This window comes from Notamacropus eugenii, chromosome 1 (genome assembly GCF_028372415.1).
Source record: "Notamacropus eugenii isolate mMacEug1 chromosome 1, mMacEug1.pri_v2, whole genome shotgun sequence".
NCBI classification, from domain to species: domain Eukaryota; kingdom Metazoa; phylum Chordata; class Mammalia; order Diprotodontia; family Macropodidae; genus Notamacropus; species Notamacropus eugenii.
In genome coordinates, this window is record NC_092872.1 from 515,813,456 (window position 1) to 515,951,941 (window position 138,486).

Sequence of the window (138,486 nt, forward strand, 5' to 3'; positions counted from 1 at the left end):
AAAACAAAAAACAAAAAAAAAACAGCAAAAAATTCTATTTTACTTGCCATTACAATGCCACACTGTCTTTCAATATAAATGTTAGTCATTTTTATTCCCTCCTGACTAGAGAACAGAGGAAGAACAGTAAAGAAAAATTTAGCAGAGGAGACTTAGGGGGAAAAAAGAGCTTAGGAAGAAGACTTGTTAAAACTTAGGAAAAGGAAGAACTTTCTTAAGGAAAGGAGAGGCCTTTGTATAGCCCTTCATACTTTAGAAAGTGTTTTATATCCATCATAGCATTTCATCCCTAAGCCCTTGTGAGTCAGGTGTGCTGGAAGGAGCACTGGAGTCAGAGTCCACACACCCAGATTCAGAGCCACACTCTGTCATTTATCTCTTTGCACCTCCATTTTCTCACCTGTAAAATGGGGATAATAGTATTTGCCCAGCCTACCTAGCAAGATTGTCATTATAAACATTATAAACATGAGCTAGTACTACCATACTCATTTTACAGATGAGGAGATAGAGGCTCCGATGGCTACATGACTAGCCTGAGGTCATACATAAGTGACAAAAATGAAATTTGAACCCAGGTCTGTTGATTCTTTGTCCAGTGTTCTTTCCTCAGATCACCTAAAACTTGCTATGCTACCTTTGGAAGGCTACTGACTGGTAGTTTTCACCTCTTCAACCAACTAACAATACCCCATATTTACATTCTGCTTTTCAGTGTTTCTCTGTGGCAAAGAAAAAGAGAACAACAATAAAATGAAAAACAATAGGAGAAAGGCCCTAGAGGGAAAACAATTTTCTCTGTTTAAGTGTAGGCATGCTCCAAGTCAGAGAAATAGAGAGAAACTGCATCTAAAGTTGAAGTTAGAGAGCCTTGGTTCCAATCCCAAATCTATGTGAACTTGGCCAAGTCACTTAAAACTCTCTGAGCCACAATTTCCTCATCTATAAAGTGAAGGGGTCGGACTAGTTAATCGCTAAAGACCCTTCTAGATATAAACCTATGATCTTCCTCTGTGATACACTGGGATCCTAAATGACTGGAATATGATTCCACATCTCCTGAGCCTGCCTTTAGTGAGAATCTTATTCATCACCCACCCTCATCTAAGTACTGAAGAAATACACCATTTTCAGATATTTCATGAAAGGGTCAGGTCATGTATGCCTACCTCTCCCAAAACCCCTGGAGGTAATAATGCATACACTTTTAAAACAGCAGAATGGAAGGAAAATAAGTGATTCAAGGACCATGTGTTCCTCTGGACAATGTCTACTTCTGCCAATAGACCCTTGGAAAAACTGCTGGATTAGGAATCAGAGGAATCCAATGGTTGTTCACTCATTTCAGTAATGTCAGACTGTTTATGGCTCTTATTTGGGTTTTGTTGGGTTTTTTTGGTTTTGTTTTGTTTTTTGCAAAGATACTGGAGTGGTTTGCCATTTCTTTCTCAGGCTCATTTTCCAGATGAGGAAACTGAGGTAATCAGGGTTAAGTGATTTGCCCAGAGTCACAAAGCTAGTAAGTACCAGAGGCCAGATTTGAACTCAGGAAAATGAACCCTTCTGACTCCAGGCCTGACATTCTATCCACTGTGCCATCTAACTGCCCAAGTATTAGAGGGTTTGAGTTCAAATCCCAGCACTGCCATTTATACTGTGTAAGGCATTTCATTTCCCCCATCCTAAGTTTTCTCTTCTGTAAAATGAAGGACTTGAAGGAGATCAGAGCTGTCAAACACCAGACCTGAAGATGTGATTAGCAACACTCCCTAGTGCCACTAGAATCAGAGTAAATGGTAATTGGGAAATACTTAAGAAAAGAAATAAAAATACAATAAAACAAATAACATCACATTTTAAAACTAAATCAACATGCAGCCCATAGGGATGCTTCTATGCAATGAAGTGGCCCTGTTTGATATCACTGAACTACATGACCAAAGTTTCTACTTTGATCATTTTTTTAAAATAAATTTTAATATTCTTTTTAAACATATTTTAAATTTCTCCTTGTATCTTTCCTTTCCCTCCTCCCAGAAAGTTGTCCCATATAACAAATAATTTTTTGAAAGAGGAATTAGAGAAAAAAAATCCACAAAACTGATTGATACTTTGAAAAAAATCTGATAATATATATATTGTTCTATACTGTGGACCCCATACCTCTGCAAAAGAATGGACAGAAGTGTCTTTTCATATCTCACTTTTGGTGCCAATTTTGTTTTTTTGTAATTTGCAACATTCATTTTCGATTGCTTTGTGGTTGTTTTTTTTCTATTTACATCTTTGTTATTGTGTGTTTTGTCTGTCTCTGATTATTCTGAATCAATTCATGTAACTGTACTTACCATATTCGTTACTTCTTATAACACAGTAACATTCCACTATATTTATTTACCACTACTTGTTTAACTGTTCCCCAATATATGGACATCTATTTTGTTTGCAATTCTTTGCTACCACAAAAAGCATTATTAAAAATATTTTGGTGCAGATCGTGCTTTTCTTTTTTTCACTTACCTCCTTGGGTTATATACCTGGCAGTTAAATTACTCTGTCATGAGGTATGGACATTTTAGTTACTTTATTTGCATAATTCTAAATTGCCTTTCAAAATAGCTGTACCAATTCTCCACTCTATCAACAATAGGCATTAGGGTGCTTATCTTTCAAAAATTTCTCCCACATCTATTCTCATCTTTTGTCATTTTTGACAATTTTCTGAATGTGAGGTGAAACCTCAGGGTTATTTTGATTTTCATTTCTCTTATTATTCATAATTTGGAGAATTCTCTTCATTAAACAGTCAATTGCTAAGGTCCTTTTCCATTTCTGACATCCAGCTCCTTGGAGCTATTCCTGCCTAACAGATAAGAATTACCTTTCCCTCACATTGTCCAGGCTATACTTGGAAACTACTTCCCTGGAGCTGCCATCACAGGCCTCCCTATCTTGGTCTAATGTTCACCTTTCAAGCAGAGTCCAAATTACCTCCTTCTCTGTTCTCAAAAAAGGGGATTGATATCCTTATGTCTGTTTTACCTCCAGAAGTGGAGTTTTGCAACTGACCTCAAAGCCTATTAAACTCTTCTCCCCTGTGGCTAGCATCCTCACTGGCCAACAGGCCCACTCCTGGACTTCCTTATAAGGAAGTTTGGAATGCTAGTTCCAGCAAGGACTATCTCTCATTTCCCTCCCAGCTGGCAGCTATGACTAAGTCTGAGCTTTATCAAATGCACAGTCCAGAGAGGAGAACAAGTAGAAAGATAGCTCTTCTAAGAAGTTGGTCATTTCTCTGGTCTATTGCTCTGGCTTTCTCTTTGCCAGGTCCAATACATTTAATCACAGGATTTCAATCAACATTTATTGAATACCCCGGTGCAAGATATTCTTCTAAGTTGATAAGAATACAAGAAGAAAAAAGGAAAATAGACCCTGCTTTCAAGAGACATATTTTAATGAGTGGTAAAAAAATAAAATAAAAGGAAAGAATGAAGAAAAACTACAAGAACTGACAACCTGTGCTGACATTAAAATGTAAACGTCTTAGAACAAAGACTATTTTCACTTTTTCTTTGCACCCTGAATTCCTGGCACAGTGCCTAACACATCATAATTGCTGAATAAATTTTTATCGATGAATGGAATATAATGAAGATAGAGCTAAAAAGGACCTTAGAAATTTAGGCTAATAAAAGCTAAGGGACTTACTATTAAGATCTTACAGATAATAAATGGCATAGCTAGGATTCAAACCCAGGTCCTGCTAAGTCCAAATCCAGTGCTTTACCCTCATATCAAACTGATGAGGGTTGGCAGTAGGGGAATGAGACCCCTGAATAGACCAGAGTACAGGGTTAGTTCACCCGGAATAAATTCTCAGACTGAAGCATTCTTGAGATCAAGGTAAAGATTTTATTACACTTTTCAGTAGACAAGAGTTCTTAGGGAACCTGCAGCTTTACAGGGGTACAGGTAAAGTTTATATAGAATATTCTATAGTAAAACATGTGCCCAATATGCTAACTATGTGATTCAGGGTGGGATTAGAGAGTGGTTAAGGAATGGTTAGTTCTTAAAAAAAAATACATTTTTAGTATCTACCATGCAAATATTTTACACAGAGTCCATCAGGAAATGGTCCAATGAGGGGCTACATGGAGGTGTGGTCTTAGGCCTGAAATGGCACTGAGTCAACTAGTTGTCAGGACTGACTAATGCATACCAGGCTGCTGTCATCAATGTCTTGTTAATGTAAGGGAGTATACGTATGTCTAAGTCTAGGATACATATGATTGGTCAGTGAGTAGTAAATGTCATTATGACCTAGTACAAAGTCAGCTCAGCCAGTATACAGCTGGTTCAGACTAGTATCAGGAAAAGAAATAAAAATTTTGCTAGGGCAGGCTGTATCCTTGGACTGGGGAGAAACTGCCTGGGATAGTGTTTTGAGGTTAGGGAGAAATGTGATTTTAGAATTAGGGTCCAAGTATATGCACCCAAGCACCCCATAAAAACTGCTTCAGGTATTGATATAACAGCTGGTGTGGTTTTCTGCTTTACCTTTTTAGAACCAAGCCAACTTCATCTACAGGTGTGATAAAGGTCTGATATTTAGAAACCTTTGCTGAGGTATTCTTGAATCATTTCCAAAAACTTAAAACAGTACGGAAAACTGCATATTCATATCTCTGTTTCTCTGTCTCTCTGGTTTTCTGCATGTCTCTGTGTGTCTCTGTATGTCTCTGTCATTATGTCTCTCTGGCTCTATGTGCTTGTCTGTGTGTCTATATTCTCTCTCTTCCTCTCTCTGTCTTTCCCTCTCTCTCTGTGTTTGTGTGTTCTCTCTCTTCCTCCTCCTCTCTCTCTCTTCTCTTCTTCCTTTCCTCTCTCTCTGTCTCTCTCTTCTTTCTCTGTCTCTGTCCCTCTCTGTCTGTCTCCATTTCTGTCTCTGTCTGTCTCTTCTTTCTCTGTCTCTGTCTGTCTTTCTCTCTCTCTCTCTCTCTCTTTCTCTCTCTCTCTCTCTCTCTCTTTCTCTCTCTCTCTCTCTCTCTCTCTCTCTCTCTCTCTCTCTCTCTCTCTCTCTCTCTCTCTCTCTCTCCTTCTAAATGTACAATTAATCCCTCATCAATTAAAGATCTATGTGGTAGGAGCCCAAAGGTTACAAGAAACACCCCCACACACATCATCAATATAAACACATATATGCACTCACAGTAGCACACCCATACACCAGCACACACATACACAAACACTCTACACCATCCCCAAATCCCATCTTATGATAGTTCTGCCACAGTAAATAATTGTCAGAAGATTGAGATGCTTCAGAGTTCGGGGAGAGAGATGTCCGTTGGAAAAGGGAAAGTCCTCACCAACGTAGGAGAAGCTAGCTGATTGGGCTCATGTTTTAATGGCAGTGGTTAGGAGATTGAAGGAAAGAATGCTGATGTATTAGGAGTTCTGTATGAGGACTTTAGAAAGACCTTATATAGTACCTACTATGTGCCAGGCACTGTGCTAAGCCCTTTACAAATTTTATCTCATTTGATTCTCACAACAATCCTTCAAGACTGGTGCTGTTATTACTCCCATTTACAGTTGAGGAAAGTAAGACAACTAACTAACTAAGGCAAACGAAGTTAAAGTGACTTTGCCCAGGGTCACACAGCTATTAAGTATCTGAGGCTGAATTTGAACTCAAGTCTTCCTGACTCCAAGCCCAGTGCTCTATCCACTGTGCCACATAGCTGCTTTGGGTTTATAGACAGTGTGTGTAGAAAGACCCTTTGGTCAGAATTACAGTGAATGTGGACTGACAGTAGACAGGATACCTAAAGTGTTTGTGTTAGGTACCCTTAGTAGAGAACAGGGATAGTGTTGCTACTGATTTCATACAAGGAGGCACCAGCATAGGGAGTAAGGGATAATGAAGTGGAGTCATCAGATCTAACCTAAGTATTGCCAGTCTGAATTTTATCAGCTGAAGTTGCTGTCAGTTTCATTTTCTAAAGTCAGACGTTGCCACCAATGGAGACAATGGGCATTTGGAACAATAACCTGCCAAAAGCACGCTGTAGTGGAAAGAACATTTTATTTGGAATCAGAGGAGCTTAGTTTGAACCCTATTGCTGACATTTACTACCTGTACATGATCTTGGACAAGTCAGTTAACCCTTCGAGGCCTCACTTTCCTCATTGGTAAAACAAAGAGAGCTGGTCTAGCAGACCTCTAAAATCCCTTGAAGTTCTAAATTTAAGTCTGTGATCTTCTAAATCAGCTAAACAACTTACTGACCTTTTGCTAAAAACAAACCACTTGTGTAAGTGGAGAAAGAGAAAGACAGAGAGAGGGAGCTAGTCAGAGAGGGACAGAGACAGAGACGCAGACAGAGAGATAAAGAGACAGAGAGACAGAGAGAGAAAGAGAGAGAGACAGAGACAGATAGAGCCAAACAGAAAGGGAGAGGGAATCAGTATAACTCAGGAAGCTTATAATCTTTCAGGGAAGACCAGAGACAGTGACCAAAAAAAAAATAAAAGGTAACAGTGAAAGGTTGGTTGTGAACAGTGTCCAAGCAAATAGTAAAGACTATGAGAAGAATACAAAGTGGGGAGAAGGTTAAAGTTCATTTATTACTTTCTGTTGTTGGTTCAAATTTGTGGTAGAGAATATATTGTTTAAAACTTGGATTTTGGCTCAATATGCATGACTTTTCAAATGTTGTTATTCGTCCTTCATTCAGGAAGAGGATTGATGACATCATGGGGTGGTCTTGATTTTCAAGTGAATTGGATTGAAGTGAGGCAGAGCTGCCCAGTCATTAGCCTCACTCTCTTCTCCAGAGTCATAGAAGTCCAGTGACATGACAAAGGTCAAGACAACTGGAGATGACCCCAGGATACAGGAGATGACTTTGACCTTGCTTTTCAAGGTGATAGAATGTCAGAGATGAAAAGGGCCTTAGAAATCATCCTGCAGTTTTTATTTTTATCTTCCTGAGTTCAAATCTGGCCTCAGACACTTAGTAATTGTGTGTTCCTGGGCAAGTCACTTAATCTTCTTTGCCTCAGTTTCCTCATCTGTAAAATGAACTGACAAGGCAATGGCAAGCCCCTCCAGTATCTTTGCCAAGAAAACTCCAAATGAGGTCACAAAGAGTTAGACACAACTGAACAACAAACAACTACTTCTCATTGATCCCAACAAGTTCACAACCAAATGCAGTATGTCTACTGGATTAGTCCTGAGTTTTTGTCTCAGCTGTTATTGGGCTGGATCCTGAAGGTCACTTCTTGATATCTGGCACAATAATGCTGGGTTAGCTGAAAAAGCTGCCATAGACTCTTACTCTTGAACTGCATGATACTCAGAGTTTCACTCTCCTGACTCTCTGAAATTCATACCATTAGAGCCTCCAGATTAATCTTCTTCATCTAGAAAGAACAGTAAGACAAACAGCCAAAGCCTGTTTTTGTGAGGCTGTTGGTTGATATCATAGGGAAGGAGCCAAGGCCTCTCCCCTTGTTTTCCACTGGACAATTAAAAGATTCAAAATCAAGGAAAAAGATTCACTAAGAGAGAGAACTGAGGAGAATGCCCAAGGCTCTGGTCAGCTAGTACCTTCTAAAGGCACCCCAGATCTGGCTACGCAGCCAATCAAAGAGGCTGCCTTTTGGTTAGAAGAGTAAGACAGATTATAGAATGTCTACATATGTCTCCCCAAGGCACTTCCAATACATGTCATCATGAACCTCCTAGGAGCAGGTTCCTTTACATCCTCCATATGGGGAGTAACATCAGAGGCACTCATGTGCTCGTCCCCTGTTACATATGACTCTGATTCTCCAAAACAGATTAACTGACTGGGAAGACTAAGCACTAAACTAACAACTCAGGCTTGCCTATCAAATCCAGTATTATTAGAATTAAAACTCTATCTGCAGCCATAATCCACTAAGAGCAAAACCAACATTGGAAGAGCTAACTGGTCATCACAGATATATTTTGATGCTGATGCCTGTTGTTTACGTAACCCCAGTCCCAAAGTCCATTGGTGTAGGACTCTCCTCATTTTATGGAGATCAATGCCCTTGAGAATTAAGACCCATAACAAAGGGCTTTGGGATTAGGGTTACACTTATAACAGAAAGTAGATTTGATAAGTGATGGTTATAGATTAAGTTCTGACATTATCATGTCATAAGAATCATAGCATAGGTGATCCTAGGGGAAATCTTAGAACAGAGAATATTAGAACTGGAAGAAATCTTAATAAACCGAATGTCAGACCCCTTGGGGAAAAAATGTTAGAGCTCAAAGAGACTTAAAATGATTATTTCACCTAAATCCATTGGTTACCTACCTAACTACTATGTAACATGTTGATTCAGAACTTGGGTATGCCCAGACACCCTAAGTGAATCAGGATCATCCAAATGTGACTGGTAAGATAAACATGCAATGGAAAGAGAACTAGGATGAGTCAGGAAATCTGAGTTATAATTCTGATTCTGCCACAAATTAATCCTGTTAGATTGGGCAAGTCACCATTCCCTAGCCAGTCCTCAATTTTCTCATCTTCAAAATGAGATGATGTCTAGGGTCTCATCCAGTTCTGGTTATTCGAAGGGAGCTAGTTCACATTTCTTTATCCTGTGCTACCATCTATGGGTCAGTATTGGTAGTAGTCTTCCAGATCTCAAGATCAAGAACTCCTTTTTTGTCACTAAGTTGTCATTCATTTGCTCTTCCTTGGTTCTCTTTCTACCAATCTGGTTACTTGTTCCCAGTCTCATTTTTTGAATGACCAGTTTCCCTTGACACAGAGAAGGGTCTCCCAACACTCATTCCTGGACCACCTTCTTTCTCTATACTTTCTATCTTGACAATACCATCATTTCTTATGATTTAACTATTATTTATTTATATTATATTATTTCTTATATTTTATATTATTTAACTATTATCTTCATGAAATCTAAATATCCAGCCCTAGTCTCTCTTCTGAGGGCTTAGTCCTTCATCAATAATTGTCCATTAGACCTACCTTCCTAGGTATCTCATAGGTATGTATATATTTATTTATATATGTACTTACACACATATATACATTCATATGTGTGCATGTACAAACACATACTCAAAATGTACAAAATAGAAGATAATGTATGGGAAGCATAATATAAATGGTAGGTATTACTTTTAATTTTCTTCCAAACCCACTTGTTTTCCTAACTTCCTGATTTCTACTCAGTGCACCAACATCTTTCAGTTTCCCAAACTCAGTCATCTTTAATTCTTTATCCTCTCTTACCTGCCGAATCTGATCTGTTGCCAGCTCTCATTGATTCTACCTCCAAAATATCTCTTACGTTGTCCACTCCTATCAACTTACACAGATACCACTCTAGGTTAGGCCTCCGTCCCCTCTTGCCCCTACTTACAGTGGGCCCCTCATTGGCCTCCCTGACTTCAGTTACTCTCCTCCACTTGGCCACCAAATTGCCATTTCATAAGCAGGGATCTCACTAGTGAATGCCACTCAAAAAGCTCCTGTGTTTCCCTATTGCCTCAAGGATAAATTACAAACTCCTCTGTTCAATATGTAAAGTCCTTCTACAAAGTCTTTCCTAATTCCCTAACTACTAGTACTCCCATTCCCTGAAATTATATGTAATTTGTATTTACTTATATCTAAGTCCCTGTTGTTTTTCTCCATAGCAAGTAAGTTCCTTGAAGGCTGCAACTGTTTGGATGTTGTCTCTGTGTTCCTGACAAAGGGACTGGGATGGATAAATTCTTGTGAAATGGAATAGAGACTTAATTTGAGATACTACAGCTTATTGGCACCTGCCCTGAAACTTTTTATCACAGAGTTTTGTTACCTAGGGCAGTGTTTCTTAAACTGTGGGGAAAATTTGGAAATTGTAAAACTTCTCTGAACTTGCAATGGCCAAAAATTAATTCAAAATCAAACTCATTATGAATCTGAGGTGTTTCTGGCAGCACTAGCCCATGTGGCATTGGGTAACTTCACTGTAGCCTTGGTTCTGAACATGTAGCACTGGAACTTTGCACTGTGCATGCCCTCAGGTCACAAAACGCCAACAAACTGCTGTCAAGGGGTCAGGAGTGGGATAAGTTTAAGAAGTCCAGACTTAGGGCACCAAGAGATTGAGTGGCCCACAAATCCAGGATTAGTCAGAGGAAGGACTTTATTTAACATTTACAAATTCGAGAGCAGTGTAGTATTTGCAAACCTCAAATGAAGTTCAATGATTTGAACAGCACGAACATATAAAGATAGAAATCGGTCTAAAACAATTGAATCCATGGTAGTGACATTGTACATCTACCAATATAAAATGCAACAAAATATGAGGAAATAATAATGATATAAAAAGAGTATAAATGCTATTAATTAGGGGGAAAAGTGACTTAGACAAAAAAGTCAGACACTAAATGCAATTTTCTAGCCAGCATGGCTGTCATCACTGCATATCTACAGTAATCTTACAAAAACACTTATGTAGAACTTTTCTCAGAATTCACAAAAGACCTTAGGACACACAAGCAATACATTATTCAAAGTAATAAAAGCCTATAGGAGTAAGATCATATGAGGTCCTGTAAAAGGGTCACTTATCTTAGTACTATCTAACGGGAATAGCCTGCCTTCTCCATTTAATAAACTAGGATCATTTATAAATTTATCTAAGCCTTTCATAGAGTCAGAGTCATAGAAAGGGTCTTAGAGATCTAATCCAACCCTCATTTGACAAATGAGGAAACTGAGGCCCAGAGAGGAAAAGTAACTTGCCCAGTGTCACACAATTCAATGGAAGGACCCAAATCCAAACTCACATCTGACTGTATCTAGTGTTCTCTCAATACTCCATAATATTCAAGGTTTCATCTTTCTTATGTTGGTCATAAAGATGACCAAGATAGAACAAAAAAACAAAATAACTTCTTACTATTCTGATTTTTAAATGTTTGCTTCATCAAATCAATAATTCAGTTCACCAAACTGTGTGCAGAGCACTAGCCTAGACACTGAAGAAAACATAAGGTGTAGAAATGACATGCCCTCCTGAAGCTGATGATATAGTAGGGGCAATAAGATATTTTGATAACTTACTATATCACACAGTCACACATAAATACTTAAGTGGAACATAAGGGTTTGGGATTTTTTTAGGTAAAGATCGTTAGTCACTGAGGGGGTGAGGGCAGGCAGTGAATACTTCCTAGCAGAAGTGACATTTGATCTGGATTTTTAAAAGGTTAAGGATATTCCAAGCACAAGAATCAGCATGAGCCAAGGTGTGTTCATGTTGTCAAGAAAGACAAGGGCATCTGCAGGAGCCAAATTTTTCCAATGAGGTTGGAATGTAGACTTTTCAGATGAGAGTGGCATGAGATGAGGTTAGAAAGGTAGGGTTGCTCCAGATTGTGGAAAGACCTTAGATACTGGTAAGAATTTATACTTTACTTGGCAGGTATTAGGGAACTACTTACAGGTCTCAAGAAGAGAAATAACATAATTATGCCTAAGAAAATACTCATCTGTCAGGAAGGTTTGTGAGATGGGAAGAGCTGTGAAGAAGCTATTGATAAAATGCAGTTAGAGGATCTTGAGTTCTAAGATGGTGGCATCAGGAATAGGGAGAAGAGCTGGAGGTTTTCAGAGGTAGAACTGACAGGACTTGGCAACTGATTGTACAAAGATGGGGAGGGAATAAGAGAGGGAAGAGTCAGAAGTCACACACATACACACATACACATACACATACATTTCACACATCAGAGGTGATGGTGATGCCATTGACAGAAAAGTGAAGTTAGAAAGATGAGCAGAAGTTTAGAAGGAAAGGTAATGAGTCAGTCCCAAGTAGTACTGGGAAATCCTTACTGAAATGGACAATGGTCCTTCCTATAGGAAATCCTTATTGAAGTAGACAATGGTTCTTCCTATAGGTGTGTCTAGAGCTCCGGAAAGAAGGTACAGTCAGTCTCTGAGAATTTGGCAAGAAATGAACAACCATCTCAAAGCCCACAGTTGTTGAGCTTACAGAATTGAAAGCAATATCTCAGTAATAACAAGTCTTTTATAAGGCAGTGGTATCAAACTCACACCTAACAGATACAACTAAAGGATCCCCATGCGCCATATATTGACTTAGAAAACCATAACTGAACATTATCTATGTTGTGTTGCATTTTTATTTTGTAAATATTTTGCAATTACATTTTAATCTGGTTCAGGCCTCACTCCAGAACTTTATGGACTGCTCATGCCCACAGCCCTCTAATTTGACACCTCTGTTATAAAGCACCAGTACCAGAAAATAGATGAGTGAGTAAATTAAGCTGTACCATAGATCATACATAAAGACTCAGAAGAGACCCTAGAGGCTGGCCTTTGAGGCAAGAACTGAAACCCCTATTATGCTGATTCAGCTATGAGTTTAATTTACTATAAGGTTTTCCCATCATGGACCTTTTTCTTTGACCAAGATAAAATAAAAAAAGCAAGGTCTATTGAGACTAAGTATAGCTTGTGGTTGCTAAGGCAGTGGTAAAGTAGTTCACCCTCACGAAGAATTTGCATTCAAGTAAACAACCTGCTGCCCCCTCCTGATTAACTTGTGAAATGGCATCCACATGGCTCATGTCTGAGCAAGAAAGGGCAGACAGACCCAAGATGTCAGAGCTGGAGGGATGATCTAATGACCAGATTCTAGTGCAGTAGAATCACTTTTATGGATGAGGACACTGAGATCCAGAGAGAAAGTGTGATTTGCACCAGGTCTCAAAGTAAGTTAATGGAAATTGAGTCTATTACCCAGGTCTCCTGAATCCTTCTCCAAAAGGAGAGGAGAATGATAAAAGATTGATAACATCAATACTGGGTCACATTTTTTTTCTAAAATCCTAACAGTTTAAATATAAAGACTTGATGCATTAGTTGACTCATAAATCTCTATTTTAAGTGTGTATTGAATGAGTTCATTCGAAGCTTTAAGGTCCATTCCAGCCAAGTAGTCTATAATCAACCTTTTCTTATCTTTGACATCTCAAAGTGATTCAAGATTCTTCTCCCCATCCCCACCCCCACCCCAATCTAACTTGTCCCAAGCAATGATGTTCTTTAAAGGGCAACACACACACACACACACACACACACACACACACACGCTCTTCTGTCTTTGTGCATTTGTAGGCAGCTGAACCTCCACTCCTGTCAGGTAATTAACATCCCAGTTAAAGCAATGAGAAAAACCATTTAAAATGTTTGAGATAACCTTTCTTTCCAAGTAGAGATCTTGTATCCTAGCAACAGTGGGAACACATTCTGAATAGGCTTTAAATAAAACAACAACAGCTCTTCTCACAGAAGGGCCCAGTGCCAGGGGAAGTTAGAGCCCTGAACAGCATTCAACTGTCAATTTTTTCCTTCAGTGATCCATGAATGGTTGTGGCAGATGCTGTACCTTGGGCCCCTGATCTGGGGTAGAGAGAGGAAGAGAACAGGAGAGGCTTAGGAAAGATGCTCAGGATAATCCAGTCAGCACAGATTCTATGGAACCAATAATGATTCCAGTGAAGGAAATGGACTATAAATACCACCCCCTTCTCTTCAAAAAAATAAAAAATGTTCCCTCACGTCCATTGAAAGAATTCACAGAATTCAGTGATACTAATAAAGAGGGCAAATGTTGTGAGCACACAACTCTTGAGTCAAAGTAGGCAAGTTTGTTGCTGGCATCTACAAGGATCCCCATATAAGCCACTAAAAGAACAATGAACGGAAGCCACAAGGCCTGATTTCTAGTCCTGATTTTGTCATTTACTAGCTTTGCAACCTTGGACAACTTACTTTCCCTCTCTGAGACTCAGGTTGGTGGGTTGGTTTATTTTTTCTCCTATAGTGGTAATAGCACTCTATTTAGAACAAGAGGACTTTGATACAACCTTGGAAAAGTTACAACCCCTCTGTATTTCAGTTTCCTCATCCATAAAATTTGGGGGAAGGGGAGGAGGGAAGTGGAACCAGATAACCAACTCTAAATTAATGATGAGACTTGCACTATTTGCCTCACAGGGTTGTTGTGAGGACAATTATCTGTCCTCAGTAAATGAGAAAGCTCTAAAGAAATGTGAGCTACTATTAGCACAAGAACGGAAAAACAAGAGCTGACTGGAATAAACTCAGACTTCCCACAGACCCCTACATAGGGCATTTGACCCCACCCTAACCTGGCCTTGTTCTGGCCTACTGTTCCTTTCCAGCAGTGCCACTCCATTATCCAAGCTTCAATGTTATCAGCTCCTCTGCTGAAACAAATGCCAGCATTCTCCCTTCCTATTTTGCCCCAGTTCCTCCCAAAGCCTTCACCCGTTCCATAGTCCCTAAAAATATCCTGATGTATGTGGCCAAGATCATAGAATTATGGAATCTCAAAGTTACAAGGAACTTCAGAGAGCATCTAGTTCAACTCCTACTTGAAATTTTTATATTTTTTCCAATTACATATAAAAATAATTTTAATATTCATTTTCTAAAATTTTGAGTTCTAAATTCTCTTCTTCCTTCTCTTCTCCCCCCACGCTTGAGAAGGCAAGCAATTTGGTATTGATTATACATGTGCAGTCATATGAAACATTTCCATATTAGCCATGTTGTAAAAGAAAACAGAGACCAAAACAAAACATCAAGAAAAATAAAATTTAAAAAGTACGCTTCAATTTGCATTCAGGTTCTATCAGTTCTTTCTCTGGAGGTAGACAGCATTTATCATCATAAGGCCTTCGTTATTGTCTTGGATCATTGGATCAACCCTGAAAATAACTAAGTCATTCAAGGTTGATCATTGCACAATATTACTGTTACTGTGTGTACTGTTCTGGTTCTTCTCACTTCACTTTGCATCACTTCAGTACATCTTTCTAGGTTTTTCTGAAATCATCCTTCTCATCATTTATTATTAATATTCTACTATAAACATATACCACAATTTGTTCAGCCATTCTGCAATTCATGGGCATCCCCTCAATTTCCAATTCTTAATTGCCACAAAAAGAACTGTTATAAATATTTTTGTACGAATAGATTTTTTTCCCTTTTTTTTGTTCTCTTTGGGATACAGACCTAGGACTGATATTGCTGGATCAAAAGATATGCTTGTTTGATTGACCTTTGGGCATAGTTCCAAATTGCTCTCCAGAATGGTTGTATCCACATCCCCTTCAACTTTTGCCATTTTCCTTTTCTGTCATATTAACCAATATGATAGGTGTGAGGTGCTACCTCAGAGTTGTTTTAATTTACATATCTCTAATCAATAGTTATTTACAGTGTTTTTCTCATGACTATAATTAGCTTTGATTTCTTCTCTTGAAAACTGCCTGTTTAGTTTTCAGAGGAAGAAATTAAAGACATCTATAGTTATGAAAAAAGGCTCTAAATCACTATTGATTAGAAAGATGCAAATCAAAACAACTCTGAGATACCACATCACACCTATCAGATTGTCTAACGTGACAAAACAGGAAGATGACAAATGTTGGAGAAGATGTGAGAGAGTTGGAACACTAATTCATTGTTGGTGGACCTGTAAGCTGATCCAACCATTCTGGAGAGCAATTTGGAACTATGCTCAAAGGGCTACAAAAATGTACATACCCTTTGACCCAGCAATATTGCTTCTAGGACTGTATCCCAAAGAAATCATAAAAATGGGAAAGAGTCCCATATGTACAAAAATATTTATAGCAGCTCTCTTTGTGGTGGCCAAAAACTGGAAATCAAGGGGATGTCCATCAATTGGGGAATGGCTGAACAAGTTGTGGTATGTGAATGTAATGGAATACTATTGTGCTATAAGAAATGATGAACAGGAAGACTTCAGAGAGGCCTGGAAAGACTTATATGATCTCATGCTGAGTGAAAGGAGCAGAACCAGGAGAACTTTGTCCACAGCAACAACCACAGTGTGCAAGGATTTTTTCTGGTAGACTTAGAACTTCATTGCAATGCAAGGACTTAAAAAATTCCTAATGGTCTCTTAAGGCAAAATGCCTTCCACATCCAGAGAAAGAACTATGGAATTCAATTGCAGAATGTAGCAGATCATGCTCTTTTGTATTATGTTTTGGTTTGTTATATGATTTCTCCCATTCATTTTAATTCTTCTATGCAATATGACTATGGTGAAAATGTATTTATTAGGAATGTATGTGTAGAACCTACATAAAATTGTATGCTGTCTCGGGGAGAGAGGAGGGATGGAGGGGGGAAGGAGGAGGAGGGAGGGAAAAAAATCTAAGTTATATGGTAATGATTGTAGAACACTGAAAATAAATAAAATTTTAAAAAAGAGGAAAACTGCCTGTTTATCTCCTTTGACCATTTGTCAATTGAGGACCAACACCTACTTGAATTGGAATGTCTTCACCAATGTCACTGAAAAGTGATTATTCAGACTCTGATGGACGAGGAACTTATTACCTCATCAATCAGACCATTCAGCACTCAAGAGTCAAAAAGGATTTATTATGTGCCTACTGGGTACCAGGTACTATGGTAAATGCTGGGGATACAAGTATGAAAAAAAGAATGACAGTTCCTACTCTCAAGGATCTTACAATCTAATGGGGGAAGACAAAACACACACAAAAAAAATATGAAAAGTAGGGTGGGAGGGAAGAGAAGGTTGGAGAAGTCAGTCAAAAAAGTCCCAAAGTACTGTAGCCAAATGAGAAATGTACAGCTATCTGGAGCAAGTTCTCTCCTTGGATGGAGGTTTGGAGCTCATGGCCTTGCCCGTCAATCAGAGAGGCAATGTGTGGTGATGAAATGGAGTACCAAGGTTAATGATACTCATCCCATTATTTGGCAGGTCTAAATTTTTTCTTCTTTTTTCAGATCTGTCATTTCATAAGCATCAGGAACACCACAAGCAGAAATTCCTTTGACCCATCATCAGCAATTCACACACTGAAAGACTTGAGACAGAGTTTTCAAGTTACCTGGATTAAATGAATTGACCAGGGTCAAACAGCCATTAAGTGTGGGGTAAAGGATTTGGTCTTCCTGACTCAGTCCATTACTACATACTCTCGCTACTAAATGGGGCTAAAATTAACCTACCTCTAACTGTGATCCGTTTACCACTAGTTCAGCCTGCTGGAGCCAAATGCCTAAGCTTACTTTCCTTCTACCAAAGATTTATTTAAAGATAATGATTGCATTGTCCCCTTAATTTTTTCCCCTCTGGGCTAAAGAGTTCCAGTTCTTTCTGCATCTTGCTCTACATGCTTTGCAAGTGCTTGAATTCTATAACTATAGATAATAGCTAAAAGAAGCATCAGAGGCCAGTTGGTCCAACCCCTTCATTTTACAGATAGGGAAATTGAAACCCAGGGAGGATAAGTGACCTCTGAGCCAAGGTCTCTCAGATACTAAATGTCAGTTCCAGAGGCACTGTTCTTTCCACTAGATCATGTTACTTCCTTCATTCAACCAAACTCTGTTCACAGTGAAGACAGACTCAGAGAAAACTGAAGGACCACATGAGAGGCTTCCATGCTCAATGAAAAGCTCAGGCTAAATACCTAGAAAGGCAGAATACTGGATAAGATTGAAGAGACAGAGATTTGAGTGATGATTTGAGTGTCAGTTCCATAAATAAATAGCTTTGTGTCTTTGGACCTCAATTTCTTCTCTGAACCCCAGTTCTTTCCTCCCTAAAATTAAAGGGTTAGACTAAATGGTGTCTAAGATTCCATCCAGTTCAAAAAATTCTATGTTCTCTTAGCACCTTCAATATTAACCTTCCTTCCTCCTCTGTAACACATAGGACCTTTTAGCTTAGGATTCTAAGCAAACATTCTCACTCTCAACACTTTTCTACATTTTTCTTCTCTCCTTCAAATCAGGGCACAAATTAAATTGCAGTAAGGTCAGCTTCCATGGAAGCATCCTACTCTTCAGACCTTATCATAAAGAAAACACTATATCGAGAAATCCACTGCAATGTGAAAATCACCAAAGAAAAGGAAATGTAGGTAGACTCTTGGATTACCAAGCAAGAGGAGACCAGAGTAAGAGGGGTAGAGAAGGAATTTCAGAAGCCACATTATGCCCTTGTTTTAGAATCACTCTCTCACCAGTGAATATAAGCCTTTTCTTCAAAAGGCTGAAGAAACATTCTGTGAAACTCCTCATGTGTGTTAAGCTGTGATTATGCCTTGTGTGGCTCTGCCCTGCTTTCACACTGAACCCCATATGCTGTGTCAGCTGGGCTCAACAATAATCCCTAGACATAATAAGATAAGGACAGAGTAGGGGCTTTTAACAGTACAGTTCTCTGCACCATTGGTTCATATTACTTTTTAAAATTCATATTTTAAATAAACCCTAATTATATTACTGAATATTACTGATGTTGATGATATTACATCAGTCATATCTAGACAAATTGTGCATACATATGTATACACACACACATACACACAATTGAACCATCTCTTGTAACAAAAAAAAACTCAAGCAAAAATAACTGATGTAGAATCATATCTGACAACGTATATAATATTTTGGCGTCATTCTTTTTACTGGAAGTCTTCTCAACCACTTTTAATTCTAGTGTTTTTCTTCTGTTAATTATTTCCTATTTATCCTGTAAAGAGCTTGCTTTGTATATATTTATTTGCATGTTGTCTCCCCCATGAGATTGTAAGCTCCTGGTGGCCAGGGACTGTCTTTCACCTCTTTATATCTCCAGCACCTATCATGGGTTCTGGATAGTGGACAATGCTCTCATGCCATCCCAGTCACCAAAGGAGTGAAACAAGGCTGTGTGCTTGTTCCCATGCTCTTTAGCACGATGTTTTCAGCCATGTTGTTAAATGCTTTCAATGAGGATGAACACAGCATCAAGGTCAACTACCATACTGATGGTAAGTTCTTCAATTTGAAACGGTTACCAGCCAAGACCAAAGTGGAGGGAGTGTTGGTGCATGATTTTCTGTTTGCAGATGATTGTTCATTCAGTGCAGCCTCTGAAGCTGAGATGTAACAACGTATGGATCAATTCTCTGCTGCCTGTGCTCATTTTGGCCTAATAATTAACACCAAGAAAACACAGGCACTCCATCAGCCACCACCACACCATCCATATGTGGAACCATCAGTTACAACAAATGGAAAAGTTTTGAATGCTGTGGAAAAGTTCACTTACCTTGGTAATGGACTTTCCAGGGATGTACACATTGACAATGAGGGTGATGCATGCATTGCCAGAGCTAGCTCAGTGTTTGGGAGGCTCCAAAGAAAAGTTTAGGATAGAAGAGATATTAGACTGACTACCAAGCTGAAAGTCTACAGAACCATTGTGCTGACCTCATTGCTGTATGCCTGTGAAACATGGACAGCCTACTAGTGCCATGCCAGGAAACTGAATCATTTCCATTTGAACTGTCTTAGGAAGATTCTGAGGATCACCTGGCAGGATAAGGTATCAGACACTGAAGTACTTGCTTGAGCTGAACTGCCACGCATTCAATCTATGCTTCAGAGAGCTCAACTCTGATGGGCTGGCCACGATGTTTGAATGCAAAATGTACACTTTCCAAAAAGACTATTTTATGGAGAACTCACATGGGGCAGGCGATCACATGATGGTGAAGCAATACAAGGATATTCTCTGGAACTTTGGATTTCACTGTGCAACATGGGAGACACTGTCAAAAGACTGCTCAGCATGATGTGCCCACATCAGAAAGGGTTCTGTGCTGTATGAACAAAGCAGAATTGAGTTAACACAAAGTAAACATAGGATATGCAAATTTGGAGTATCCACCCCAAATATTCACACGGACTATCTGTGCCCAACCTGTGGTAGAGCATTCTGAGTTTGTATTGGTCTGATCAGTCACAGTTGGACACACTGAAACTTCACTTTATCATGGTGAGGTCCTTCGAAGACGAAGGACAACAGCCAACCAACTTATCACAGTCTCTGACACATAATAGGCACCTGACAATGTTGATTGCTTGATTGATTATAAACCCCTCACCTCTCTGTGCAGAGGGAGATATTCTCAGCATTTTCAGCTTAAATTACCACTTGAATGTTTGAGTCACTCAGGTGGTAATTTTTATAATTCAGCAAAACATGTATTATATATTTATTATGCATAAGATCCTGTTCTTGGTGACAGGGAGAAGATGAAAAACATACAGTGCTTGCAGGCCCCTTGAAGGCAGTCTCAGTGAGAGTGAAGAGCTCAGCATGTGAAAAAGAGATAAGACATGTACACAAATAACCACAATCAAGTTATTATTATACAAGTTAGACAGCAATAAGTGGCAGGAGAGGGCAAATACAACATGCCATAAGAGGTCTGAAGAAATGATCCCTGGAGGGGAAGGAACAAGGAAGACTTCACGAAGAAGTGGCATCTGAGTTGGGTCTTGAGGAAACAAAAGAATTTCAACAGGCAGCAGTATTAGGTACAAGAGAGAGGAGATTGTAATGTGGGGAGGCAAAGAAAGAGAAGGCAGGATAAGATTGAGGGATGAGTCTAATTTGATTGAATATATATATGCAAGTGCAGAATGAGCTACAGCTGGATAAACAGGTTCGAACTAAATTGTGAAGTCTTGAGTGTCAAGCTGAATTTGGACTTTACTCAGTAATAGAGAACCATGGAAGATTTCTAAGGAAGCACTAATGAAATTAGGAAGATTATGATTACAGCTATGTGAAGTATGATTGGAGAGGTGGAGAAACTAGAGGATGAGCAATTAAAAGGTTATTATAACTTTGTAACCAGATGAAATATGCCAAGTTTATTCTGCCTGATTTTCAAGAACCCTATGAAGAAAGTTGTAATTAACTTCATGGTGCATGGAATTAAATAACAAGGTAGGAATAGTCTATAGCTTGGTGCATGACATTAAACAGGTAGGAATAGTCTATAGCTTTATATGTATGTAATCAGAAATATTTTTTACCTCTGTCCTTTAAAGAATTCTTGAAGTCACACATTATTATGTTTCATGTTAACTTATTTTAGTTAATTTTGTTGTGTCAGTTTATGTTAGTGCTTGTTGGCCTTGAATTGTATTTCACAATAAATTCAAAATGGATATGAAATCTGAATATTAAAAATCATCCTATAAAAGAATTAGAAGATAAGCAAAACATATTCCTTTTCCAGCTATGGATAGGAGATGAATTCTTAACCAAACAGGAAATAGCAATAATTACAAAAGATAAAATAAGTAATTTTGATGATGTGAAAATGAAAAGCTTTTTCAAGAACAAGATTAATGTATCTAGGATAAGAAGGAAAAGTGATCTACCAGACAGAAATCTCTGTATCAAATATCTCTGATAGGAGTTTGTTATCCAAGATTTATGGACAAATAATAGAAATATATAAGGCCAAAAGCCATTCCCTAATAGCAAAGCGGTCAAAGGATATGAAACAACAGCTGTAGAAATAAGAATTATAAACTATTAACAACCACATGAAAGATTGTTGTAAATCACTAATAAAAGAAATAGAAATCAAAACAAATTTGAGGTTTCACCTCACACCCAGAAAATTTGCAATGATAACAAAATATGGGAATAGTCAACATGGAGGTAGTTGTGAGAAGAAAGGCACAGTGCATTGCTGGTAGAACTGTGAATTGACACAGCCATTCTGGAAAGCAATTTTGCAGATAAAGGGGTTAAAACATCCATATCCTTTGACCCAGAGATTCCATTTTGGCTAGAAAAATGACCTCAGTAAGGTCATTGATAAAAAGCAAAGTCCCATATATGTCAAAATATTTATATCAACATTATTTGTGATAGTAAAGGCTTAGAAACAAAGTAGATATCCATCAGTTGCAGAGCAGCTAAAAAAAGAACTATATGAGTGAAATAGAATATTACTGTGCTCGAAGAAATGACTAACATAATGAATACTAATAAGAATTTAAATGAAATGATGCAAAGTGAAATAAGCAGAGCCAAAAAAATGATCTCTGTGATAATGTAAATGGAAATAGTAACAATCGCAAAACAATTGAAAGTGAACATTACAAAAATTAAAACAAAACAACAACAACAAAAAAAAATACTTGGTCCCAAAGAGGAGACATGAGAAGATACATGACTTGACTCCTTTGCAAAAGTAGTTCTACAAGTGTGGAATATTGCATATAATACAGTGGATAGGCTCTGGGCTTGGAAGACCTGAGCTCCGATCCAGCCTCAGACACTAGCTGTGTGACCCTGGGTTTAACCTCTATCTCCCTCAGTTTTCTCAACTGTAAAATGAGTAGTATAATAGTACCTACCTTCCAGAATTGTTGTGGGGATCAAATGAGATATTCATAAAGTGCTCAGCACAGTGCCTGGCTCATACTGGGCACTTAGTAAATACTTGCTCCCTTTCATTGTTCTCCTTTCCCCTTTCAATGTATTGATCAATTTGTGAAATATTCTTCTCTTTCTCTTTTTTCTTTTCTTTTTTTTTAACTTCTTTTGTCATAAGGGAGAGCTCTTTGAGAAAGAGAGAAATTTCAGAGAAAATCTAGGCTATGTAAAAACAAAAAGTATGAAAAAATCTATTTTAAAAAATAAAATGTGTAAGCTCAAAAACTGCTCATTAGATTAGGTTGGATGCTACTTATTCTAACCTCTGATCTCATTCAAAACAGGAAGATCTCAGAGGATCTGTACTGCTTTAAGTGTCCATTTGCTTCTAATACCATAACTGGCACATTTTATTAATAGTAGTCGCAGAAAGGAAAGGAACAGTTCTGTCAGTTTACTTTAAGCTAGGTGTTCCCAATATTGCTCAATCAACCTTTTACATTTAATTTTTTCCCTTTTCTTCTATATGTTACTGACTCCATAATTTTCCATTCAAAAATAGACCATATGGCAAATTATTTTTGCAAGGAGTAATCACTTTCCACTATGACTGTCCTACTGTTGCTATCGTTTATCTTTCCTTCTCAAAGAGGATCCATGACATCAGGAAGACGATGCCATGACTTACAAGTGAATTGGATTTAAGTGAGGGAGGCTCTCCTCTGGGCCATCTGAGTCCAGTGGCAAGATATAGATCATGATGACTGGACATGGCCCCCATACTATGGCTAAACTTTATCTGAAGATGCTCTTCCAAATAGATTTCTACTAACCACTATATATTAACTGTCTACTACTTCTACTAACCATCTGAGTAATATCCTCCAAAGCCAAAGAGAAGCAAAAACTGTAAAGGAAGAATGGATTCATGAAATATAAATTGAGATTTTTGTTGTTGTTCAGTCATGTGGACTCTCTGTGATTCTATGGACCATATCACACCAAGCCCATCTGTCTTCCACTATCTCTCAAAGCCTGTCCAAGTTCATGTTCATTGTTTCCATGATACTATCTATCCATCTCATCCTCTGCCTTCCCTTCTCTTTTTGCCTTCAATCTTTCCCAATCAGGATCTTTTCCAATGAGTTCCATCTTCTTATTATGTAGCTTCGGTGTTTGACCTTCCAGGGAACAGCCTGGATTTGTTTCTTTAAGTATTGACTGATTTGATCTCCTTTCTGCTTCAGGACACTAAAAAGTTTTCTCCAGAAACACAGTTTGAAAGTGTCAATTCTGCAGTGCTCAACTTTCCTTATAATTCAATTCACACAGTCAGACATTGCTACCAGAAAAAACAACATAGCTTTGACTGTACAGAACTTTGTCAGCAGGATAATGTCTCTGCTTTTGAGTAACCTCTCCAGATTTTCCATAGCTTTCCTTCCAAGGAGCAAGTGCTTTTTAATTTCATGGCTTCAGTGGCTGCCTGCAGTGATTTTTGAGCCCACGAGTATAAAATCTGAAACTGATTTAATTTCTTCTCCCTCTGTTTACCAGGAAGTGATGGAGCCATTTGCCAAGATCTTAGCTGTTTTTTTTTTTATGTTAAGCTTCATGCCAGCTTTTATACTCTCTTCTTTCACCTTTATCAAAAGGCTTCTTCATTCTTCACTTTCTGCCGTCAAAGTGGTATTGTCCGCATTATCTGAGATTGTTGATATTTCTCACAGAAACCTTAATTTCAGCTTTTGATTCATCCACGCTGGCATTTTGCATGATGTATTCTGTGTGAAAATTAAATAAACAAGGTAACAATATATAGCCTTTCCATAATCCTTTTCCAATGTTAAACCAATCAGTTGTTTCACGTTCAGTTCTAACTGTTGCTTCTTGATCCACGTACAGGTTCCTCAGGAGACAAGTAAGATGATCTGGTACTTCCATCTCTTTAAGGACTTGCCACATTTTGTTGTGATCTACACAGTAAAAAGGCTTTAGTGTAGTCAGTGAAGCAGCAGTAGATGTTTTTCTGGAGCTCCCTAATCCAGCGAATGTGGCAATTTGGTCTCTAGTTCCTCTGCCCTTTGAAGACAAGCCTGCCCTTCTGGTAATTCTTAGTTCACATATTGCTGAAGCCTAGCTTGTAAAATCTTAAGCGTAACTTTAACCTTGCTAGTGTGTGAAATGAGCACATTTGTTTGGTAATTTGAATATTCCTTGGCATTGTCCTTCATTAGGATTGGGATGTAAACTGGGATGTAAACATTCCAATCCAATGGCCACTGTTTTGTTTTCCAAATGTGCTGGCATATTGAGTGCAGCACTTTAACAAAATCGTCTTTTAGCATTTTAAATAGGTCACCTGGAATTCCATCACTTCCTCTAGCTTTATTGTCAGCAATGCTTCTTCCAAAGGCCCACTTGATTTCATTCTCCAGGATGTCTGACTCTACTTTAGTAACCATACTATGGTTAACATGGTGGCAGTGATGTTAAGGGTTTTCTTGTATAATTCATTCATGTATTCTTGCCACCTCTTCTTAATCTCTTTTGCTTCTGTTAAATCTTTACCACTTTTGTCTTTTAGTATGCCCATCTTTCCATGGAACTTTCCCTTGATCTAATTTTCAAGAAGAGATCTCTTGTCTTTCCCATTATATTTTCTTCTATTTCTTTGCATTTCTCATTTAAGACAATTTCCTTCTCTCTCCTTGCTGTTCTCTGAAATTCTGCATTCAGTTGGGTATATCTTTCCCTTTCTCCTTTCCCTTTTTCTTTCTTAGCCATTTGTAAAGCTGAAAGCTATATTGCTTTCTTGCCCTTCTTTTTCTTTGCTGTTCCCTATACAATATTTTAAATCTCTGTCCATAGTTCTTCAGGCACTCCCTCTACTAGATCTAATCTCTTATATTTGTCAATCACCTGCATTTCATATTCATAAGGGATATTGTTTAGATCATACCTATCTGTCTAATGGTTTTCCCTGCTTTTGAGATAAGGTACTATAGGGTTTTTCCATGTGTACTTTTCATGTATCTAGTTTCTAAATAGTCATTTACTGTAATGAAATGGAAGGGGTGGGTTTTTTTGAGCACTCTATGGAATGCATTTTTTTTTCATTTAGTCAATAAATAATTCAGCAAAATTTTGAGTACTTATTAGGTGCAAGGTTGAACAGTATGAGAGTAGAAAAAAGAATAACATATACTTGTGGAATTTATAATCTCATTCAGAGGATAATTCTTCCATAGTTTAAAAGACATGTAATTTTGTTCACTTTTACCAATGCTGATCATAATTTTTCTATGCCTTAGTAGAAGATCATAAAGAGATATTGTGACAAAACACTCATTACCTAGCTCTGAATTTCTACAAAGTTAGCTAGGCTGTTGCTCAGATGACATGCATATAATTGAGTCAAAAAACATTCTAGCTTGCTAAAACCTATGCTCTGCTGGTATAACTTTCAAGAAGCTGGAGTCATCCCATACTATGATGAAGATGGCTTTGACTGAGGTGTGATAATCCACAAACACAAATGACAACAGAAAAGTAGAATGTGGGAGTACAATTTTTAAAAGGTACAAATAAGATGCTAAGAGTTCAAATGAGGAAGAGAATGACTGGGGGCGGGAAGAGTGGAAGAATGACCAGAGAAGGCTTATGGAAGAGATGTCTTAGAGTCTTCAACTCTTCAATTTGAAAACTCAAAAATCACTTGATTCAATCCATCTTTGAAGTAGGAATCCCTTCCACTACCCTCCAAAAAATAGGCTGCCCAGTTTCTGCTTGAAGAATTCCTATGCTGGGGAATTAGTTCCCAATTCCTTAAGTCAGCCTATTCCTACTCTGGATAGCGACATTGGGATGCTTTTCTTTGTATAGGGCCAAAATATGTATACATACCTCCTCCCAATCCATTATTCCTAGTCTGGACTCCAAAGTCAAATAAAAAATATCTATCCCCTCTTCTACTCTTCAAATATTTGAAGACAGTGATCATGGATCCACTAAGTGTTTTTTCAGACTATGTCCAGCTATTTCATTCAAGCTTCATATTAGCATAGTTTCCATTGACTTAGATCTGAATTTTGTAACATGTTTGTCAGATATTGTTGCAGCACAGTAGAAAAGACTGTATTTCCATTAATGCAATATGAAATGACATAAGCATGTAGGAGATGACATTTGACTCATACATTGAATTTAGGAATTGTTCATTCTCCCCCACCTCAACTAATTGGCTTGCCCACTGTATTTTATTATATACCCTTACTTGGCTGCTATAACACTATGAGTAGATGGATAGAGTTAATAGAAATTACATGTCACCATTGCAAAGCTACCAGATCTAGAGAAATTACCAATTATCAGAATTTTTAAAAATTAGGATTTTTGCTTTGAGATATCCTCCAAGTAATGAACAGGAAGAGTCAACCATTCAATTCAATTCAATTTATTAAATACCTACCATGTTCTAGGCACTTGAGACCAGAAATATTACAAATAAAGCCATTCAAAGGAACTGCAAGAAATCAGGCACACTAGTTGACAGGAATTGTGACTTCATCTAACCATTCTGCAAAATAATTTAGAATTATATTAATAGCTAACATTATATAGTCCTTTCATGTTTGCAAATCACTTTACATATGTTTTCTCATTTAATTCTCACCACACTGGGAGATAGGTGTTATTGTTTGAAGCTAAGAAACATTAATTGGCTTTAATCCTGTCTGTGGCAAAATTTGAACTAAGGGTCTCTCTGATTCCAAGGTCAGTTCTCAATCTACTATTCCATCCAACAGCCTCCAATAAAGAAATAAAAGTCACTAATGACTTTCAACCCATAAATACCTTTGCTGGGCATATACACACCAGGGAAGTCAAAGACAGAAAGAAATATCTTATATGGGCTAAATTATTCCTAGGATCACTTTGGTGGCATCAAAGAACTGGGGTATAGGATGTGTTCAGGGAGGACCAGTTCCTTTGGTGTGATAGCTCCCGAGCCCTTTTCAGGGCTCTTTCCACCACTGGTGTCCACCTGCTCCACCCAACTCTCACCTGTGGCTCTAAGAAGCTGCAGCATACACAGCAGCCACACCCTGGTATGAGTTAGAGGGGTGTCTACCCCAAGCATGTGAAGGCTTCCTCCGGTGGAAGAGGTAGATGACAACAATTTGTTCCAATGGTCATGAAGGTAGCTGAGGCAGGTAATGTGGAGCGCTTAGAGTTTGGTTAAACACCAAAGGTCATCCACTGCATCCTGAGCCATGACCAGCCATCTTGACTCTGTCTTGCCTATGGACTATGATGACTCTGGAGGAGAGAGTGAGGCTGATGACTTCGTGCAACTCTGCCTCACTTAAATCCAATTTAGGCACAAATCAAAAGATATCACCCATATCATTGTACTATTATACCTCAAAGTCCTGTGGCCACAGGCAAGTGATAAAGCAGCAGGTACAGATACACAGAGAACTGTAGTCACAACCCTGAACACAGGCAGCTGAGGCCATAGAGTGGTTTCTCATTGGAAGCAGCAGTGGGACTCAGCAGCTCCTTGGGTGTCTGAGCAGCCTTTTGAGGATCACACTGCTCACTTCCCGGAGTGAGGAAGTGGGCTAAAAAAGGTTCCCTAAACATTGTCTGCTTACCCAACCCTGGCCTGATTACTGCAGCTGGCGGGGAATCTCACTATGGGGTCAAAACACAAAAAAATGTACAAAATGTGCAAAAACATCTGCAAAGATGATTCCATTCACCATCAGCACATGGAACATGCACACACTAATAAAATCCAATACACCTGAAAGAAGAACTACTTTTGTTGCAAGAGAACTCAACAGATATTGCACCCAAATAGCAGCCCTGAGTGAAACAAAGTTGGCAAATGAAGGCCAGCTTACTGAAGTTGGAGGTGAATACACATTTTTCTGGAGTGGGCCCAGTGAAGGAGAGCACTGTGAAGCTGGCATGGGTGTTGCAATCAAAACTAATGTAGTCAGCAAGTTAGTGTGCCTGCCAAAAGGAGTGAATGACAGGCTCATGACAATATGATTGCCACTCTCAGGAAAATGCCATGCCATCATCATCAGTGCCTATGCTCCCACCATGACAAACCCTGATGAAGTCAAAGAAAAATTTTATGAAGATCTAGAGACACTTATCATCAATGTGCCAAAAGAGAACAAGCTTATAATTCTGGGCGACTTTAATGCTAGAGTAGGTTCAGACTACCAGATTTGGCAGGGAGTCCTAGGGAGGAATGGAGTTGGAAACAGCAACAGCAATGGTCATTTACTGCTGAAGACTTGTGCATCACATGACCTTCTCATCACCAGCACTGTTTTCTGTTTACCTAAATGCAATAAAACTTCATGGTTGCACCCTTGCAGCAAACATTGGCATCTAATAGACTATGTGATTATAAGGAGAAGAGACAGACAAGATGTGAGAGTGACAAAGGCAATGTGTGGTGCAGAGTGCTGGACTGATCATAGACTTATCCTTTCCAAGCTAAATATTCATATTCATCAAAAGTACTCCCTCCAGGCAAAGATTACGAGAAGAATTAAAAGTCAACAAATTAGAGCCCTTCTCTGAGCATAATCACTTTGTTGCTAACTTGGAGGGAAAGTTGAGCCAACATACAGCTGGCAACAGGAGAGCAGAAAAGGAATGGGCAGCTTTCAGAGATTTTTGTGTACAGCACTGCATTTGCTCATCTGGGTCAGAACACTCACAAACACCAAGACTGGTTTGATGAAAATGATGGGAAAATTCAGAAGCTGCTAAATGAGAAATGAGAACTCCATAGGGTATACCAACCAGATAGTTCATCCACCTCTAAGAAGGCAGCATTTAATTCCATCAAAAGCAAAGTACAAGCAAAGCTTAGAGAGATGTAGGATTCCTGGCTCAGTAAGAAGGCAGATGGAATACAGTTGTATGTTGATAGTAACAATCCAAAGCACTTTTGTGATTCCTGAAAGCTATTTATGGACCAAAAACCTTTGGTGCATCACAACTACTCAGTGCTGATGGAGCCTCATTGATTAATGATAAGGACATGATCCTAGAGAGATGGGTTGAACACTTCCATAGTGTTCTCAGCAGACCATCATCAATCAATGCTGAGGTCATTGACCATTTACTTCAGATTGAAGTCAATCCCTCTTTAGCTGAACTTCTAACTGAAGAAGAGTTTGTGAGTGCCATTAGGCTCCTTTCATGTGACAAAGCACTTGGTGCTGATTCTATTCCAGGTTGAGATTTACAAGGTAGGGAGACCATTGCTCATACAAAAGCTGACTGAAATATTCCAGGTTACATGGCAAGAGGAGGATATCCCTCAGGAGTTCAAGGATGCCTCCATTGTCTATCTCTATAAAGGTAAAAGGAATAGATTTTCCTGCAATAATCACAGAGGGGTGTCTCTCTTAGTCATTTCTGGCAAGATTCTTACTGAAGTCCTCTTTAATAGACTGATCTTTCACCTGGAAGATGGTCATATACCCAAGAGCCAGCGTGGCTTCAGAAAGAGCCAAGGAACAATCAATATGGTGTTTGCTGCCCAACAACTGCAGGAGAAATGCCAGGAGCAGAACAGAGGTCTGTACACAACTTTTGTAGATCTGATCAAGGCCTTTGACACTGTTAGTTGTGAGGGCTTATGGAAAATTATGTCAAAATTTGGTTGCCCAGAGAAGTTCATCAATATTGTACGTCAGTTTCATGATGGTATGTTTGCCCAGGTTCTGGATAGTGGACAATGCTCTCATGCCTTCCCAGTCACCAATGGAGTGAAACAAGGCTATGTGCTTGCTCCCATACTTTTTAGCATGATGTTTTCAGCCATGTTGCTAAATGCTTTCAATGAGGATGAACACAGCATCAAGGTCAACTACCATACTGATGGTAAGTTCTTCAATTTGAAAAGGCTACAAGCCAAAACTAAAGTGGAGGGAGCGTTGGTGCATGATTTTCTATTTGCAGATGATTGTGCACTCACTGAAGCCTCTGAAGCTGAGATGCAACAAAGTATGGATCAATTCTCTGCTGCCTGTGCTCATTTGGCCTAATAATTAACACCAAGAAAACACAGGTACTCCATCAGCCACCACCACACCATCCACATGTGGAACCATCAGTTACAACAAATGGAAAAGTTTTGAATGCTGTGGATAAGTTCACTTACCTTGGTAATGGACTTTCCAGGGATGTACACATTGACAATGAGGGTGATGCATGCATTGCCAGAGCTAACTCAGTGTTTGGGAGGCTCCAAAGAAAAGTCTGGGAGAGAAGAAGTATTAGACTGACTACCAAACTGAAGGTCTACAGAACCATTGTGCTGACCTCATTGTTGTATGCCTGTGAAACATGGACAGCCTACTAGTGCCATGCCAGGAAACTGAATCGTTTCTATTTGAATTGTCTTAGGAAGATTCTGAGGATCACCTGGCAGGATAAGGTATCAGACACTGGAGCTTGAGCTGAACTGCCAAGTATTCAAACTATGCTTCAGAGAGCTCAACTCTGATGGGCTGGCCATGTTGTTCAAATGCAAAATATACACTTGCCAAAAAGACTATTTTGATCACATGGTGGTCAGAAGAAGCGATACAAGGACTCATGGTCTCTCTCAAGAACTTTGGATTTGACTGTGCAACATGAGAGACACTGGCACAGGACTGTTCAGCATGGTGTACCCACATCAGAAAGGGTACTGTGCTCTATGAGCAAAGCAGAATTGAGACAGCACAAAGTGAACATAGGATGTGCAAATTTGGAGTATCCACCCCAAATATTCACATGGACTATCTGTGCCCAACCTGTGGTAGAGCATTCTGAGCTCATATTGGTCTGATCAGCCACAGTCGGACACACTGAAATTTCACTGCATCATAGTGATGTCATTTTGGTTCTCTTCAAGAAGGAAGGACAACAACCAACCAATCAATCAATCAAAGAACTAAAACTGTAGTGTCAATCAAGTAATAAATGGTTAGACAATTTGTTACATGAATGTAATGCAATATTATTGCACTACGAGAAATGGTTGATATGAAGAATTCAGAACACAGTGAAGTATGAACTAATGCATAATAAAGCATGCAAACACATAAAAACCTGATATTTAATTTAATGTAAAGTAAAAGAACAATAAAAAATCAAACAAGTATTTATTAAGCACTTATTATACTCCAGGCACTATGTTAAACACTGGTGATACAAAAGTGAATGCACTGTAATTATAATGACCAATCTTTGTCCCAGAGAAGACATGAGAAAACATATATCTCTACTTTTACTGGGGAGGGAAGGAGAACTATGGGTGTGAAATGTTGTAAACACTATCAGATGTGGTTAATGTGTGAGATGGTTTTGCTTAAGTTTTTTTTTTAAGCTGAAAGTAGAGATGGAAGGAGTTTTTCTATCTAAAAATAATTGTGACATAAAACCAAAAATCATCAAATGAACTTCTAAGGAAAGAAAAAATGAAATGGCATCTACATTTATATTCAACTAGGGGAAGATATAATATGTACATGGTAAACATAAATTGATTTGATGAGGCAGAAAAGAGTAACAACTGAGAGGATCAGAGGAAGGGGCATCTGAGCTGAATTTTAAAGGAAGCTTCAGGGAGGTAAAATTTTTCAGTTTTTTCAGAACAATGCAAGAATGGCTTGTCTGAATGCTCAGATAGAAATGTGGAGCGTCATATTCAAGGCTCAACTGAGGGTTAGAGGTGGAGAGGAAGATTGAGCCTGGTACCACTCTTAGAGAAATAAGGGAAAGGGACAGTAACCTAGAGGTTGGCAGATGATAGCAATTAGGATATGGAAAAGGTACCTCAAAAAGCAAAAGCTATTGAGTGATGGCAGCAGAGGGAGAATTTAGAAACATCAGGAGAAATACTTGTTCCAATCTTTCCAAGGGCATGAAAGGAATAACCAAGCCTAGAGATAGTTGCCAAGGACAAGGTTTCACTGAAGAAAGTCAGGTTAGCATAAGATACAAGGCCTTCAAGGAAGAGATTGAGGATGAAGGAGCATTTATTAATGGTAAAATGGGAGTTCCAGAGATAGGACTGCAGAGGGAATAATGACTAAGAAGGGCTGGGGGTTGTGCTGATTGGAAATATAGTATAGAAGGGAGGTTGTAGCTAGGGAAGGGGATTTTTACTATCATAGTGTTACCAAACCTGGAAAAACTGTATTTATCTTTAAAGAAAAAAAATCAAGGTTCTTCCTTTAAGCCTTCTTCTACAAAAAAGGCAAGAATAATAAACTATTGTATTAAAATAGAAAAACACTTCATAACAATCAATTTCAGGATGAAGGAAACAACAAAAAAAGATCAATATGTAAAAGAAAAACATTTCAATAACAATTGGTCTTTGAATCCAGTAGAGAAATAAAGTATATATGGTTGGAGAGGTACAAGAACCAACTCATTACTCATAATATTAAGACCCATAATAAGGACAGTTGTTTTCAGTTAAATCAATCAATCAAAAGTACAAGAATAAACTTTCCACGTATGATATTCCAGGACTGTCTTCAAGTATTTGCAGAACTGACAGGAGGAGGATGGATTTGATTTGTTAAATATGACCCTAAAGGGCAGAACTAGGAGCAATGAGAGGGAGCTGCAAAGAACAGACTTGGGCTTTGTAAGAAAAATTCCTAAAAAAAAGAGCGATCCAAAAGTGGAATGGGATACCCTAAGATGTAGCAACTTTCTCTTTCCTGGAGATCAAGAAAAGTCTGAATGACCATCTGCCAATCTAATGTTAATTGGAGTTGAAGATCTTCTGCCCGACCCCCATCCCATTAATAGGTCTCACATGGACTCCATTAAGGGAAGCTTGCTGAGGGGACGTTTGCTTGGCTTGAAAGCTTTCACACCTTTTGGTAATTAGGCACTGAAGCACATGAGTTGCGATGCCTTCTGGCTCTCTATATATTCGGAGGTTAGGATTTTGCTTTGTGGCTCACTCATTGGAAGAGAGTTCCTGTGATTTGGCCAGATAAGACTCTGGGTAGCTCTTAAGGAGCCATGCCCCGCCACTTTGAAAACCCAGGTGTTGGTGCTTCTCTCTCTAATAACTATGTATGTATTGCTTAGGTCAGACAGCTGGATCTGTCTATTGATCTGTGCTAATTTCTCAGACAGAAGCCCTGTATGTTGATCTGTGCTGTTTTCTCTGCTTGTAATTTCTGTTTGTATTTTCTCTGAAGTTCAGGGTGCTGACTTTTCCCCCAAACTAAGTGAATGATATTAATTTTAATTTTATGTTTAATTAAAATGATTGTTGACCCCTTTAAAGTTGCTTTCCTTTAAGAAAAGCAGACTCAAGAACCTGTTCTAGCAGGTCATCCTTGGTATGCTAGGGTGCTTGCTGTTACAGCCATAAATGCAGTTCAAGCAGAGTTTAGATTAATGGTCTCTGAAATCCCTTCCAACTCCGTATAACTTCAAGACAGGTGTAATCTACAAATTCTAGTGGTCATTAATGGCTCATGGGTTCAAAGATTTTAGCCATAATTCATACATACATATATATGGTATCCCTAGAACTATTTCTAAATAGAATGTTATTTAAATAATAGTATGGGAGACCCTGGATTTTTAAGAAATCAATTTATGACAAAGCCAGAGTTAGTAGAATTTGGATCTTGAAGGAGACAGAGAACAGAAGCATTTTCTTTACTTGCATATTCTATTTTGTTTTACCTTTGTTAAATCTAAGATTTGACATCTTATTTTGTAGTTTTAATTTTTTGTTGGCAATTATTAGATTTATTTAAATGTAAAGTGTGTTATGATGCTGTTTTATTTTGCCCATGTAGATTATGTGTCTACATGGATTTTTCTAGATGTAGCTCACAGGGAGGTAAGAAAATATATCTAGAGTCTCTTCCCTTCATCCTTCTCCAAAGGAGACTTTGATTCCTGCCAGAAAGGGAAATAAAAAGTTCCAGTCCAAGGCTGGCCACTCTGCTTTCTTTAGAGAGAAGAGGTAAAGGGCTAGAATGATATCTATCTACTCCCTTAAATATTTTTAGTCTAAGGGAGATCATTTTTAATTTTAAGCTGTACTACCGATCTCTATCTCTTTACAAGGAAGGAGTTCCCCCATGTAATATATCCAAAATTTGACTCCCTTCCTGCCCAATGCCAGTTCCACAATGAATACACATAGTAAATAGTGAATAATCAATTTATCCAAGTCAATAACAAACAGAAAACAGAAGTATTCATATGAGAATATATACTAGACAATTCACAGAATGAATGAACTCTCTCATTGGGAGCAAGATAAGCCTGCTAATGAGAGACAGCCCAAGATCCCACCAAAGAGGAAATTCTCTCAAATCTAGACAGTAGGATGATGATAGGGACATGATCAAGGTATTACCTCCCTACATGTTGGCTTCTACCTGGAGTCTTTCTCTCCCTTCATACACCTCAAGAAAGTCTGATACTGTGTATCCTCTCTCTCAAAGCTTGAAATCAAAAGACTAGGATTTTTCAAGCTCTCACCAATTCCACCCCTCATTCAAGAATGGAATTAAATAATCAGTTTCCACCAATGAGGAGATTCCCACACAAATGGACTTTGAGGAGTGGGTTACACTAAAAAAAATTTTGAGTCTATTATATAAAATTGTACCATCTCTCAAGCTTATTGTGAGGAAAGCACTTTGTAAACTTATATAAAATGGGAATAATTGTTAGTTATTTTTTCCTCAGGAAAACAGACAAATAGGGAATAAGATGACAAAGCACAGATGGGTTTTGATCTGTGCCAGTGAATACCTACATTAATTAGATCTCCAATCCATTGAACTACTAAAATAAAAATTCTTTATCTATTGCAAATATAACTGTCATCTAATTTCTTGTTTTCTATTAAATTATTGATAAGGTTTTTATTGAGTCCCCAGTAAAAGTGTTAGTACAGTATATAACTTATAAAGATGTTATATATTTGCAAAGAAAATATAATTTATCAAGTATCAATGCATAACAATGTTTCAAAGTCATAGCCTTTGCTAAGTAGAATATGAACACATTTACTGAATTATAAAAGAACAGGGAAAATGTAATCCCCAAAATGAAAGAGTTCCAGGAACCTGTAGTCCCATATGAATAGGGAAACATTCTCTGCAATATACTTAAGCAGTTATCAGCCTCTGCTAAAGGATGTCCAGTTATGGGGAACCCACTACCTCCCATGGTAGCTCACTCCACTTCTGGCTAGCTCTAATAATTAGGAAAATTTCCCTAATGTTGAGTCCAAACCTTTATCTCTGCAACCTTTACCTAATAAATGACTCCCTAAAATTCTGAAGCTAAGTTGGTTAAGTTTTAATTCCTGTTGATAGGAAATGTTGAATACTTAAGAGAACTTTAGTTAATATCCCTTGGTTGAATAACATTTTATAATCCAAAAGACATCAAAAATGGTGAATAAGTCATATCTATACATTGTTAGTTCTTTCTGTGTGTCTCTGTCTCTGTCTCTCTCTGTTTCTGTCTCTTACACTGTCTCTGTCTCTGTGTGTTTGGGTGTGTGTTTGTACGTGTGTGTCTTTTTCTTATACAGATCACTTTGGCAGCTGTGAGAGAAATGGACTACAACATGTAGACATCTGAGACAGGGAGGCCAGTTAGGAAGCTATTGCAATAGTCTAAGCAAGAGGTGATGAGGGCCTGAACTAAAGTGTTGTCCATGTGAGTAGAAAAAAGGAAATGGAGGCAAGACATGATGTGGAGGTAAAAACAACAAGATTTAGCAAATGATTGGCTACATATGGGAAGGAAGAGTGAGGAGTTTAAGTTGTCATCAAGGTTGTGGTCCTTGGAGACTGGAAGATGGTGCCATCAGTCCATCTGACTCCAGAGTCTGTGCTCTGGCAACTAGGTGGTGCAGTGAATAGAGGGCTGGACCTGGATCAGGAAGACCTGAATTGAAATCCTCCCTCACACGTTTAATAGCTATGTAACATAGTAACTTCTATCTGCCTCAGTCTCTTCAACTATAAAATGGGGATAATAATAGCACTTACCTCATAAGGTTATTTTGAGGATCAAACGAGATACTTGTAAAGTGCTTAGCACTGACACATAGTAGGCATTTAATAAATGTTTATTCTTTTCCCCTTCCCCTCAACAGAAAAATAGAAGTTTGGAAGTGAAGTGGGTTTGGGGGGAAAGACAACGTGTTTTGTTTGGTAAATGCTGAGTTTGAGAGATCTATAAGAACCATTTAAAATGTTTAATAGACAGTTCATGATAAGAGACTGGAATTCCAAAGAGGGATTGGGAGTGGATATGTAGATCTGAAAGTCCTGTGGATAGGGATTATTTTACTCTTGGGAGCTGATAAGGTCACCAAATGAGAGAATGAGTGTAGAAAGAAATGAGGGACCATGAAAGAGTTTTAAAATACACCCGCAGTTAGGGGGTATGTGACAAAGATGATGAGTCAGCAAAGGAAACAGAAAGAGTAGACATGTGGAAGAACCAGGAGAACACTGTATCATGAAAACCCAGAGGAGAAAGACTATTTAGGAGGAGGGAGTAGAAAACAGTGCCAACGTCTAAGGAGAGGTCCACAAGGATTGAGGAAGCACTGTCAGTTTGGGTAATTAAAAGATCATTGGTTATTTTGGAAAAGGAAGTTTGAGTTGAGTGATGATGCTTTATCTTATCATCTCTCTTATTTTACTCCTTATCACTTTATTATATTCATAATTCTACAAAATTAATGAGGATACATGATTCCTCATGTAAGAAATAAATTAATAGTATAGTATGGAATACTTAACTTTCAGAAAGTTACTTGGGGGAGATGGTTCCTATTAGGACTATTAATTTCTTATTTCTAGTCCATGAAAGTCTACTGTTAAACTATATCAACTGTGATTAAGGCATCTCAAATACCTCCCATTCATTCAGAATAAAGAATTTAAGTGTGTCAGATTCACCCAGACTTCACTAAAAGCTTGTCTATACTGTGCACCCAGACTTCAACAAGCTGTTCTTGAAAAAGACCAAACAGTGAATTGATTTTGACATTATCAGAAGACCATCAACTATAAAGAGTCACTACTCTAGGATGTTTAAATAACCAGGACGCTATTATAGAAGTCTCATTATGTTGGAAACTCAGTGTGCTCTGTTCTATTGTGGCTCTAAAGGAAAGGTACAGAGATGGTGAGTTAGGAAGTTTTAAAAACTAGATGATACAAATGAAAAGCCCGCCTGGTCCATAATGACTCAATCTTCTGTGAAATCCTGTCCAATGTTAAGTGAGTCTGATCTCATTACTGGTAGAAGAATTCAGCTCTGAGAATAAAACTCCCTGCCAGCTAAGGTATTTCAGAATAGTCTATTGTTGGGAGGAACATATGGGAACAGCATATGGGGAACTCTCTTCTTTTCCATATCTATATTCATAAGATATGTGGCAATGTTACTTCTATCTCAAAGTGAAGTTCTACTTTAAAGAGAATGTTTAATCATAACATCCACATCATAGCAAAGCCTTAAAAACATGTCATAGCTCTTTAATGACAGAATGTGAAGGTTCAAAAGATGTGGGTTAGTCACATAGCAAGAGCAAATGATAAGACATGGATAACCAAGTGTAGCACTGGTATTCACAACTTATTAAATGAACCAGAAATAAAGATTCTAAGCACCTTGAGTAAAACCTTTATGGAAGATTTATGGAAAGTCAGACAAGAATCACTCAGGATGAGAAAGCACAGAGATTATGATTTGTTGTAATGGATCTTAATAAATGTTTGTTAAACTCAATTGGTGTTGGGGGGGGGGTAGCCACACTAATGAGATCATAGATGCTTCAAAATATCAAATAGTTTGTTGAGATAATGAATCATAGTCTTGCTAAGTAATTATTTTAAAAGTTTAAACTCAAACTTTATGTAGACAAAAAAAAATTCCCAAGTTTTTTTTCACTGTAGTGACCCAATTTAATTGGGGGGAGGGAGGAGAAGGAGAGATAGGTAGAGATATGGACCTATGATTTCATCCTTATAGGGAGCTCTATATATGGAAACTCCATCTAAAAAGGCAGATAAGCAACTTGTATATAATTTATAGTCTTAGGGAATTGTCGAGAGGCACTGAGATATTAAATGAATTCTCCATTGTCATAAGATCAGTGTATATGTATAAGTAGAGCTTGAGTCCAGGCCTTTCTTATTCCAAAGTTGTCTCCCCTATCCACTATGCCACACTACCTCTTTAAAATTCTATTGATTATCATTGTAAAAGATATCCCTTATAATTATTGGTAGTAATCATGCTACTACCTTATAAAAATTGGTAAAATATTTTATAGTTTGAAAAGCATTTTCACCTTCAGGAAGTATAATAGAGAAAACATTGGGCTGGGAATCAAATGACCAGAGTCTAACACTTTGTGTCATCCTATGTATGTAAGTCACCCTCCCCCCAGCCTAAACTCTCATTTTCAAAAATTATGGATAATGAACTCCTGCACACGTCTCACATTGTGGGGAAAGTATTTTGTAAATCTAAATATGTAACTTGTAAACAAGTTATTATTATACAGTATCTCATTTGATTCCCCACAACTTTAGTGAAATTGGCAGGACAAGGATTATCCCCATTTTACAGCCAAGGAAACTGAAGCTCAAAAGATAAAATAATTTGCCCAAAGGCACAGATTACTAAGGGAGTGGAGAATGTTTATAGATTCTTCTCCTGGAGTTTGGTTAATGAGTGCAGGCTTGCATACGGCCTCCTAAAAATGTCTAGGTGCGTTTTTTTAACAGCATAATTTGTAAGCCTTCTCTACTTTGTAGCCTTTTTACATCTTTACTCTTTTTTTAAAATAGATTTTTATTGATACTTTTTATTTTCTCACTGCCTAGATTTTCCCCTGTAGCCTTCTGTTTCTTACCCTCCCAAAGAAGAGCCAACACTTAAAAATTTTTTTTCTATTTCTTCATTCTGTTAAATTGTAATGTAATCAAATTTTCCTAAGAAATTATATATTAAATCTTTAATTGCTTAAAAATTTCATCTAAGTAATAAGGCATGGAAATGTAGATTGACTCACAGTGCCACCTAGCACCTGTTTTTTCTAATTTATTCAGTTGTAAAAGCTTAAAATGAAGCCAATCAATAAATGTAACATTAAAATGAGAGCACTGTGAATTCAGCAAAAAGCACTTTTTTTCATTCTTTTAAGTGCTTAAGTTAATCAATGAACAGATATTAGGTGAAAATGAAATACCAAAAAGTAAGACATTTTGAAAAAAACAAAAATCAATTCATCAATGATAAAAAGTGAAGCTATTGATTTGGGGGGGAGAAATCTTTTTTATCAAATATCTCTAATAAGAGTTTGATATCCAAAGTATCAGGTATAGGAAATTAATATACATACATATATATGATATGTGTGTACATATATATGTATGTTTATACATATATGTATGTATACATATGTATATATGTACATAAAGAGCCATTCTTCAATGGATAAGTAGTCAAAGGATATGAGCATGTCTCAGAAGGAAAAATTAAAAACTTAACTTTTGAAAGTTTACTCCAAATCACCCACAAGAAAAATGAAAATCAAAACAACTCTGAGGTTTCACTTCATAACCATACTCCTTTCCCCAAAAGTTGACAAAGAGGATAAAAAGAGAAAAAGTCAATTTCCAGTATGGATACTATAGAGAGCAAGCCAACTTTTATTGGTATTCTAGAAAAGGGGCAGAGCTGTGACTTGGTCTAACTATTCTAGAAGGCAATTTGGAAGTAGAATCTTTAAATGGTGACTAAAATGTTCAGTTTATGAATGAGGAAAGTGAAGTTCTGGGAGAGTCCAAGATCACCAACTCCTGCTAGTCCAGTGTTCTTTCTATTCACTATGACAGGTTGCTTATATTAATAAATGTTGGAATCTAACAGCCTCATTCTATTTTAAAAGTTAGTATGGAGCAGTATGTGAATATGAGCTAAATATGACTTCTAGAAAAAGATTTTAAACTTCTTTAGATAATTCATGTTAGACAGTCAGTAGTATCAAGGGAAGCAGTAGTGGACAGTCAACCTTTATAGAATTGAATTTTTCCTGAAATAAGCTGTAGTCTGTTTATACTTGACACAGATTACATACATGGCCATGTTAGTCCTCTTTAAGCTGTGAAAATTTACTAAGAGGGCAGAGCCAAGATGGCGGAGTAGAAAGGCACACATATGCCCCCCACACAGCCCATAAAAAACCTGTAGAGAGGGACTCTCAACAAATTCTGGAGCAGCAAAAGTGGAGAACAACAGAGTGGGGGAGATTTCCAGCCCAGGGTGATCTGAAAGGCCCATGGGAAACATCTGTTGCATGGGACGTGGAGTGGAGCCCAGCCCAGCCTTGGCCACACAGTGTGGCTTGGGAACAACCCTCGGGGGCAGAATCTCCAGTCGCAGAATCCCCAGTCCCAGTAGCAGATCCCTCAACCCACAGGCACCAAAGGTAAGTGATGGGGTTTTTTCAGCTGGCCAGGAAGGGAAAAGGACCTTCCCATAGCTCCAGCCTCAGGCAGTGGCTACAGAGGCCACATCAGGCAAGCAGCAGCAGTTCTCACAGCAGCCTGAGACCATTGTTGGATCGTAAAAACCTCTAGGGGCACTGAGGAGCTGATTCTTGCCTCCACCCTGTGTGGAGGCCCTGGGGGAGCTGGTCTTTGTCTCACACTGAATGGTGGCCCTGCCCATCCAGCTTATCTGAAAATCAGCCCCCAGTGCTGACTTGGTGGAACTAGAGGCCAAGTGACTGTGGAGAGGAAACCCTGCTAAGATTCTGGGCACAAAAATTCCTCCCTGTGCCCAGACCAGTACATACTTGATTGTGCCACCTTGGAGGAACTGAGATTTTACAGATTCCCAGAGTATACCCTACTCTTGACAAAGGACCCAAAAGTCAAGTAACTGGTTGGGAAAAATGCCCAAAAAAGGGAAAAAAAATAAGACGATAGAAGGTTACTTTCTTGGTGAACAGATATCTTCTTCCATCCTTTCCAATGAGGAAGAACAATGTTTACCAACAGGGAAAGACATAAAAGTCAAGGCTTCTGTATCCCAAACATCCAAAATAAATATTCAATGGGCTCAGGCCATGGAAGAGCTCAAAAAGGATTTTGAAAATCAAGTAAGAGAGGTGGAGGAAAAATTGGGAAGAGAAATGAGATGCAAGAAAAGCATGAAAAGCAGGTCAAACATCCTGCTAAAGGAGACCCAAAAAAAAATGCTGAAGAAAATAACACTTTTAAAAATAGGCTAACTGAATTGGCAAAAGAGATTCAAAAAGCCAATGAGGAGAAGAATGCTTTCAAAAGCAGAATTAGCCAAATGGAAAAGGAGGTTCAAAAGCTCACTGAAGAAAATAATTCTTTAAAAATCAGAATGGAACAGATGGAGGCTAATGACTTTATGAGCAACCAAGAAATCACAAAACAAAACCAAAAGAATGAAAAAATGGAAGATAATGTGAAATATCTCATTGGAAAAACAACTGCCCTGGAAAATAGATCCAGGAGAGACAATTTAAAAATTATGGGATTACCTGAAAGCCATGATCAAAAAAAGAGCCTAGACATCACCTTTCATGAAATTATCAAGGAAAACTGCCCTGATATTCTAGAACCAGGGGGCAAAATAAATATTGAAAGAATCCATCAATCACCACCTGAAAGAGATCTAAAAAGAGAAACTCCTAGGAACATTGTGGCCAAATTCCAGAGTTCCTTGGTCACGGAGAAAATATTGCAAGCAGCTAGAAAGTAACAATTCAAGTACTGTGGAAATACAATCAGGATAACACAAGATCTAGCAGCTTCTACATTAAGGGATCAAAGGGTGTGGAATATGCTATTCCAGAAGTCAAAGGAACTAGGACTAAAACCAAGAATCACCTACCCAGCAAAACTGAGTATAATACTTCAGGGGAAAAAATGGTCTTTCAATGAAATAGAGGACTTTCAAGTAGTGAGAGAGAAATATATTGGGAAGACAAAGGAAGAAATGGAATGGGGCAAATTATCTCTCATAAAAGAGGCAAGTAAAAGACTTTTCAGTGGAGGGGGAAAGGGAGTACGTGAGAGAAAAAACATGAAGCTTACTCTCATCACATTCGACTAAAGGAAGGAATAAAATGCACACTCATTTTGGTATGAAAACCTATCTTACAATACAGGATAGTGGGGGAGAAAGAGATAAGCAGGGTGGGGGGGACAATGGAAGGGAGGGCAGTGGGAGGAGGGAACACTCTTGGGAAGAGATAGGATCAAAAGAGAGAATAGAAGAAACGGGGGGCAGGATAGGATGGAGGGAAATATAGTTAGTTTTACACAACACGACTATTATGGAAGTCATTTGCAAAACTACACAGATATGGCCTATATTGAATTGCTTGCCTTCCCAAAAGGAATGGGTGAGGAGGGAGGGAGGAAGAGAAGTTGGAACTCAAAGTTTTAGGAACAACTGTTGAGTATCATTCTTGCAACTGGGAAATAAGAAATACAGGTAATGGGGTATAGAAATTAATCTTGCCCCACAAGACAAAAGAGAAGATGGGGATAAGGGAAGGGAGGGATGTTAGAAGGGAGGACAGATTGGTGATAGGGGTAATTAGAATGCTCAGTGTTTAGGGGTGGGGGGAGGGAAGAAATGGGGAGAAAATTTGGAACCCAAAATTTTGTGGAAATGAATGTTGAAAACTTAAATAAATTTTAAAAAACAACAGCAACAACAAAAAAAAGAAAGAAAGAAAAGTTTACTAAGAATCTAGTCCTAATTTAGCTACTTAGTTGACTAATCATCTGTTTTATAGCCAAACAGATATTTCTAGCCCATGGTCATAGGCTGTTGGAATTGAGGTTAGGTATGGGGTGGGGAGAGTGAAAGGATCAAGTAAAAAGGTTGGCATCTTTTTATACCATGTCTATATATCTGACAATAGACTGTGTGTGTCTTCCAAGGGTCAGCCTACTTAAGTTCTGAGGGGATTATCACCAATTGACTGGCCACTAAGCAATGAATTATTTGACTAAGAAATGATAAGCAAAAAGAAAAATACAAAATGGCCTTCAGTCCTCTGTAGTCTCCTTCTACTTCTATGGTGAAAGTAGCAGAAAAGTAGACAAAAATGGATAAGAATTACAATTTTTAAACTATCTATATAAATGTTAACTGTTGGTATTCTAAATGTGAGATCTTTTTCCAGTGACTAAGTTGACATTATACAAGAACTGAATCATATCAATTTTTATATGTGTACCACACATGAAAATAGGAAACAAAAGGAATTTGCAATAAAATGTAAGTTTGGCTCACAATCAAGTCAACAGGCATTTATTAAGCTCCTACTCCAGATAGGGCAGCTAGTTGGCTCAGTGGATACAGTGCTGGACCTGGACTCAGGAGGACTCATCTTCCTTAATTAAAATCTAAGTTCAGACACTTACCAGCTGAGTGACCCTGGGCAAGTCACTTAACTCTGTTTGTCTCCACTCCTCATCTATAAAATGTGCTGGGAAAGGAAATTGCCAAGAAACCCTAAATGGGGTCAGAAAGAGTTGGACAATAATGAACAACAACAAAAATGCTCTAGGCACTATACCTAAAACTGAGGATATACGAAAAGCCAAAAAAAAGAAAGATCCTGCCCTCAAGAGCTTACAGGCTAATGGTGCAGAAAACATAAAAACAATTACAGAGTAGTGTATGAGTATGAGTTGGTACTACATAGCAACAAGATATATACAGAGTAAGGTGGAGATAATCTCAGAAGAAAGCCACTAAGGTTAAGAAGGATAGGAAAGGCTTCATGCAGAAGGTAGGACTTAAGCTACAATGTAAAGGAAACCTGGAAAACCAAGAGGTGAAAGAATGAAAAAGTTCCATGCATGGGGAACATGTGGTAAAAACTGGGACATGGAGTGTTATGTGGGAGAATAGCACAGAGTACATAGGGGTGAATAAAGTGTAAGGTGACTGGAAAAGTAGGAAGAATCCAGAAAAAACCTGCAAAAATTTACATGAACTGATGCAAAGTAAAATGAGCAGAACCAGAACAGTAACAGCAATATTGTATGTTGATCAGCTGTGAATGGCTTAGCTATTGCTGTAATATCTAAGACAATTCTGAAGAATTTATGATGAAAAATGCCCTCCATCTCCAGAGAAAGAACTGATGGAGTCTGAATGCAGATTAAAGAATAGTTTTGCTTTTCTTTTTCTTGTTTTTTCTTATCTGTGCTTTCTTTCACAACATGACTAACATGGAAATATATTTTGCATGACTGCATATGTATAATCTGTATCAAACTGATTGCCTTCTCAATGGGAGAGGAGAGGAAAGGAGAGGAGGGAGAGAATTTGGAACTCAAAAATTTTTAATAATGAATGTTAAAAACTTTCTGCATGTAACTGGGGAAAAATACTTATTTTTTTCAAAAAGACAAAAGAAAGTAAGGAGGATCCAGGTTATGGAGGATATTAAAAGCCAATAGATTTGATATTTGATCCTGGAGGCAAGAGGGAACCACTGAAATTGATTTAACAAAGGGGTGCCATGATCTGATGTAAGCTTTTTAAGATCAATTTGACAACTGAGTGGAGGATGAATTGGAGTAGAGAGAGATTGAAGCAGGGAGACCTTATTGGAAAACCACAATCACAGAATTTCAAGGTTGGAATGAATGTCACTGCCCATTTAGTTGAATCCATACCCAATAAAGAATCTCCATTACATCATACTTGATAAAGAAATCAACCTGATAAGTAATTATTCAAGTATCAGGGGCAGCTAGATGGCAGTGGATAGAGGACCAGTGCAGGAGTCAGGAGGACCTGAGTTCAAATCTCACCTCAAATGCTTGACACTCACTAGCTGTGTTACTTTGGGCAAGTCACTTAACCCCAATTGCCTCATCTTGGGTCATCTCCAGTCATTCTGATGAATATCTGGTCACAGGATTCAGATGACTCTGGAGGAGAAGTGAGGCTGGTGACCTGCACAGCCCTCCCTCTCTCAAATCAAAGTCTAGTGTAAGTCATGTCATCATGTCTCTGATGGCATGGACTTCTTCGGCAACGAGGGATGAACACACATATTTAAGTATCTCTTGAAGACCTCCCAAGATGGGGAACTCACCACAAAGGTCTATTGTGTGTTTGGACAGCTCTACTAGTTAAAAAAACTTTCTTCCAACATCAAGCCTAAATTTGCTTTTTGTTAACTTCTACTCAATACTAAGGGTTTTGCTTTCTGGGGCCAAACAGAATAGGTCTAAACCAAGGGTGGGGAATACATGGCCTGTAGACCACACAGAACAAATCCCCTTAATAAAAGGATTTGTTCTGTAAAACTAGGACTCAATCAAAAGGCCACACACAAGGACCTAGAAGGTCACAAGTGACCTAGAGGCCGAAGGTTCCCCACCCCTGGTCTCTAAACCTTCCTCCACAGGACAGTCCTTCTAGCTATAATGTCTTTCTCATTTGTACCTTCAGCAAACAATTCAGTAAGCCATTTCCCTGGAACCATTCCCTATTACCACAGTGGTGGTTGGGGTCCTCCAACATGCACATGCTGTTCATGATGCTGTCATTATCAATAATCACAAGCTTCCAACAAAATGAAACATAACAGCTGATCTCATTAGTGAAATAATCTATGGATCAACAGGTAATTTACTTCTATGCCCTTGATTAGCACAAAGTCAGCATCACATAATATGGCTGATACAGCTCCCGTTTTTTTTGTAGCACTGAAGGCTTACAAATCATATTGTACCTATTCTCATTTGATCCTCATAACAACCTCATTATCTCCATTATCTCCAGTTTATACAAGAGGAAACAGATTCAGAGTGATTAAGCAACTTGCTCTGGATCACACAGTTAGAGTCTAAGACAAGACTGAACTTGATTCATTATTGCCTCTGCTGTGTACAGTATAACCTCAAATATATAATTCCAATACAGACAAGGATACAGAAGACAGTTATTGAAAATATCATATAATATTATTAATCAACTCACTCTATGAAAACAAAATGGCAGGAGCAGTTCCCAACAACAATTTCTTTTTAATGTTTACACCTTAGCAGACAACTTCCAAAATGAGAAGGGGATAGAATTTCCTTTTTATAAATAACCTGGCAAAGTATATGAATCTATACATGATTACACAGGCAGTTCTTTTTAAACTCAGTTTGGTCCTTCTCCAATGTCTCCTTTTGAGCTGTATCTGATGTTGTTGCCAGTTTTCATTCAAATCTACTGAGGCATGGGATGATTTTGCTTCTGCTTTTTTTGTGAGAAACCTCTTGATTCTCAAAGTTTTATGGGAAGACATCATAGAACACCACCAAACCTCCACAATGGTAGGATAAGTGAAAAAAGGCTATCATGTCTCTCTTGGATATTTTCTTCTTCAGGCCAAATATTCCTAATCTCTTCATGCATGTAAGATAACTTCAAGTATGATCTGACGTTAGGATTATCACTTTTTCATTCCCGAAGTTTTGCTTCTCTTAATACAAGGCCCATCAGCTTTTTTGGTTATCATATCACAATCAGACTGCTGACCTTGCAGGTCACTAAGATTTATGCTTTTTTTCAAACTGCTATCCAATTATGCCTCCCTATCTTGTATTTCAAATATAAGACAATGGCTTTTAAAGAGAAAGGATGGTAAGATAGAAAAATTTTATAAAGAATTTTATATTGTGGGAGGCAGAGCCAAGATGGCAGAGTAACAGCTCGCGCTTTCTGGAGTGCTGCCCCCAAGCCCAGTCAAATACCTGTAAAAATGACTCTAAACAATTTCTGGAACTGCAGTACCTGCAGAATGACGAAGTGAAGCAAATCTCTAGCCCAAGACAGCCTGGAAAGTCACCAGGAAGTGTCTATAGCGCCACGCTGTGGGCAGGGCACAGCCCAGCATGGGCCACACCTTGCACCTGTGGCAGTTTTCAGACTTCAGCATCCCAAAACGCGGAGGACAAATTGGAAGGCCTGTGGGACCAGTGTGGGAGAGTGGAGTGGTCTGGCCCTAGCTCCAGGGTGGCAGAGGGGGAAGGGGGCAGAGGAACCCACAGCAGTCACAGCAGCAGCAGGGGAAGAGACAGGGACTGTTTCTGGAGCCCAAGGCCCACAGATTGTGGGGGAATCAAGTGGCTGATAATATATCCCCCATCCCCACTGGAAGCAGAGATCTACCTTGACAAAGAACTCAAAAGTCAAGTAAATGGCTGGGGAAATGAGCAAAAATTGAAAAAAGAATCAGACTATAGAATCTTACTTTGGTGACAAAGACCAAAACATGCAAACAGAAGACAACAAAGTCAAAGTTCCTCCATCCAAAGCCTCCAAGAAAAATATGAAATGGTCTCAGGCCATGGAAGAGCTCAAAAAGGATTTTGAAAAATCAAGTAAGAGAAGTAGAGCAAAAAGCGGGAGGAGAAATGAGAGTAATGCAAGAAAATTATAAAAAAAACAAGTCAACTGCTTGCTAAAGGAGACTCAAAAAAATGCTGAAGAAGATAACACTGTAAAAAATAGTCAACACAGATAACAAAAGAGATCCAAAAAGCCAATGAAGAGAATTCCCTAAAAGGCAGAACTGACCAGATGGAAAAGGAGATCCAAAAGCTCACTGAAGAAAATAATTCCTTAAAGATTAGAATGGAACAGATGGAAGCTAATGACTATGAAAAATCAAGAAATTATAAAACAAAACCAATAGAATAAAAAATAGCAATGTGAACTATCTCATTGGAAAAACAACTGACCTGGAAAATAGATACAGGAGAAACAATTTAAAAATTATAGGACTACCTGAAACCCATGATCAAAAAAAAAATCTAGACATCATCTTTCAAGAAATTATCAAGGAAAACTGCCCTGATATTCTAGAACCAGAGGGTAAAATAAATATTGAAAGAATTTACCGATCACCTCCTGAAATTCCAAAAGGAAAACCCCTAGGAATATTGTAGCCAAATTCCAGAGCTCCCAGGTCAAGGAGAAAATTTTGCAAGCAGCCAGAAAGAAACAATTCGAGTATTGTGGAAATTCCATCAGGATAACACAAGATCTAGCAGCTTCTACATTAAGGGATCGCAGGGCTTGGAATATGATATTCCAGAAGTCAAAGGAACTAGGATTAAAACCAAGAATCCCCTACCCAGCAAAACTGAGTATAATACTTGAGGGAGAAAAAAAAATGGTCATTCAATGAAATAGAGGATTTTCAAGCATTCTTGATAAAAAGACCAGAGCTGAATAGAAAATTTGATTTTCAAACACATGACATCAAGAGAAGCATGAAATCATAAGGGATTTACTAAAGTTGAACTTTTTATATTCCTACATGGAAAGATAATATTTGTAACTCTTGAGACTTTTCTCAGTACTAGGGTAGTTGGAGGGATTATATCTATATAGACAGAGGGCACAGGGTGAGTTGGACAGGGATGATATCTAAAATAATGAAATTAAGGTGTAAGAGAGGAATATATTGGAGAAGAAAGGGAAAAATAGAATGGACAAATTATCTCTCACAGAAAAGAGGTAAGAAAAAGCTTTTGAAATGAAAGGGAAGAGAGGGGAGGTGAGAGGGAAAAAGTGAACCTTACTCTCATCACATTTGACTTAAGGAGGGAATAACATGCATACTCAATTTGCTATGAAACTCTATCTTACACTACAGGAAAGTAGGGGAGAAGGGGATAAGTGGGGGGGATGATAGAAGGGAGGGCAAATGGGAGGAGGGTGTAATTAGAAGTAAATACTTTTCAGGAGGGATAGGGTCAAAAGAGAGAATAGGATAAATGGAGGGCAGGATAGGATGGAGGGAAACATAGTTAGTCTTACACAATATGACTTTTATGGAAGTCTTTTGCATAATTACACATGTATAACATATACTGAATTGCCTGCCTTCTCAGTGGGGATGGGTGGGGAGAGAGGAAGGGAGAGAAGTTGGAACTCAAAGTTTTAAAAATGAATGTTTAAAATTGTTTTCTACATGCAACTGGGAAATAAGATATACAGGCAATGGGGTATAGAAATCTATCTTGTCCTCCAAGAAAACAGAGGGGATGGGGATAAGAAAAGGGATAGGTGTGATAGAAGGGAGGGTAGATTGGGGGATGGGGTAATCAGAATGCATGTTGTCTTGGGGTGGGCAGAGGGGAGAGAAGGGAGGAAATTTGGAACTCAAAATCTTGTGGAAGTGAATGTTGAAAACTAAAAATAAATAAACTAGAAAGTTTTTTTAAAAAAAAGAATTTGATATCTCCCTCCCAATTAAAAATACATTTATTTAATAGTCTGTGACTTCAATGCAAAAATCGAGTATGGGACTTAAAAAAAAATATGGCATATGGCTCAGAAGAAATGAAAAAGGCCCAAGTCTAAAAGACTATACAGAATCCTCAAATGTACATATCATGAATTTTTTCTTCAAGGAGAATTAATTAGTCCTGGACTTAACAGAGTAATATGTTAAAAATGAAACTGATTATATCTTATTAAGAAGTGGCTGGTTACTGATGTGGGATTAATTTTCAAAATGACTTGTTTAAAAAGAGATAATGTGGAGAGACTGCTAAGACATTACACATATATATGACTATACATAGCTATGTATATGCAACTATACAGAGACATATATACATACTACTGGAACTGGACAATGGATAGGGCCCAGAAGCAAAAAAGAGGAAACGAAAGAGCCAGGATTACTTTTAAGAAATTGTGCAGTGCTTTTACTGACTCCAAATTTCTCCCCTAAAACAAAAGTCAACTTTATATTTTTTAATCACATTGTCATTATTTGATAATAGAAACCCCATTCTTATTTGACAAACGAGGAGTCTCAGGTTAAGTGCTTGTCCAGTGTCACATAAGTAGTGTCACAGGCAGGATTAGAATACAGGTCCTCTACCTTCAAAGCCAGTGCTCTTTCCACTGCACCTTGCTGCCATCTCACTGATCCACTGAGGTTTGGCTGACCATTTTGTCTCTTTAGCATGGTAAGACATATCCTTTCTTTGATGCCAAGACAGTCAAGACTTGTTACCTTTGCCAGTAACAAAACTATTCAAAATCCTAATGAAAAACCTGTTGCCATATTAGTGAGTACACTAATAAGATTCAACAGCTCCACAGGTTACCACTATCAAATTTGCCTCTAAATATTTTTCAGTCATTTTTCAGTTGTGTTTGACTCTTCATGATCCTAGATGGTGTTTTCTGGGCAGAGGTATTGGAGCAATTTGCCATTTTCTTCTCCTGTGATAGATTAAGAGAAACAAAGATTAAATTATTTGCCTAAGGTCACATAGCTAGTGTCTGAGACCAGATATGAACTCAGATCTCAAGGCCCAAGGTCAACTCAAGACCCAGTACTCCATCCACTGAGCCACCTATTTGCCCCTTTATAGGGAGTAGCAAATCACAACTTTACTTGAAGATGGTATTAGGGAAATCAGAATGCTTTGTTTTTAAGCAATTTGCTTTAAGTTGTATGCAACAATATAAGAAGAAGAGCATTAAATTGAAAACCATGAAAAAAAATAATTTTATTCCTTAGTCTTATCACTTTCTCTTTTTACCTGAAGTGTCACCAATAATAAATTAAGAAATCTAAGCTTTACTGCCTGTTTCCCTTCCTTCGGCAAAATGACTAGAACAAGGAAGAAAAAATTTAACTCATAAATCTGATTAACAAATCTTCAATATTAACTAACAAACTATAGTGGTAACTGGGAGCCCACAAAGTCTGAGTGAAAAGCATGCTCTTGTTTTGTATTTTAATATAAAATATATTCAACTCAACTCATAATTTTTTAAACCATCTGCAAAACAGCAGAAAACAGCACAACACCTACCCTCTAGGAGCTGAAAAATATAGTTCGTTTGGGGAGGAAGAGAAAGAGTTCAGAAACACATATTTTAATAATTTAAATTTCAAGGGTCTGTTTCATCCATACAAATACACAGCACAGACCTTCTACCCCTGGATTATTTGATGAGCTGCTCTGGGGGGGAAAAGTCACCACCTGGTGGTCAACTCTGGTGATGAGCCTCTCTAACTCTAAAAAATTGGCCTTCTGACATCATATAGTCCTATATCCTAAACCTTTCTTTATTATATTAAGAAAAGGAAGTTAGCCCACATAATCTCCAACAAAGTACCTTCCAGATCTTAACACTGTGAATTGTTTGCCCTACCTAAGGTTTCCCTCTCCTGGGAAACTCAAGGTTATGTATTACCATGAGGGATTCAAGGAAGAATATGGTATAAGTTACACTGTAATACTTTACCTTATACTTGTAGATGGTTTTAATTTTAAAGCCTATTTGCTTCTTACACCTTTTATATTCTGTCCTGCATTATTTGAGTATGTCTTATAGAGTATATTATAAAAATATTCATATTGTACTGCAGACTCAAGTCTGTCAAAAAAAATTTTATTTAATTTAAAATTATTCTATATCCAAGGTATTTCTAGCTTGGAGAGAAAGGGGTCCAAATGGTACAGTCCCCCATGCCCTCCAATATGACTCTGTCCACAAGACAATTTTAGGTAATATTTCTAAGAAATCCAGGTGAAGAAAATCACAATAATGTATAATAGTTTGGGTTAACATTCTGTAAGAGTTACCATCCCATTTCTCCTAGCCCACTTTTCCCTCAGCAATCAACGAGTTTCTCCCCAGAGATCTATTCAAGAATCTGAACTGAATAGGTGTGAGAATGCTTTCCTTTCCATGGAAGAGGACATTTCCCTTAGGTAAGTCCTACAGCCTATCACTTAAGAGTAGAGAAGGTGAAGATCTTATTTAGACAAAGTGTTAAGTTTAACTATCACCACTAATCTATTTCCCTAAAATAAACTTGAATTTTCCTTCCATCCACTTTCCTAAAGTCTGGAATATTTAGAGAGAAACTAAAAAAGTTTTAATATGTTTCTATAATAGAAAAAAACATTGCTCAACATTTCCTGAATTGAAATGGTTTATCTACTTCAGAAGGCAGTTTACTGAATACTGTTAACATTTTGTTTCAGATTTTCTACTCTCAAGAACTTTGTAGTCAGAGAACTGGGTACAAATTTTGACTCTAACACTTACTAGTTATAAGTAAGACCAAAGAGTCACTAACTTTCTGAGTATTTTCCTAATAGGGTTGTTGTGAGGAAAACCATTTGCAAACCTTAAAGTCCCAGATAAACTATGAACTATTAGTATTATTTTTCTATCCTTTCTCATCTCTACAAGGCAGATATCAACTGTCTCCTCCAACCTGACAAACTGACTAGTAATAAGTATGTTAACACCCACCCCTCAAACTTCTCCAGGCTGCTTTTTGTCATTAGTATCCTCTCAGAAACTAACTTAAAGGCTTGAAAGAAGTTTTACCTCCAAGCCTCAATTAAAGGTTGCTTTTGATGTTCACTTAACTAAATTTCCCTGTAAAAAATTGAGTGGGGAATGACAGAATTGACACTCTACAGAATGAATGCCAGTAGCCTTTAGGATGTCCTTGAAAAGTATTTTACAATATTCAGAGCAGTATAAAGTTAAGCATTATTTTCACTATTATTTGATAGTACAAGGATTAATTTTATTTTAAGGCCCAAAAATAGATAAGCACTCAGTTACAAATCTAAGTATTTAGTTTTGATTTAAATGACAAACTATTCGAATTACACTAAGTAATTCAATATAATCTCTATTTTATCAGGCATAAAATAGTCAAGGAGCCACTTTAATTTTGTTACTAGGAATCTTGGACGCACTTAAATTCCACCATGATAACAAAACATCTCAAATTGGAACCTTAATTAAGTGCTTAAGAGCAAAAGAATAAACACATTAAAACTCACCAGGAAACCATTAAATGTTAGGACAACTGTTTGCGAACAGTTAAATTGATTTATTTCACCAATTCAGTTATTTTCAAATATTTCTTGAACAAGATGACTGCTTTAACAGTCTTCAGCTCGCTTTACTACGGCAGGAGAGCATATATCCAGAGACCTTTAACGTACTCCAGCCCATTATTTGAACACATAAAGCAATACTAAAGGATTCGTTCTAAAAAAGGGTTGAAAATAAATAAAAATAAAAGTTGCCTTAATACAATGAACCTTAAAAAAACAAAATCATCTTCCAACCTCCCTTCTCTTACAATTATTCACATTATGAATATTTCCTTGAGGTAATTTTGACATCACAATTGAAAGATGCACTTTCTGGCCATCCCCTATTTCAGACAAATGAACTACACTACTCAATACTGTGGAAATGTTGGATCTATTGTGGTGGCCCATGCCATGAGACCTCCCACAATATCTCTAGCCAACAAAGAGTCCAATTCTTTGACTGACAAGCTCTGCAGAACTTTCACCGCTTTTTGAGAATCATTCCCCAGCTTGCAAATGACATAGATGGGGAAAAGCGTCCCTTTCTGGATAGTCTGCTTCCCTTTCCTAATAGTGTCCCCTAAGAGCTCCAGGCTCTCCGCATCCCTCCGCTCCAAGTGGCTCAGAGGGATGTGGAGGGCCTGCGGTAGGCGACAGATGTCCACCTCCACCTTCGGTCGCACGTCCAGCAGCAGGTGAGGCTCCCCCGCGTCCAGCACCTGCTTGTAGTGGGCCACGGAGACCCGCTCCTCCTGAGAGAGCAGCTGCAGCCTCCGGCACTTATCCGTGGCCGAGGAGCCGCAGAACGCTTCGTAGTCCTGCAGTCGGATCACCGTGGGCTGGTCCCCGCAGACCACACAGTCGGACCGGCGCCCCCGAAGCCGGATGCTGCGGAACTGACCCCCGAGGGCATCAAAGAGCAAGAGGCTGCCGCTGTAGGAGGGCCCGAGGCCCGCCGCGATCTTGATCACCTCGAGCGCCTGCAGGCAGCCGAGCACCCCGGGCACCACGCCCAGGACGCCGCCATCCGCACAGTTGGTCACCGTCTCGGCCGGGGGTGGCGTGGGGAAGACACAGCGGTAGCAAGGCCCGCCTTGGTAGTGATAGACCGTGAGCTGGCCCTCCAGGCGCAGCGCGCTGGCCGAGACCAGAGGCCGGCCGGCCAGCACGCACGCGTCGCTGACCAGGTAGCGAGTGGGCACGTTGTCCGAGCAGTCGGCCACTACGTCGTAGCGGCGGACGAGGTCCAGCGCGGTGGCCGGGGTGAGGGCTTGGGCGTACGGAACGCACTGCACCGCCGAGTTGAGCCGCCCGATGGCGGCGGCGGCAGAGTGCGCCTTGGCCTGGCCCGCCCGCGCTTCGCCGTGCAGGACCTGCCGGTGCAGGTTGCTCAGCTCCACCACGTCGTGATCTACGAGGCCCAGGCGGCCCACTCCGGCAGCCGCCAGATACTGGGCCAAGGGGCAGCCCAGGCCGCCGCAGCCCACCACCAGCACGGACGAGGCGGCCAGGCGCAGCTGCCCGCGCACCCCCAGCTCCGGCAGCACCAGCTGTCGGCTGTAACGAAGAATTTCCTCCCGGGACAGGGCAGCCTTCGGTGGCAGCGGTCCCGGCTCACGCACCGGCCGTGGGGACTGCTCTGCGGCCGCTGCCTCCAGGCGCTGTCTGAGGAGCCTTAGCTCCTCTTCACGCAAAGCAACCTCGGCCTGCAAGGCCAGCACCTCTTCGCTTACCGCCATGCTGTTCTGGCCTGACCGTTGCCTCGGGACGTGCTTCCGCTTTCGTCTCCTAGCGACTGGACCAGACCAAACATGGGGGGGGGGGGGTAGAAGGATGGGGAGATAGATCGGGTGTTTACGTCAGCCTAGTCATTTTGCCTAACTTGTGGACAGCCAGCATCCCACTGAAAAATAATTTTCAGCGGGGTGGTGAGAAGAACAAGAGAACAAAGTCGAAGCTGGTTCTTTTAAGCCTTCCTCTATTTGGAACATTCCTTCCCACCTCTACCCCCCCTCCCCCCGCGCTTTACGTCATTCCGATTCCGGCAGATTGCAGTTCCGCCATGGCCTCCCACAGCGCTTCCCTGACCAGCGCAGGGTCCCAGCGAAGAGGAGGGGAGAAGGCTCCGGCTGAGCCTGCGGGAGCTGACAAGTACTCGGTGCTTCTCCCCACCTACAATGAACGAGAGAACTTGCCCCTCGTCGTGTGGTTGTTGGTGAAGAGCTTCGAAGAAAGGTACCTCCCCTGCCCCCTCTCGGGAGGGATGAGCTGGCCGTCCCCCTGCGGCTCCAGCCTGTCTTTTCCACCGACCCCCTTCCCGCTCCCTCCGAGGCTTTCTCGTGGCGTAAACGACAAAGCCTCTCCTTTGCGGGCTGACTAGGTGATCGCGAACGATTATGGCGGTTTCCTCCCGGGGGCCTCGTTCTAGACGTCTCTCCCCGCGATCCTTCCCCAGGCCGTGGGGACCTCTCCCGTCCTTTCCCCGCTCTCTGCGGCTCCGCGTGGTCTCTTAGGTTGCCGGTGGAGGAGAGCCACGGCTGAGCCTGGCCTGCTTTTCTCACCTGGACGCCTCAGACTGAAGAAGGGTTTAAACAGCCTGTCACTGGGGAAAGAGATGGATTAGCAGTTTGGGCCCCCCTGGAGTGGACACAGGTACTGTCGAGTAGGGGGAGGAAGCCCTTGTCCTCCCGCCCCAATGCCCTGGCTACAGCGAGGGCTTGCACACGAGAAGGGGCGTTGTGTGTGTGTTGAGTGATAGAAATGGAGCTTAACTGCTGAGCACAAATAACCCTTATTAAATATTATATGTATATAGAAATTATAAGGGTGAATTGTACTAACCGCTGGTATTTTGTGTTTTGCATGAATAGTTGTTTAAAATTGGGCCGTAAAATTGGTCTTACTTGGGTTACACTCCTCCATCCACAAAACCCCACCCTCCAAACTTGTTAGAGGTTCACCAAGATCATAGAGAACTGCAGAGATCTAGCCCCTCTGTTAATTAAGATCAATTTCGAATAGGTGTGCAAGGATCTGGTTTATAATCCCATCTCTAATACTTGTTACCACCTTGGCCTTCAATAAGTTATTCCCCATGCTGTAAATTTGGAGATTCAGAGATTTAGACTAGCTCCTTCCAGTTCCAAATCTATGATCCTGATTTGAAATTAGAAGATTTTCGCTGTTTATCTTGAAGAAAATTTAACTGCTTCAAAGCTAACATCAATTTCATTTAAGAATCACTACCATTTTATAAATCATTAGATTTGCTGTCCATCTATTTAGTTGTAGGGCACATTAAAAAATAGTGGAATTTAGAGCTAAAAAGGATTCATCTTCTTTATTTTACAAGTGAGAAAACTGACTCTGAATGATTAAATGAGTTAACTAAGATGGCAAACTTGCTGTAATGTAGGGAGCGGAAAGACTTGGAGTCAAAAGACCAGGAAATTTTGATGCTAAGGTCATCCACTTATCTGTGCAACCTTGGACAATTCACCTTGTTGACTGGGGGCTGATTTGGACTAGATGAATCACAAGGCCCCTGATCTGCAACACTTTTATGTGATTCAGACATTGGCATCCAGGTCCTCTGATATCCAATCTAAATTTCTGTTACACCACAATTCCTGGTGTCACACATTTTAAGTTTAAAATTTACAATGACGCTTAATACAACACATGTACATGCATTCTTTAAAAATTAGGATATAAAAAGCCAAGTTGATCTCACTGGCCGTAGTAGTTTCAGGAAAATAGACTTTTGGTGGCTTTTGCTACCTAGCTTTCCAGATATTTTGAGTGGAAATAGTATTTCTCATGCTGGGTTCATTTTTGGTGAGCATATTTCTGCAGTACTTCTTTAGAAAATTGTTCACATCAAACAGGGGCACAGATTCAGCACTGAACCTGAAGTTAAGTTGGTGTGAGTTCAAATCCAGCCTCAGACATAAGGTGTATGACCCTGAGCAAGTCATTTAATCTCTCTGCCTCAGTTTTCTCAACTGTAAAATAATAATAATCGTACTTAACACCCAGGATTGAAATGAGATATTTGTAAAGTACTTAGCAGAGTGCTAGCATAAAGTAGATGATTAACACTTATTTCCTTCATATCCTTTGACCATTTATCCATTGAGAATGGCTTTTGATCTTACATATATTAATTAGGCATCATCTGTGTGCCAGGTACTATGTTAAGTGTTAGAATTACAAAGAAAGGCAAAAAAAAAAATAGTCCCTCTCTCAAGGAATTCACAGTCTAATGAAGGAAATAACAGCAAACAACCATATACAAGCAAACAAAATACAGGACAAATAGAGGATTATTAGGGGAAAATCTCTAAAATTAAGGAAAACCACAAGTAGCTGCTTGTAGAAGTTGGCACTATAGCTGATATTTGAAGGAAACCAGGAAAACTAGGAGGCAGAGATGAGAATTCAGAGAATTGGGAGTGAGGGGAGTAGGATAGAAATGGAGACAGCAGAAATTCCTGAAGTCAGAATGTTTGAGGAAGGGCAGGGAAACCAGTGTCACTGGATTTCAGAGTATGTGGAAGGGAGTAAGGTATGAGAAGATTACAGAGGTAGAAAGGAATGTATTATGCAGGGCTTTAGAAGCCAAACAGAATTTTATCTATTTGACCCTGGAGGTAATAGAGGTATCACTGAGGGGAAGGAGGCTATAATCAAACCTGTATTTTTTAGGAAGATCACTTATAATGTCTGAGTGGAGGGCAGAATAGAGTAAGTAGAGGCTTGAGGCAAGGAGACAGGACTATCAAGTCATATGCAGTAATCCAAAATGAGGTGATGGGGGCCTGTGCTAGGGTGGTGGCAGTGTCAGAGGAGAGAGGGGGTTCTGTAGGAAAGGGGTTATGAGGGTCAAAACAATAGAACCTGATTGATGATTGGATACGGGGGGATGAGGGAGTGAGGAGTTAAGAATGACACCTAGGTTGCCAGTTGGTAGTGCCCTCAATAGTAGTAGGGAAGTTAGGAAGACAAAAGGGTTTGTAGGGAAAGATAATGACTTCACTTTTGCACGTGTCAAGTTTAAGATGCCTTTGGAACATCCTGTTTGAGATGTTCTAGTGAGTTGGAGATGTCAGACTGGCAGTTGGAAGAAAGGTCAGGGCTGGGCAAATATATCTGACAGTCATCTATATAGAGATGATCATTGAAAATATGAAAGCTGTTGAAATCATTTGTGTTAGTTATATATATATATATCTTGGATATCAGACCCTCATCAGAGATACTTATGGTAAAGATTTTTTTTTCCAATCCAGTTTCCATTCTATCCTGCTATAGGTAAATTGATTTAGCTCATGCAAAAGTTTTTTCATTTCATGTCATCTAAATGATGTTTTGTCTTTTATGATTAACTTGATAAGCTACCTAATCTAGTTCTTTTCTAATTTTTATTTTATTTAAGTTTAATAAAGTGAATGTAATTATGTACATTCACTTTAGTGAACTTCATCATAACATTATGATTTATTTTAAGGTCACATAAAATGAGATTGGACTTAATCATCTATAAGATTTTGCACATTAGAAAACTGCAATTGACAAACCTGAAGTAACTTGCCCATTAATCATAGTGAGATCTAGATAAAATCAGGACTAGAACCCAGGGCTCTTGATTCCCAATCCAGTCAGTAATCTTTTACCCTTAATTCACTGTCTCTTGTAATTTTCAATTTAAACTCTCCTTCCAAAGTAGATGATGTTTGGGGATGAGAATATGTTTTTGTTTTTTATTAAATGGTACTTTTTTTGGAGGATTCTAAATATTTGGTGATGCTTCTCAAAAATGTTTTTAGTTAGTGATAGCCTAAAATGTCTCCCCCTAAAAAGACTTTGGTTTTTCTGTGTGTCTCTCAAATATTTTTTCCTATTTAGAAAATATAATACTACATTTGGTTATATTACATAGCTCTCTTGCTCCATCTCTTTCACGCCTGGCAAATATAATTGGTTATGTACAATTCTAACACCTTAGCTGTGGTATTTTCCATGATGCCATTATGTTAAGCCTGTTAAAAACCTTTTAGCTTTTCTATGTAACGAGAAAAGCTAAAACTCATAATTTGTTATTTCAACAAAGAAGTATCAGGCTCATCCTGAATATTTGGTGAAGATCATCTTATTTACTACTAAGCAACTGGAGCATGACTCTTGAGTAAAATATTACTATTTGCTTCTATAATTGTGCAGCATTCCTCACTGATAGTTAGCTTAAGTTTTTTTCTGTTTTTAGTATATACTAAAAAAATAATTTTCATTTCAGTGGAAACAACTATGAAATTATAGTCATAGATGATGGAAGTCCAGATGGAACACAAGAAGTTGCTCAACAGTTGGAAAAGATCTATGGGTCAGATAAAATTGTGAGTTACGTTTAAGTCTTTATATTTGTGGTAAACTTTATTTCATTTATTTAAGAAAAAAGTGCAGAGTAGTGTTGATATTCACTAAATTTACAGAACTGCTAAAGATAAAAAGTTTATAAATAAGTGAAAATTACCTGGGCTGGTTTTTTGTTTTCTTTGTTTTTTTGTGTTTTTGGTTTTTTTTTTAGTTTGAATGAGCATGTTTGATTACACAAGTAGAACACCTCATATAGAGAAAATTCACCTACTATTGTGCGTCACAGATCTTTATGTGAACTGCGTATTTTCATGACCATTTATATTCCTTTAAAGACAATTTAAAAAGCAATAGATTTGTGACATTTAAATTTTTTGTACATGATAATAGATGGATTCTGTGTTTTCTTAAATCTTCACTTCAGCTTTTTTTTTAATGGAATGTATTCTTTGACCTTTATTTAAAGCATACTTGCTGTGAGATTAGTTACTTTAATGGTATTATAGAAGCTTTTTAAGCAGTAATGATAGAGTTCTGTACTACTTGTTCAGTGTTTTTAACGTATTAAGCGACCAATATGCTTTATCAGCTTTTATACAGGTATTTTAAAAATTACCTATCTCAATGCCATAATTAAAAAAAATAAAACATTTAATGTATGTTTACTTTAGAACTCTTTTAATAGCTTCTTATTTGTTCTTATTAATAAGATCTTAGGGGCAAGCTAAGAAAAAACTAATATAGTTTTAAATTTTGAAGTACGTAAAAATATCTGTTTTAAAATTATCATTACAAGTGAGTACTTTACTAAAAATGATTTAATGTATGGACTTGTCCTCATTTTTCATAATACCTTTTCACATTACTTCACTTTTGAAAACACTTGTTTTTATCCACACAACTTTTTGAGGTAACTACTATCCCCATTTGAGAGATGAGAAAAGGAAATAATGTTGTCTTAGGACCACACAGAGTGGTCCAAAAGTCTTATTGCAATTTTAAGTTATTAATAGCTATGTTAGTGTCTGAGTCAGGACTAAATCCAAGCTCTTTTGGGGATAGTGGCCATGAAGATTTTTCTATTTATGTAAGGCAGTAAACTTAAGCATCCCTATTGTATAGTTATTAAAAGGATAGAAAATGGACTTGTGATTTCATTAATATAGAAACCCCCAACACTTCTACTAACACTGTCAAAACCTCTACAATATATACTCTGAGTAACTGTGAATTCTCTAGGTTCAGAGTATGATTGAAGCTTCACTTAAATCGAGGTCTTCTTAGCTTTGAAGCCAGTTTTTTACTACTGTTACCTTATACTAGCACTGTGGATTTTATTTTACTCTTCCTTGCAATCCTCTAAAACATAATAAACAACAACTTTCAAGTGGCAATGTTTTATTGAACTTCAAAGTAATATGTAATTTGGGGTGCCCTCAATTCTAAGTTAAAGTGCTAGATTTACATGTTTGGGCCTTGTAACTTAGGTCTTTCTTTTTTTGGGTCCTTTATGTTAATGAAGTTTTATTCTGTTGAATAAGATTCTAAAAAGTCTAGAATTGTAATGAATAAATTATAAATTATACTTAAAAGGCTAAGTTGGTAGACAGGAGTGCTTTACTGCATAGCCTTACTGTATTATCAGGGTTTTTACTACATGTTTGAGGACATGATTTTACCAGTTCACATTCAGTTAAGTACCTACTCTGTACAAGGCACTGTTCTAGGTGCTGAAGATACAAAGATTAAAAACCAAACAATCCTTGCTATGAAGGAACTTCAATTCTGTGGAAGGGGAGGGTATATATACACATACTTACATTTCCCATCTCCAGGCTTTTACACTAGTCTTCACAAATGCCTGGAATTCTCATATTCTCCGCATCATGGAAACCCTTTCTTCATTTAAGAAATAACTTAAGCACCACCGTCTACATAAAATCTTTTCTTATCTGGCCTAACTGCCAGTGTCCTTCCCAATCTTCCATGTATTTAATTATATGTTTATTTATATTTGTTCCTTATGTTCTGTATGTGTGTATGTATACATATGGATGTAGAGAAAGAATGTATGTCTAAATGCAATGACAGATACTTGATTCCTCCATTAGAATGCAATCACTCTGAGAATAGGAATTGTTTCATTCTTGGTATTTGTGTCCCCAGGGCTTGCACATAGGAAGTATTTAATAAATACTTATTTAAGTGAAACCTCATAGCGTTGTTAAACTGCTAGAACTTGAAGATTTTAAATGTGAATCTCATTTGGGAGATGTCCTTAATCTTAAAATTTAATTTAGATAATTGAATTAGAAATCAAACAATTACATAAGTGCTTAATAAATTTTTGTTTAAAGAATTGTTGAAAATTCAACAATTAGTAAACATGAAATAAAATATACAATTTTACTTTTGTAAATTTTTTAAATTACTGTTTCATGAAATGATGAATTAAATATGTATGAAAACTAATCTCTAAGGAAAGTTGAACATATGACAAGTTATAAGATTAATAAAGCTGGAATTAAATTCGGGTCTTCTGATTCCAATCCTGGCTCGTTTTCTGATATACAGTGCTTCCAGTCATTAAACAGTGCTCTAAATATTTGAGGTTTAATATGTCATTTCTCAAAGTAAATTAGTAACAGCAAATAAAAACACACTTTTCTTGCATTCATATTATTGATAAATTTTACTTTTCTTACATTCATAAATAATGACCTCAACAAATATAACTGATATGGACATCTAGATGCATTTCTAGCATAAAATTTGTGCATTTATTTATTTATTTTTGATGAGGGGAGCCTGATTTTTAATGCAGAAAAAGATTATTAGTGATTTCTTTTGTCAAGCAAATACTATTTACCTTTTTAAAATCTTCATTTTCATATATTAAAATTATCTTGGAAAAACTTGTATAGCTTGTACTGTTACAACTTTACAGGCTTAAAATTACTGATAAGAGGCACACAATTCAAAGAATTTGAAACAGATTTATTCCATTTCTCCCTTTATTATAAGAATTATTTATATCCAAACCAACTATTATGGAAGTTATTGAGGAAAAGAGGAAACTTAAAAATATCTACCTCCAAAAGACAGCATTGCAAAACCTGTGTTTCTCCTCATAACTTCAGTTTTGCATATCCTAAAGAAAAATATTGTTTGGTCAATGGTATATTGAAAAATGAAATTGCATACTGGTTTGGAACTCATATACACTCTGGGGGGGGGAGTCCTTAAAGTTAAAGAGATTATGTCTCTTTATAAGATCTTAAGGTCAGAGACCTTGTCTTATTCATTTTGATATTTCAAACACAAAATATTTAATAAATGTTTAAATGAATTGAGTAAATGAAGATGACGTACAAGAAGTATGCTATAGTGAATTTTAGGACAGTTAAAAGAAAATACTATTTCACACAGTGAATAATAAACATGAAATTTATTTTACCTGTAGGCCGGAAATAAAGGGATTTGGACATATGAATGGTAAAGCCATAATAGACAGCTTCTAGGAGAAGCAAGCCAGTGTTAATATCAGCCTTCCCTTTCTACATCGTCTGGAGGCTTACACTGGGTGAGAGGGTTGCTGGCTTCTAGCTCCCCAAGATGAGACTTTCTTTTAAATTAAGTGGAGCATGCCTTTACGGGTAGCCTTATATATGTGTATATCATGTTTACTTCTACATCATCCTTTTTTTAATAAAGATTTTGTTGAAAACAAAACATTATATAACCATAAGTGATAAAAGGGTTTTTTAAATTGCTTTACAACTTTGAAAATGTGGGCATTTTATGTTTTCACTCCAGTGTATTGTAAGAGTTAAAGATCTTTCTAGTATCTCAGCTGACTACTTTGACCACAGAGCTCATTAACTTGATTATAAGCTGATTTTAATTTTAGCTTCCATTTTGTGTTCACAACCTTAAGTAGGTGTTTCAGTTTTGCTTCCTCTGTCTCCTCCTCCCTGAGGCAGGCTAGAAAAACAGGAACCAGTGCCTTAGTACTTTACTGTTTAAAGTTTGTTGACCATACTTAGATGCTAAAGTGTGGGATTGTTTTTTAAACGATTAAGCATTTTTAAACTGTGTGAATTGTCTACAGTACAGATAAGATCTGATGATTTTTTCTTATTCTTACAGCTTCTGAGGCCCAGAGCTAAAAAGCTAGGACTGGGTAAGTAGCCATTAAGAAAAATGCCTGGTACTTCTCACTGTAGGATTATACAATAGGATTTTTTTTTTCTCGTTTGGGGACAAGAGAAAAACTGTTTAATACTTTAGATTAGCTAATTAATAACCACTCATAATCAAATTGAAATGATCTAATTTTGGCATATCTTAGCTGGTAATCCTAAGAAGAAAAAATTTTGGATATTATGTCTTTTTGCATTTTTTTTTGCATTTATTGTTGTGCTTTTAAAATACATAATTTAAGGCATTGGTGGGGTGTGATTTGAGGGACATGATTTTAATTTATTGACTAAATGAAATTCTTATAAGTTTTTTCATGATTGTCTGAAGACAACCTTTTTCCTGTCAGCCTTTTCTGCCTCAAGTCAATCAACAATCATTTTAAGTGCCTACTGGGGATACAATGAAAGTATTGGGAGTGACTAAACCTGGAAGTAAGGAAAAGACAAAGACATCTAAATGTGTATCCCTAAGATTGCATCTAGATTGGTATAACTGGTCGGTCTTTCAGAAGAAAGAGTGCTGCATGTGTTATCTGTCAAAGACTGGTTTTGTGTGTTGCTTTAAAACCGAGAAGTAATTGGAAGAAAACAAAAATTAAAAATAGCAAAGATTAGAAGGGTGATAGTCTTAGAGGTGTTGAGTAGTTTTTTGATAGAAAAGAAATCAATTTGTAGAGAAAAGAAAGTCAAGTTAAATAGAAGAACCAATAGTGTCTTAACCATGTAACTCTTGGGAGTACAAGTAGCATTTTTGCTTTGGACAGAGATTAAACTTGTTCAGAAATTTTATATATGAATTTTATTAAAATATACACAAAGTTTTTGCTCTATGTAAATGGACCATTCTGCAGTCCTCTAGATAAAATGGTTTTTACATAATGCAAATTTGCCTGCATAAATGGGGAAGGGAAGGAGGTGGGAAGGAGCCCTATACCCATGGAGGGAAGGGGCCAGCACACAATCTTAGACACATGGAGGGCTATACATGGGCATAGACAAGAGAAGATGGGTAACACTGGGGTCTGGGGACAGACATTCAGTATCAAGTACAGAGGGATGGGAGGCAGACAAGTAGGCAAGTGAGGCAAAGGTCTCTCTTAACCCCAGAAATCTTAAGCCAAGCCCTTGATCTGGTAGTGGCATTAGAGGAGGGGAAGGGGGTGGTTCTTTTTGTTTTTGGTAAAGAGAAGGGAGGCCAAGGAGTGCCAAGACAAAGCGGGGTTGGGGAGGTATAGTACTACTAGTCAGTAAAGTTAATGTAGATGTTATTTCGAAATGTGGATTTCTTTCAGAATTCTTTACATAAACTATGGTCAGACAGACAAATGTTTGTTGAATTCAGGCAGAGGAAGCCTTGTCCGTTGATCTTTTGATTTCTCTATATTTTCTTTGAAATTCAGGGTGCTGACTCCCTGGACTTATTGAATGATATATGTACTTGGTTAAAGGAATAATACAAAGTGATTATTAACCCCTTGGGGAAAAAAAAGAATTCTTTACATAAGGTCAAATTTACCTAACGTGAATTTATGTAAAGCGAGAACTTTCTGTATTCAATATTACACTGAAATATTTTACTTACATTTGTTATATGATTCCTAAATGAAGTTAAAACTTTAGACTTTTACATTTTATTTCCTCTTTACTTAGGATTCCATAGTCATGTAAAATAATGGGATGAATGTCTTTAACTCTGATAATGGATCTATGGTTTAAAACATAGAAGTGTTATCTCCAGCATTGTATTATAACATGACCCATCCATGCCAGTCCATCCTTATGTCATATTCTTATATCATATTCTTCTGTAAATTTACTACAAAGGGCTTGAGGGCCTTCCTTGTATTCCTTGAATACATTGCATGAATTCAAATAGAGTACATTGACTGTCAGTTTCTCACTCTTTAAATATGCAACTAGGCCAAAATTATTTCTAATATTACGTTTCTCAGATTACTTATCAGTCAATAAGTGCTTATGCTGTGCTAAGTGCTAGAGGTACAAAGAAGGCAAAAGCAATCCCTGCCATCAAGGAGTTCACATTCTAATGGAGGAAACAACATGCAAACAACTATATAACAAACAAGATACATACAGGATAAATTAGAGGAAACCTCAGAACCCAGAGGCACTAGTATTAAGGGGAATCAGGAAAAGCTTCTTGGAGAAGATAGGATTTTAGCTGATATTTGAGGGAAGTCAGGAGGTGGAGATAAGAAGGGATAGCATTCTAGTCAATGAAAATTCAGGGATCTGGGAGGTGGCAGTAATGTCAAGAAGAACAGTATCTTTAGATGAGAGTACGGTATAAGAAGACTACAAAGCCAAATCTGACCCTAATTCTTTGCCATTGGAGGTGGCCACTAATGACTTAGTGGATAGAATATTGGTTCCAGAGTCAGGAAGACCTGATTTCAAATCCAACCTCAGATACATAAGACCTGTGTGACTTAGCAAATCATTTTGCCTCTTCAACCCGGTTTCCTCAACTGTAAAATAAGAATAATAATGACACCTCACTGGGTTTTTGCAAGGATCAAATGAGATGATATTTATAAAAATGCTGAGCTCAGTGCCTGTCACATAGTAGGTGCTTCTCCCAGTGCCTGTCACATAGTAGGTGCTTCTCCCTTTCCTATCACAAAAAGTGCTACTGTGAGTATTTTGGTATATATGGGGACCTCCTTGAGGTATAAGCGTATTAGCGGAATCTCTGGAGGAAAATAAGGATTCCCACTCTTATTTATGTTAGCAATAAACAATAAGACTAGAGAAAGGAATTAAAGGCATAGATAGGAAAAGCTGAGGGAATACACAAAGAAAATAACTGAGACAATAACTTCAAAACACAAAATAAGCCCTAAAAATATCAACAGCATTTCTATTTAATAACAAAATTCAAGAAGTAATAATAGAAAAGGAAGTTCCATTCCAAATAACCACAAAATGTGTAAATATTTTGGGATCAAGCTGCCAAGGCACACAGAGCATTTGTATAAATTCAGTTATAATAAAGTAATTTTTTTAAAAAAGTTAACTGTCTGGGGGAACATTCAGTGCTTTTGTTTAGACCACGTTAATATAATCAAGATGACAGTAATACCAAAGTTAATCAATAGCTTTAGTGTTATACCAGTCAAGTTATCAAAGGGATGCTTTTTGAACTCAGTAAAATAATAGGGGCAGCTCGGTTTTGTAATGAATGGTGTTGGAGTCAGGAAGACCCAAATCTGACTTCAGACAGCTGTTAGCTTTGACACCCTAAATAAGTCACTTAACCTCTCTGTGTGTCAGTTTCCCCATTTTTAAGTGGGCATGATAATTACACATACCTCCCATAGTTGTTGTGAGGACAAAATGAGATAATATTTGTAAAATGTTACGCAAACATTAAAGCACTATATAAGTGCCACCTAGCTGTAAGGAAAAATAAAATATCTTAAATGTCACTGGTAATAATGAAAAGAGGTAAAGACAAAGGGTAATAGACCTTAAACTATGATGTAAAGAAGCAGTCTTCAAAACTATCCTGTATTGGTTAAAAAAATAGAGAAAGCAGAGCAATCAAATAGTCTAGACAAAGAAGAATCAAAAACTGGATCCCAATAACCCAGTGTTGAACAGGAAAACATAAATTACTTAGGAAAAAACTCCATGTTTGATTTAAAGCAACAAATTCAAGGAAAATTGAAAGCTGTCTTGTAAAAATTAGACCTTAGAGCAACACCTTATACCATATTCCACAGTACATTCTAAATGGGATGTGAATTCATACCATTCAAATCATACCATTTACAGTTAGAAGAGAAGCAGATCGTATATACCTCTCACAGCTATATTCTTAACCAAACAAGTTAGAGATAATTACAAAAAGTAAAATAAATTTTAAAAACTTTGATTTCCTAAGACTGAAAAGCTTTTGTACAACCTAGAATTAAAAAGGAACTGGTCAAATGGAGGGAAAAACAACTTTGTATTACATTTCTTTGATAAAGATTAAGTATCAGAGATGTGATGGACTTTAAAAATGAGACAAGATTTTAAATTTGATTCTAGAGGTGACAGGGAGCCACTGAAGTTTATTGAATAGTGTGATATTGTGGTCAGACCTAATTTAGAAACTTGAGGCAGGAAGACCAACCAGAAGGTTATTGTAATAGGCCAGAAAGTAAGGTGATAAGAGCTTTTACCAGGGTTATGGGGGTGTCAGAGGAGAGGAGGGAGATGTTACAAAAGGTAAAATGAACATAACTTGACAAGTATAGATTGGATATGAGGAGTGAGACTAAAGAGTTGATGACATCTAGGTTGTGAGTCTGGGTCACTGGGAGGATGGTGATGACTTCTACAGCAATACAGGAATTAGAAAGAAGGGAAGGTTGGAAGGAAGGATAATGAGTTAAGTTTTGGCATGTTGGGTTTAAGATATCTTTGGAATGTCCAGTTTGAGGTGTCTGAGATGCAATTAGAGATGTGAGATCAAAGGTCAGGAGAGAGATTAAGGCTAGATAAAAAAAATAAAATCTGAAAATCATCTTCCAAGAGATGGTAACTGAATCATCGAACAGAGGGAGAAGAGGGCCCAGAATAGAGCCCCATGGAATAGCCAAGGTTAGTAGGTGCGACCTGGATAAAGATCCAGCAAAGGAGAATGAAAAGGAGCAGTCTGACAGATGAGAGGAGAAACAGGGGAGAATGCTTACCCATATAAAGAAGAGAGTATTGGGAGGAAATTTAGGGAAATGGCAGAATAAGGCAAGAAAATACCTGACTCTCCCCTGTCTCTCAATAATGTAAAATAATGCCTCAAAGTGAATTTTGGAGTGACAGAAATAATTAAAAGTCAGGGTAGAGCAGTTATCCAGCCTCAGATAATCTGGGAAGACATTAGAAAATGATCTGCCCTACCAGGGTGGTGGTCTGGCCTAAGTGAAGTGTAACCAGGTTAACAAACAGCAAGCCCTAGGGGCAGCTGTGTCACTAGTGTTGCACCCTGCACTGTCTGTGGGGAGCAAGGAGGAGGACAGGATTGGCCAGCTCATCGGGGGAAGGGGGAGGTGTCTCTGTTGGCACTGGATACAGGTCTTGGGAGTATAGCCAGATGCCAGTGAGTGCAGCAGCAGAGGGATGGAGGCCCTGCTTATGGTTCCTGGGTTGGAGAGGACTGGTGGTGGTCACTTTCAGGAGAGCAGAGTACCTGGTTTCATTTTCAGGACAGAAGGACACAGCCACTGGAGAATGGAGGATGGTGATATATTTCTGGGACTATGGAGAATAAGACCGTTTGCAGTGGCAGCAGCATGGGAGGGCTCCGTGGAGAGAAATGCTTGAAGACATTTATAAACCTAGGCATAAGCCAGAAGAGGAATGACCACACCTGGCCTTGGATCATAGCATGTTGAAGAACCAAAAAGTCAATAGACCCTTAGAGTTCTGAAAATAGCAGCATGAAAAACCTGAAGCCCCATACCCCAGGAGCCAGAGCCTGACCCTGACATAAAGTAAATAGCCAAGAAAGAGACCACTAAAAATTAGTGAACAACAGAAAAAAGAACCTGACCATTGGTGGTTGCTATGGTGATAAAGCTCAGGGTTCAAACTCAGAAGACAATGAAGTCAAAACAGCTATGTAAAGCTTCAAAGAAAAATGTAAAATGGTCATGAGCCCAAAAAGAGTTTTTAGAAAAACTTTAAAAAGGACTTTAAAAATCAAATAAGAGAGTTAGAGGAAAAATTAGGTAAAGAAATAATGCAAGAAAATTATGAAAAGAAAGTCAACCAATTGGAAAAAGAGATTAAAAAACTTAATTAGAAAATTAATTAGAAAAAAACTTAAATTAGAATTGGGCAAGGGAAAGTTAATGACTTCATAAGACATTAAAAAAATATTCAAAAATCAAGAGAACGAAAAATAGATCAAGGAAAGATGATATAAGAATTGTTGGACTACCTGAAAGTCATGATCATAAAAAGAGTATACACACTATACTTCAAGAAATTAAGGAAAATTGCTCTGAAGTTTAAGAATTAGAAGGTAAAATAGAAACTGAAAAACTCTGCCATTCACCTGAAAGAGATCCCAAAATGAAAGCTCACAGGAACATCACAGCTAAGTCTCAAAGCTCCTAAGTCAAGGCAAAAATATTACAAACTGCTAGAAAGTAACAATTCAAATATTGTGGAGCTACAGTTGGAATAACACAAGATTTAGTATCTTCTACATTCAAAGACCACAAGAATATGATATTCTGAAAAGCAAAGGAGTTGGATTTACAACCAAGAATAATCTACCCAGCAGACCTATGTGTAATCCTGCAGGGGGAAAAATGAGTATTTAATGAAGTAGAGGACTTTCATCCACTCTTGAGGAAAATAGCAGAACTGAACAGAAAATTTAATTTCCAAGTACAAGAATCAGGAGAAACATAAGAAGGTAAACATGAAAGACTAATCATAAGGGATTTAATAAGGTTAAATTATTTACATATCTGGGAAGATTATGTGTAACTCTTAAGAATATTATCATTATTACACTAGTTAGGAGTATACATAGATAAAGGGCTTGGGGTTGAGTTGATGAGGATAGAATGACCCTGAAAATAAAATTGGGTAGGGAGAGGTGGAATGGAGCAAATTATTTCATACAAAAGGGCATTAAAGGAAGAATTTTTACAGTGGAGGGGAGGATAGGGTGGAGGATAGGCAGTGCAGAAGCTTTATTCACATCAGGAATGGGTTACAGAGGGAATAATATATACCATCTAGTTGGGTATAAAAGTCTTAACTTAGAAATAGGAGGGGGATAAGATAAGGGAGAGATTCTTAAAAGGATGTGTGGATTAAGGAGGCAGTAATCTGCATTTTAAATTTTTGAGAAGGTATAGGGTAAAAAGAGAGAGAAAGATAAACAGTGGAGGGAAGTAGGATAGAGGGAAATGCACAACTAGCAATTATAACATTTAATGAGATTAACTCACCCATAAAGCAGAAACAGCAGAGTGGATCAGAAATCAGAATCTGGCAATATGTTGTTTACCAGAAACACATTTAAAAATGAGAAGCACAAAATAAAGGGCTGGAGTAGAATATGTTATGCTTTAGCTAATATAAAAAAAGCAGGGGTAGCAATTATGATCTCAGACAAAGTTAAAGCTAAAATAGATTTAATTAAATGAGAAGCAGGAAAATTACATTATGTTAAAAGGTATCATAGATAATGAAGTAATATCAATGCTAACTACATTTGTACCAAATGCTATATCATTCATATTTATAAAGAAAAAAGTAAATGAATTAGAGGTGGAAATAAATAGCAAAACTATAATAGTGGAGGATTTTAGCACTCTCCGCTCAGAACTAGATAAGTCTAACAAAAAAAAAAAAAGAAGTCAAGCTGATGAATAGAATCTTGGACAAGCTCGATATGTTAGACATCTAGAGAAAATTGAATGGGAATGGAAAGGAATATTAATTTTTCTTGGGTTTATGGTACCTTTAAAAAAATTGACCATATAAGGGCATTAAAAGCTTATAGTGAAATGCAGAAAGGTTAAATGCATCCTTTTCAGATCATAATTCAGTAGAAATTACATTTAATAAAGGACTATGGAAAAACTGGATTGAAAATTAAATAACCCAATCTTAAAGAATGAGAGGGTCAAAGAACAAATCATGGAAATAATAATTTTACAAAAGGGTGATAATAAGACAACAGACCAAAACTTACGGGATGCAGCAAAAGCAGTAGGAGAGAGAAATTTATATCTCTAAATGCTTACATCAGTAAAATAGAGAAAGAGCAAATCAATGAATTGGATATGTAGTTTAAAAAACTAGAAGAGGAACAAATCAAGAATCTCCAATTAAACTCCAAATTGGAAATGCTGAAAATTAAAGATAAGATTAATAAAATTGAATGTAATAAAACCATCAAATTAATAAATAAAACAAGCTGGTTTTATGAAAAAACAATAAAATAGATAAACCATATGAGAAAAGAGAGAAGAAAAATTAATATCAAAAATGAAAAAGGTGAATACACATCTAATGAAGATGACATTAAAGCAATTATTAGGAGGTGTTTTACCCAATTATATGCCAGTAAATTTAACAACTTAAGTGAAATGGAAGAATGTCAAAATACACCAATTTTGGAAAAAGAAATTGGACAAGCCACAAATTACCATCATAAGAAAAAGCATCAGGACCAGATGGATTTACAAATGAATTCTACCAAATATTTAAAGATCATTTAATTCTAATATTAAATAACTTATTTGGAATAATAGGCAAAGGAGTACAACAAAAGTCCTTTTATGCAATATGGTGCTGATACCTAAACTAGGAAGAGCAGAAACAAGAAAGAAAAGCACAGGCAAGTTTCACTAATGAATGATGATGCAAAAAAATCCTAAATAAAATGCTAGCTACTAGGAGACTAGAGCATTATATCATAAAGAGTATACATTATGACCCAAGTGAGATATGTACCTGGAACACAAGGTTGGTTTAATATAAGGAAAACTATTAAAATAATTAAATAATAAAAGAAACAAATCATATGATTATAAATAGATGCAAAAAAAGTTTTTGACAAAATTCAACACTCATTCCTCTTAAAAACAACACTTGAAAGCAACAAGTGTAAATGGATTTTTCCTTAAAATAAAAAGCATCTACCTAAAACCATCAGCAAGCATTATCTGTAATGGGGATAAGTTAGAAGCCTTCCCTGTAAGATCAGGAGTGATACAAGGATGCCCATTATCACCAATATTATTCAGTATTGTACAAGAAATGCTAGCAATGGCAATAAAAGAAGGAAAGGAAATTGAAGGAAACAATGGGCAGTGAGAAAATAAAGTTATCTCCCCTTGCAGACAATGTCATGGTATGCTTGGAAAATCTTAGATTCTATTAAAAAACTCGCTGAGGCAATATATAAAATGAACCATCATAAAATCATTAGCATTTCAACATATTACCAACAAAGCCCTCCAAGAAGAGATATTTCATTTAAAATAACCATAGAATATAAAATACCTGGGAGTATGCCTGCCAAGGCAAATCCAGGAACTATATGAACATAATTATAAAACACTTTTTATACAAATAAAATCGGACTTAAATAATTGGAGAAATATTAATTGTTCATAGGTGGGCTGAGCCAGTATAATAAAAATGACAATTCTGCCTAAAGTAATCTTAGTGCCAATTTTTCCACATTCCTTCCAACATTTGTCATTTTCCCTTTCTAACATTTTAGCCAATTTGATAGGTGTGAGATGGTATCTCAGAGTTATTTTAATTTGCAACTTTAGCCTACAGGCCTTTGCTCTCACTTTTAATTCCCAAATTATATTTTCTAGCATAGTTTTCTCCATCTTTTCCTTCTCCACCTTTACGCTGAAGTTACTGAGTGTCAAAGTGTATGCTGCTTCAAGTCTGCATGGCGTATTGGATAGGGCACTAAAATTGAAATCAGGAAAACCTGCCTGGGTTCAAATTCCAACTCATTCACTTAGTTTGTGATCACTGTGCAGTTCCCATAGTCTCTCTGTGCCTCTGCATACTCTTCAAAATGAGAGGGTTGGACTCAATAGCTTCTAAGGTACTTGGCAGGTTTACTACTATCTCCTGGAATAGATATTAATGTGTATACTAAAATTATTTTGTGGTAGTTTTTGCTTTGTACTTATGGGCCACATCTTTGCTCTCATATGACCTTTCCCTATTATTTTTTTTTACCAATAATTTTCCCTTTCACTCATAATTTCTCTGATGACATCCTTCATTTCACTTCTTTTTAATTCCTTGTTCATGTCTTCCAATCTACTCATGTCCACCATGCATTTCTTTACTAACCTTCAAGTGATTTTAATTTCAATTCTTTGGTTCCATGACTCTCAGCCATGTAATAGAAGACTGTTAAAAAGATGAGCCCTTGTTTTAAGGGAGAAGTCTGGGATCTATATGTTGCCCATTCAACTGTCTATCAACCTCTGAACAGTCATTCTTCATTGATTTGGTTCTATAGGAAAACTAATAGTGATTATAATCTCATTTGGAAAGTTCTACAGTGATAAAGAGCTTGATGTAAGATGTAAACAGCACAATGTATCATGTAGGATCTTTTACAAGATATAGGATCACTACATGTTTTAGTTAATTTTATGAGAGTAAAGGTGTGGCCGATAAGTACAAAGCAAAAACTACCACAAAATAATTTTAGTATACACATTAATCATTGGGCAAGCCACGTGCTTCATTGTTTTCCTTGAGGTATCAAGAGAAAGTACCTCTTCACCACTGCATGTTCCCCCTTCATCATATTGGGTATCAGATACTTGATAACTGCCATAGGAAGAGGAAAACCAGGAGTATCACAGAATGACTAGATTGCATGTTATCATCTGTTATCATCTTATGGCATTCCTATATGGAGAACATAGATCCTTTTTTGTTTTTGAGTCACGAGCAGTACAGAAAAGATGACTGTATGCCCCCATATCATATAAAAGTAAATCTGCCAGACTCTTGACTCCTAAGAAATCATGCTTAGTCTTCATTTAGCTGCATCTTGATCCAGTAGCTAAAATGGTTATGGTTTAATTCTTCTAGCAGTATGTCATCTTGTTGCTTGTCAGCATTCTAAACATGAGATTATAAAAAGTAAAAATAATACCTGAATAGTGCTTAACACCTGCCTCCTTTCTGCCACCACAAAAGTGAAAGGGGGCTTCATGAGACTGATGACTGTTTTGTATTTTATCTTTTTCATGGTTCATCCACAGCCAGAGAATACCTAACAGGTATTTTTCTGGTAATTAACTTTACTGTACTTGAGCAAAGCTAGGCCTTATGTTTTCAGATACGGTAATGTGCCAATATGTTTTGCTTAATTTTTTCTCATAAAGGAGAGTCAGTGCATAGGCTGGTGCATCGTTGAGAAGTAATGTTAAAAAACAAAACAAAATCAGTAAACTTTTTTCTTCTTTTTAAGAAAACTTACCTTTAAATTAAGAAGCCTGGAACATATATCTAAGTTGAAAACTTCCTAACTTATATGTATATCTTTCAAAAAATACTGACTTGTGTTGTTTTTTTCCTCTTTTGATAGTGTAACTATAATTCATTAAAAGTCACCAATAAGTGGAGTAACTTAAGCTTTTATTATCAGGAACAGCATATATTCATGGGATGCAACATGCTACAGGAAACTTCATTATTATTATGGATGCTGATCTCTCACACCATGTAAGTGTTTTTTTCTTTGAAAACTTGTTTCTGTGTTAGCTTTGAAAGTTTAGCCTCATTTTATTTACTGTTTGTTTTTCCCCCAAATTACAGCCAAAATTTATTCCAGAGTTCATTAGGTAGGTAGTATTTCTAATATTTTGGGAAATTATAACAGATGATTAAAATTTAAATATATCCATGACTATCCTATTCAGTTTTACACTGATTTTAAATATTTTAAGAATTTTATATTGTGAAAGTAACAGTTGTGCTAGCTTTTAGAAATTGTCAACTAATGTATGTTTCTTGTAGGAAGCAAAGAGAAGGTAATTTTGACATTGTTTCTGGAACTCGCTACAAAGGAAATGGAGGTGTCTATGGCTGGGATTTGAAGAGAAAATTTATCAGGTAGATTTAGTTGTCTGTAAAGTAATTTTTATATTGTTTTTGGCTTGAATATTCTGTTAAAAAGCAAAGAAGTATATGCATAGGACTTCTGTAAACTTTACATCGAGTTATCACTGCAGAATAATTTTTCTTATAAAAAAACATGAATATAACATAGTATTAATTTGCATGAGAACTCTTTAGCTAGGGAAAAATCATTGTAAGATTTTTGAATGGAAAGTCTAGTTAAACCCTAAAAATTAAGGTATTACAAAATCCACCCTAATTATATCATAATTTTTAGTTTTAAATTCGTTTAATTTTTGTATTATATTCAGAAATGCATGTGGTATTTTAAATTTCAATCTGTGATTACTTAAACTGCACTGACTTTTTTGTGTGGATCTGGGTTCTAGTCCCAGCTTTATTACTAACTACTTCTGTGATGCTGGGTTTGTAGTTTTCCTTATCTATAAAATACTGAGACAGTTGAACTAGACCTTTGTAATTTTTCTGACAGTATAGTTAATGTAACAGTAATTATATTCAGTTACTTTGGATTCGGAAGTTTTGCTTTTGTTCTGTCACAACCCAGCTAATAATGTCTAAGTTGCTTTTGAATCTAATCCAATAAATTTGTAGGCAAAGAGCCTAAATGTTTGATTCTATAATATTTTAAATATATCTTAAAAGGTTGGGGTTTTTTTTGTTTTAAAGCCAATTACTTTAAATACTGGTTATTTGTAGGGCTCTATTTCAAATACTAAAAAAAATATATTTTCATGCTGACATATTTAAAAGTTTTCTACCACTCTACCTTTCATACCTCTATAAGCTTCTGACGGTAGATTGATGTTTGCTTACTATTGGATTCTTGGAGAAGCAGCCGTTGAAAAGTGGATAGAAACCTGCTTAAGTTCTGGCTCTAAACACAGCCTAGCCATTTAGCCCTGGAGAAGTCATTTAAAGACTTTAAATTACTGAGAAGGTAAAGACTTGCTTTGGTTCATCCTTCCTGGAGTTGGCTTTATCCGGGAAATCTATGGTCCTTCCCCTATCCATTGAATTCTTTGTAACCCACGGAAAATAACTTTCCGTTGGAAAAGGGAAAATTTGTTTCCCAAAGCCATAAATTTGTATTGACTTTCTAAATTGACATTTTGCAGGCCCTGATACATTTTTGAAATGTTAATTAAAACTATTCATAGCTTTTAACTTGGAATTCAATTCTATTTAGCTGTGATAAAAGCTCTTCCTTTCCAAATGTATTAGACTACAACACAAAGAAACCACTCCCAGTTTCCCAAAAAAGCATGCAAATGAATGATTTGTCCTGGGGCCTCTTTTTTTTTTTTCTTAAATCTCTTAATGGCTAGTTCAAATCAACAAATATTTAGTGTCAGGCCTAGGCTCTGGGGAAATAGAAAGTCTTTGTCCTCTGTTTGCATCTAGTGGGGGTTGGGGCACCGGAGTACCTGTAACTGGTTGCTATTTACTCAGTGTATCTTTAATTGATGTAGGTCGCTTTTGTTAGGCACATGGGCAAACCCTATCCTATCTTCTCATTCAACTCGATTCTTCCACTTCCTTAATGCTCTACCTGGTATGCTGGAGATCAGCTTCATAGGGCAGTGGATTGAGTGCTGGGCCTAGAATCTGGAAGACTCATCTTCAGTTCCTATCTGTCCTCAGTCATTAGCCATGTAACCCTGGGCAAGTCACTTAACCTTGCTTGCCTCAGTTCTTCATCAGTAAGATGAACTAGAGAAGGAAATGCAAACCACTGTGATATTTTTGCCAAGAAAACCCCAAATGGGATCACAAAGGGTGAGACACAACTGAAAAACTACTGAACACCTGGTAAATAATAAATACTAGTTTGTTGATTCTTATTGGTTATTTAAAAATTGCAAAGAAATAGTCACAGATTTTAAAATACAGAAACACCAGTCACACGTACTGATTAACATGTGAGTGACATTTATTGCAACACAAGTAAATTTATGCTATCAGATTTAAAAAATCATCTATTACCTTACTTTAAGAACCTTTATTGGTTTAAAAAAAAATTCCAGCAGATGGAAGTGTTTGCCTATAAAAGAATTTTCTGGTCAATAAAAGATGTGACATCCTCCATTGTTAAGAACAAAAATTCAAGTTTTTCTTCTTTGAAAAATTAGGTATAAAGATTTTCCTCCTCACCCCAAACATCTGAATTAAAATTTCTTTCAAAACAAGTTTTTATTAATGTGCATTCATATTTAAATAAAAACTGATATTTTTATTTGGCAGCAGAGGAGCCAACTTCCTAACTCAAATTTTACTGAGGCCAGGAGTATCAGACTTAACTGGAAGTTTCAGGTACAGTGATTATTATATTACATTGTATAATTCTATTTATTATATATAATGTTATTTTATTGTTACATCTATTTTATTATTCTTAATTTATTATTAAATATATTAATTATAATGTTATATGGAAAACTTGTGTTTTCCATCAGTTTGCATTGCCCTCTCTCATCCAAATCCATTAGGTTTCTCATATTACTAATGTTCTTAGATCCTGGAACTCATGTCTCTCTCAAAAATGCTTGGAAAATATAACCTGTTTTAATATGTATTCTACAACATTGCTATACAAGGTGTTAAGGCATCCCTCTAGGAATATTTCATAAGTAAAATGGACAAGATACGAGGTTAATGCTGTGTTCCTCAGCATTTTTATCAGCTTCATGGAATGAGTGTCTGTCCATTGGCAACAGCATAACCATAAGCAGCACCTTAATTAAATTTATTTTTTCATCTCACTTTAAACAAATATTTGTCAAAATATTCTCCTAGAAAAGAGTATTGAGTTTATTTTAAATCTTTTTATTGAACTTTGTTGTTCTTCTGTAATTTTAAAAACAATTTGAAATGGACCTAAATGCCTTATCTTCTTCCTTATATTTACTGATATGCTACAATCTCATAGATTTAGAGCTAGAAGGGACTTCAGAGGACATCTTCCTCATTTCCCAAATGAGGAAACTGAATCCCACAGAGGTTAAGGACTTCACTAAGATCATATAACTAGTAAGTGGCAGGTCTGAGGTTGGAACCCATATGTTCTGATGTCCAATCCAGGTTGTCTATTGTACCTTCCTACTTATGTAAACTGTTTGATGTGATTGTGCCAGATGACTTAAGGGACAGTACTACCAAATTTGTCATCCTTAAAGTTTAAGAAAAAATGCTGGTTCATTTTACTTCAAGGCTAAATTCTTTTTCACAAGTTTAGTTTTGTTTCATTAGCTCCTGTAGATTTTAGGATAATGTTTAATGCAATTATAGATGTACTTTTAAAAGAAAACCTAAAGTTTTAAAAACTGACAACTAGAAAAAAAAACTCAATTAGGAAGTGATTTGTGTAAATGATTACTTCAGGCTAACTCTCCTAGTGCTAAAATACTATAAGCCATGGCCATTCAAGGTCATGCAGAAATCACAGTTCAGAAGGGCTTTATGTTAATATAAGCCAATAGGAAAACAGTATGGTTTTATTTACAAAAATTTGATTTATATATAAGCTATAACAGTCTTCATCAGTTTTCTTTGAACGTTCATCATAGATCCAATCCTCTCTCATATCTGACTTTCAAGAAGAGGGAATAAATCATGGAGTCCTTACGTCTAAGACAGTTTTTTATTGCTGTGTGAGCATCATCAGTCCAGAAATGGAGATTGGGGGCCATGTATCTTACAGGACTAAGTAGTGACTCAGGTAGAAAGGAAGATCCCTAAGGAATATATTCCAGCCTTATTAACCAAATAGGTAAAGAATTTGGTACTCATAAGGCCTCATCTGTCATGTTTAGAATGTTTCTACACTGTTTTGCATTAGGTTTGTGTGGAATCAAATGCCTGGCAAATAGTAAGTAAGCAATTAAAGTAAGTAAGCAATTAACCAGCACCTGTTAAACGAATGAAATAGTATGCCTGATTTTAAAGGTGGTCAGCAAACATGGTGATGTGAAGATGATGTCAGATTTCTGATTCTTAATTAAGGATTAATTCTTAATTAATTTTTAAATAATCAAACCCTGTATTCCCTTCTTAGGAAAAAGATTTGTGGATTTAGAGGTATCAAAACTGAATAAATTCCCATATTTCTCCTTGCTCAGCCAAGCCATACCTATTAGGAACTCGCAGCATGAAAACTGAAGAACTGGAAAAGCCTTAGAACAAGTTCCAAAGAAATAAAAAAAGGCTCAAAACTATGAATGCTGATTTCCAGATATAACCCTTACGCATTCTGGAATGAGGCAGCCCTCATTTGTCAAAGAACAAAAGGAAGGAAATAGTTTTTGTTGAATGTCAAAGGGATTTTTCTACAAAAGCCTCTTAAGTGGACCCTCTTCTAAAGACTCTCTAAAAAAAAATGGAGAAGGCATTAGTGCAGCTCTGTCACCAGTTACCTGTAGACCCTGGGCAAATCATTTGACCTCCCTGGGCCTCAGTTCCCTGGTTTGAATATAAAGGGTTTGGACTGGTTGAACTTCCAAGTCCCTGTGGGAGAGTAAGAACTCTTAACTTTTCCCTTTCCTTTAAAATAGCAAGTCCAGGGTTTTTGTGTTTGTGGAAGTTTTAGAAGTAGGGAGCACCCTTCTAGTTGAATACTAGTTGAAAAGAATGTGTGGAGGTCTGCCCACTACCCAGAGGTCTGCTTTTTGTATTGATGATACTGGTTTCTTTGCTTCAGGCTTGAAGGCTTCCTTTTGAAGATACAGGTCACATTTTCTGTCCATTAGGAATGTCTACATCCTTAGCTTTTCTACGTCCCATCTTGTGAGCAAATACATCCTATTGCCTTCTCCTCTGAGGCACAGCTCTAGTACTTGGAGGCCTAGTTTTGTAGCAACTTGGAGTAGCCTGTTTCTCAAAAAGCATATTGAATTTTTATTGTAAAGCCTTAGAGACATTTTAGGTGAGAAAATGGAGTTCATTATTATGCTTTTTCTTATCTTACATTTCTACTTTCCCTTCTCTGTGTGCCTTGATCTTTTTTCCTCTGGAAACGTTTTCTTAATATCTTAATATCTCAGAATTTTGTTTTCTTCTTGGTCTTTTTAAAAGTCTCTTATCAAATGATTAAAAAAAAAAACTAATGAGATTGTAAAGCATCTTTTTCTACTAGAATTTGGCAGAAAATTGACTCCGGTGAACTGTTCTTCAAATAATTCACTTAACTGTTTAACAGTTTTTTATGCAGTTCAAAGAAAGGTACACACTTCCCTGAAAGATGCAATATATCCATTTCCAGAACTAATTCTACTTTAATAAATATTGTGATATTTTTACGATTCAGAATAAATATATGAAAATGGTTAAAATTTTCACTATTAAGTTTTTATGTTAGACTGTACAAATATCTGAATTTCAGGGAATAATTATATGTGATTATACTTAGATATGTAAGTAGATGTGTGATCTCATTGTGTGGCTACTCCCCCCACCCTCTGTGACTGTTGTCCATGTCCTCCATAAATTCTCCAAAGTGCATCCGCTCAACATGCTTGAGTCCTTGAGAGTATGTGTGTGTATACCATAAGAGTGTGCAGACTCAATTTTCCCTCATTCTCACCACTGATCAACTTGCCTTTTTCAGTCATACTTATAATAAATAACCTTTATGCTCCTCTTGCATAATTCTTGGCTGGGAATGTGTTGTGACCTACCCATGCCCTCTGTGGGTCTCCTTATGACTCTTTGGGTGGCCCTCAATCTAATTCTTCTGAGAGGGTGGGACTTCATGACTCAAAGCCCTAAAACTGTGGACCTGTGTTCAATTTTACTACGTTTGTCCCAGACTTCATATCATTCTCATGCTTTGCAGGCTATACCGAAAGGATGTTCTACAGAAATTAATGGAAAAATGTATTTCTAAAGGATATGTCTTCCAGATGGAGATGATTGTTCGAGCTAGGCAACTGAATTTTACCATTGGAGAGGTATGGGACTAATCTGATTAGAAAAGCCTATTTAATGCCAAGAAATCAATAAAACTACACACTGGACTTCTCATTTTAAAAAATAGTTGAGTTTTTTTGTTTTTTAAGGAAGAATTAATAGAAGGTAGCATTCCCTTCCAGAGTACTGTTAGAACTCTGCCTCTACTCCCTTTTCTTTTCACTTTCCTATCATTCTTAATTTATTGTGACAGACATCTATCCATGCCTACGGGCACTATCAGGAAGAATCAGCCCCGAGGTCTAATTGTTGTAAATTTCTCTCCTACTATCAGTTAAGCAGATAGGCAGCCATTAAATTATAAAATGCGTGGGTCCTAGGTACCTAGTTTATGTAGGAGTCGGTTTCTGGAAAAATATCTGGAACTGTGAAGAAATAAATGAGAAAATAGGTCTAGGTTGGTAATTTAAATGGAGGAAGTAACTTACTTTCCTAGAATACTACTATTTTATTCTTTCACTCTGAATAAGAATGTTAAATACAATTTAATGTCATTATACTCACAAAATTATGAAATGAGAAAATTTATGATGATTTTTTCTTTTAAAAGCCCCCCCAAAATTAAGAAACTATTTTGAGTTTTGGAGTAAAACATTTTCTTGAAGCAGAATTGTAAACTTAAGAGAGTTTAATGTATTTTTGAGTTGCACTTCTTCCCAAAGCAGCGTCATGTGGTTCACATTGCTGTAATTTCCAATCTTAAAATCCATGGGTTATCATGGAGGGTATCCACATCAATGAGATCATGGATCCATTGAAACACAAAATCCTTACTCAGCTTTGGTGTCTCTCATAATACTGAAAAAAAAACCCATAATTTAAACTTTAAACATATAAACTTGGTAATTATTTGCAAACTCTACCAGTTCTCTGATTGACTTAGGTAAAAGTTTTGTGTAGGTTTGCACCACACTGAGATTCTGCTTCTTTGCTTTTTAAAAAGATATGTTGTTTTTGTTTTGTTTTCACATAGGTTCCAATCTCATTTGTGGATCGAGTTTATGGTGAATCCAAGTTGGGAGGAAATGAAATAGTCTCCTTTTTGAAAGGACTATTGACTCTGTTTGCCACTACATAAGATGACACTATTCATTTTATATTTAAATTATCATGTTCATTTCATTTTAAGCATAAGACAAAAAGACCTGGTTGCTGATTTTTAAATTGTACTCTTAAGCCATAAACAGTAAGGTAAGGTAAATTTCATATACACCCTATTTTTTTTTCTGGAGGCCTATGTATTCCAAAGTAGATTTCACATCCATGTAAAGAAAGAAGGAATATTCTTTATGTCTGTTTACAGCTGTAATAAGATTTATAAATAAATGTTATAAGACTTTTGGTTTGGATAAAGCATTATTGATAAATTAAACTGGATTTTCTTTTGTGAAGTTTGGAAATAATAGTAAAAGCAAAGGTTCCAGCTTTGGGTACTATGAAATATAGACTTTAAAAGATTTATGTATATACGTAATTGAGATATATTCTTAAAGTGTTTATGTAAGTTGGAAAACATTCACAATCCACCATTTAGTTTAAAATATATTCCCTTAAACTAACAAGGAAGGCAACCAAGCCTATTTAAATGAAAATTTTAGTTTCTTTGCTTCATTGCAGCTTAAATAAGTAGATATTTTAACTGTTCAATTTGTGAAATACTGCATTCTAATATGAAAAATCATAGTAAAAATTAAACCAGTTGACTAATGAAAATATTAAATGTATGTTTTGAATCTGAATGAAAGCTGTACAGCTATAAATTCATAGATATCTTAAAGCAGTTAAGAACTTTTTCTTCAATGAGAAAAAAATCCAGGTCTTAGAGGATTCAAACTGCTATTCTAGTCATTTTTAAACAATTTATTGAATTCCTTTTTCTTGGTTTTTTTTCCTAAGAAAAACCATTTTTTAAATAATGAATTTATATATTGTGTTATTTCATTGTGCTTAAAAGTACATGTAGACACATTATAACTGGTTATATAGAAGAGGAAGGGCTCATAATTCTTAAAAACAGTTAAGGAACAGCTGTTGGCATCAAACAGGTAGTTTAAGTTAATTGACAGAACTGTAGCTGTTCCGTATTTCTCTACCTTCTCTATTTGAAAAAGTTTTGATATTTTATAAAAGACAAATAAATTCCATGTGTGGGATACTTAATATGGGTTAGATCAGGCCTGCACAACCTGTAGTCCTCATGACCCACCAAAGGATTTCAGACTGTCCTTGAAAAAATGTGAGGAAAACATCCTTTGTATGTAGAGGAAGTCCCTTGGTGTGCTGCAAGTTTAAAGTAGTGGGCTGAAAGTTGTGCAGGCCTGGGTTAGGTCATTATGGATTTGGGCAGCTAACTAGTGCAGTGGACAGAGTGCAGGGCCTGGAGTCAAGAAGACTCATCTTCCTGAGTACAAATTTCACCTCCGATGCTTCTAGACTTTCAAATCACTTAACCCTTTTTGCCTCAGTTTTCTCATCTATAAAAGGAGCTGGAGGAGAAAATATCAAATCACTCTAGTATCTTTGCCAAGAAAACCCCAAATGAGATCACAAAGAGTTGGGCACAACTGAACATGTATTTCGCCCAAAGTTATTAAGATGTTTTCAAAAATCTTTAACACAAGACCACACACACATTCCTAAGTAATAGTGAGCTTTCTCAAGAAAACGGTAAGTTTTAGAAGATTCTGTATGAGAGTAAAAAATAAGTTTTTGTTCGTTGTAACCCTATAATTTCATTGTAGGCAGTTCTTAGTGAATAGCCTCCTTCTATCAAATGCCCATTAAACATAACAGGTATGCAATCTGATGTCCTAAAATTGGCTTTCTCAGGGTCACACAGCCAACTCATCTCGAAGGCCAACCAAAGCCTTTCTGAACAGGAAGCATGTGCTGTATTCACTGTTTCATGGTACCTCTCATATTCTGTTTTCGTGATTCTGAATAAGAGTAGAAATTAATATAGCTAAATAAAGAGCTAGTGAGCTGTGTAGAAAATTAAATATTACTTATATAGATTAGAAATAGACATAAGTGAAAAAAGCAATAAATCCTTTAATTTAAACAAGTTGCACATAGCATTACAGAAGTTAAGAGCCTTTAAAGACTAAATGTACTTTCATTTTTTTTCAAATATATATACTCTTTTGACCTCAACATATACAGCAAATAAATGAAGGTTCAATAAAAATCTAAGAATGGGGTTAAATTCACTTTTTAGTTCTTTTTCTTAGATTCACTTTCAGTTCTTTTGTTGGTCAATTAAATTACAAAAGTTGCTTGCACTGTATTCAGTATTCTTTAGATATCTGATAATTTTGTTACCCTTAATTACTAAAATATTTCCCTTGTAGGAATTTCACTAGTAAAGAAATTTAAACAATTGATATTTTATTGTTATGGCCCCCAAACAAGTCATATCAAAAATGCCAAAATTTATATTTATATGATGCAGTTTCTTTTAAAAATAATTTTTTAAAAAGACAGTCTATGTTCTTTCCACATTGTTAGTTGAATCTCTATCCAAAGAGAGCTCTTTTCTTAATTTCAAACCTTAACTTGCCCACCAGGGGTCAACCTTTCTTAAAGAAGTTTACTCTGAATTCATTTTCATTACTACAGTTTTATTAACCAGAAACCTTCAAACAACTAGAAGTGCCTCTTTTATTTTGTAAAGTAGAATATAAAATTTAAATTGATAAGGAAAATGAGAATCCTCATCACCAATTTTTGTGAATATGCATCTGTTATACTTTGTTAAATCTTAACATAACAAAAAGGGAGAAAGTACTATATCTAAAATCAGTTCTGCCCTGTACTACAGTGACTTAACAAGTCACTTAACTAACCAGTTTGGGTATCAGTTTCCTCAGCCTTAAAATGAAGGGGTTGGGCAACATAACCCTTCGTTCACTTCCAGCTCTAAGAGATCCTATGACTTCACTCTTTTATAGAGGTTAGGAAACCACTAAGAGAAAAGTAATAGTGAATTAAATGTAAGCAGTATTACATTTTCTAATTTCCTTAAATGAGATAGGAGGTTTTTTTAATTTTTCAATTATTTCTCCTTCAGCTGTTATGTTAAGAAACTTATTATTTGATGTAAAGAAAAATTTTTATCAGTGAAGCGTTATTTCACCATTTGGAAGTCAGTTCAAAAGGATGTTACAGTATCTAAGAGCATTTTTGTAGGAAAAATAGATTTTGCCATTTTGCTTTTGATTCTATTATCCAGTGTTTGCTTTAAAAATAGTATTCAGTTTAGGATGTATACTTTATTCTTATATACTTTTGACACTACAATCTGAAACCTAAAGCTTTTTAAAAAATAAACTGAAACCAAGAAAGAGGTTAAATTATTTTGCTCAAGTTCAATTTTATTAATAACTTTTATTAACTGCTTTTTTTTAAAGTATAATTAGCTTCTTTACTTCCCTTATAGCTTGTGAGTAAATAACTTCCTTTTCCCCCACTTGTAATTTTATGGTTTTGGTTTTTGAAAAAACTTAAAAATTCAAAAAAAAAAAAAAAACTTAAAAATTCAATCAAAATAAGGGTTAGAACATACATTCTGATATTTATAAGAACTATAGCCTCCTTAGTTTGAAAATTAGTATGTGGAATACTTTGGGCTCGTAACAACTTTGTTGAACTTTATAGACTCATACATAGGATTTAGAGCTGTAAGGGACCCTTGGAAGTCATCTACTTTAAACTTGTCTTTTTATGTAAGAGAAATGAGTCTCAGGTGAAGTGAAAGTCACAGTAATGATCATACAGGTAGAAGTGACAGAGATGGGATTCACTCATATTCTCTGACTCTGAGTCCATAAATACTAAAATTGCTGTGAGGATACTGAATTACATAATCTTCAAATTACCATATCTTACACAAATTTGTAAGCCTCTATTTCTTTTGTGAAAGTATGAATTATGTTTTAATAATATTATTTGTAACCCAAAATTCAGGAATGTTATAAAAGCTAAATTGCTCCTGTAACACTCTTAGGCATGCTTTATGGAAATAAATGAAATTATTTAAGGGAAACCAGTTTTAGATTATAGGATTTGGAGCTGAAAGGGATCTTAGAAATCATTTAGCACAACCCCTTTTACAAGTGAGAAAACTGAGGCTAAAAAGAAAAAATGACTTGCTGAAGGTCACACAGAAAGTAGAAGAATCAGGATTTAAAACTAGGCTTTTCTTTAAAGCCCAGTGCCATTTTTGCTATACTCTACTGCCAGCTTCACAATATAAGTAGAAATATACAGAACTTTTGCTATTCAGTATCATAAAACTACTCCGTACTTTCAGTTAACCACCTTCATAAAGTGATGTTTAGTGGTTTGGCTGGCTTACTCTCAGAAAGACAGATTTAAAAGTGTAGACAAAGGAAACAATATGGGGGGATAGGGAGGAGGGAAGGGAATGGTACTTATTTTTACATGAGATGCATAACATAGAGTGGAGTTCTGCCTAAGTTGAACTCTACAGATCCTAAGTTCCAACGTTCCTAATGCCCTACCCAGTTGAATAAGCTTTAAAAAGAAAAGTAGCTCTCAGGACCAGAATTTCTTATCTTTTGGCATTATTAATCCCGTGGAAACGAATGCGGGCTTCTAAAGCAGATAATGTTGGATAAAAGCTCATGACCACGAAGACTTTTTTAAGAGAATATACGGGTGTACTTTTATCGATGTATATAAAGCTGGGAAATGATCTATTTTACATCAACCGTCCCTCATTTTACAAATGGGAAAATTGAGGCTCAGATTTAATGACTTGCCCCAAGGTCTATCCAGGTCTTTGAACGTGAATGGAAAATGAAAAATTACAAAGAAACAACTAACAATCTGTAAAAATCAATTTTCATCTGCAGGAATATTCTCACCAAGCCAGGTGGTGGATGGGAACCCTGGGCTGAGAAACTTAATTCCCCAAATCATTGTAAAATTTAAGGCAGTGCCTTAGAAACTTTCAGCCATTGAGGAAAAATGAATATGGCTTGAGGGAATGTGGCCTTTTTGATGTAACTTGAGAGCAACTTCTTAACTGTGGCAGGTGATTTCCCTTTCACCCTTAATCTTAACTTGCTCTTCAGGGACCCTCTTCCCTTGCCCTACATACACACTTGACTTTTCCACGTGGGTGCATCTTGCCACACACCCCCTCCCCCCCACCAAAAGTAGTTCAGGCCCAGCTGGGGCCTGCGCAGGGATTCTCAGTCCAGCCACCTGACTGAGTGCTAGGGCAGTGCTTTGGTCCTGCTGCCTCCGCCTGCAGTGGCCAGAGGAAGGCGCCAGCCGCACACACCGGAGGAGGCGGCGCAGTGCGGCCATTATTCAAGGCGCCTCCTAGTGGGTCAATAGTAAATTCATTCCACCCCTCGACACACACCTCCCATTCTCGCGAGAACAGGCCCCCTTTAATGATATTATATAACTACCCCAGGGAAGGAGGGGGGAAAAGTTGGTATGACCCACACCACTGGGGTAAGTGAAGTGTAAAGTGAAATCTAAGTGGGGTAAATGCCCCCCCCCAAAGTGGGGGGGAAGGGGCAAGAGCCCCCCCCAGCTGGACAATGAGTCCTCTTATGCTAATGAAGGACTTACGTCACTTCCGCTCTTTCTCGGCCGCCATTTTGGCCAGGGCAGGTTCGGGGACTCGCTCCGAGGCGCCTGTATTGTCTGCTGAGGGGAGACGCGGGATCAGGCCCCCCTCCCCCGCCTGCCCACCGCCGCCTCCGCCGGCCCGGTCCCCCCAGCCGCCCGCCTGGATCCATGAGCTGAACTCACGCACCCCCCACCCCCTCCCCGGCCGCCGCCATCTTGTGCCCCCCCCCCCTCCCCCGGGCAGCGCTGAGGGGGATTTTCTCTTTTACTCTGACGAGCTCCCTCTCCCGGTCCCGCCGCCGCCGCCCGGCGCTGCTGAGGAGGAGAGAAGCGGCCGAGGCTGCCGCCGCCACCGCCGGTGAGGCCGCCTCCCCACCCACCGCCCTCCGCCACCCCTCCTCCTCCTCCTCCCCCTTTGTCTGCACCACTCGACGACTCCGCCGCCGCCCGCCCGGGGACTGGAGGGAGCCGCTCGCGCCTCCGGCGTCTCGTGCCGCCGCCGCCGCCTTCACTCTGCTGCGCCCGCCGCTCCCCCCGGCCGCAGCGGCAGCGGCGCGAGCCGGAGCGCGAGACCCCGGGCGAGCTCGCGCCCCCCACCCCGCCGCCGCTGCCGCGCCGCCGCCTGCCCCTCGAGCCTCCCGCCGCTGGGACCCCCCTCGTCGTCCGCACGCCGGCTCCGAGCAGCCTGACGAGCCCAATCAAGGTAAGGGCTTCTTCCACTGCGTTCTCCCCTATCCTCCTCGATGCACGGAATGATGCACCGACTGGTCTGCACTCCGGGCTGCATGAACTCCTTCCCCCCGCTCCCGCCCCCGCCGCACGAGGAGGGACGGATGCATCCTCTCTCCTTCTCTCCGGTGCAGCCTCCGTCGTGCAGGCTCCGTGGCCACCCCGCCGCCGAGCCTCCGGAGTGTGCATCCCGGTCCTGCCGGGCTTCGGAGGCGTGAAGTGGCCGCTCTGCAGACTTGGCCTGGCTTTGTTGTTTAAATGCGGCCCCCTCCCCCTGCTGCCCGTGCTGTGCGCTCCGGCTGCCGGAGTGCCCGATCCTCCTCTGGTCCTAACGGGGAGGACCCAACTGCCGGCTCTCTCCCTGGGGCCTTGGCATCTTCCCCCCAAAAATTCCCCACCTTTGTAGAAGGACCCAACTGTCAGCAGCAGCAGCGAGACGCAGGGATGGGGGCTCGGATGAATTTTTCTAAAACAAATTCCTGAGCAGACGCGAGCCCCCTGCCAGATCCCACGGTTCTCAGCTCTTTGGGGCGGGGGGAGAGGTCGGATCTGTGAGGAGTGCGGATTGGCACGGCATGCCCCGAAGTGTTGGCTTTCCCAGTGCATTCTTCCTCAGCATGCTGGTTCTTGAACCTCCCTCCCCTTCTGTGCAGAGCTGCAGCATCTCCCGGTTTAAAAAGGCCGGCTTGTGTGGCAAACGCTGCTGGTTGTCGCAAAGTTGGGAATAAGGACAGAAAATGGCAAGCCAGAGAGCAGGAATTACAGACATTTAATGAATGGAGAGTAGTAGCCTCACCGCCCTCTTCGTCACCCCTCCTTCCCTCTCCCATTCCCTTCCTTCCCCTCCTCCCCCCCCACCTGGATGTCTGTGTCTGCTGGAAAAGGCGCGATTGCTTCAGCTCCTCCTGCGCCCAGATCTGCCTTCTGGGCCAGACCCTGGGCTCCTGTTTCCCTCAAAGTCCCACCCCCCTCCCAAAATCGTGCACCTTGATGGACTTGCATCTACTTCCTCTCTGGGTTTGGGGTTTTTGCTGTAACCCCGTGTCTCAGACAAAGCCAATAATTTAATTTAAAAAGGAGAATCCAAGCTGCTTTCTGGATGTCATTTTAACGTTGCTCCCTCACAACTCCCTTTTGTGATGTTCTGGGTGCATGTGTGTTGATTCTTTCAGAAAGGGGTGGTGGTGGGAAGTGCACCACCGAAGCCTGATCCAGGTTTGGTTGGGTTGTGTTTTGTTGTGTTTTGTTTTTTAAATTAAATCTGTATTGTTGCTTCTGGTTTATGGCCTTGAAGAAAATGCCAGCCCCCACCCAAAATGCACCGCAGCCAAGTCGGCTAAAGGAGATGAGTGTTGGAGTCAGTAGGGGGCGCATTCTCTGCACTGGGTAAGGCTGCAGAGGGGGGGAAGGGCCCCAGATGTACAACCAGGATCTGCTTCGCAGCGCCTTCTACAGACCATGGGAAAATGGGCCTAACACACTTAGTTACTCTTGTGAGCTGACATCAGTAGAGATGAGGCTTAGTAAGTAAAGCGCTTCGCTTTGAAGGATGTGTTCATCTTTTGGTTCTTTGAAGGGGTCTGTTTGTAACAAACGTTCAGTCACCATCATGCCCCATACCTAAGATAAGCAGTTTAAACTTTGCATTTTTAGAGTCCTTCCCCAGATCATAGACTTCAAAGATGGCCAGGGTATCTCTTTTTAAAGGTCAGCAAAATGGAGCAAGTAAGGAAGGGTGACAAATAAAAGGAAGGGTTTGTGTCACCCCTCATGACCTAAAGGGCTTTATTAAGCTGTCAGAAGTAAGGTAACCTTTTCCCTCAAAGCAGTATGGATGTCATTTTAATAAACATTATATTATGAAAAGTGTGAACCATAAACTTCATTATCAATATAGTTTGAGAAATGTATTTCCTTCTTTGGTTTTGACTCCTCCATATGTCATTAAGCAACTAAAAGTTCTCTAAAACAGTAAGGAAAGTGCCAGTTTTGTAAGTGTGGAGTGTTCAGTGAGAAATCCAGTCCCCATCTTTACACCATGATGTTCTGAACTTGTACTGAGCTAATGGGTGGCCTAGAGGTAATACTCCATTCTACTACCATTTTGGAGATGTGAATTCAGTTTCTAGTCTTGTGCATTAGACTATGTTGTGAAATCATGTAGTATATTTATTTTGAAGGTTGGGAACTAACAGCTAGAAAGACAAAAATGTCTTCCACTTTCTTCCCCTATTTGCTACTGAAAATAGCCTCAGTTGCTAAAATTTCCTATCAGCCAAGCCACATTCCTCAAGGAGCCAGTTAGAGCTGGTTCCAAAGAGGTGCTTCTGGAAACTAGCAATAACTTGTGGATTTTTGTTTTCAAGTTAGCATTTTTTTATAACTGATTGAGCATGTGTGCTTCTCTCTCTAGTCTGTGCTATCATAGAACATTTTAGAACATTGAACTGGTGTTTTGAGTTGATTTAAAGTATTGCTAGTTCAACTTTTAAAAATTTTTTGACAGTCTACTTTACTCCCAATCCAAGAGGTTCCACAAGCCATTCTTGCTACAAAATATTGTGATTGGTTATTGATTCATTCTCATAGGTAATACGGTTTTTGTTGGAAGTAATTTGGATAAATTTAGGTCAGGAGAGTGATAGGCTTTTCTAGTGATACATAGTTAATAAATTATCTCTTAAAAGTTATTGGTATTAAATGGTTGTTAACATGTAACATTTGGAGGATGAGAAGAAAGAGGCAACAAGAGATGCTCAGGTCTAATGTTATGTGCAAGGAATAGTAATGTTTGCTGTCATGTGGAAGTTTATTTGCTCCTTAGAGGTAACAGACTGATGTCAACCTATGCTGTTTAACTGGAACCTATGTCAAGTTGTTTAACTGGAATCCCAACTCTACTTGGTATTTGGGGAAAAGTTATATTGAGAACTGTTTCGATTGGAAAACAACTTCTGAGACTGGAATTCTTGAGAATGTTGGTTGAGAAATGGGGAAGGTGCTTTTGTTTAGCAAAGTCAGTTATAAATAAAAATATTAACCAGTGTCTAGCAGTGAAAAGCATTCTCTCAGGAACTTTTGGTTAGCTCTTGGAAAGCATCTGTTCTTCAATGTTGGTGTATGTGCATGCACACAGATAAACACATGTGTACTTCTCCTGGTTTTAAACACCCATGTGTTTGCCTATATCTGTCACGTCCCATGATTAGATCTAGTGAAGGTGGCACAAAAGGAGAATGGATATCTTTCATTTACTGAGGGGGGCTCGTTACTTTGGAATCAGTTCTTTTACTCTGATAGAGACAGGGTGAAGAATATTAGACTGAATCTCTGCCAAACTCAAACCATACTTTGAAGGTTTGGTTTTGGTTTTTTTAATATTGAAGGCATAATGTATGATTTACCTTTTTCTCCTTAAAATGTGTGTTGGGGGAGGGAAGGATGTAATAACTTAGTTTTTGCACTAATTAAGATAAAAATAAGACTTTGTTAATGTTTAACATGTTAGTATTGCTCTGTCAGGCAGTAACCAACAGAGAATTTACGACAAATTTCCTAACAGAATTGGTTGGTACATGAACCTTGATTTATGTCAAATTAGTACAATTGTGCTTGTCATGGAAGAACACACCCCTGAAATTTAAGAATTGACAAGAAAATTATAATCAGAAAACCTATTTGATAACTAGGGTAGAAATATATAATGAAGAGTGTACATTGAGTTACTGGTTTCTTTTTAGCTACAGAGAGTGGGATGACTTACAAATCTTGAAAATGGTTATTAAAATTTAATAAGCAACATTTCTGAAATACAGAGAAATCATTCAGCAGTATGAGATTAAGACTAAGGAAATGCACACACTGGCTACAGATTTAATTGAAAAAACTCATTTCTAATAAGGAAAGTGGTAGTTGGTTTGATTGGTGTAAAGAAGAAAGTGGAAATAAATGTTTGGGTATAGGAAAAGAACTAAAAGGAGACTTCAGGTACTTTAATGCATTTTCTTTTTAGAGAATCTACAGACAACAAATGACAAAATTTGAAATAGACTTTTGCCAGATTGTTATATGTACCAGTCAAATCACTTTGAAGTTTTTTAGAGCTCTTCATTTGGGGAAAAAAAAACATTCATTCAAGTATTAAAACTCAGATTTAGATGGAGCTAAATCTAACTCCAGAAATGAACAAATTGAGGTTCAACTCTGAACACCCTTCAGAATGTTAATTCTTAAGAAAGTTTCAAAATGAAAGTGATAGGTTAAATTTTTGTAAATTTTATTTTATTAGATTAGTATTCAATTTGTGGTTTATCCAAAGATGCCAAGGAGACAGTTATGCAATGAACTGTTAACCTGGACTTTCAAAGGATTTTCTGTTTGAAGGAATGTCATAAAATATATTATAGATTCCACTAGGTAAATTAACTTTAGTAATCTGGGTGTAACTTTTATTTACTTGCCCAAGGGGCATGTATATTAAGACAACCTTGGTCTTGAAAATTAATGTTAGTTAAAATTGGATTCACAAAGTTCCTTTTTAATGTATGTCATGTTGTTGTTCATTCATTTCAGTTAGATCTGACCCAATTTGGGTTTTCTTGGCAAAGATAACTGGAGTAGTTTGTCATTTCCTTCTCTGGGTCATTTTACACATGAGAAACTGAGGCAAACAGGGTTATAAGTGACTTACCCATTGTCACACAGCTAGTAAGTATATGAGGCCGGATTTGAACTTCCTAACTCCAGGCCTGTCTGTGCCAGCCTAGAATGTTACATAAATGTGCAGTATGATTAGAGCAGGAGAGTGAGGATGGTAGATATGCCATGGTTTTATAGTGTTAAGTCTGGAAAAAATGCCATATTTGCTGAAGTGAGTCATTGTCAATTATGCCATTTGTGTTTTCAGTTTGTAAACCCAGGATTTAAAATGGATTTGACTAAAAACTTGATGCTGACTGGTTAAATTGCTATTCTAAATGTAGATAACTATTTCCTATGTACCTATTAAGACTCTTTATTCCTTGATTATTTCTTCATTCTTCAGGACATGCATTTTAAGAAACTTGCTTCCATGGTTTATCCTTTAAATGGCATGTGCTTTTTTCTAGATTTCCTCTATACAGGATGACCTCAATCTTACTTTTAACACCATGGGGTTCCTTTGAGTTGTTAATTAGAGAGTAGAGTTATGGGGTTGCTTGTACTCCCTCTTACTACTCCCAGCACCTGTCCCCTGGTCTGGTTATGCCATGCCTTCCTTCAATATGACTTTAATGAGTCAACCTGGGTGGGTTTTGAAAGTTCTTTTGTAGTGGGAAGAAAACCCCTTTCTTAAAATATGTGATTAACTAGGAGATTTTTTGTTTAATTGGTTTTGGTCAAAGCGTTTAATATTGAAGGTGCTTTTATTTGTCTTTATCCCCTTTCCAGGCTGTTGTGAGAAATTGTCTCAGTATCATTGATACTTGGCTTAGTACAAAGCGGTAAAAGAAATCTGTCACTCCTGGAGTCTTTCAAGGACTTCAGCATTATTCCAAAAGTTATGAGTTGGAAAAGACAGGAAGTAGACTACTGGGTGTGGTGAAAAAGAATGCTGAATTTGCTTTGGAAACCTGGGTTCAAATCATACCTCTGCTGCTTGATACAGTTATTCTGTGACCTTGGGCAAGTAACCTCTGGACCTTTTTCCTCTTCCTTAAAATTGACTACTTCTATACTTCTTTCCACTTCTCAATTTGTGGTGCAGTTTTATATTGTGTGAGTAAAAAGGGCTTTATTTGAACATAGACACTGGCAGACAGTTTAGTACCTGGTATTGAAAAGGGCTAATATGAATGTATATATGACAAGATATAAGGAAATATTTTACATATATGAATGTAATTTAAAAGTCTTCCCATAGTTTATTTTACTTTATCAATAAAAATAATATTATTAATGTTCTCTCAAAAATGCATTTATAGTTGTGTTGAGCCACTCATCCAACCATGGGTTATGGTGTGTTTATATAGAATTGGCTAATATGGTTTATTCGATGCCTTTAATAAGGCAAAGCCCTGTTTGTTTATAAAAGCCCTCTTGCTGACCCTCATGGGTCAAAATATTGATGGCCCACATATTTTTTTTGTTGTTTTTAAAGTTCTGTGTGTGTATCTATATCTTCCCAAAGACCTCATTGTCTTACAAGTAGGTAAAACAAGACACAAAAAAGTTAAATGATTTGCTTGAACTAAGACATACGAAGCAATTCCCACATTTGTGTTTAAACCACAATTCTTTATAATGTTCTCATGAACTCTGATTGAAGAAGCCTCCAATGAGTACATCATAACTTAACAGTGATTCTTTACCCTTGTGTGTCATTCACCCAAGGATCTTCAGTTGATGTTTTCATGTAGCAAGGGTAATTGTACTCAAGTGTGTTTAAGTACGGGACCAGTTAACAGCCCCAAAACATCAAAAAGTGACCTTGAAGGGAAAGAAAAATAGAACTCAGTAGTCTAATTTTAGAGTGCAACATTCAAAAATAGTTGTCCAAAGAAGTCTATAAAAATTAAAGTAATGCTTGAACTAGTGTTTGTGTTTATTTTTTAAAGCAAGAATAATATGATGGAGGTGATAAATTAAAAGAAATGTCATTGGCTTTCAGTTAGACATATATGGTACTAGTTTCTCACTGAAAGATCCTCCCTAGATCTTTAAAATTCCTCTCAGGAAACATAAATTGTTTAAGAAATAGCTTTTCAGTTTTGAACAGAGAAAAGAAAAGAAACATATAAGTTTATGGCCTAGGTTTATGCCCCAGTATTTTCTCCAGAAAATTTGTCTAGTAGTTCCTTTCGTCCAATTCACAACTATTTGCATTATCTTATTTTTTCTCTGAGACCCATCCAAAAAAAAATCCAAAACAGTTGGACCTTCAAAAATGAGGCTGATTTGGGAACCTTCATGCCATCAGACCTCACCTGGAGCCCTCTTAGTCCATTTCATATAGTTCATTACTCAAGAGTGTTTCTGGTTGTATAGGAGAATGGGAGAGAAGTGTGTTAAGTTGACAACCTGGCATCCAGGTATTCTTATTCAATGATAATAGGGTGGGAGTGTTCCTAAAAATGGAATTTTGCCAGTTTGAATTAGGGGCAAAGTGAGTTTAGGTAGGAGAATCCTTGATGGCAGGCATGGATTTGGTCAGAACATCAGTTGACTTTAGACAAAGTGAATTTTCTGGGTCAGTTCTGTTCTTTGTAAAAATAGGACTTTTAGGAGTGTTAAAAATAAATACCTCTAGCCAGAGTACTTGTACTCTGGAAATGTCTTGAAAAAACTTGAGATTGTTTAAGTTTCTGAACAAATAAGACAGTTATTGGTTTTTTGTGAAATTTATATCTGACCTATTTGGAATATGAGTAGTATATTATTTATTCTGTCTTAAATCATTCAGGTAGAGGGACATGATTAATTTCAGAATGGATATAAATGTGTATAACTGAATTTCTTCACACAATATCTTCTTAAGAATGATCTCATTCTCGTTTTCAAATCTCCTAGACTGTATATAGAAAGCTTTGTCAAGTGCCATATTTTTTATTATTTACACAGTAGGGTAAAGTACTGATGGTGGTGTCCATGGCACATCATTCCCTTGCCCACAGCTCAGTGATTTCTCTGAATTTTTACCTTTCTGTCAGTATTGAGAATTCCATTTACTAAAAATAGTCAATTAAAGCATCCCTTTCCTCATAATTTCCTCAAATATTCATTAGTGCATTGTATCTTGATAAGATTAATTGGATGTATTTCTGAAATTCTTTGTGGCCAAGGTAATAAACTAAATTTTTTAAAAAATATTGATAGCTTACAGTTGTAGGCAGCAGCAGTAATATTTAAATCCAAGTGGTACCTTCAAAGTAAGGGTAGCCTATATCTGAAATCCATGCAATTCAAATGAAAATTCTAGGATGTAAAGTTGGAATGGGACCTCAGAAATAATCTAGAAAACACCCCCACCCCCATTTTACATTTGAGGAAACTGAAGCCTAAAAAGGTTTTATTTTGCCATGATTCACACAGATGGTAAGTAGCAAAACCAGGGTTTCATATTCAGGTCCAGACTCCAAATCCACTGCTTTTCCACTCTTTAATGCTGCCTCTACACTGCAAATATCCCAAATGTATTTTATACGTTTACAAATGTAGCACACTGTAGTAAAAATTGTAGAGGGCCATTGAGAAATTTGAAACTGAATCTTGGATAGATTACATGTGTGTTTAAAGTATTAATGTGTAAAAAACACCACATTCTGCATCTGTATGCATGTATGTAAATACACATAGTATGCTATATAGATGAAGAGTTGTTGCTGTGACAACCAGGACTTTCTTGCCTTTCAGGAATGGCAGCATTGCAGAATAACTGTATCCAGTATGTAGTTTGCAGACTTTTCAGTAGGTAATTCAGTGCTGGGAAATAATTCAGTTTTTTTATAATGTTTGTACCAATAGCTGACTCAAGTAGAAGAAAATAAGCCTTGATAAGTTTATTCTCCATCTTTGCAAGTTTGAATTGTTTTACTTACTAGTTTTTAAGTGAGTTGCTTCTATTGTTCTCTAAACAGGAGTGGTGTAGATATCAAAGCCAATTCCACACTGACCCTAATAGGTTGGATAAAAGGTTGGTTATCGGCTTGGGCACTTTGTTACCCATCCTAGTTCTTTGCATTTCTCTCATTGTTAACCTCAGTTCAGAGTTTTATCTCCTGTTAGATTATAACAACCTCCTAAATGGTTTCCCTTCCTCAAGATTCTCTCCATCCTGTATGGCCATGAAATAATCTTCCCAAAATACTGACATTACTATAGTGTTTTCTTTTACCAAAAAAAAAAAATTTCATCGTTTTCCTGTTGCTTTCTGAATTGTGTCCAAATATCCTGGCATTGAAGGCATCAACCTACTTTTCCAGTTTTATCTCCCATTTTTCCCCAACAAAAGGTATTACATCATCATTTATTGGAGATGTTCATATACCTATCTTATCATTCTTTGATGGCACCAAAGACCTTGTGTTCTACAATACTGTATCATGAATAACTGGATATTCACCCTGAAGCTTTAGGACATACTAGACATTCTAATAGTTGTAGAATGAATGAATGACTATCATAAGACACTTCAGTTAATTTTTGTGATGGTAGTTTCCCCAAAAGGTTTCTCCATTTGCAAAAGGAAGGTAGTCTTAAACAGAGGCAACTTGTTAAAAATCATGTGTATTTTTAAGGTTACTCAGTAACCAGGATCTGTATTGATATCTGTTCTTACCCTCTAACTGTTGCTGGTACCCCCTACTGCAGTCTATTAATAGATCAAAAACTATTTAATCCTGGTAAAGTTATTTTACTTTTCTTTACCTGGTTTTGGGTACTGATTCTTGGCTTTTTAAAAACATCTATCTGGTATATTAAGAATCACTGGAAAACAGTCATTAGATCAGTGGTATCAAACTCAAATAGAAAAAGATCCCTTCAGGTCGAATATTGACTTAGAAAACCACAAGTTAACATTATCTATGTTCTATTTTATTTTTAATAGGTTTTTATTGATGACTTCTACTTCTTGCATCATCATATTTATTCCCAAGTATGTTCTATTGCATTTTTATTTATTTCATTAAACGTTTCCTAATTACATTTTAATCCGGATCCTGTCTCACCTGCAAATTTGACACCTGACTTCTAGCTAAAACATTGGGCTGAGAATGGGGGGAAAAAACTTAAAATATATTATACAGCGTCTTAGTTGATCACTGACAAACTTCAACTGTGTCACGCATATTTGCAGGTCTGTTTCTTTATCAACTGACTTCCTTTATCTATAATTTCAAGTGACTAAAAAAATCAATTCTCTAAATTGACCTAATTAACAATGTAAATGTAATTTGAAATGACTTTGTGAGCTAGATATAAGTGCTCATTTACTGTTGAGAATGCCAGTTCCCAGATTTCATTGACTACAATTGTATTAACTGTTTTATCTGAAAGTAATAGGATAAAAAATTTTGATAAATTCAGGGAAGAGGGTGTTGATTAGTACCTCTAGTGCATAGGTTATGGGAAAGTTTGTATAACTTACATAAATTGCAATGTTTAAGCTAGAATGTCCACTAATAATCTGAGCATAATTTTGATTTTATTATATCTTTTCTATCAAAACTGGTTTTTTAAAAAATTATTTAAACCTAGAAAGGACCTTAGAGTTTATCTAGTCCAGCCTTTTCATTTTACAGATGAAGCGGTGGACATTAAGGAACTTTGCACACTGGTTGTTGTAGAGTGGATTTCTACTTGGGTACAAGTTGAACTTAGTAACTTTGATGTACCTCCCGGCTGCTATAGTTATGTGAAACTTAGTTCCCTTTTTCTTTACTTGTGTTTGAAAACCCTTCAAATTAATACTAACATCAATCAAAATATATCAGTTTCACATAGTAAATTTTACTGACCTTACATTATAGACTCTTAATGAGAAAGAATTTAAACAAAGAATTGATAGAAGCGGAACTTTCTCAGTATTATAAAGGATTATGTTTCCACTAACATGTTATCTTGAAGTTATTGGGGGCTTTTTTCTTAAGCCCCCTCTTTTTTTGTAGTTCTGCCCATGTATAAATTAATATGAAACTATGCAGAAAAGCTCTGTTCTGATGTCTTAGAGCTAGATATTTTAGCATCTGTTCAACCCCCATCGTCTTACAAATGAAGAAACTAAGGTCCATAGAAGCAAAATAACTTGCCTAAAGTCACACAGAGTGATAAGTGAAAAGGTCAGGATTTGAACTCATATCTTCTGATTTCAATCCAGAATGTTTTCTTTTATACCATATTACTTCTCTAGTAAAGTACATAAATGTACTTCTAATGAAGATTGAAGGAAGGGTCTGTGACTCCCCCATCATGATCTATTGCTCTCCTTCAGATTGTTTTTACAGGATTTCAACTTGGCCCCAGCCATACTAGCAAGGAAGCTGTGCTAAACACTTTTGGAAGTTCCTTACAATTTTCAAGCCACCAGGGTTCCATTAATACACTGAAGCAATTGCTTACTTAATGGTATTCTAATGGTCTGGAAAACTTCAAGTAACTCACTGTGTGCCTCATTTACATCAGTGGGAGTGGTTCATTCACCTGTAAGATCTGACTCTGTAATAAAGAGATGCTAAAAAGAAAAGATCAGCTTGTTGCTAGAGAGAAGTTAGTGATAACACCACTTTTCTCTCTCTCTCTTTTTTTTTTTTTACACTAAATTGTGTTTCTGCTATCAAACTACAGGTTCCTGAACTATTCTTACTCTTCGTTATTCCTTGGCTCAAATTGTATCAGTTTATGGTATCTTAGTAGACAGGAGCCCTTTACATTTTGCTTTCAGGATAGCAGTTAGATTCATCCATTGCTTAGTCTCACAGACTAATTATACTTGAACTTTGGTGTTTCTGCTGCTGATCACAGTGTCCTACCTAGATTCAGTTGCCCAATATAAAAGTAAAAATAACTGATAATGTTGGAGGAAATTTTAGTAACTTAAATCCTGAATTATGACTGATTTTTTTAAAGAGTAAAACTCATACATGAAGTACTTTAAGATATAAAAAACTCAACTTGAATTGAACCTGAGTAGTTGTAGAACTACCTAGACGTGGCTTTTAGTGCCCCTGTTTTGATGATTTGTCAGAGTACTTAAATTTTTTTTTTAAACGTACATCAAGCCATGCACTAGATAGTTGAGTTTTTCCTTCTCGCTTATTTTGTTTAAAATGTGAAATTTCATAGGTTTGCATTCTGGGTTATAGAAAGAACCACAGTTTACATGAGTAAACTTGCATGAGTTGATTATCTTGTCTTTGTTAGAGGAATGCTGTCATACAAAATTCTGAAAATTGTATAACCCTCTCCCTAATTTCATACCAATGAGCTAACAATTCTCTCCACATATTATCCTCCCCGAAAAAAGGGATGAAACACTTGAAGTCAAATTTTTTTTATGAGTAGGTTCTGTTTAAAGTACTGCAGAGAACTGGGAGGGCAGAAAAGCCAATTGCATTAAGGGTATACCTTTATGGTTTACCAAAGTAAACCATCAGTTACCCAAAGTTAGAGTTCTTTTGGGAAAATGTTGGAATTACCATTTGAACTGGATAAGCAATTTCTGTGAAATTAATTTGACTCCCATCAGAAGGATTACCAAGCAACCTAGATGTTTCTGCTAGAATGCTATTGCCATAATATTTGAGAGAAGACTTGAGTGTTTGACCACATGGAAGTCTCCCTTTAAAACAATAACCTTTGTCTGTGTCTACGACTTTGGTTTTATATTTCTAATGACCATACCAATCTAAGGATATAACAATATACAAAATCAGTAGCAACTAAAGCTCAGGGCCCTATTTGCATCAAACATGACCCTCCGTGGCTACTGGCTTCAGCAGTGGCATTAACTCTTGAAATCCAAAGTTCTCAAATCTGAGTTCTTATTTCAGTTTCTTACCACTATTTGGATGGGATTCTCAGACATGTGAGATGTTACTCATCCTGTCTTTGTTCACGTGCCATGGTAGATAAGAACTTAGCTTGACCAGAATGAGTAATATGAAGAACACTGACTAGAAATTTAAAGACCTGAGTTAAGTAGTAGCATTATCAGTATAACTAGCTGTACAACATTAGAAGACTCTATAAGCCTTTGTCTCCTTATCTGTGAAATGAGGAGGTTGGACTAGACAATCTCTCAGGTCTCTTCTAGCTGCAAAGCTCTGTGTCTCTCTGATTAAATATAAATTCCTTGAGGGTAGGGACTGTTCCATTTTTTTATCTTTGTTTCTCCAGCTTCTAACACTTAGTAAGTGCTTAAGTATAGTATAGTTGATTGATAAAAATGTATACTATGGTAAACTGAAGCATTATATTGTGGGGTGGATCCCTAAGATTTTGTCTAAAGGTGCATATTGGTTTCACAGATGTGTTTTCTACTGGTATCAGAATGCTTGTACCCTTAATTTAAAGAAAATTTTCTGGATCTGATGATAGTTTGATTACCCCTACCACCAATGCTGATCACAATGAGTCTTGTTACCGCAGCTAATTTGTTATTGATTTCCTTTTAACCCAAATAAATATGATGATAGTAAAGTAACAAAAACAAAGGTCATGACCTTACTGTGAGGAGGGAATTAAACCGTTGAGTAACATGCATTTTAGCTAAAAGTTACTCTGCTTTTGCCCATTATAATTTTGATATATATCTTTTCAATATTTGAATGTCTAAACTTAATTATAAAGAATTTAACAATATTTTATTTTAAGAAGATAATTTTCCCCTCTAAAACTAGAGGTAGTTTTACAGTTGAAGCTTTGTTAAATTTATTGAATTGTTAAATGTGATCAAATTGGGAGAGTACTAATTTTAGTACTTATTTCAGTAGTGTTAACCTTATGGAAGAAAACGCCAAAAATTTATTTAATCTTTGTCTCTTTCCTATTCTGTCTTTGTTATTAGCAGAGTAATATGTTAATGTATGACTAACCTTAAACTGTAATTTTTGTAAAATATAGAAATTTATCTTTTATTGCAGTTTTGATTGATGTACAGCTGTAGATATATGCTATCTTTGGGTTTAAATGAGATCTTTTTTGAGTATCACAACTTAATTCTAGTCAACCCTGTGTGTTTCTGTATTTAATGTTTAATACTCATCAGAACTTAATTTTCTTATCACTGTACTGCTGTTCCCTTATGACTCATAAGCATCACTGTCCCAGGACTGTTGAGGATAATGTGAGAAGAAAAGTTAAAAGTAGCGAGTGAGGTGGTGAATGACCTTTTTTCTTTTAAAAGTTTCTGTCATTTGAGAGATCACAGCTGCCCCAGCATATAGGACAATGAAAAAGCTTATATTCATGGGTGTGTGTTTTGTTATATTGAGCAAGAATAATTAAGAATTGATGGGTCCCAATTCCAATGTATCTTGCTGTAACTATTCAATCAAGAATTATTATAATATAGATTTTATACAGTATATATTTAAATCTAAAAACTTTTTAAAATAGATTTAAATACGTTTCAGATGTATTAATATAGTAAAATCCTATGAAGAGGATGGATTCATAACCTGAGAAGCTTAACTGAGAATTTCAGGCATGCAGAAAAAGTAGAATGTTCGTTATTTGAGGGTAGGGACTTTTTGGGGGGACAGAGGTGTCTTTTTTTCTCCAGAACCTAGCACAGTGCTTCACATACATAGCAGTCACTTGAATGTTTGTTGAATCAAATTGAAGTTATTTTTTTTTAATGTGCACCCCATCTTGAAAATTGTAAGCAGTTTGAGTTAATACATATAAAGTATTAATTATCTTGCCATAGGACAGAAAAATAATTAGAGTAGTAATAGCTAGTATTTATTTAACACCTTAAGGTTTGCATATCATTTCTCATTTGTTAAGTTATGTGATCCTCACAACAACTTTGTGAAATAAAACACTAAAACTATGTGAGGGTGTTTTCTTTTTCTGTAATGAGTTTTTATTATTAAGGAATCTTAACTGTTTCCATATTGAAAAACCTACAGAATTTTGCCCGTGTATTAATGTAGTACTTTACAAAAACTTTAATCCTATTCATGAGAATCTTATTCCTAAAATACCTTGTCCTTTCAGGAGAATTCTAAATATAATATAGCAACTTTTAGCTTAGAGCTTCATTATAATTTATAGCAAGTTCCAAAATCTGAAAGTTACCCAGAAAGATAGTTTTACCCAGATAGTTTTGAGTAAACCATTCAAGGTCATGATCCTCAAAGTGGTGTGTCATTCCTTTCAGCTTCCTTTAGGTTTGTCAGCCCATAGAAATGCTCTCTTAATGATGCCTTGAGTGTTTCTGGGCCCTGGGGAATTGTGGAGTTTCAGGTACTTCAGATACAAGTTGAACTGATGGGAATTCCTTGCTTTTCTTCTTTCTGCTTTGTGATAGAAAAAATAATTTAGAGGGTCAACTCTGGTTTCCATCAGTTTCGCTATTTGATCCTTTTTGCCACCAACACCAAAAATAGTCTCCTCAATTCTTTAGGAGCAAGACAGTCAGGGACACAGTGAGCAAATGGGCGTTATTGTTAGACTTTTCAGAAGCAAATGTTATTTGTTCAACTCAGAAGATGGTGTGCCATTTATCACCATTAGTTATTGCCCTGTTGACAGTCCTCTATTGGTTAGCCTTTAATCAACCAAAGTTAGGGTGTAGCTTTATTCTGGTTGTATGAGTCTTTTATGAACTTCTCAGAGAAACACAGCAGGCATTTTTTTTTTAATAGAACTGCGACAGTAAGGGAGTTTTTCAGTTTCTTTACATAGGTAAGTACATATACCGGGTCTTCTGTTAACATAGACTTGTTTGTTGGAAATGTACATTATTAACTTACTATGATAATAATTTAGTATTACCAGGAAGAAGAACTTAACAGAATTTATCTTGGTTTCCATTTTGGTTTTTGCAAGAAATTTTTTGTGCTCTGATATGATTTCAGTATTCCACTTCCTGTATCATTAGTGCTGGGTAAATGAGTAGTAGACTTCAGGTCAGTGGAAGTAAAATTTAAAATAAGCAATATTTTGTATAGCCTTTAAAATTCATACTTTGTGCTTATTAGGAAGGCTGGAGCCATTTTCAGTTATGAGAGTACAAAATATCAAAGCTAAGTACATTAAAAAATAACTGAAGATTTTATATAGCAAAATGCCACAGTCAGGCTTGACTGTGAACAGATTTGATCCCTGTCTGAAATTTTTCTTTGTGTTTGAGATTCTTCATACCTTTTTCAAATACAACTAAGGATCCTTAACTTTATTTTATTTTTTGGTAAGGGGCTTCTATGTGCATGGTAAAAACTAAAAAGAATGATCATAGTAAGGACCAAATAGGTCTTTATTTTCACTGGAACAACAATATATTTCTGTAGTTCTTGACAACTTACAGCAGTTTTCTTCACCACCTCTACAATTGAAAAAAAGCAGTTAGAAATGAGGGCACTTGCCCAAGATCTGTAGCTAATATGTAGTGGGTTAGAACTTAAACCCAGATCTTCATCCAGCTGCTTCTCCAATTAAATTAGTCCTTGCTAGATATTCAATTTTTCTTTCTCATTAAAATTCCTAAAAATGGGGAAAGTGAGATACTATCTGGAGGTTGTTGTCATAATTGATGGGCTTTGCTGAAGAAATAATACAAATAAGCAAGAGTACCTGATTCTGTTCAAATCTTTCATTGGGATACTAAGCTGGCATAGTTTGTTTGAGGGTGTGTAAGATTTTTCCCTTCCTTTTCTAAGCCAAAACAGCCATTAGCTTAGCTGTTACTAGTGTTGCTAGAATGATAGCTGGACATAACCTACTTCCTTTCTGACTGTAAACCTACTTCCTTTCTGACTGTCTGTGATGAGATGGGGCAATTGGTAAAGTTATCATTTCTTAAATGGTGTTAATTAGGCTTGAAAGTTAATGTTGTGTTAGCATAAGTAAAGTTTGCACCTTGTTCATGTTATATCCTTCCTTATTCCTAGATGAAGATTAAGCAATAGCTGGAGTTGCTTCAGGGAAAGGAATGATTAGGCTTTCTACTTCATAAAAATCAAAATATTCCATTTCTGAAGGTAACTTGGTATACTGGGAAATGGATTAAAGAATTTTTAGCCTATATAAGTAGGTATTTGTTTTTCCTACCTTTGTCTACCTCACAGGACCAACTCTTAGGAAGAAATTTCCTTTGTATTTGTAGTGATTTGGGTTCATCTTTGTTTTACTGCAAGGTTACAGGTGATAATGATAAAAATATTTGACATTTATTACTTTCTCAGAAAATTTGTGTCCTGGGTTTATAAGTAAATGGTTAGCCAACCTCATCAAGACTAATATTTACCCTTAGCCCTAAACAATTGGTATGTTCTTAGGCTATAAAACTTGATAAGGAGGAGACAGGATCAGTTCTTCAGCATGAATTTCACATCAGTCTGTTAAATTTGAACAGTAATCATCACTTGGTTTGTTAGATGCCTCTATTTTCAAAATGCTTAGATGTATTTAAATTTAAATAAACTAGCTACATTTTTAAACTTTTTAAATTTGTTCCCATAAAGCATTGAGTTTTTTTTTCAAAAAGTAGCAATTTTCTTTTGGATGATTTTGAATCTTGATTTGTACCAGGGTATATTGACTGAAATCTAGGTTCCTTTATATGTAATAAAACTGATCTTTGGGATGTTTAACTTTGTTATTTATTGGGGTTAGACATCCTAAGGGCATTGACAGTTTCTGAAGTCCAGATGATGAAAAAGTCCCATTCTCAGTGTTGCTGTAGAGAATTGTAGCTGAGGAGGCTAAAAAGCCACGGCTTTACTCTAAGCTTCATGAGTTCCATAAATTTTGTATTTCCCTGAGCTTTTAATAAATATTAATGAAATAAATTGAGTGAATGCTAGAATGAACCTTTCTCAAGAGTACAGGTTCTTCAAAAGCAGGCCAAAGCCATATCCCTATGCCTTTCGTTTGTAGCTCTAATAGCAAATTTCTGTCCTCTTCATTCATGGTTACTGCTGTAGGAACCTAGGTATGGGCAGGGTTGTAGTAAGGGATATTGTGATTCTACTTGTTTAAATATATGTATAAATTTATAAATATAAATAAATTTCTGAATGCCAGAAAATTCTTCTCTTTGTGATATTGAAGTATTTACTTTGTATTAGGTCATGTTACTGTGAAGCCTTTAAAATAAAAAGCCTCTGGTGGAGCTAATAGGGTGTAATTTTTAAACCTTGCCTGGAGTACCCACATGCCTTGTTCCCTTGTGTTCAGGAGCAAAAGTGAAGGATTGAGCTCTCAAACACCCTGTTAGGTGACTTAAGTCACAGGATTTTAGAGTTGGAAGAGATGATAGAGATCAACTAGATTCTAGTCTAACCCCGTTGTTTCACAGGTGAGAAAACTGAAGTCCAGAAAGGTTAAGGGTTTGTTTATGGAGCAGAACTCAGGTCAAACCTAGAACTTCTGAATGCAAATCTAAAGCTGCTTCACTTCTACCAATTTACCTGGGAAAGAAGTCACTGGGGTGTGAGGCTGCATTGAAAGGAGCATATGGAGTAGGTAGAGTGGGCCATTGCATGTTCAACACTCTACTTAGTTATCTTTAAGTTCTTAACTACAGAAATTTTTGGTTTCATTAGTATGGATATTACAACTCTCTTTGCCTTAGTTAAATGAGTTGTTTTGACCAAAGCAATCAATCTCCAAATGGTATCCCTTCTGGTGATGAGTCCTTTCATAATTAGCTACAGATTGTCAGAAGTCACAGGGAAAACCAAGTCCATCTTAGAGTTATTTAAAACTGGTAGGACTTGCTAGGGCTAGCAAAGTGCCAGAATACATTAAAGAACCCAGGGTAACCTCCACTGTATAAGCAGGACTTAAGTGAAAACTTTCTTAAAATCTTCCTTTAAATTGCACATAATCCAATCTACTTCCATGGGGTAGAGAAGAACTGATTGGGGCCTTCTTATTATCTCTCCTTAGACAAAACTTTGAGTGTTTAATTGTGTTGATTCTGTCACTGCTTCTCATACTATAGGTTATCAACCCCCCAATCTCTACTCAGGAAAATAACAGTATTGACACAAGGAGCTAAGCACTGCAGTATGTCCCTATTTTCTTCCTCCATCTATTCTTGGCCTCTGTTTTAGTTGAATATTCTTTAGTGTTCATTAATATTTAGGAAACTACTTAATTAGCAGACAAGAACAGTACATAAACACAATTCCAATTATTTTACTATATTGTCAATAAACAGAGTGACCTCACTGACTCCACGGTGATGTAATCTTTGTATTTTACCAGGCAGGTAAGCAATAAGCTAGAAATAGTAGGACCTGTGAATTATGGCTGGAATCAGCACTAATTAGCCTTTGCTCTCAATCTTTTTGACAAATTTTTACCAAAAGAATCAAATCCATCAAAGAAAGAGAAAGTATATTAACAGTAAGAGATGCGGTGGAAACTGTAGGGATCCATTTGTGGAGGCTAATAATGCAGACTTTAACTTAGCTGGTTCTAGGTGTAATGAGTTGCATTTTTTTTTTCTGTGTACCTTACAATAAGAAATGACACTTCTCTAAATCCTTTAACTCAACCTAAAGGAGCACTAACTAAAGAGATAAGGCTTTGTGTCTGATGTATCAGTGCTTACAAATAAACAAATTTACGGCCCAAATCCTAAAAGACTCTTCTCAAGTTTTCAGAATTCTGAGTTGATCAGTTAAGTATCAGGTGCTAGTTAATCTGGAAAGCTTTAAAATATCTTCAGTTGAGCCAGGTAGACACTTAGGATTCTTGTTGTTGTTTACAGGAGAAAGTTATATGAGCTGTTTTATAAAAGTTTCCTTCAATGTTACTCTTATACTATCAGTTTCAATTATACTGATTCCAGGAGAGCCAAAAAGATATATATTGGAAATGTTTACTATTTCTCCATGAGGCAGAGAAAATCAGTATCGTCAGTCTTTCCTTGAGCAAATTTCAGTTTCTAAGGTGAGTTGAAATTTACATGGAATGGCCCAAATCCTGGAGGTTTGATTTGTCTGGGAAATTTTTGAATTGAGCAGAGATGAAAGATACAGTAGCTCTTTTTTGCCCCCTCCTATTTCAGTCATGTTCTAATTATTGATCAGTATTCTTTTTAATTAGCCCATTACAGTTTCATATTTCCTATACAAAAGCCTCTCTAACTGCTAAGAGTGCCTTAAAGGTGTCAGAACTAGTTTATTTGGACTAATAAGAAATCAAACTAAGGTATTTTTTTTGGAAGATCATTTAATCTTAGGCTAATTTTGTCAAAAGTTTAACAAATAAGTAAAATTTACCTTTACAGTGTTGGTTCTGAGCTCTCATATAGTGATTACAAAAACATTTGTTTGCAACACAAGTGGCTTAGTCTTCTTTCTGTAGTTGGCCTAACATTAAAGAAATTGTGTTAATCTTACTAAGTAGTCAAGAAGACCCAGTATATTATAACTTAATGGTTATTATGCATATTTGACTTTATCTTTTTCAATTGGTGATTAAATCAAATTATATTGTTTAGCTTTATTTTAATTTTCATAATATGGTCAAAAGAATTTTGAATCAGAGAACCTAGGTTCAAATCTTGGTTCTGACACTTACCTCCCTTGTCACCTTGGAGCAAGTCATTTAATGGGCTTGAGTCTCTTTATTTTCTATAGGAAATATATATTTCTATTTTCGATAGAAACAGTTTGGATTAGATGATCTCTGAGGCCTCTTCTAAAACACTAAATCCTGTGATTTTTGTTTGGACTTTATCAGGCATTTTAAGTTCAGATGATTTGAGTCAAGTTTCTGGATCTCCATTTATTACTCTGAATTTGAATTACATTATGAAGTTAAATTTTTTTAACAAAAAAAGTTATATTACAGTGTTGGGTGTATTGGCTACATTATAGGTATGGCTAGAGGTTTAAGTTTAAAAGAATACTTTATAGGGAGGGTTGTTAACCCTAGCATTTGGAAAGATCTGCTTTAGTACTGGGTTCTCCATATCCTAGCATGTCTTCTTTCTTCTCCCATCTTTAAAAACAAAGCATTTTCTTCAGTTTTGCATAGTTTCCATAAATAGGTCTATCCTGGGGTAATATACAAACATGCACTGGACTTCCTGGACAGCAAAAACTAATTTCCTTTGGTGTCTGCCACTATCTAGTAAATAAGAATTAGGCCTCTCAAGAATTGTGCTGTCCCTCAAAGAGTAATATCTCACTTCACTTAAAACAGTTGGTCCTCTGGTTCTTTATTTTGAGTTTGTCAGAGTTGAGTTTCTGTTTGTTTTAGGAATTAGCAGGTGAACTGAGATTTAGAAAGACTGTATTTATGATCACTACAGTTCAAATGTCTGCTTCACTCAGTAAATTTTCATTTTCCCATGGTGATTAGACACTTTAAACTGTAATGAAACTTTGTTAAATTAGAAAGGTTGGGGGATACTTGTTCTATCACCCCATTGAGAACAAACTAGATGGAAAAGCATAACTACCTTTTTGTCAGGTTCTGCATAGTAGTGTTCATGATTCCAGCATCAAGCATTGGGTACAGCAAGTAATGAAAATTGTATGCATTTTGACTAACTTTAAAAAAATTTTTCCCAATAGAAACTATGTTCCAACTTCCTGTCAACAACCTTGGCAGTTTAAGAAAAGCCCGGAAAACTGTGAAAAAAATACTTAGTGACATTGGTTTGGAATACTGTAAAGAACATATAGAAGTAAGTATTGCATATTGTGCCACCTTTTATTTTAAAATGTAAGTGGTTGGAACAGTGATTTTGGCAGCTATTAGGGAATTTAATTCTTTATTATTGTTGATACCTTTATAAAAATAAGCATTTCCCAATATAATCTCTCTCTCCTACCTACATTGAACCTTCCTTTGTAACAAAGAAAAACAGGTAAGCAAAACTAACTGATGAAGCAACTAAATCTAATCTATGAAGCATTGTCGTCCTCCTGTTCTACAAGAATGCATACCATCTTCTGTTCTCTCAAACCAAGATTGTTTATTACGGTTAAGTGTAGTGCTGCAGACTTTTAGAGTTGTTTTTTAATTTTTGCTTTGTAATTATTGTATACTAGTCTCTTGGTTCAGCAGAGCAGAGAAAGCACTGCTTCATACAAGTCGTCTCTGTTTTTGACTTCTTCATTCATTTTTTATGGCAAATGAATTCATTCTACGGTTTGTTCAGCCATTCCCAGTTGATGAGTTATTACTTTGTTTCCAGTTTTTGCTACCACCATGAAGAGTTCTATAAATATTTTATGTATATGTAGGATCTTTTTGACATTGACATCCTTAAGATATAAGGGCATTTCATTTTTATAAAAGTTTTATGATGTTTTTAAAAATATCACCGTCACTTTCCAAAATCCATGCTCCCTATTATCATCTATGTTCTTCTAACAAAGAAATATAGTTAATTAAATAAACAGATAAATACATTGACCAAGCCTTAACAGTATGTACCTCATTGCAAACTCAAAGTCCACCCCCTCTGCTTAAAGGAGGGAAGTTTGTGACTGATCGCTGGGAGCTATCACTTGTAATTTTTCCAGCCTGGTGGCTCCATGTTCCTGAGGGGATTCATCATATTGGTGTCAGACTTAGTGCAGGCACCCAATTGACTTAGCCCACTACAGTTTAAAACTCCCCAAGCTCAGTGATCTACCAGCCTCCACCTATCCAGAAGGAGGATTACAGGTGTATACCATCATGCTTGGCTCATTCATATTTTCTTACATCACAATATACCATTCTTTACCACAGTTTGTTCAGGCCTTCCTTAATTGATGGGTGCCCACTTATTTCTTGTTTGGAGGTTTTGCTGTTAGAAAGTACTGCTATGAACATGTTAGTGTAGATGGAGTCTTTCTGTCTGCCTTGACCTTGGAGCATAAGGGTAATCAATTTTCCTTCCTTCCTGAAGGAAACAATCATGAAAGTAAGTAGGATCTTAACAGTTGCTGTCTTGATAAGCTTCAGCTAACACATGTTCCTAAAACTATTACATGTGTAAGGTTTAGAAGGATTATAATTTGTAAATTGCCTCCTCCCTCTAGGAATTGAAACCAAACTTTAGCAACATTTATTGGACCTTTGACCCAGCATAGTAGTAGACAAGTCTTAACAGTTCTGTTATTTTAATAGTGAGTTGGCAGTGAAAGGCCACAGTTTCAAAAACAACTTTTAAGAACATCAGAAAGTGATGAAATAGATTTTGGAGGGAGGAGGGGACACAAATACTTTTTTCCTGAAACTTATTAATAAATAACGTGTAAATAATACATACTAATGCTTCTCAAGTGTGCAATTGTATGTTTATTATATTCCATGTGTGGAAGTATATCCTCTAAATCTACAAAGTGCCAGACAAACCTTCTTGAGAGGAGATAGAGGTAGAATGGGTAGAATTATTCATAATCAGTGGAATCATTTCTGGAATAAATGTCAGTCCAATAATTATGAATGCAAATGTTAAAATATTTATAACTGGAATTTTATTTGTACCTCCTATAACACTTATTACTTATTGCTTTGTAGACTGGGTTTTCTTTTTGTGAACTTTATTCTGTGTTATGCTGTAAGCTCTAAGGAAACTTTATTCTGTGCTATACTCTAACCTCTAAGAAACCTTTGTATTCCCTACAGGAACATAAAACTTTTTAACATAATAGGTTTTTAAATGTTCATTCAAAAATGAGTAAGATATATTTTTATGTAATTGATATATACATACAGACACAGACACACAGAATTTTTCATCCAAGTACTTTGGAGAGACAATCTTTAAGAATTCATTTTGATAATGTAGAGAAGAGCTGATCCTCTGTCAACAAATTTCTATAGATTAGGACTCTGCTGGTCAGTATAGCAGTTCTGATAACTTCTCCATGTACCCCTTTCATCAAAGGGTCAGCCAAATTTAGTTCATAAAACACTCCTGTTTTTAAGAAAATATGTACCTGTAAAGGAACACTCCTCTGCATATATTTTACATTAATATAAATTTTTTTTCTGTTTTCAGAAAGTTGACTTAGGAGAGCTTAAAATTTGGGGTCTAACCACATGAATGAAATATACTAAATTGTAAGACCTGAAGTATGATAGAGAACTGATGGGAAAAGAACTGTAATGAAAAATGCTTTATATTTATGCATTGATTATGACATAAGATTTCTGCAATTTCTTTGACTAGCTCACTGACTTTGTTTGGAAAAGTCTGGTTGAAAAAGAACATTATACCATCAGTTTGAGGAACGGCTAAACAAGTTATGGTGTAAAAATGTAAAGGAATATCACTGTGCCATAAGAAGCAACAAATATCAAAAATTCACAGAATATGAGAACACAAGTACTGCACAGAGTGAAGTAAGCAGAACCAGAAGAAAAGGATAACATAAAATGACTACAACATTGTAAACAGAGAAAACAAAAAGATACAACAATACCATGTAATTCTAACATTAAACTTGGTCCCAGGGAAGAGTTGATAAAACGTACCTCCCTCCCCTTTTTGCAAAGGAGGAGACTATGTGTTGAATATTGCATGTACTGTCAGCCTCTGAATGCTTAGATTTGTGCTGTTGAACTGCATTTCACTTTTTCTCAAAGGATTGTGCACAGTTTAGGGTGGAGGAAATGGAGAGATTCAGAAATAGAGGTGACCAAAAAAAATACTTTTTAAAGAATGATTTGTGATACTGTGTACCTTTTGGGGATTTTCATAGAATGTTCTACCTGAGGCATATGAACAGTTTTTCCCCTGTGCTTGCTTCTTGAAAAATAAGGACATCATGTGCCATCCCCTTTAAGAAGAAGTTGACCCTGTGTAAGGTTCTGGACACCAGTAATACTACTGGCAATTGTTTGTTTACACTTTGTTTCTCTCTTACAGGATTTTAAACAGTTTGAACCTAATGACTTTTATTTGAAAAACACTACATGGGAAGATGTAGGATTATGGGACCCTTCACTTACAAAAAACCAGGTAAAGTAAAATCATATTTCCTGTTTTCCAAGTCAGAGAGGAACATTGAATGGTATTTGTCATTCTCATCATTAAACAGACACAGACAGTGAAGAATAGAAAATTTTTTTTATTTTTAATAGACAAATACAGTATTTGTCATTCACTGATTGTTTCTGGCTCCAAAGTTTTTATAGGAAAACCCCTATTGATACAAAATATGTAACCACCATTTTACTTGTTGGTTGATATCCCTGCTTTTTTTTGAAATTTGAAAGATCTTTGACTTTTCTCTGCTACGCAAGCCTTTCTTGTTTCCATTACTTAATAAGCTCTCAACTTGTGTTACCACATAGGGAAGCAGATGGCTAAATAGAATGACAGTAACAAGGAGAGAATTTAAAGTGATAACTCCTTATTATTGAATTGCTGGTTCTTTCAGAGCATAATCAGCAATAAGTATATACTCTGAGCTTTCCTTATTTGAGATGCAATAGTGTAGCTATCTGAATCTTTCATATTAATAATCCAGGCAAGAGTGAAAATTACCTAAGGATACTAAAATATAAAAGAATTCTAACATAATTTGAGTTTTGGCAGAGAAATGGGCTAATTACTTAATAGTATGTGCATTTCTGAAGGAAAGAAAATTTCCCCAAGGGTGTTTTTTTTATTCTCAGCAAAGGACTGGCTAGCTACACAAGTGTTAAGAATGAAAATACTAAAAGTTTGGCTCATTATCTTGTTTAATTTCAATATACTCTGAAGCACTATTGTCTTTAGCAGCACTCTCAGCACAGTTTGTGGGAAGCTTTTATTTAACTACTTAATTTGAATCAAACAGCTGTCTCTTCATTAGTTCTTCTGTAGGTACTTCTACTTAGAAAGGAAGAAAGATGAAGGAAAGCCAGCTCTTCAAACTTTTTTTTCCCTTAAATATGCAATAAATCTTGAAATAGCCCTTTCATCAAAGAAAGACAGTAGTTTGGGGTTTGGGGGGGGTTTTTTATTATTTTTTTTATATTGTTTTGTTTTATTTGTTTTGGAAGATGTAGTTTTCTATGAATTATATTCCATGATGGCAATCATAAAGGGCAGTTCTTTATATTTTTCCATAATTATCTAATTGCATTAAAATGCTTTGGGGATAGAATTGTGTTGTATAGTAATCTGTAGCCCTACTACTTGGGTGGTCAGTAAATGAAGATAATTTCACCCTTTTTTTTCTTACCACAACTCATTGTAAAGTTTTAACATTTGTTCTCTTATTAATTTGCCTCTGGTTTGATTAAAACCAACAAAGTTCAGATATGTGAGTATGCTTCCATCCAAACTTACTTAAAGATGGTACTATAACAATGAGAAAGTGATTAATTTTTTATCTTATTGATTTAATGTCATAGGACACCAAATGGAGCTAGTTGTTGAAAACTAATTTTAAATTTTGTTTTTAAACTTTCACATTCTGATTTAAGGAAAGCAGGAATATAAATAATTGAATACTTAAAAATGCCACTGGGTAAAGTAAGCAGAAGCAGGAGAACAGCATGAGCTTCTATGGCTTAAGGACCTTTTAAGTGCATAACATTGCACTTGCAACATAAAAGAGCATTTTCTGTGACTTTATTGAAGTGATGGAGGAATAAGCTAGAAAACCCTTAGACTATATTTTTCTACATCCTTTTTGTTTCATAAATGTCATTTGGTCAAGCATTCCTGTATCCTAATCTTTTGTTTTCTTTCTTTAAGGACTATCGGACAAAACCCTTTTGCTGTAGTGCTTGTCCATTTTCCTCAAAATTCTTTTCGGCCTACAAAAGTCACTTCCGGAATGTTCATAGTGAAGACTTTGAAAATAGGATTCTCCTTAATTGTCCCTACTGTACTTTCAATGCAGACAAAAAGACTTTGGAAACGCACATTAAAATATTTCATGCTCCAAATGCCAGTGCACCAAGTGGCAGCATCAGCACTTTTAAAGATAAAAACAAACATGATAGCCTTAAACCTAAGCAGGCTGACAGTGTAGAGCAAGCTGTTTATTACTGTAAGAAGTGCACTTACCGAGACCCTCTGTATGAAGTAGTTAGAAAGCACATTTACAGGGAACATTTTCAGCATGTTGCAGCACCTTACATAGCAAAGGCAGGTGAAAAGTCACTTAATGGTGCAGTCCCATTAAGTTCAAATACCCGAGAGGAGGGAAGTATTCACTGCAAACGATGCCTTTTTATGCCGAAATCCTATGAAGCTTTAGTACAACATGTTATTGAAGATCATGAACGTATAGGCTATCAGGTGACAGCAATGATAGGGCATACCAATGTAGTGGTTCCAAGATCTAAACCATTGATGCTAATTGCTCCAAAACCACAGGAGAAAAAGCCTATGGGACTCCCACAAAGAGTTGGTTCCCTTGCCTCTGGAAATGTCCGATCTCTTCCATCACAGCAGATAGTGAATCGACTCACTATACCAAAGCCTAATTTAAATTCTACAGGAGTAAATATGATGTCTAACGTCCATCTCCAACAGAATAATTATGGAGTCAAATCAGTAGCCCAGAGTTACGGTGTTGGTCAGTCAGTAAGACTAGGTTTAAGTGGTAATGCACCCGTTTCCATTCCTCAGCAGTCTCAGTCAATGAAACAGCTACTGCCCAGTGGGAATGGGAGATCTTATGGTCTTGGCTCAGAGCAGAGGTCACAGGCACCAACAAGATACTCTCTACAGTCTGCCAATTCATCTTCTCTTTCATCAAGCCAATTGAAGTCATCCTCTCTCTCTCAGTCGCAGTCAGCATCTAGAGTATTAGGTCAGTCCAGTTCAAAACCCGCTGCTGCTGCTGCCGCCGCCGCCGCCGCTGCTGCTGCTGCCGCTGCTGCTGCTGCTACAGGCCCTTCTGCAGCAACCAATACTTCATCAACACAAAAGTGGAAAATTTGTACAATTTGTAATGAGCTGTTCCCTGAAAATGTCTACAGTGTTCACTTTGAAAAGGAGCATAAGGCAGAGAAGGTGCCTGCAGTTGCTAACTACATAATGAAAATACACAATTTCACTAGTAAATGTCTATATTGTAATCGCTATTTGCCCACTGATACTTTGCTTAACCACATGTTAATCCATGGTCTCTCTTGTCCATATTGCCGTTCAACTTTTAATGATGTGGAAAAGATGGCTGCTCACATGCGAATGGTTCATGTTGATGAAGAAATGGGACCCAAAACTGATTCCACTTTAAGCTTTGATTTGACATTGCAACAGGGTAGTCACACTAACATACATCTGCTTGTAACCACGTACAACTTGAGAGATGCCCCGGCTGAATCTGTAGCTTATCATGCCCAGAATAATCCCCCAGTTCCCCCAAAGCCACAGCCAAAAGTTCAGGAAAAGGCAGATGTCCCTATAAAGAGCTCACCTCAAGCTGCAGTACCCTATAAAAAAGATGTAGGTAAAACACTTTGTCCTCTATGCTTTTCAATCCTAAAAGGACCCATCTCTGATGCACTTGCACATCATTTACGGGAGAGGCACCAGGTTATTCAGACGGTTCATCCAGTTGAGAAAAAGCTCACCTACAAATGCATCCATTGCCTTGGTGTATACACTAGTAACATGACAGCCTCAACAATCACATTGCATCTGGTTCACTGCAGAGGTGTTGGAAAGACCCAAAATGGCCAAGATAAAACAAATGCTCCTTCTCGGCTCAATCAATCTCCAGGGCTGGCACCCGTAAAGCGTACTTATGAGAACATAGAATTTAATTTGCTGAAAAAGAGGAAGTTAGATGATGAGGTAGATACACCCTCCATCTTTGAAGAAAAACCTGAAGAGCCGGTTGTCTTAGCTTTAGACCCCAAGGGTCATGAAGATGATTCATATGAAGCAAGAAAAACATTTCTTACAAAGTATTTCAACAAACAACCCTATCCCACTAGAAGAGAAATTGAAAAATTGGCTGCCAGTTTATGGTTATGGAAGAGTGACATTGCTTCTCATTTCAGTAATAAAAGGAAGAAATGTGTCAGAGATTGTGAAAAGTATAAACCTGGCGTGTTACTGGGTTTTAACATGAAAGAACTAAACAAAGTTAAACATGAGATGGATTTTGATGCTGAGTGGCTATTTGAAAATCATGATGAAAAGAATTCTAGAGTCAATGCTAGTAAAACTGTTGATAAAAAATTAAACCTTGGGAAGGAAGATGACAGTTCCTCAGATGGTTTTGAAAATTTAGATGAAGAATCCAATGGAAGTGGTAGTCCTTTTGCTGCAACTTTTGATGTTGAACATAAAATTCCTAATGATAGCATAGTGGAGAACCCAGAAGAAAGCGTTACCAAAATAACTACTGGGGACACTTTAGAATCTGAAGATAAGATAGACCAAAAAGATGAGGAAGATTCAAAATATGGAGATACTCATTCTACAGAGGAACCAACAAAACTAATACATGATGCCTCTGATAGTGATGTTGAACAAGATGATCCTGTTGAATGGAAAGATGGTGCTTCTCCATGTGAAAGTGGGCCTGGTTCTCAACAGGTGTCTGACTTTGAAGACAATACATGTGAAATGAAACCTGGAGCATGGACTGATGAATCATCCCAGAGTGAAGATGCTGGAAGCAGCAAACCAGTTGCTGAAACAAAAGGTGCATCAGAAAGTGATGAAGAGCAGTTGAAATGGAAGAATAGTTCCTATGGAAAAGTAGAAGAATTTTGGTCCAAGGACCAGTCACAGTGGAAAAATGCATCTGAAAATGAGGAGAGTTTGTCCAACCCACAGATGGAGTGGCAGAATAGCACAATTGACAGTGAAGATGGAGAGCAATTTGATAATATGACTGATGGTGTTGCAGAACCAATACATAGCACCTTAACCGGTGTAGAGTTGAGCAGCCAACAAGCATAAACTGCCCTATTTCCTAAACATTGGTGGTAGGCTGTATTCTATAACTGTCGGATCTTTGCATTTCAGTGTGACTGCTAAGCTTAATTCAACTGGTACTGCCTTTTGAGTGCTAGGTCAACTGACTTCAGTGGTTGATGTGTGGCCACTCCTATTCCAGTGGTTATTTTTGAGTATGCTGTTGGCTAATCTTGCTTTAGAATCTGCTGTGGCAAGCACAGTAACTTAATGTGAAAAACCAATATGCTGGTGGCTCCGGAATGCACATGAGGAAAAGCAGAGATTTATTTTATCTGCATTCTCAACATTTATTTCACTCTGTATATGTTCAGTTGTATGTCCTTTTAAACCATTACCTTTATTCACATGGTAGTATAGGTCCAACATGTGAGCTACCAGTTCAATGTGTATAGTAGACTCTGGGGAAAATTGATTTTTTTTTCATGTATTCATTCTGAATAGTTAAAATATGTATATTTGTACAGTCTTTTAGACCTATTCAAGTGACGCTTATGATATTGTTCTTGTGTACCCATCATAGATTTGTTTCTCTTTTTTAGTGTTGCCCTGCTGTGTAATAAATGCTATATCTAGTTTATCTAGCAAAAGCTTGAACCTGCTATAGTATGAACTTTTGACAGACTTAGTTTTTGCACATAATCTTGTACAATCTCAAACCAGAGGCCAGCAACATTAAAAAAATATATCTGGACTCTATTGTATTATAGAATTTTTTTGTTCTGAATATCCTCAAAATTACAGCCAACAAACTGGTATTTCAGATCCATTTTCTGAAATCTTTTAAGCTAAAATCACATGCAAGAAACAAGTTTGCAGCTAATTTTGACACCTTTTAGAACTGTATAAAAGTGTATTGTGTTGAGGCAGCAAACAAACTTGAGTGCTGCATTTTGGATATTTAGTTTTATCTTTAGTTAACGCACCAACATGTGGTGTATTCATTTATACCATCTAATATATGACACACTGTTGTAGTATGTATAATTTTGTGATCTTTATTTCCCTTTGTATTCATTTTAAGCATCTAAATAAATTGCTGTATTGTGCTTAATGTAAACATTGGCTTTATTACAAATAACAAAGCTTTGTACATTTGTATTTTGTGACATTGGAGGCCACAGAACCAAATTACCACAAGCATATGTAACTACCAGCACCTGGTAGAGAACCAAGGCCTGCCATTTGTGGAAGATGATATTGATGATCTTGCAGATTTACAGATTCCTGTTACAAGTCATTCTATTACTCTTTTATTGCTATGATGAAAATGCTCTAGTTTTTAAGTTCTTTTGTCAAGCAGCAAGACTGCTTTTGTGTAAATGTCCCTAATAAAAAATTTGGGTTTGAGCACAAGTTGGGAATAACTCAACTTGTAGACAGAATCTTAATTAAGTGGTGTTCTGTCTTCCTAAAGTGTATGTTTCCTTTCATTGCAAAGTAGGAGCAGTCTTATTAAGTGAAATTCATAACTTTGGGATAGCTAGAATTACAATTTTGGGTTGAAGCAGCAAGTAGTAGTGAAAAGATATGCCCAGTTACAATTTCAGCCCCTCAACTAACTTGTGATCTAAAACCAAGTCACCTCACCTCCCTGAGCAGCACTGTTCTTTCTCTAAAATTAGGGAGAACCTAAAAGTTGTTTCCAACCATAACATTCTATGATTTTCCAGTTTTTATTTGGTCAGTGTCCCAAAAAAAAGGAACTCAATCTAAAAGTAGATATTTTATCTATTAAAGTTTAGGGAAAAGCAGTGTTTAAAAGATCCATAATTGTCAGTTTAGATACTTCCTTCACCAATGCATATCATAACCCCTCTGTAATTTAGTCATCAGCAGTAGCTGTAACCAAAAATTTTTGTCAGTTTGGTGAGCCTCTTTTAACTTTAACTTAGCTGATTCTTAAGCTTAGTCCCATCACTTGATCTGCATAGGAAGCTGTTCCAGCTCAGTAGGGCCTGCCAGAACTTGTCTTCTGCTGGCAAGCTTCAAGAAAAGCAGTGTGGAGGCATCAGAATAGGAAAGGCTGAGGAGAAAACGTTGTACCAAAAAAAGTGGATACCTTCAAACAAGCCTAGGTTCAGGAGATTCCCCACACACAAAAGGATCTATCCCATAGAGTATACAAATTGATTTGAGGAATAGGTAAGATCAGAGAAAGCTTCACAGAGGAGGTGGCACCTGAGAGGAATTCTGAGAGGTGAAATGAAGAAGGAACCTATTATGTATATGAGAGGTTTTTGCAAAATATATAGACTGTAGATGGAATGTAGGGTTCTGGTAATAGCTAATAATCCAGTTTGACTAGAAAGAGAGGAAGTAATATGAAATAAGGTTGGAAATGTGGATCTGGAGGCAGATTTTTAGACCCAAAATGTTGGCCTAAGGAGTGTGCATTTTGACAGTAAAACATTTGCTTTGAGTTAGCATTCCTATCTTTAATAAGCTGAGATTTATATGATACTTTACCTTCTCACTTAATATATAGTGACTAACTTTGTTTTTTAAATAAAAGGCATAGCCTTCTGCCACCTTTGTAAAAGGAAGAAATCTTTATAATTAACCAGTTTCTACTTATAGCCTTTCTTTTAAAAAAAAAAAATGTGGCAAAAAAAGATATTCAGTATTATCTTGTTCACTCAGTTTTTATTGCTGACCTTAATGTCAGTTTTTTTAGATGATTTGTGGTCCGAAACTTGGCTCAGAGGTACCGGTTCCATGCAACAATCGTGTTTTTTTACCCAAAATTTGAGTCATTGAACCAACTTTGTCATTTATAATTGTTCATTGGTGGTGTTTTTAGGGGAACATCTGGATAAGGGAGTGTAGAAAGGAATTGTATGTGATTCAGTCAGTTATGTTTCTAGCTTTGTTAGGCCATGGAATAGAGAGTGAAATAATTAAATTGTTTCAAATAGTGCAAATGTTGCCGAATGTGAAAGAAGGGATTCTGTGAGGTCATTTTAAAGATTGAATTCTGAACCACTTGGGTCTACCAAAAAAAGATCCCTATCTTATTTGATACATGAATACCTCATTGTTAACTGTTGTCAGCACATACACTACTCAGTGTTCCCTCCACTCACTTTCTTCAGCTGAGAGTCAAAAATCACAAAATCTTGGCCGTAGCTCACGGATTTAGCAGTTGTGAAACGGAGAGGCAATAGGTTTGGAGTCAAATGAGCTAGATTTGAATACCACTTCTACCTATTTAATATGTAACCTTGGACAGACCACCTCTCTTTTCTAGATTGTAAAATGAAGAAATTGGACAATCCTTTATAGAGGGACAAAATGTGTAGAGTAGAAGACTGACAGTTGAGGTGATCTGGTCTAGCTATGTAACTTACCACTTCTGTGGTAGGCTTTGTTTATTCTCTGTAAAAAGAGAACATTGAACTCTATCTCTATTCCAGCTATAAAATTCTTTGACTTGCCTGACCTTTGTAATTCTTTACATACCATGGCCTCCGCCATCAATTTTTTTCCTAATTATGTTCATCTAAGATGATCTTAACTTTCTAAATACAAAGCTTCTTGGACAGATATCAAAGTTGGGGAAGGAAGGGGAAGTAAGCCTTAAGGAAAGAGTTTTGTAGTTGAATTGCAATGTGTCCTTTCTTGTAATAAGTGAAGCAAAATAATTACCCTGAGCTTGTACTATCCCCTTTAAATTGAATCAACATCTTTTAATAACTGAAGCATCAAACTGAAAACTTGCTCCTAGAAATGAAAGTTTTTTCCACATTATTTAGTAGGATTTACACTTAAAGTGGTATAAACACTACACTTGCTGTCACTAAGTCTGTAGCAGAATGTGACAGCTGTGTATGTTGAGCAGCCATCTGGGAGGCTAAGAATTGATAGCAAATTCTGCCTCTGAGACTTTGCTGTAAAGAGAAAAGGAAGAATGAGACAGCTGCATTACTTGCCTGTTACCTCTTTTCAGCCTATCCATAAAGCTGGCTCTGGGAAAAAGGACTAGATTAACTTAAAGACTTTCAGCTCCCCAGAGGAGGAGCTAGTGGGCACCATATTAGAGCCAAGCTCTTCTACCTTTAACACTGAGCCATGAGGATCTTTCTGGCTCCCTGTTAAACAACTAAGAGGTACCATGGTGTAGTAGAAAATGGATCAGAATCATGCCTCTCCTGTAACATTTGAGGCAAATGTGATATGGTAGCTATTGTCAAGTGTTAGGAAGTTTCACGTGGAGGGTAAGGATTAGACTTACCCTACTTATGGTCCCAGAGAGCAGAACAAGGAACAACATAAGGGAAGCAGATGTAATGAAAGGAGACGTTATACCTTCCACATCACTTCTTTCCCCATCACTGTTTGAATATATCATGAGTTGGCATAAGAAATTGGTAATTTTGGGGGAGTTTTGCAGAAGCTTCAGGCTAACACTCAAAGGCCAACAGATGACAGAGAAAAAGTTTCAAAATTCAGAAATGCATAAAATATGTATAGTGTTATACAATATGGTGCTGTTGACACCCCATAAAAGAAAAAATTCAGACTTCTCTGGTATGAAGGGAGGGCCAAAAAATTTTACATGGATTTTCCAGATCACAGGGGCATCACATCCCTAACCTCCATGATGTGGAAGAGATAACTGTACTCCATAACTACTAGAGCTAAGCCCCTTTTGATTCTAAATCTACGGTCCAATGAATGTGAAAATGTGTTCTCTAATTCACCAATTTATTAAGCACTTTCTACGTATAAAACTTTGTTGTTAGTGTCAGGGATACAAAGATGAAACAATGCCTGGCCCTCAGGAATCTTAGAATCTAATAGGAGATATAAGACACACAAGTATGTTAAGGCAGAATGAGGAAAAGTCTAAACAAGGTGTTAAGAAATATGAGGAAGGTAAGATCATTTTGATGGATTTCAGATTTAGAACTGAAAGGGACCTTAGAGATTGTGGAAGGTATTGGTAGCTAGACTAGGTCTTGAAAGATTTCAACAAGAAGAGATGGAGTGGGTACTCCATCAGCATGAAAGGGTGACAATGTAGTGCAGGGGTGAGGAACCTGCAGCCTTGAAGCCACATGTGACTTCTGGATCCTCAAATGTGGCCCTTTGAATTCAAAAACGATTTTGTTCTGTGAGTTTGGATTCATTCAAAGGCCCACACTTGAGGACCTAGAGGGCTACGTGTGACCTCAAGGCAGCGGGTTTCCCCACCCTTGGTGTAGTGTGTTTGAGTGTTTGGAATAGTCAAATCATTGGAAAGAGGCTGGAATCAGATGTGGGTGGCCTTTAATGCCAGGCTAAGAAGTCCATATTTTATTCTCTTAGCAGTGGACAGTTAGGAAAAGTTTTTGAATAGGGAGGACATGTTTATGAAATTAAAGCACTCTCAGTGATAAAGTAAGAAGTCCTATTTAAACAAAAAAAATTACTAAGATGCTTCACATTCAAGAACAGTAGACCAGATTTAGCTACCATATCGCTATGAATACAGAAGTATAACCTCTGAGTAGTTAGTCTTAACTGTTTACAGAATACAGCATATCTAAGTTAATACTTTTGATTACTAAGGCTGGTAATAATAGTTGTGTTCCCAAGCTGATCACTCTTCGTGAATGGAACAGAACTCCACTGTGACAATCGGTCAACAAATATTAAGTGCATACTATACTCCAGCATTTGTTAGGTACTAGAGATACAAGTACAAAGGAAACCCTACTTCCCAGGGGCTTAGGAAAATTTTTCCTTACCATATAATAGAGGTAGAGTAGAAGGGACCTCAGAGACCATAGAGTCCAACTGTTGAATCTTAGAGATGAGAAAACTGAGGCTCTTGGAGGTCTAAGTGACACCCAAGGTCATATAGGTAGTAAATATTCATGGTAGAAGTCAAGTCTTGACTCCAGAAAGAATTCTGTCCTCTCTACTACCCTGCCTCCTTTTAAGGTTTCATCCAACTTTGAGATCCTATGTTTATGAGCCTTTGACTCTCACCTCCCTTTACAGATAATGTGCTGCAATCTCTTCCTCACAATGGACATATTTCTGGGGAAGGCTCAATAAAAGTCATCTGATGGGATGACCAACTCAGCAATCAATCTTGCCGTATCTTAATTTCTGGAGGGTTTTCCTGCCCTCCTTAATATCTCACCTCTGACTGGGAAGCATCTGCAGGCAACCAAAACAAATAGAGCTTATACTCCTAAATTTAGAACATACAATATGACAAAACATTTATTCACTCCCTACTGTGTACAGAGCACTTGCTAGATGTTGGAAAGATACAAAGCTTAAATAAGACAAAATCACTGTCCTGAAGGAACTTTTATCCTGGTAACAAACAGAGCTATGATACACAAATATTGCATGTTAAGTATAATAGTAGGATGCAGAACAAAATGTTAAGTAAAGACTGAGGGAGAAGGTTCAAGGACATCTTTGGGGAGGAGATGGCATCTGATTTGGCTTGTGAAAGTGGGGGAAGTAAAGTAATATACTAGCAGCAGTTTTGACGTATATAAAATTAAAGGTTAGGGTTGGTGTAAGGTTGAATGCTTTTTAAGTCAAGGAAATTGTGTGCCTTCCAAGGATATCCCTAGAATATATGTAGTACAGTCAGATGAATGTTTCTTCTCAGAAACAGAATCAGGTCACTCGGTCAAGAGGGGTAGGAGGATGGTCATTTTCTATGAAAATTTTCACTTATCCATGACCACACTGCAGGAGTTTGCCTGAAGGAAAAAGGCTTTGATATTGTGAGGAAGTGAAGATCACCAGACTAGCTGACACAGCTCACAGTGCTCTACTTTACAGGCAAATGGGGCTGTCAGCTACTCTGTTCTCATTCTGCCCTGTACCCGCTGCATGTGTTCACATAGGCTATCCCTGATATCTAGAATATACCCTTTCCTCATCTTCTCTTGCTAAAATTATTTTCTTCCTTCAAGGACCAATTCACCTCCAGGAAGCCGTTCCAAACCTCCCTTCCCTCATCCCAACCTGAAAGTGATCTCTTCCCTAGGGCAGAGATCACTCCGGAGTGCTGCCTGAACCAGATTGAAATGTAATTAGGAAATATTTAACAAAATAAAAATACAATAGAATGTAGATAATGTCAGTATGCGATTTTCTGAGTTAAGGTGTGGCAGGCCTTCTCCCACCCTATTTCTATATATGATTTAATCATTACTGCCCTAGGGCATTTGGTTTGTCCTTTGCTGTATTCTACTTTGTATATTTGTGTTTTTGCTGTTTTTTTATAATGGTATGTGTAGTTTCAGAGAGGCAAATATAGGCTTGATATAAGGAAAAACTTTGTAACAATTAGACCAGTCCAGAAGTGAAACGAAGTGCATCAGGAGGTAGTGAGCTCCCCTTCATTAGAAGTCTTTCAGCAAAATCGGAATAATCACTTATGAGTATGTTGTTGAAGGGATTCTCTTTTGTGTTTATGGGTGATTACAGAAGCTTCTTGCAATACTGAAATTCTTTGAATTCTGTTAAAGCATGAGGAGCCCTCCACACATATCTCTAACCCCAGGAGAGCTGTCATAGTTTTGAGGTACTCTGTTAGTACAGCCCCCACTCAAAACCATAGCTCACAAGTCCACAGTGATATATTTGTTTTTACCAGCCAGCCAGATGATACACTAATGCAAATAAAAGTCATTTAGTCAACTACCATTGCAGAAAAAATGTCATGAAAACATTCTTCCAGTCCCACATATATATAGGGTTAACTCTCCAACAACTTACCATACTACCAGTAGAAGATGGCATTCATACACACTAATATGTGACTAGAGAAAATACACAGAGGGTACACATGGGGTAGGGATCATATTTAGAGGGCATATTATAATGTATCCAAACCTCTAATACTGCAGAATTGTCAATGTCTACTGGTGATTTCATCGTGCTCTTAAAATGCATCTCTGCTCCCTGCTGGGCATCTCATGTCTTCTGATGGCATTACCTTTACCAAATGGTGTCTTTACTAGTCATACCTCTGACAGTTCTGCTTGTCTTATGGATCAATGAACTGCTCTCTTCTACCGTTGGCTTGGGAGTGGGGGGTGGAAGCACAAGCACATGAGCCTGCCTTTATCATGCATATCTAGAAACCATAAAGCTTTATAAATTCCCTTTACCTCTTCCCAGAACAAAAGTACTGTCTATACTGTGATTATATGTGGCTTCAGAAAGCACCTGGTAGAAACTGCAAAGATTTAAATTTCATGCAAGGAGAACTTTCCTAACAATTAAAGCTGTCCAAAAGTGAAACAGACTACCTTAGAAGGTTCCCCCTCATTAGAAATATTGGCCACTTATCAGGTATATTCTAGAGTTGTGGTGTCAAATTCAAATAGAAGGGGACCACTAACCCATACATAGACTTAGAAAGCTGCATATTACCATTATCTGTGTTCTGTTGTATATTTGTTTTGCTCTTTTTCCATTACATTTTCATCTGGTTGAGCTTGCACTCTGGAGCAGTGTAGGCTGCACATGGCAAGTCACATACATACCTGGTACCTCTGCTCTGGAAGGAATCCTTGTTCAAGTATGGATTAGATTAAATGGCATCTGAGGTTCCTTCCAAGTGAGATTCTACATTTATTCCTTCAAGCACGAAATTGTTGATCCTATGATTCTATACTAAAAAGAACAATTCATTCTGAATTTGAAGAACTGGCTTCAAATCTCTGCCCCAGCTAATACCTATATCACCATGGATATCTAAGAACAGTGTCAGAACCTCAAATTATATTATAAAACTAATTATCAGAAACTATTTGGTACTGATGAGAAATTAGAAAAGTAAATCAGTGGAATAGACTAGATAAGCAAAATTCAGAAACAATAAAACTCAACATACACTTAGATAAACCTAAATGCATAAATTAGTCAGGGTGAAAACTTCCTTTTTGACAAATACCATTTGAACAACTAGAAAACTACTTGGCAGAATTTAGGTTTAGACTAACATACCATATAGCACAATGAGCTCAAAATTAGTCTATCAGACAACTGAATATTAAAGGTCACACCATATGAACCTGTGAATAGATACAACAATTCTGGAAAGCAATTTGAAATTAGTGCAAAGAGTGACTAAAGTGTGCATGCCTTTTAACCTAGAGATTCCACTGTTAATGAATATATATCCCACCAGAGGTCAACAAGGGGAAAAGCCCCATATGGACCAAAATATTGCAACCTTTTTCTTTTTGTGATAGCAAAGAAGTAGAAACAAAGTAGATTTGAATCAATTTGGGAATGGCTAAATAAGTTATAGTGCATGAATGTAACAGAATATGACAAATTTTTAGGAAACTATGAACATGAGGGAAAACATGGAAAAAAATGTGAACTGATGCAAAGTAAAGTAAACCAAACCAGTAAAACAAGATACATCATGACTATAACAATGTAAATGAAACAACATCAACAATAAAATATTCAATACAATGCTGCATAATTATGTTGACCAAGTTTGGCCCCCAAAAAGAAATAAAAGGTACCTCCCTGCTTTTTAGCATAAGTGAATAATATTCTTTTTTGAAATGTTGGTTAATTTCATGGACCTTTTTCCTCTTTTTTTTATTCTTATAAGGAGGTACTTCTCTGAAAGATGATAGGATACAGAGAGAAATGTAGATGCTGTAAAAAATGCTAATAAAAATTTATTTTTAAGAAAGGGTAACACCTTTAAAAAAAAAGGAGAAGCAAATGAGATACCTTTTGCAACTTTGACTAAACAAATTTCTCAACAAAAGATTGTGGTGACCACAAGATAAATAATTTTGATTACATGAAATTAAAAACTTCTTGCATGAAAAAATCAATGCAGCTAAGAAGGGAAGTAGTTAATGGAGAAAAAAAATCTTTTCATCAAATATTCCTTATAAGGGTCTTAATATGTAAGGAAGCAACACAGATATATAAGACAAAAGTCATTCCCCAATAAGTATTTGGTCATATGATGTGAATAAGTAGTTCTCAAAAGAATTGCTAATTAAAAACCAAGTAAAAGATTACTTCATATCACTAATAAAAAAATGCAAATCAAAACAACTTTGAGGTTTCAGTTCACAGTCAGCAAATCAGCAAAGTTGACAAAAGATGGAAATAGTCCATGTTGGAAGAGCTATAGAAAGACACCCTAACACACTGTTGGTGGAGGTGTGGAGAAAGAGCAACTTGGAATTTTGCTAATAAAGTGACTAAAATGTCTCACATTTACCCAGAATTCCACTGCCAGGTATGTAAGGAGCTGGAGGATATTGGAGGATCCTCCATTACAAACAGAAAGAAAGATCTGTATGCACCAAAGTATTCATAGCATTGCTTTTCTTGATAGCAAAGAACTGGAAATAAAGTAGATGACTTGATTTGGGAATGGCTAAACAAACTGGTACATGGATGTAATGGAATATTATTGTGCCATAGGAAACAATGAATATTAAAAATTCTGAGAAGTATCAGAGGACTATATAAACTGATGCAGAATGAAGTCATCAAAACCAGTAAAACAATGTTCACAATGATTACAACCATGTTCTATGTAAATATAAAGAATGTAAAAATGAAACCATACTTTCTAATTATAATGACCAAGCTTAACCCTGAATAAGAATTGGAATAGTGCATATAATCTCAGACTTGATATGTTGGTTTGATTTGCTGAACCACTTTTTTAAATGCATTTTTTATTCTTTGTTACAAAGGGATACACTGGGTAGAAGGTGGGGAAGAGATATTCAAAAAAGAAGGTGACATTAAAAACTATATCAATAAAAAAATTTTTTGAAAGAATGTGAGGAGTGCTAAAGCCAAGAATGAACTAAGACTGACAATAAATGCTAAAGACAGCAAAAATGCATTTTATTTTATTTTATTTTTAACTATATCAGAAAAGGAAGAGATGAAAAAAGGAAAATGACCACTGTTCAGATTATAATGAAGAGAAGACAGAACTACTCAACTCTCTATTTTCTTTCTGTTTTCTCTGCCAAGGAGTATGATCTTTGAACTGGAAAGAACAGAACAGAAGTAATTAATGATGAGTTGAAACTCAAGAGAGTAAGGAGATGTTAGGAGAGGACTTCAATGAATTCCAATGACTAAGGCTAAATAAATGAACTTCATCCCAGGGTACTGAAAGAATGGACAAATGTGAATGATGAGACAATAATCTTTGAAAAGTAAGGGTGAATGGCAGAGGTGGCAAAGAACTAGAAAAGAGCAGGTGTTCTTTTCAAAACAGGTGAAAGGGCAAGCTGAAAAACTATAGACTGGTGAGCTGGACTGATTCCTGGAGAAAACTTTAGAATACAATGTTAAAGAAATGGTTTGTAGGCACCTAGAAAGGGGATCAGACACCACTGAGGGCTAGAATGATTTCATCCAGAAAAGGGCATAAGAAACTAACCTCAGTTTCTTTTTTGAGAAGTTACCTAGAATATTAGATCACGGTAATGCTGTAAGTGCAATTTGGTTACATATCAACAAAGTGTTGGCTCATTTCTGTATGTACAAGAAGGAGATATGTGGACTAGACTAGGAATAAAAGAAGGAAACGAGGATTTAATCAACATCTACTATGTGCCGAACACTGTGCTAAGTACTTTACAAATATCACATTTGATCCACACAACAACCCTAGGAAGCAGGTTCTATAATTATCTCCATTGTATTGCTGAGGAAACTGAGGTAGACAGATTGTGACTTGTCCAGAGTCATATAACTAATAAGTGTCTGAGGACCCATTTGAATTCAAGTCTTTCTGACTCCAGGCCCAGCACTGTCTACTGTGCCACCTAGCTGCCTCTGGTAGTTAATTAGGTAGTTCGTATAGTTAAGTGGATTTGGAACTAACTGAAGTAATGAACCCAAAGTATAGTCATCCATGGCCCACTTACAAAGCATGAGGGTCAGGTGATGATGAAAAAAGCCAAGAATGGTAATGATTTAAGATCAAGGTCAACAAACATTTAGTAATGTGCCAGGCACTGTGCTAAGTAAGCACCAGAAATACAAATGCAAGCAGAAAGACAGGCCCTTCCCTCAAGGCACTTATATTCTAATGGGAGAAGACATTAAAGGGAATGAAAAGTGGAGTTGAGGGTAGGGGAGAGGTGAAATGAAAGTATGCTATATGGAGTCTTAATAAAGAAGATACTGTGGAGAAGAGTCAGACCTGGAGAGGAATAAAGGCATAGTTGGCCTAGCCTCCTCCTTAAAATGGGGGTTATAAGAGGAACTAACCTGTCAGAGGTAGAGGCTGCAGGGGTGAAGGTTACTTCCAATGTGAAAAGTAATCTGGGGTGGGGTGGGGTGTGAGCTTCCAAGGCAAAGCAGTTTCTATGGCATGGTAGAAATGTGTCAAAAGTGTAACCAGGAGAAAAATAAAGAGATCCAGGAAAGGATTTCTTGCTAGAAGAACTATACATTCTTCCTCTTAGATTGTTTGGACAAGGGCTATGAGAAATGAGTAAGGTATGTGCTCTAGAGGAAATAAATACAAACACACATACATTACACACACAACCCTTCACCACCCCCTCACACACTTTTGAAAGGAGTAGAGATACAATTTAAATGAAACTACCTGTAAACAACCAGGGATAAAAAAACAGGACTTGCATCAGCTGCACACAAAAATGATCTTGCCATAACCTATAAATGCACCATCTCCATGTTTATGAACTCTGAAATTACTTTTATCTAATTACAACCTATTGCCTTTCCACCTCTCCCTCTGCCTTCCAGTGCCAAACCTTGCTCTTCATCCACATGGTGACCTCCAATCCATTGACACCTCAGTTCTCTCTCAAGCCATTATCCTTACATTAGCCATACTCTCCTTTCTCTACTTTGACCTCTTGGTAAAACAGTTCAATTCTACACTGTCTACTCTTGAGTCCCTTGCCCCTTTATCATATTGTTGATCTATGCCCTACCAAGCCTCAGCCTTGGATCACTCCCACTATTCTCTGCCTTTACTCCTAAATGTGTGCTATTGGACAGAACTGGAAAAAATCGTGCAACTGTATGGACTAGGTCCACTACAGATTTATATTGTTTAACATGGACTGTGCCCTCACTGCTGCTAAGAAATCCTTTTACACCTCCCAAATTAACTCCTGCTTACCACCAAAGCTCTTCTAACCCTTTTCATCCCTCTTCAAACCTCCTGTAGCTCCTCTACCCCTCACCCTCTCAACAGAAAATCCTGCCTACATGTTACTGCATTCAGATTATTCATTGGTACCTCCCTCTTCTCTTTTCCTCTTTATGGCTTATTACCCAAATGCCTGAGTACACAGGTAATATAACTGTAATCCCATTCCATCCAGTCTCCTCCAGCTGATTGCTTGTTCTTTCTTTGTCCTTTCTCCCTTATTTTCAGTTTCCCCTTGTCTTCCTGTTATTTCCTTACTGCCTAAAAGTATGCCTATCTCTCCCCCATCCTCAAAATAAAACAAACAAAAAAACCTTTTAATCTATTGATCCCTGCTAATTATAGTCCCATACCTTTCCTTCTCTTTGTAACTGGTTGGTTGTTGTCCTTCGTTTTCAAAGAGGACCAAAATGTCATCACCATGATAAAGTGAAGTTTCAGTGTGTAGGACTGTGGCTAGTCAGACCAATACAAGCTCAAAATGCTCTACCACAGGTTGGGCTGTGAATATTTGGGGTGGATAGTCCAAATTTGTGCATCCTATATTTACTTTGTGCTGTCTCAATTCTTTGCTCGTAGAGCACAGCGCCCTTTCTGATTTGGGCACACCATGCTAAGAGGTCCTGTGCCAGTGTCTCCCATGTTGCACAGTCAAATCCAAAGTTCTTGAGAGAGACCTTGAAAGTGTCCTTGTATCGTTTCTTCTTACCACCATGTGATTGCCTGCCTCATGTGAGTTCAAGCGTACATTTTGCATTCGAACAACGTGGCCAGCTCATCGGAGTTGCACTCTCTGAAGCATAGTTTGAATGCTTGGCAGTTCAACTCCAGCAAGGACTTCAGCATCTGGTACCTTATCCTTCTAGGTGATCCTCAGAATCTTCCTAAGACAGTTCAAATGGAAGCAATTCAGTTTCCTGGCATGGTGCTGGTAGACTGTCCATGTTTCACAGGCGTACAACAATGAGGTCAGCACAATGGCTCTGATTCCAGAAAGGCATCCGAAAGTAGTGAGTGATAAGAAACTAAAAGAAAACCAAGAGTGACATTACCAAAGGTTGCAGGAGGGAAAAAACTCATTTAAAGACACTGAGCATAAACAGATAAGCCAACAAGGAAGATATTGATACCAGAAAGGAATATGGCCTCCAGAGCAGGTTTTTGAAAAGTCCAAACATTTATGAATAAATATTACAAGACCAAGGAAAATGAACCAATATGTTATAAGGCAGCATACCCTGTGGGTTGCATGCTATTCCTGAATGATTTAAAAGCAATAGGAATTTTGGAAGCAAAATTTGTGGTTTGCACAGCAGAAATAATTGACAGTAGAAAAACTTGTATCCATAATAGCAGGTCTCACCAAAGAAACAAAAAAGAGAATAAATGGCAATACAAATACACAGAAGTGAAGGATAATCAGGAAGAAGGAAAACAAAAAAAAGTAACATTAAAAGAAAACACAATCTACATAGAAACAAAATATACTGATTGCAAAGGCAGGTTGAAATGAGACAACTTTAGGATTATAGGTCTCCCAGAAGAAAACAAATTTTAAAAATGAATGCCATAATGCATGAAATAATACAAAAAATTGCCCAGAACTTCTGAACCTGGCGGTGGGGGGGAAGAAGTGCCAATCAAAAATCCTTCAAAACACCCCCAAAAAAACAAACAAACAAAAACTCTATACTGCCAACTCCAAATACATGGTGGTTAAATTGAATAATTTAATGAACCAGGAGAAAGACCTTCAAACACAAGGAGAAGAAATTCAAATAGCACAAAACTTTTTTGTACCCGCCAGAATCTGCAGGAGGGAATTAAATAAAGTGTTCTGAAGAAGCAAAGAAGCTAAAATACAGTCCTACAGACATTCAGTAAAACAATAAATAAAAGTCATTTAAAATATTCCTAGAAAGCTATCTAGACCTAAAGAAATTATTTGCTTTTCAAATACCCAGACACAGCTATACAAGACAAACGAACAAATACAGCAACTAAGGATGACAACAACAAAAGACCTTTAAGACATTTCTTTCTAAATGCACATGAGACAAGGGGTGAAAGAAAGCAGAAGTCAAACGGAAGTGATGGTTGAAAAACAGGCCTGAAACATTATAGACTAAACCTCATGATACCGTACCTACAAGTGAACCAATTTGTTGTTCTTGTGGGACAAAATAAAGAATGGGAGAGTATATAAACGAGGGGAGGAATGGAAGAAAATAGATGGGAATATGAGGGGATGAAAATAGATGGAAATATATGTTTTAGCCTAATCAAGTCAAAGATAAAGAATGAAAGCACATTAAGTCCTGTAAGCTGTCCAAAGGAAGAGAAACTACAGAAGGATGAGTGAGGAAGCAAAGGGAAAGATGGAAAAAAGGAAAGAGGGAGCAAACTTGTTTTAGTTCTGGGAGAGGCAACTTCTGATGAATGCTCCCATGGGAGAAGAGAGATGTTCTATAAAGGGGAATGGAAACCCTTCAATGGGTATGATCTGTAAAAATTTGGTTGTTAGAAAAAACACTCATCTTTCCTTAGAATAAGAGGAATGAGAGCACCCTGGGGAAACTATCACCCAGAAGAATAGGAGGAAATGAACCCAGGAAGGAGACAAGGCAAATAGTACAAAAAAAGAGTGACAACAGGGAAGGCAAAGGTTAATAATGAACTTTACAATCAGACTCATGGGGAAAATCTTACTGTGAAGCATTATCTTCTCTATTATTTGCAGAAATTCATATTTCTAAGAGCAAAGTACGGAAGAAAGGAACCAGGGGCAAGATCTACAAAGGAATAACATAGAAACAAGCTCCTTAGAAGCTTTAATTCTATGATGACTATAGAGACTAAGAAAGACTAAATAAGTAGAAAGGCTATGAATCAAAGGATAAAAGTCTAGAATAGACAGGGAAGATAAATAATGAAAAGAATGAAGAAATCATTTTTAGAAAAAGGGTCAGAAAATCAAATTTTAAAAATAAACACAGTTGGAAGGGGAAGAGAGGAAAGCATAATTTACTTAACCGAGGGAGGAAAAAGAGAAGTAAACCAGATAAAAGCAAGAAAGACCAAGGGACTAATAAGTTAAACAAGCTCCAAAATTAGGAAAAGGAGTAAAATGGAGGAAAGGAGACTTAAAAGTGAGAAGAAGAGAGTTGATGAGACTAGAGTTGCCTTAAAATAGAGTGAACTAAAATAACTGAGAAGACTTGGTATTGTGTTTACAGAGAAAAGGGGGAAAAAAATCTTAATTTGGGGGAAAAATTAGAGACAAATGGGGAAAAACACAAACTGAACTCATAATTTTAAATGTGAATAGAATAAATAATCCAATAAAATGAAAAAGAGTGGCAGATTGCATCTCACAATCTGCTGCTTACACAAAACATATTTAAAATGAAGACATACGCAAAATAAAAATGAGAAGCTGGAAAGCACTTATTATGCATCAAGAGATTCCTAAAAAGTAGGAGTTATAATCATACTAACAGACAAAGCAAAAGTAAACATTTAAAACACAAAGAGAGATCAACAAAGAAACTACATTATATTACATGTATAGACAACAATAGTAAGCTTATTAATAAGCTTATTAAATTTAACAATATTAAGGTTATATGCTCCAAATATCATAGCATCTGAATTCATAAAGAAAGCATTAATTAAGCCACCAAAGGACATAGACAATAACACAACAATGGCAGGAGATTCCAATGTCCCTTCTCAGTTTTAGATGTTTAACAAAGATAAACCAAAGAGAAGACATAAAACTCAACAAATTACTAGAAAAACTAAAGCTGCAAGACTTGTGGCAGCTTCTAAATGGGACTACTAAAGATTATACTTATTTCTTATTACCACATGGCTTTTATGAAAACTGACTACATAATAGAGGTCACAGCAATATTGCAAATAAATGTGAAACGAGAAATAGTAAACACATCTTTTACAGAATCTGATGCAATAAAAACAATGATAAGGTCAGGAAGCACAGACCAAAATGGAATGATATCCTAAATAATAAGTGGATCAAAGAATAAATCAGAGCAATAGCTACTAATCATGTAAAAGAAAATTACGGTGAGCAACAAACCAAAATTTCTGGAATTCAGTTAAAGCAGCCCTCAGTGGGGAAATGATTTTCCTACAAACAATTTAACAAAATAGAAAAAGAGAAGATTAATTAGCTGAATATACGTTTTTTTAAAAAATTAAAATCCAATAAATAAATAAACAAACCCAAAATAAGCACAAAAGAGGAATATGAAAAATTAGAAGAGGAAGAGATAAACTAGAAACAAAAACCACTTTTAAAATTACAAATAAAGCTAAAAGGCAATCCTTTGAAAAGATTACTAAAATTGATAAACCTTTAGTCTGTCTGATGAAAAAGGCAGAAAATCAAATTGACAAAATAGTAATCAAATAAGGTAAAATCATAACAAAACCAGAAGAAATAAAAAACCAGAATCTATTATACAGTTATATGCTAACAAAAATGAGAATGCAAGGGGCAAGATCTATAAAGGAATAACATAGAAACAGGCTCCTTAGAAGCTTTAATAATAAAATAGAGGAGTATCTTCAAAAAGATCAAATATCCAAACTAACAGGATACCAAATAGAGATTTTAAATAATCCAATCTCAGAAGAAGAAATAAAACTAGTTGTAAAGGAACTACTAAAGGGAGGAAGGGGGCTAGGGGGGAGGGGGGAATCCTGGTTCCAATAAATTGACAGAATTCTGTCAGTTAAAGAATAATTAGTACCAATACTGCACAAATTATTCTTAAAAACTGAGAAATAATGCACCCTACTAGATTCCTTTTATGAGACAAATATAGTCCTAATTAGTGAATATTGACTCAGAAAATTTAAATGAAATCTTGTTGAACAGAGTATAGTCATTTATCTAAGAAATCATTCATGACCAAATTGGGCTTTTACTAGTAATGCAAAGATAAGTTCAGCATTAGGAAAACAATCTATATAATTAATTAATCACATTAAAAACTAATATAACCCAAACCACATGATTATGTAAATAGATGGGGGTGGGGGCTCTGAAAAAGTACAACGCTCATTTATGCTTTAAAAAAAAAAGCTTCATTGATGCTTTGAACTATTTTTCTGCCTCAGTATCACTACCTACCTCTTCTTCTTCCTAATTCTACCTCCTCTAGCCATAAAAACAAAAAATTTCCCTTGTAATCAGTCAACATAAACAAAAAGGCAAATCCATACATTGAGCATGTTGAAAAATGCATGTCTTAATCTGTACCTGTACTGCATCCGCTCTCTGTCAAATGGTGGGGAGCACATTTCATCTTCAGTCATTTGGAAACATACTTGATCATTTCAGCAAGGAGTCCTTCAGCCTTTTAGAGCTGCTTTTCTTTATAATGCTGCAGTCATTGTACAAATCATTCTCCTGGTTCTCATTTTACTCTGCATCAGTTCATACAAGTCCTCCCAGGTTATTCCGAATTTTTCTCATTTTTTATGATGCAATAATATTCCTTTATACCCATATACTGTAATTTGCCTGATCATTCCCCAAATAATGGATGATCCCTTATTTTCCATTTCTTTTTGACGAAAAGTGTTGTTATGGATATTTTTGTACTTCTAGGTTCTTTCTCTCTTTTAACTCTTTCAGGTAGGATGTTATAAGAATAGCTAGAATTATATGGTGTTTTAGGACTTGAAAAATGTTTCACAAATATTGTCTTACTTTATCATCACAGCACACCTGGGAGGTAGGTACTATTGTCATTCCCATTTAATAGGTGAAGAAACTGAGGCAAACAGAGGTTAAATGACTTACCCACCTGGAGTTACACAGCTAGTGTCTGAGGCCATATTTGAACTCCAATCTTCCTGACTCCAGGTCTTAGTACTCTATCCACTTTACCACTTAGTTGCCTACTAATAATATTGCTGGGTCAAAGGATAGTCACATTATTAGTGGCTTGGGAGGGGTATAATTGCTAATCAGATTTGTAGATGACACAAAGCCAGGAAAAGTGGCTAACATAGTGAATTACAGAATTAGGGTCCAAAAAATTCTTGACAGACTTGAATGAAGGGCTTAGATGAAATCTAATAAATTTGAAAATGAACATAAAGTCTAACAATTTCAAAAAATCAACTTCACGAGTAACTTTCTGCCTTCTTTTTAAGATGTGGAAAGGAATGGCTAGACAAAAAAAGCATGCATTTCAATATCAGCTAATAATGCCTAGAACCAAATTTTCCATTTTCTTCTCAAGCCTCCTATACTACCACCTCACTTCTCCCTCTTCAGTATAACTTCATGTTTTATAGCCTTCTGTTGGATGTCCCCCGGCCCTCCAAATTCTACATTTTAAATCCCTTCATCATATTCCTTTCCCCTTCTCCTCTGCTCCAGTTTGAGAGGGTTAGGTGTTGCTTCTTATTGCCAATGCCAGCCTCTCTAATGTTCTTGATCTATCTCATCTCCTCCCCTCTCTTAATAAAACACTTGATAAATGCTTTATCCATTCTGTCCATTCCTTACATTACAAGGTCATATCTAATATCTCTCTGCCCTTATAACCCATAGACAGTGCACAAAGGCACTGTGACACTACCAAACCTTTCTGTGATGTTTGTGATTAAGACCTCAGGCAGCTCTTAGCATTACCTGGAACACAGGATTTTCTTAAAGACATAAACAACACAGGGAAATAGAAACAAAGAAGGAAAACTCTCCAGGAATAACAGATCCCTGAAACTTAATTGTTCCCCAACAAAGAGGTCTAACCTATCAGT

At 37.1% G+C, this 138,486-nt stretch overlaps 3 protein-coding genes across 7 annotated transcripts; 2 read left to right on the forward strand and 1 right to left on the reverse strand.

The window, feature by feature from the left end:
- Positions 1–53,091: 53,091 nt before the first annotated feature.
- MOCS3 (molybdenum cofactor synthesis 3) lies at positions 53,092–55,196 on the reverse strand. The gene has a single exon (XM_072633553.1). The coding sequence runs from the start codon at positions 55,151–55,153 to the stop codon at positions 53,783–53,785; it is 1,371 nt and encodes a 456-aa protein (XP_072489654.1). The 5' UTR covers positions 55,154–55,196; the 3' UTR covers positions 53,092–53,782.
- Positions 55,197–55,352: 156 nt separating this feature from the next.
- On the forward strand, positions 55,353–83,000 carry DPM1 (dolichyl-phosphate mannosyltransferase subunit 1, catalytic). 3 transcript variants are annotated; one of them, XM_072633555.1, is made up of 9 exons: positions 55,353–55,649; positions 59,710–59,809; positions 63,939–63,972; positions 75,171–75,247; positions 75,341–75,366; positions 75,542–75,637; positions 77,912–77,977; positions 81,495–81,609; positions 82,602–83,000. In XM_072633555.1, the coding sequence occupies exons 1-9, from the start codon at positions 55,477–55,479 to the stop codon at positions 82,704–82,706; spliced, it is 792 nt and encodes a 263-aa protein (XP_072489656.1). In that variant the 5' UTR covers positions 55,353–55,476; the 3' UTR covers positions 82,707–83,000. The 3 variants fall into 3 exon arrangements, with proteins under 3 accessions (XP_072489656.1, XP_072489655.1, XP_072489657.1); XM_072633554.1 differs by having other exon boundaries at positions 55,380–55,649; positions 77,909–77,977; XM_072633556.1 differs by having other exon boundaries at positions 55,381–55,649; positions 75,177–75,247; positions 77,909–77,977.
- Positions 83,001–88,513: 5,513 nt separating this feature from the next.
- ADNP (activity dependent neuroprotector homeobox) lies at positions 88,514–119,905 on the forward strand. 3 transcript variants are annotated; one of them, XM_072633551.1, is made up of 4 exons: positions 88,514–88,595; positions 110,209–110,321; positions 113,505–113,597; positions 115,326–119,905. In XM_072633551.1, the coding sequence occupies exons 2-4, from the start codon at positions 110,214–110,216 to the stop codon at positions 118,497–118,499; spliced, it is 3,375 nt and encodes a 1,124-aa protein (XP_072489652.1). In that variant the 5' UTR covers positions 88,514–88,595; positions 110,209–110,213; the 3' UTR covers positions 118,500–119,905. The 3 variants fall into 3 exon arrangements, with proteins under 3 accessions (XP_072489652.1, XP_072489651.1, XP_072489653.1); XM_072633550.1 differs by lacking the exon at positions 88,514–88,595 and adding an exon at positions 88,841–88,940; XM_072633552.1 differs by lacking the exons at positions 88,514–88,595; positions 110,209–110,321 and adding an exon at positions 112,856–112,978.
- Positions 119,906–138,486: the final 18,581 nt, after the last annotated feature.

Excerpts from the sequence above, each read along its gene's own strand:
- MOCS3 (XM_072633553.1), bottom strand. The coding sequence starts at position 55,153 with ATGGCGGTAAGCGAAGAGGTGCTGGCCTTGCAGGCCGAGGTTGCTTTG.
- DPM1 (XM_072633554.1), top strand. The coding sequence starts at position 55,477 with ATGGCCTCCCACAGCGCTTCCCTGACCAGCGCAGGGTCCCAGCGAAGA. Across the intron at positions 75,248-75,340 it reads ATGCTGATCTCTCACACCAT|CCAAAATTTATTCCAGAGTT; the intron begins GTAAGTGTTTTT and ends CCCAAATTACAG. Across the intron at positions 75,367-75,541 it reads TTTATTCCAGAGTTCATTAG|GAAGCAAAGAGAAGGTAATT; the intron begins GTAGGTAGTATT and ends TGTTTCTTGTAG.
- ADNP (XM_072633551.1), top strand. The coding sequence starts at position 110,214 with ATGTTCCAACTTCCTGTCAACAACCTTGGCAGTTTAAGAAAAGCCCGG. Across the intron at positions 110,322-113,504 it reads ACTGTAAAGAACATATAGAA|GATTTTAAACAGTTTGAACC; the intron begins GTAAGTATTGCA and ends TCTCTCTTACAG. Across the intron at positions 113,598-115,325 it reads CTTCACTTACAAAAAACCAG|GACTATCGGACAAAACCCTT; the intron begins GTAAAGTAAAAT and ends TCTTTCTTTAAG.